Source organism: Salvelinus alpinus, chromosome 2 (assembly GCF_045679555.1).
Source record: "Salvelinus alpinus chromosome 2, SLU_Salpinus.1, whole genome shotgun sequence".
Lineage (NCBI taxonomy): Eukaryota > Metazoa > Chordata > Actinopteri > Salmoniformes > Salmonidae > Salvelinus > Salvelinus alpinus.
In genome coordinates, this window is record NC_092087.1 from 68,855,647 (window position 1) to 68,999,825 (window position 144,179).

Below are 144,179 nucleotides of genomic sequence, written 5' to 3' on the forward strand. Positions count from 1 at the left end.
TATCTCCCTCTGAAAGCAGCCCAGTGTTGATGGCAGATTTAATTGTCCGGGCCAAAGGGCGATGTAAACTGCACGCCTCACAGACAATAACTGCTAGTGTTACCAGGCAGCACAGTGTGTTAATGGAGATAGGGGGAAGAGAGGGGAGAGGGAAAGAGAAAGGGGGTGAGAGAGAAAGAGAGAGAGAGAGAGCGAGAGAGAGAGAGAGGAGCGTTGACTCTGGCGCTTCCGGGCCCGCAAATCGCGTCACCTTTCCCCCCTCCTCTGCCCCCTCTTCCCTCCATCACGTGCCCACCATATACTCATCCATCACTATCACCCCTCGCTCTCCTCTCCCTCCATCTTCCATCTCCGCCTAGCCAATTTACTCGCCTCTCATTTTTCTCTCCTCCTCCTCCTCCTCCTCCTCCTCCTCTAGTGCAATTTTGTTTTGTCCTCCTCCATCCTCTGTCTCTCTCTCTCTCTCTCTTTTCACTGTCTCTTTTTGTCTGTCTGACCATGGATTCTACCCATCTTTAGCAAATAATGGCAACTGTGGTTGAGATGGTGTGTGTGTGTGTGTGTGTGTGTGTGTGTGTGTGTGTGTGTTTGTGTTGTGTTGTGGTGTGCGCCTGTGCATGTGTACGTACCTGTGTGTGCGTGTGCATGTGTGTGTGGATATGTATACCCTTGGTAATTAGAACTGAAAGCTACAACAAACAAATACAGAACCCAGCCCAGTGCCATCTGTCCTCCCAAACCTGACACACACACACACACACACACACACACCAAAACGACACATGCTGAAGAGACCATGGTGCGTATAGATAGCACTGTAGGGCCTTTATATGCAAGCCAGAGCGCTCATACACACACACACACACACACACACACACACACACACACACACACACACACACACACACACACACACACACACACACACACACACACACACACACACAAACACGCTCTAACACTATTTAAGAGCATTAGTTACGACTGTATGGTATAACATCCTGCCCCCAGTCCACCTCCAGTACTCCCACCTCCACACACACACACACAGACACCCACACAAACACAAACACACTCTTACACTATTTAAGAGCATTAGTTACGACTGTATGGTATAACATCCTGCCCCCAGTCCACCTCCAGCACTCCCACCTCCACACACACACACACACACACACACACACACACACACACACACACACACACACACACACACACACACACACACACACACACACACACACACACACACACACACACACACACATACACACACGCCCTTCCTCATCCATGGTCCCCAGGCTCCCTTTGCCACTCATTAACCCTGTCACGTTTACGGTTATGAATTAAATGATTCCAGCGATGCATCTCCACGCATGTGGGACATCCACCCCCCCTCACCACAACCTCCCTAGCCTGGGGACAGACAGAGGGTCGTCTACCCATGTAGCCCTCCTGTCATTACCAGCACGGTGGTCCCTATCTGCCCCGCCGTTGTTTTAGTATGGAGACACAGGGCCAAGGCCAAGGGGATCACATGGTCTCACTGGGGTCTCTTTGGATGGGCTCTGTTTAAATGTGGTCGATAAACTGCAATTAACATAAGCATGTTGCGTATTTGTACAGCGTACTGGAAGAATTGCAAAACCCCCCCCCAAAAAAACACTTGGTGGTTGAATAAGAATTGTAGAATGGCTACAGTGACGTACTTGTATACATTTAAATCTCCATGGTTACTATAAGGTAACGTGGTTAAGTATTGTCTAAAACAGATGACTCTAAAATACAATGGTACTACAATAGAGCCATGTTGTACTCCATACCTGTCTGTTTCAAAAAGGTCAAATAGGTGGTGCTTATATTTGTCCTGTTTCACACGAGTGTCTGGTGTGAATTGGAAATGGGATTTTTCACATCCAACTACCCCTGAGACACCCTCGGAGAGTGGGGTCACGAACGTGGATTTTTGTTTGTTGTTTTTATAAAAAAAACAATCCAAGCCCCCATTTCAAGAAAACCGAATCATATTTTAAATCTCCCTCTATTTTGCAAGAGCACTGTGTGCGTGTGTTTGTGCGTGCATGTGTGTGCGGCAGCTGTGCGATCCTCAGTCAAATGTGACCCTCCGCCTCAGTAGTAAATTTGTGCTTTCCAACACGTGTTAGGGTAATGGCTCTAACACACTCACAAATCAACATCAGCCCAGCTTAACAGCAGTGTCACATAAAAAGAGAGGGAGGGAGTATGTGCGTGTGTGCGTATTAATGAGTGGGAGACAGAAAAAGAGTGAAAGATAGACAGAGTGTTTGCGTGCGTGCGTGCGTGAGAGAGAGAGAGAGAGAGAGAGAGAGAGAGAGAGAGAGAGAGAGAGAGAGAGAGAGAGAGAGAGAGAGAGAGAGAGAGAGAGAGAGAGAGAGAGAGAGAGAGAGAGAGAGAGAGAGAGAGAGAGAGAGAGAGAGAGAGAGAGAGAGAGAGAGAGAGAGAGAGAGAGAGAGAGAGAGAGAGAGAGAGAGAGAGAGACTTGTAATACGTGTCAGGTGATGTGGTTGTCTGCCAACAGTCAAGCCTGTCTTATCTAGGGGACGTAACTGAATCGGCCTATCTGCCTGTCCCTCTTTATAGCGTTTAGGTGTGCTTTATTCCACTCTCATTATCTGACTGATAGCTACCTCTGGTACCTGTGTGATCTCTCTCTCTCTCAAGGATAAGGAAACATGTGGGGGTGTGTGTATGTGAATGTGGTTGGGGGTGGGGTAGATCGGTGGGAATGTGTGTGGGTGTGTGTGTGTGAGTGCGCAGGGATGGGCAAAAATGGCCAAATACAATTACTAAAGACAGATACAAAATACCATAAAGATCAATGTTTCAAAATAACCTACAGTATTTTGTAATGTGTTGAATTAAAGTACATTAGCCAGCCCGAACAGCAACAACATACTCAGTAACGGTTACAAAAAACATTTTGCTTGCCATGACTGTGGTATGTTTAAGCAATAAGGTCCGAGGGGGTGTGCTATATGGCCAATACACCACGGCTAAGGGCTGTTCTTAAGCACAACACACCGCAGAGTGCCTGGACACACTGTGGTACATTGATCATATACAGTAGGGCAAAAAAGTATTTAGTCAGCCACCAATTGTGCAAGTTCTCCCACTTAAAAAGATGAGAGAGGCCTGTAATTTTCATCATAGGTACACTTCAACTATGACAGACAAAATGAGAAAAAAAATTACAGAAAATCACATTGTAGGATTTTTAATTAATTTATTTGCAAATTATGGTGGAAAATAAGTATTTGGTCAATAACAAAAGTTTATCTCAATACTTTGTTATATACCCTTTGTTGGCAATGACAGAGGTCAAACGTTTTCTGTAAGTCTTCACAAGGTATTCACACACTGTTGCTGGTATTTTGGCCCATTCCTCCATGCAGATCTCCTCTAGAGTAATGATGTTTTGGGGCTGTTGCTGGGCAACACGGACTTTCAACTCCCTCCAAAGATTTTCTATGGGGTTGAGATCTGGAGACTGGCTAGGCCACTCCAGGACCTTGAAATGCTTCTTACGAAGCCACTCCTTCGTTGCCCGGGCGGTGTGTTTGGGATCATTGTCATGCTGAAAGACCCAGCCACGTTTCATCTTCAATGCCCTTGCTGATGGAAGGAGGTTTTCACTCAACATCTCACGATACATGGCCCCATTCATTCTTTCCTTTACACGGATCAGTCGTCCTGGTCCCTTTGCAGAAAAACAGCCCCAAAGCATGATGTTTCCACCCCCATGCTTCACAGTAGGTATGGTGTTCTTTGGATGCAACTCAGCATTCTTTGTCCTCCAAACACGACGAGTTTAGTTTTTACCAAAAAGTTCTATTTTGGTTTCATCTGACCATATGACATTCTCCCAATCTTCTTCTGGATCATCCAAATGCTCTCTAGCAAACTTCAGACGGGCCTGGACATGTACTGGCTTAAGCAGGGGGACACTTCTGACACTGCAGGATTTGAGTCCCTGGCGGCGTAGTGTGTTACTGATGGTAGGCTTTGTTACTTTGGTCACAGCTTTCTGCAGGTCATTCACTAGGTCCCCCCGTGTGGTTCTGATATTTTTGCTCACCGTTCTTGTGATCATTTTGACCCCACGGGGTGAGATCTTGCGTGGAGCCCCAGATCGAGGGAGATTATCAGTGGTCTTGTATGTCTTCCATTTCCTAATAATTGCTCCCACAGTTGATTTCTTCAAACCAAGCTGCTTACCTATTGCAGATTCAGTCTTCCCAGCCTGGTGCAGGTCTACAATTTTGTTTCTGGTGTCCTTTGACAGCTCTTTGGTCTTGGCCATAGTGGAGTTTGGAGTGTGACTGTTTGAGGTTGTGGACAGGTGTCTTTTATACTGATAACAAGTTCAAACAGGTGCCATTAATACAGGTAATGAGTGGAGGACAGAGGAGCCTCTTAAAGAAGAAGTTACAGGTCTGTGAGAGCCAGAAATCTTGCTTGTAGGTGACCAAATACTTATTTTCCACCATAATTTGCAAATAAATTCATTAAAAATCCTACAATGTGTTTTTACCTATGATGGAAATTACAGGCCTCTCTCATCTTTTTAAGTGGGAGAACTTGCACAATTGGTGGTTGACTAAATACTTTTTTGCCCCACTGTATCACAAACCACCCAGTTTCTAATGTTGTTTATCTACCTTAGTTGTGCAAGTCACTCTGAATAAAAGTGTCTGCTAAATGACCAAATTGTAAATGTATATGTGAAAATGAACCTTCCAAAATGAACTGCAATGCACACTGGGTATTATTATTATTGGCCTTTATTTGGGGCCGATCTCATTAGAATAACACTCAGCATGCTTTGCAATTGTTCATTTCTATGTGTTTGTATATTTAGTTCATTTAGCAGACTATCTTATCACACTATAGTCCTATCAGACTTCTGATGCCAATGCAGGGTGAAAGGGGGGCCACAAAATGTGAACAACTATAAAAATGGTATAGAAAAGTATTTAGTATTTTGAAAATAAGAAATACATTGGAGTGTAGTTCGTCCCAGTGCAATTCTGTCTGTGTGTGTGTGTGGATACATTTCGCCGGTACGAACAGGAAATATAGATTTCTTTAGGCTCAGGGTTAGTGTTACAATTAGGGTTAGGGGTTAGGTTTAGATTTAGGGTTAGGAGTTAGGGTTAGGTTTAGTTTTAATGTTAGGGTTAGGAGTTTGGATTCGTTTTAGGGTTAGGAGTAAGGGTTAGGTTTTGTTTTAGGGTTAGGGTTTTGGGGTTAGAGTTAAGGTCAAGGTTAGGTTAAGGGTTAGGGTTAGGTTAGGGATAGGGGTTAGGGAAAATAGGATTTTGAATGGGAATTGTTTGGTCCCCACAAGGATAGTAAAACCTATGTGTGTGTGCATGTGTGTGTGTGCGCATATGTATGCTTATGTTATTATATTGTATGTGTGTCTGCGCATGTGGGTGTATGGGTGTGCAAGTCTGCGTGTGTGTGTGTATATGTGGTGTGTGTGTAAGTAGCTGTACATGTCAAACGTGCCCATTGACTGAGCCCACTGCTTTTAACCTGTGTGTCTGCCTCATTAAGGCCCATATCCCTGTTGCCATGGCTGTCTATTAGGGAAGCGAGATAAAAGGGAGATTTGCATGTGAAAGCCTCTCTCTTTCTCACTCTCTCTCTCTCTCTCTCTCTCTCTCTCTCTCTCTCTCTTTTACCGATGGGAGGAGACAGCCCAGCGCACTTAAGCCGAGTGAGGAGCTAATAGCATAGAAGGGTCACACACACACATACACACACACACACACACAAACACATGAACATACACACACACACAAATACACACACACACACGTTTGCCTCTTATTTTACAGCCTCAGCTGCATAATGATACCTTTTGAGGGCTAGTGAAAGATGCTCTGACCACAAGACGCGGCCATTTAAACACATTGCCAAGAGCCCTATACTTGACCACAGGACTGAAATAAGACACTGAAAACAATGATAATCAGCTCTTCTTGAAACAGGGAACCCTATCTAGAACCTAAAAGGGTTCTTCAGAGGTCCCCATAGGGGAACCCTTTGAAGAACCATGGTTGGTTCCAGGTAGAACACTTTTGGTTCCAAGTAGAACTGTTTTGGGTTCTATGTAGAACCCTTTCCACAGAGGGCTCTACATGGAACCCAAAATGGTTCTACCTGGAACCCAAAATGGTTCTACCTGGAACCCAAAAGGGTTTTAGCTGCAACCAAAAAGGGTTCTCCTATGGGGACAACCGAAGAATCCTTTTGGAACCCTTTTTTCTAAGAGTGTTGTGTCCATACTCAACATGTTCAGCACATAAACAAGGTTGTCTTTGATGGGCCACATGTGAAATGGTCTGTGTATACCACAAGAGTTTGTTTCCCTTTCCATACTTTTTTTGTGAGAGTGTATTTATATGGATAGGTACACACTTCCAAAAGGGTTCTTCGGCTGTCCCCATAGGATAACTCTTTTTGGTTCCAGGTAGAACCCTTTTGGGTTCCAGGTAGAACTCTCTGTGGAAAGGGTTCTACATGGAACCCAAAAGGGTTCTTCCTGGAACCAAAAAGGGTTATTCAAAGGGCTCTCCTATGGGGACAGCCGACGAAGAACCATTTTAGGTTCTAGATAGCAACTTGTCTATATCTGTATCTATATAGTATATTTATATCCATGTGAAACCACAATAAATGTCAAGTCTTGAAATAAGGTCTCATCGACTGAAGTGATTACGAAATCAACATTTCAAAGGTGAACGACACGTCAGTCTTACATATATAGATGAGGAAGTCAACTATGGGGTTTACATTCCCGGCAACACAAGGAAATACACTGTTTACACAGAAGTGGCTCTCTACATCTAACAGAAAACATCCCTGTACATGTGATACCAGAGCTTGGGATTTTGCATTATACGCTTAATTTAAAATCGTTAATGGTTGTCCTTCACAGTCAAGAAGTGGTTTCTCTGTTAGCACTATACAGTTCATATCCATTTAAAATCTTCCACATGTTTTTGTAATATAGACAGTGTTGCAGTCAAGAAGTGGTTTCTGTGTTTAGTATATAAGGGGTTGTGGTCGACCATGTGCAGGCCAAGGTTGAGCTGCATTATGCAGCCTGTGGCAGCTGGCCCTCTCCTCCTGCTCCTCCTCTACCTCTCTCTTCTCTCCGCTCCAAACTTTAATTAACTACACACATGACCCCAGAGAGAGGAGGGCAGAGGGAGAGAGGGAAAGAAAACAAAAATATTTTGCTCTGACTGAAAAGGGAACTTGGTTCCAGTAACAGGAAGTGTGTGTGTGTGTGTGTGTGTGTGTGTGTGTGTGTGTGTGTGTGTGTGTGTGTGTGTGTGTGTGTGTGTGTGTGTGTGTGTGTGTGTGTGTGTGTGTGTGTGTGTGTGTGTGTGTGTGTGTGTGTGTGTGTGTGTGTGTGTGTGTGTGTGTGTGTGCGTTTTGTTCAGAGAGCAGCAGGTGTACGGATCACAATGACACTGGAGATGGTCTTGTGGGCTGATACATGTTTACTGTAGCATTGGTCTACAGTTAACTTTGTTCATTTCCCTCCCTCCCTCCCTCCCTCCCTCCCTCCCTCCCTCAAGAGTGGTGAGTCAGACAGGAGTGGTGAGTCACCTCATCCTTCAGGTCCAAGGCGACTGGCACCACACACACACACACACACACACACACACACACACACACACACACACACACACACACACACACACACACACACACACACACACACACACACACACACACACACACACACACACACACACACACACACACTGTCTTCACACACTGGGCGTCGAAAACATTCTGTCCTCCTAGAGTAGGGAACACCAAACACACAAAATCCATCTCAAGCATTTTGCCAAGATCACAGTTCAATACCCTCTCTATACCCCCTGTCTTCCCGCATATCTTATCAGATCACTCACTTGCCTTTGGTGTCTCTTAACCAATGTAGCTTCAAACAAATGTCAGCAGACGTCTTCACAACACCTCGTTGCTTACAGCTTTGGCCGGGGTGTGGTGAAAAGTCTGCGATAATACAGTCACTACTGTGGACTTTTACCACAGCAACAGTCATGCTGGGTTGACTTCGATAAGGATCTGTTCAGCTCATGCTGTGTCTGGTCTCGTCACACGTGTCTCTCCCTTCCTCTCTTTTTCTATCTCTTTTGATGACATGTCTGTCAGAGGAGTGAAGAGTGAAGTTAACAACACTGCCCTTTCTCCCTTTATCTCTTTATCTCTCTCTGTCTCTCTCTCTCTTTCTCTCCCACTCTCTCTCTCCCTTTATCTCTCTCTCTCTCTCTCTCTCTCACTCTCTCTCTCTCACTCTCTCTCTCTTTCTCTCTCTCTCTTTCTCTCTCTCTCTTTCTCTCTCTCTCTCTCTCTCTCTCTCTCTCTCTCTCTCTCTCTCTCTCTCTCTCTCTCTCTCTCTCTCTCTCTCTCTCTCTCTCTCTCTCTCTCTCTCTTAGTGTTTTGATGACATAGCTATGAGAGACTGGAGGATACTGAAAAGAATGAGGGAGAGAGAGAATTATATATTGGAATTAATCTTAATTCAGAGAGAGAGAGAGAGAGAGAGAGAGAGAGAGAGAGAGAGAGAGAGAGAGAGAGAGAGAGAGAGAGAGAGAGAGAGAGAGAGAGAGAGAGAGAGAGAGAGAGAGAGAGAGAGAGAGAGAGAGAGAGAGAGAGAGAGAGAGAGAGAGAGAGAGAGAGAGAGAGAGAGAGAGAGAGAGAGAGAGAGAGAGAGAAAAAAAAAAAAATACAGAGTGAGGGAGAGAAGGAATGACATTCTTTGGCAAGAAAATTAGGATGCACACACACACACACCTGTCCGCCCCAGCAGTATGAATTTCCCAGAAAGCCAGGAACATACCCCTTATTAAAGGAACAGAGATTTACTCAAGCTCCCCCACCCTCTCCACACACACACACACACACACACACACACACACACACACACACACACACGCATGCTCCTCTCGGCTGGTTAGAGCTGTCACGTTTGGCTGCGTCTGAAGTGTATCAGAAAGGAGTTGTGATTGTACTGTTCTCTGCTCCACACACTCCACAGACACAACCACAGCCCAGAGACAGACTCATACAATATGAATGGACTACATTACTCTAACTATGATTCAGTTACCATGACCGACTGAACTCTACAGTCATTCTAGCTTCATTCATACCCATTCATTTCAGGGCTCTATATTTACTGTTGTGAGTATTGAAGTAACAATAATTCAGAGGGTGGATGGTGGGGAGGAAGGGCGCTGACTTTCCCCAGGCTAAGGTGTCATAAGCTTGGGGTTGATGACACACATGTTCCCCTGCATGGGTGGCACCTGAGTGGGAACTTCCAATAACTGTTTGTCCTATGACTGTGTGTACCAGTAACACAGTGACATGTTTACATTCCGGACATGTTCTCTCTGTTCATACATCTGTCAATTGTGTTCACTCTATTCATTATATTTCTATCCGCAAAGTTACTGAACGTTCAGATAGAAATATATTACCTAGAACAGAAATACATTTCTGTCATAGAGAAAAGGGAATTGTGTTCACTCTATTCATTATATTTCTTTCCACGGAGTTACTGAACATTCAGATAGAAATGTATTACCTGGAACAGTCATCATTTTCTGCCTTTCGAAACCTTGATGGCCTCAGGTTTGGCACTTAGGTGGAAGATAATCAGCAATTCCTCAGTGGAGTCACATCTGTGAAATGACAGTTTCCTACTTAGCCACTCATTTATAGGCTAAGCCGCATTCCCATGAGGAAGCAAAGACACAAAAATAGCCTCTTTAAGTGTGAACCTACGAGTTTAATGCCCTTCACACATGGTAAAGCACTATGGCATCCTCAGATGAAAAGCGTTAATTTTATGCATTAACTACATCTAATTAGTTCATTATATATTTGATAGCTTTTAAACATATCTCTCCCCAGCACTGATTGGAATAATTTGAGCTAAACAACAAGGCTGTGTGTGTGTGTGTGTGTGTGTGTGTGTGTGTGTGTGTGTGTGTGTGTGTGTGTGTGTGTGTGTGTGTGTGTGTGTGTGTGTGTGTGTGTGTGTGTGTGTGTGTGTGTGTGTGTGTGTGTGTGTGTGTGTGTGTGTGTGTGTGTGGACACTAGCAGTAGAGTAGAGCATCCTGGGGCGTGGCGGTGGTGACACCCTGATGTATTGCAGGGCCTTGAGCACTGGCCATGGGTGGAGGAGAGTAGGAGGAGAAGAGAGGAGAGGAGACTGGAAGAAAGGCGGAGAGAGGAGAGGGGGAATAATGTAGCTCTGTGCAATTTCATCTGACATCACACCTTTCTCCTCTCTTCTTTACCTCTCTTATCCTCCTGGTCGTCTTCCTCCCCCTTTCCCTTCCCCCTTTTACACTTTTATCCATTTTCTACCTCTGCTTTGGTCATGACATTCATCATTTCCCAGCCTCCAGACACACACATGATTTGAGTACCAAATGGCACCCTATTCCCCAAATGATGTGATACTTTTGACCAGGGCACATAGGGCTTTGTTCAAAAGTAGTGCCCTAGGATATGGGGTTCTGTTTGGGACGCACACATGAAATACATTTTTTTTCTCCATTTAGTTTCGTGCAATTTTCAAAAGCATTTCGCACATTTTCACAACTCTAAGCACAAAAATCTAAACAGATTATCAAAATGGCTCATGTTTTAAAACTCTAAGCACAACAAACAAATTTACAAATTAACGTGTTCACCGCACCAAATTGCTCTTTCAATTGGAATACATATTCAATCTAAGTATCTGCTTTTCAAAATGCAATATTCACGTTACTTTTGATATGTTTTTCTTGTCATTTGTTAACAATACAATCACTTAATCAAAATGCTCAAAACAGGTAACTACTGAACCCGAACTATGTAGTGTCTAGTTAACATATATACTGCCGTTTTATCACGTTGGTGCAATTTTCACAAATATGTGGTACATTTTCACAACTCTAAGCACAAAAATCTAAATATATCATAAAAATGGCTCATGTTCCAAAACTCTAAGCACATTTTCAATAGACTGAGTACAACAAACAAATTCACAAAGTCACTTGTTCACCGCAGCAAATCACTCTTTCAATCAGTAGTGTAGCCAGAAATTCATTGGTGGGTGAGCCTGCAGAAATGTGGGTGCCCCCCCCCCCCCCCCAAAAAAAGGGCTTACTTCTTGCAATTTGACACATGTTGCCATGGGGCAAAAATACAAATGTGCAGTTTTATAGCTAATCCCATGCTATTCTACACATTTTGCCATGAGACTGAGAGAACATTTTGCATTTTTAAAGCTAATTAAAGCTAAAAATATAGGTGTGTTGACTGTGATAAAGGCACTGGATTATGAGCTGTGTTGTTTGCTAAAGGTGGTCATATTCGAGGTGGTCATATTCGTGGCATGTTGGGGGTGTGGCTTTTAGTTAGTTGTTTTTGGCCACCCATCCCATGAGAATGGACAAATAATGTCCTGTTTAGACTCTGACAAGTCGAGAGCATAAAAAAATAAATATATATATATATATATATATATATATATACAGTGGCAAAAAAAAGTATGTGAACCCTTTGGAATTACCTGGATTTCTGCATAAATTGGTCATAAATTTGATCTGATCTTCGTCTAAGTCACAACAATAAACAAACACAGTGTGCTTAAACTAATAACACACACATTATTGTATTTTTCTTGTCTATACTGAATACATAATTTAAACTTTCACAGTGTATGTTGGAAAAAGTGTGTGAACCCCTAGGCTAATGACTTCTCCAAAAGCTCATTGGAGTCAGGAGTCAGCTAACCTGGAGTCCAATCAATGAGACGAGATTGGAGATGTTGGTTAGAGCTGCCCTGCCCTATAAAAAACACTCACAAAATTTGAGATTGGTATTCACAAGAAGCATTGTCTGTTGTGAACCATGCCTTGAAGAAAAGAGATCTCAAAAGACCTACGATTAAGAACTGTTGACTTGCATAAAGAAGGAAATGGTTACAAAAGTATCTCTAAAAGCCTTGACGTTCATCAGTCCATGGTAAGACAAATTGTCTATAAATGGAGAAAGTACAGCACTGTCGCTACTCTCCCTAGGAGTGGCCGTCCTGCAATGATGACTGCAAAAGCACAGTGCAGAATGCTCAATGAGGTTAAGAAGAATCCTAGAGTGTCAGCTAAAGACTTACAGAAATCTCTGGAACATGCTAACATCTCTGTTGACGAGTCTAAAATACGTAAAACACTAAACAAGAATGGTGTTCATGGGAGGACACCACGGAAGAAGCCACTGCTGTCCAAAAAAAACATTGCTGCACGTCTGAGGTTCGCAACGGAGTACCTGGATGTTCCACAGCGCTACTGGCAAAATATTCTGTGGACAGATGAAACTAAAGTTGAGTTGTTTGGAAGGAACACACAACACTATGTGTGGAGAAAAAAAGGCACAGCACACCAACATCAAAACCTCATCCCCACTGTAAAGCATGGTGGAGGGAGCATCATGGTTTGGGGCTGCTTTGCTGCCTCAGGGCCTGGACAGCTCGCTATCATTGACAGAAGACTTAATTCCCAAGTTTATCAGACATTTTGCTGGAGAATGTATGGCTATCTGTTCGCCAATTGAAGCTCAAAAGAAGTTGGATGATGCAACAGAACAACTATAAAAAACACAGAAATAAATCAACATCAGAATGGCTTCAACAGAAGAAAATACGTCTTCTGGAGTGGCCCAGTTAGAGTCCTGACCTGAACCCGATTGAGATGCTGTGGCATGATCTCAAAAGAGCGGTTCACACCAGACATCCCAAGAATATTGCTGAACTGAAACAGATGTGTAAAGAGGAATGGTCCAAAATTCCTCCTGATCGTTGTGCAGGTCTGATCCACAACTACAGAAAATGTTTGGTTGAGGTTATTGCTGCAAAAAGGAAGGTCAACCAGTTATTAAATCCAAGAGTTCACATACCTTTTCAACCCTGTACTGTGAATTTTTACACAGCGTGTTCAATAAAGACATGAAAATGTATAATTCTTTGTGTGTTATTAGTTTAAGCAGACTGTGCTTGTCTATTGTTGTGATTTAATTTTAGGACAAATCTATGCAGAAATTTGGGTAATTCCAAAGGGTTCACATACTTTTTCTTGCCACTGTATGTGTATATATATATACAGTATACAGTATACATATGCAACAACAAAAAATGCTCAATCTGTTTGTGGCTGCCTTCAATTTGGATACATATTCAATCTAAGTATCTAGTTTTCAAAATGCATTTTCTTGTCGTTTGTAAACAATACAATTATCTTTACCTTAATCAAACTGCTCATAACGAATAACTATTGAACCAAAATGATGTTGTGCCTAGTTAACGTATATAGTTTGATAGCTTCTGCCGAGTACCCAATAACCGGATGTTCAGGTTTTCAAGGGAAATGGAAAGAGAGACTGCAACACGCCATCTTAACTCATCCACATTTACTGGATTGGTTGAACAGTGCAGAAAATAATCTTAATAATCTAAAAAAAAAAAAAAAAATCTTCTCGTCAAGACCAGTATGTAGGGGATCATGTTTCAGGTATTTCTTCTACATCTGATACATTAGGTTTTTCATTTGGTAACTTCTGAACACGGAACATTTTTTATATTTTTACCTCATAAATGTATCAATTTGACATCAATAGGTCAAAGTGGAAAGAGTCACTCTATGTGCAACCATTTGGAATTACAGTGCCTTCAGAAAGTATTCACACCCCTTGACTTTTTCCACATTTTGTTGTGTTACAGCCTGAATTTAAAATGGAATCAATGGAGATTTTTTCATTAATTACAAATGAAAAGCTGAAATGTCTTGAGTCATTGGACCCCTTTGTTATGGCAAGCCTAAATAATTCCGAAATAAACATTTGCTTAACAAGTCCCATAATAAGTTGCATGGACTCACTCTGTGTGCAATAATAGTGTTTAACATTATTCTTAATGACACCTCATCTCTGTACCCCACACATACAATTATCTGTAAGGTCCCTCTGTCGAGCAGTGAATTTCAAACACAGATTCAACGACAAAGACCAAGGAGGTTTTCCAATGCCTTGCAAAGAAGGGCACCTATTGGTAGATAGGTAAAAAAAATAAAAAATAAAAGACATCCCATTGAGCATGGTGAAGTTGTTTGGATGGTGTATCAATACACCCAGACACTACAAAGATACAGGCGTCCTTCCTAACTCAGTTGCCGGAGAGGAAGGAAACAGCTCAGGGATTTTACTATGAGGCCAATGGTGACTTTGAGAGATGAATTCACCTTTCAGCAGGACAATAACCTAAAACACAAGGCTAAATCTACACTGGGGTTGCTTGCGAAGAATACAGTGAATTCACACCCCTTGACCTTTTCAACATTTTGTTGTGTTACAGCCTAAATTTAAAATGGAATAGATTGAGAGTGGCCGAGTTACAGTTTTGACTTGAAAAGGCCTGAAAATGCTTGTCTAGCAATGATCAACAACCAATTTGACAGAGCTTGAAGAATTTTCTAAAAGAATAATGGGCAAATGTTGCACAATCCAGGTGTGGAAAGCTCCAAGAGACTTTCACAGAAAGTGAAAAAGTATTGACTCAGGGGTGTGAATACTATTTCATTTTCAATAAATGTCCTAAAAGTAGGTTTTAACTTTGTCATTATCGGGTATTGTGTGTGGGTGAGCAACATTTGAATCCATTTTGAATTCAGGCTGTAACACAACAAAATATGGAGTAAGTGAAGGGGTAATACTTTCTGAAAGCACTGTATTGTGTAGTGTACAATGCACTGCTGAAATACCTGGGTTGTATTTAACAATATATTCCACTCATTATCTGAATTTCATTGATACACTGTAAGATGACGAATTCCAATCAGAGAGACAGGCGATACTGTATCAATTGACACGTCACGTAGAAAAAGTGATATTGTACAATGCTGCATTGGGCAGAAATGGCATAATGGCTGCTTTACAATAGGCTACCCCTATTTCTGATGAATTGTCCTATGTATGTACTGTATAAGGATAATGAAACTGTAAGACTGACATATTTGTCAGTATGCTCACAACCTGCCATTGGATACAAATAGTGTATGGATAAGTATAGTAAAATAATGTATGGAAAATTATATTTACCATCTACTTCAACACTTCAATAAGAACAGTTTTAAAATGTGTATCTTGTATTTTTTGCTATTAGATTAAATGGTAGTTAAAATGACAAAATTATGTATTGGTGACTAAATGAAATGTGCTCATGGTATTTCACGAAAAACTTAGATTTTGCTTAAATAACCTATTCCTGCAGTGGGATATATGTTTTTTGGTAGTCTTAAAGAAATATACTGTGAATCAAAAGTATACACCTCACACACATGGTTATGGGCTTTAAAAAAAGAAGACAAATGTACCATGTCCGATATAGAGTTTAAAAGTCTTAAATTTTGAGTTTGCATCCCAATATTACACTTTATATACTGTACACCACAGAAGACTGAAATATAACAAAACCGTTTGACATAGAAACATCGGATTTTCATGTAATTTTTATTTGTATAATGTTTATTAATGATGAAATTATGAAAAATATTCATACAATTTCACCCATGAGGCCACTAGGTCATTTGACTGCTAAGAAAGGGCTACATGAATCAGTAGTTAAAGATGAGTAAAACCCAGATGAATACACACTCAAAGGTTCTGAACATAATATAATGGACATTACAAGTGTTATCAGTTTCAAATGTTGTACTTAGAGTTTTGAAAATTCACCTCATATTTGTGAAAATTGCACCAAAGTGATTGAAATAAAAACCTGTAATATGCAACATCCCTTTGGCTCCAGACACCTTTTTTCTAGTATTAGTGTGCTTTTAACTAGTGTACACTATGACCCAATACGATAACCAGTGCAATCTGAATTATTTGATATGATCTTTATTTCTATATTTATTTATCCAGGTTAGTCTCATTGAGATCAAGAGAGACGTAATCTAGTACAGATAGCAGCGAGTGTGTGCGTGTGTTCATGTGTGTGTGTGTGTGTGTGTGTGTATTATAGCCCGTGGCAGATCAGCTATCTAACGATGTTTTTATTGGCCTCTTACAACCTCCTCCAAGATAACCGTGTTTTGAGAACGTGCCGTACGTGGTTGAGCGTTCACATTCACCACCTGACCAAGGCTGCTTGTTTTCAGCGCCTTCCAGAGAAAAGGCAGAAAGTCAAAGTACTTGAAAAAAACGTGTGGAATAGGTCAGCCAAGCCTTCTCCCTCCCTCCCTCCCTCCCTCCCCTCTCTCTCTCTCTCTCTCTCTCTCTCACACACACTCTTTCGCAAGGATAATTTTTTCCTTTGAATTTTTTTCTTTTTTTTGGAACCTGTGCAAACTTTCCTCTCCAACCCCCTCCCCTCTCTCTCTTTACTCTCTTGGTCTCTCCCTCTCTCCATCCGAACATCCACAGTCCAGCAGCAATGGTAAATCTTTCAAAATCCATAATTCAAGCTCCAGCGCTCATCTCCCCTTGTCTCCCCCTCCCCCACTCCTGGCTCTCTCTGCCTGGGTAGGGAAAACCTCACACTGCCTGAGCTGGAAGAGAGGGAGAGAGAGAAAATGAGAGGGAGAGAGAGGGGGGAAAGATTTTTAAAAAGCGAGAGAGAGGGAGAGAGAGCAAACCGAGACTGAGGGAGAGAGTAAATAGGGAGAGAGTGATGAGAGAGTAAAAACTAGAGACGGAGAAAAAGAGACTCAAATACTGATTCAAACATCAACCTCAACAACTTTGCAAATACACACTCAGACTAGGTGCTGCTGTATGCAACATTGATTAATACACACTTCACACTTCACAAGCAACCACAGCAAAGCACAAGGAATAAATAAACACACTATTAGGAACCCCAGGTATGACCAAACACACACTACACCACACACAAACACTCACACACACTCATTAATTGTTTTTCTCCCACTTTTATGGTTGAGAAAGGTGAAGCAAAAGGAGTGACTAATAAGTCTGTCTCCACAACTGATTGTCAAAGGTCCTGTAAATTGACAAATTATGTGACTAAACTGAATAAAAAGAAGAAGAAACTGTATTAACTGTATTACAAGAGGCAAGAAATTTGGTTTGGCCCCTAACACCCCCACAAACTTTTACAGATGCACAATTGAGAGCATCCTGTCGGGCTGTATATCACCGCCTGGTATGGCAACTGCACCGCCCGCAACCGCAGGGCTCTCCAGATGGTGGTGCAGTCTGCCCAACGCATCACAGCTGGGACCGAGAGACTGAAAACAGCTTCTATCTCAAGGCCATCAGACTGTTAACATCACTAGTCAGCTACCAGGGTTCCTCAACCCTGCACCATAGAGGCTGCTGCCCTATGTACATAGACATGGAATCACTGGCCACTTTAATAATGGAACACTTATCACTTTAATAATGTTTACATACTGCTTTACTCATTTCATATGTATATACTGTATTCTACTGTATTTTAGTCAATGCCACTCCTGCATTGCTCGTCTTAATATTTATATATATATTTCTTAATTCAGTTATTTTACTTTTAGAATTGTGTGTATTGTTGTGAACTGTTGGAGCTAGGAACACAAGCATTTCGCTACACCCGCATAGACATCTGCTAAGTATGTGTATGTGACCAATCAAATTTGATTTGATTTTAAAATAAATTATATAAAGTATTATGCAAAAAAGCGTTGGAGTACATTTAATGAAGTTATGGACAGAAATACTTATTTAACTCCATCTTTCATTGAATCAGAAGGCTCATTCATCAATCATTTTTTTTATATTGCCAATTATTTTGATGACTATTTCATTGGCAAAGTGGGCAAACTCAGGCATGAAATGTCAACAACAAACTTTGAGCCATCACATTCATGCATAAAATACCTAATAATGAAAGATAAACTATCATTTTTAATTCTGTCAAATTAGTGTGGGAGAGGGGGGGGGGATTATTGCTGTTCATCAATCATGAGAAACCTCCTGGTATTTACAACTTAGATGGAAAACTACTGAAGATATTAGCAGATTATATTGAAACTCCTGTTTGTCATATCTTAATCTGAACCTAGAGAAAAGTGTTTGTCCTCAGATCTGGAGGGAAGCTAAAGTCATTCCGCTATGCAAGAATGATAAAGCGCCTTTACTGATTCTAACAGCCGACAAATCAGCTTGCTGCTGGCTCTTAGCAAAGTTTTTGAAAAATTGTGTTTGACCAGATACATTGCTATTTCTCTGGGAACAAATTAACTTTCATCATGCTTATGGAGAAGGGCATTCAACATGTACTGCACTGACACAAATTACTGATGATTGGCTCAAATAAATTGATAGTAAGAAGATTGAAGGGAGCTATTTTGTTAGACTTTAGTGCAGCATTTGATATTATTAACCATAATCTGTTATTGGAAAAACGTATGTGTTATGGCTTTACATCCTCTACCGTATCATGGGTTGAGAGCTATTTATCCAATAGAAAACAGAGGGTTTTCTTTAATGGAAGTTTCTCTAATGTAAAACATATAAAGTGTGGTATTCCGCAAGGCAACTCTCTTGGTCCTTTACTGTTCTCTATTTTTACTAATGATCTACCACTAGCCTTAGTGGAACTGACAGAATTTTAGCAACATAAAATCTTATTATAATCTGTTCATATACACCCCCAGGAAGATTATGACACTTTATAAAACATTTTCTGACAAGTGAGCACTTGGTCATTTTCATGTTTTCATAGATTCTTAGAATATTTGTGAAAATTCTATAGCAATACACAGTGGGAAAGTGGCCGTGTGTTTGGACAATTAATAGATACTGCAGTAAATAAAACCTGATAAAAACATCTATCCCATCCAAGACCGGAGTCTACGCAGACTGGTGTACCATAGGCAGTTGCAACAGAGCTACATTAGATCATTAGAACGCATTCGACAAAAGCCACAAAATACACTTGAATGGATTTCTGCAAATACATAGCTAAATATCACGGGATTCCTCTTACATTTGGGAACTTTACAGTCCTGTTGGTCAAACAACCATAAAAAGGTAGGCTATCTTTCCCTATATGCAAATGAACAACAACAAGATCAACAACTAATTCTAGGCAGAGCAAGATTAGCTCAAATCTAATGAAGGAACATTAGATAAACCGTCTGAAACTTTTTTCAGCAAGTTGGCTGTCAAAATTGCACTGATAAACGATGGAGAATACCCTGGTTGTCCTTCTGCAGCTTGCCTGCCAATGCATGTGTTGTTCCAACCAAGCACCCAAGCTAACTGGATAAAGTTGCAAGCTTGCTAGCTAGCTACACTACCATTCAAAATGTTGGGGTCACTTAGAAATGTCCTTGTCCATTAAAAAAACATCAAATTGACCAGAAGTACAGTGTAGACATTGTTAATGTTGTAAATGACTATTGTAGCTGGAAACGGCTGATTTCTAATGAACTACCTATATAGGCATACAGAGGCCCACTATCAGCAACCATCACTCCTGTGTTCCAATGGCACGTTGTGTTAGCTAATCCAAGTTTATCATTTTAAAAGGCTAATTGATCATTAGAAAACCCTTTTGCAATTATGTTAGCACAGCTGAAAACTGTTGTGCTCATTAAAGAAGCAATAAAACTGACCTTCTTTAGACTAGTTGAGTTCTGGAGCATCAGCCTTTGTGGGTTTGATTACAGGCTCAAAATGGCCAGAAACAAAGGACTTTCTTCTGAAACTCGTCAGTCTATTCCTGTTGTGAGAAATTAAGGCTATTCCATGCGAGAAATTGCCAAGAAACTAAAGATCTCGTACAACGCTGTGTATTACTCCCTTCACAGAACAGCGGCAAACTGGCTCTAACCAGAATAGAAAGAGGAGTGGGAGGCCCCGGTGCACAACTGAGCAAGAGGACAAGTACATTAGAGTGTCTAGTTTGAGAAACAGACGCCTCACAAGTCCTCAACTGGCAGCTTCATTAAATAGTACCCGCAAAACACCAGTCTCAACGTCAACAATGAAGAGGCGACTCCGGGATGCTGGCCTTCTAGGCAGAGTTCCTCTGTCCAGTGTCTGTTCATTTGCCCATCTTAATCTTTCCTTGTTATTGGCCAGTCTGAGATATGGCTTTTTCTTTGCAACATTTCTTTGTCTGTTCACAGATATAAATGTGTATTTGAACCCAATAATGGTTGAATTCAAGAAGTTTAAGCTGCCTCTCAATCAATGTTTTTGAAACGGGTGGACAGCCAGTGAAAAATGCATTATTGCAACAGCTGCATAGTGCGGATCCAAGCCTATGGATTAAAAGTGTGGCTTTTATTTCTCAGTCTAATTCATGCTGATAAAAAAACATCCATAGGCCTAATGGACACATGCTCAAACTTGCACACTTTTGATAGACTTAAAGGGGCAATCTGTAGTTGCTACATCTATTTTCGGACTTATAAATGATATATACAGTACCCGGCAAAAGTTTGGACACACCTACTCATTCAATGGTTTTTCTTTATTTTTGCTATTTTCTACATTGTAGAATAATAGTGAAGAAATCAAAACTATGAAATAACACATAAGGAATCATGTAGTTAACAAAAAAGTGTTAAAGAAATTCAGATATATTTGAGATTTTAAATTCTTCAAAGTAGCCACCCTTTGCCTTGATGAAAGCTTTGCACACTCTTGGCAAAGTATGCCATTTCATGAGCGCAGCATTTATTTTTCAACTCGAATCAATGAGCCCAATCAGTCCTCCATGACAACAAAATCTTAAACATCAGAGTAGGGCTGGCTAATAAGTCCTTCGTTTTGGGATCATATTCAGGTAAAACAATTTGGCTAATCTATACATCCATATTTCCACGTTCTATTCTTGAAGATCAAGGGGTATAATGTTTATTGGAATGACTGGAATTCTGATAGACTTTGGTTTTTAATGTAAAGTTATAATTTAATCTTATTATTATCTGTATTAGAAAGTGATGGGTTAGAAGAAGCGTACATAACCAACCCATAAAGTAAAATTTAACATCCATATTTGGCCAGCTATGTAAACTTTAACATTGATTTATCCTATCCTATAACATTTTGGTCTTCTTCTAATGCCCCTTAAGGGGAAAGCAATCTAAAAATAACAGAATGTAATCAGATAACGTTACTGAGTTTGGGTAATCCAAAAGTTACGTTACTGATTACAATTTTGGACAGGTAACTTGTAACTGTAACGGATTACATTTAGAAAGTAACCTACCCATGTCACGTTCCTGACCTGTTTTCCTTTGTTTTGTATTCATTTTAGTTGGTCAGGGCGTGAGTTGGGTGGGTTTGTCTATGTTTGTATTTCTATGTTGGGAGTTTGTGTTCGGCCTGGTATGATTCTCAATCAGAGACAGCTGTCAATCGTTGTCCCTGATTGAGAGTCATACTTAGGCAGCCTGGGTTTCACCTGTGTTTTGTGGGTGTTTGTTTCCTGTGTCAGTGTTTGGACCACACAGGACTGTTTAAGGTTAGTCACGTTTGTTATTTTGTAGGTTTAAGTGTTTTCTTGTTGTTTCATTAAATCATGAACACTTACCTCTCCGCATCTTGGTCTGATCCATGCTCCTCCTCGTCTGAGGAGGAGAACGACATTGACAGCCTTAACAACCCAACCCTGGTGCCAACCTTGTAGTGTTATACCCAAGAAGACTCGAGGCTGTAACCGCTGCCAAAGGTGCTTCAACAATGTACTGAGTAAAGGTCTGAATATGTAAATGTTATATTTTACATATTCATATTTTTTTTGTTATGTTTTAATTTAATAAATTTGCAAAAATATCTAAAAACCTGTTTTTGCTTTGTCATTATGGGGTATTGTGTGTAGATTGATGAGGGGAAAAAAACGATTTAATCAAATTTTGAATAAGGGTGTAATGTAACAAAATGTGGAATACTTTCTGAATGCACTGTATATGCAACTGATAGATGCAAACACACAGACACACACACTCTCTCTCTCTAACACACACTCTAATACACACTCAACACACACCCACACATTATTATTCTTTGGTTGTATTTCTGTTTAAAATGTGTGAAATTGGTGTGTCTTTAGTTGTATATATACAGTGCCTTCAGAAAGTATTCACACCCTTTGACCTTTTATCTTTGTCACTGAGCTACGCACCATAACCCATAATGTGAAAGTGGAATTATATTTTTCTACATTTAATTTCTTGACTCAATAAGTTTTCAACCCCTTTGTTATGGCAAGCCTAAATAAGAGTAACAATTAAAAAGTCATGTAATAAGTTGACTACCTTATCTCTGTACCCCACACATACAATTATCTGTAAAGTCCCTCAGTCGAGGAGTCAATTTCAAACACAGATTCCACCACAAGGGCCAGGGAGGTTTTCTAATGCCTCGCAAAGAAAAGCACCTATTGGTAGATGGGTAAAAAAAAAAGCAGACATAAAATAGCTCTGTGAGCATGGTGAAGTTATTAATTACACTTTGGATGGTTTATCAATACACCCAGTCAGTACAAAGATACAAGCGTCCTTCCTAACTCAGTTGCCGGAGAGGAAGAAAACCACTCAGGAATTTCACCATGAGGCCAATGGTGGCTTTAAAACAGTTACAGAGTTTATTGGTTGTGATAGGAGAAAACTGAGGATGGATCAACAACATTGTAGTTACTCCACAATACTAACCTAATTGAGTGAAAAGTCGGAAGCTGTACAGAATAAAAATATTCCAAAATGTGCATTCTGTTTGCAACAAGGCACTAAAGTAATACTGAAAAGAAAATGTGGCAAAGCAATTAACTTTTTGTCCTGAATAGAAAATGTTATGTTGTTACAACACATTACTGAGTACCACTCTCCATATTTTCAAGCTTAGTGGAGGTCATGTTATGGGCATGCTTGTAATCGTTAAGGACTGGGGAATTTTTCAGGATAGAAAATGAATGCAATGGAGCTAAGCACGGGAAAAATCATAGCGATAAACCTGGTTCAGTCTGCTTTCCACCAGACACTGGGAGATTAATTTACCTTTCAAATTAAATATAATTTTATTGGTCACGTTCACATATTTAGCAGACGTTATTGCGGGTGTAGCGAAATGCTTGTTTATTTTTTTTTATTGTTCAGCTCTATGTAATAACACAAAAAACGTTCTGGGCTAATAATGTAAAAAATAACACGCAAAGGAGCAAAATACTGCAAAGTTGCTTAGGAGCTAGAAGCAGAGCTGCCATGTCTGTCGGCGCCATCTTGACAGGACAACAACCTAAAACACAAGGCCAAATCTGCACTGGAGTTGCTTACGAAGAAGACAGTGAATGTTCCTGAGTGACCGAGTTACAGTTTTGACTTAAATCTAGTTGACAATCTATGGCAAGACCTGAAAATGGTTCTAACAATGATCAACAACCAATATGACAGCACTTGAAGAATTCTGGGAAAAGATTATGGGCAAATGTTACACAATCCAGGTGTGGAAATGTCTTAGAGACTTACCTAGAAAGACCACAGCTTTAATCACTGCCAATGGTGCTTCTATAAAGTATTGACTGAGGGGTGTGAATACTTACGTGAAGGAGATATTTCTGTATTTTCAATAGATTTGCAAAAATGTCTAAAAACATGTTTTCACTTTGTCATTATGGGGTATTGTGTGTAATGGATGAGAAAACAATATATTTAATTCATTTTGAATTCAGACTGTAACACGACGAAATGTGAAATAGGTCAAGGGGTACGAATACTTTCTGAAGGCACTGGAATGTTTAAGTCTGGAATGTCTTCATGTTTTTAAATGTATATAAATTGAAATGTATTTTTGTTTGTAATTATGTGTCGGACACCAGTAAGACTAACTGTCACCATTGGCGTCAGCTAACGGGGATGCTAAATATAATCAAAATCTCTCATACACACACACACACTGTCCCAGACGGTGGCGTGGGACCAGCGGCCCTCCCTGGCTGTGTCTGTCTGCTCCACGTGTCTGAGCTGTCCTTGGGTTTCCGGCCCTCTTTGAGAGGCCTCTGATTTATGGTATGGGACAGATCTCGCTGTATCCGCGTGTGTGTGTGTGTGTGTATGTTTGTGTCTACGTGTGTATCTATGTGTTTGTGTTGTCTACGTGTGTGTGTCTGTACGCGTGTGTGCACGGTGTGTGTGTACACGTGCAGCCCTGTGTGTGCCTGTGTGTGCATATGTGCGTGTGTGTGTGTGAGCTGTGAATGCGCGCTGTCTATCCAAGCCAAATTTGTCTCGTGTTACTCTCCCAGGCCGCACAGCTTTACACAAGCCCCCAAGTTATAATTCTGCAGACAGCCCTCAACTGGCCCCAGACCAACAGCTCTACAGCTGGCTTTTGTACAGGTCTGTGTGTGTGTTAGGTAAAGCGTGTGTGTGTGTAGGTGGGTTTTGTGTGTTTATGATGTGCATATGTTTGTTTTTGTGTGTGTGTGTGTGCATGTATATCTGTCTGCTCGTGTGTGTACCTATGTGGTGTGTTTTTCTCCCTGTCTGCTCACGTTTACGTGTGTTTTTTAAAATAAAATGTTTTATTTAACCAGGCAAGTCAGTTAAGAACAAACTCTTATTTACAATGACGGCCTACCCTGCCAAACACTAACCCGGACGACGCTGGGCCAAGTGTCTGCTGCCCTATGGGACTCCTAACCATCGCCGGTTGTGATACAGCCTGGAATCGAACCATGGTCTGTAGTGACGCCTCTAGCACTGAGATGCAGTGCCTCAGACCGCTGCGCCACTCACGCATCTGTCTCTCTCCCTTTCCATCCTCTGTCCTCTCTCTCCAGTCTCTTCCTCTCTCGCCTCTCACTCTCCAACGTCATTACAAGCCAGCCGTCTCATAACGAGTTTGACCCTTGCTAATGACCACCTGTTTGTTGTCGGGGGAACGTGCTGGGGCCAGCGCCTGTGTTGGTTAACGTGATTACCGGACAAACAATGGGGGCAGACGGGGTCAGGAGACAACAGACGAGCCATCAAAGGAACCCATTGGTTCAATGATGTTTCGTGGTCCCTCCATCCCCTTCATCCTACTAACTCTGGCAGGGAGTGAGTGGGCATTGAAGGCATTGAAATGGAACACCAGCAGAAGCAGCAACACCAACTGTCTGTCTCTTTTGTCTGTGAGAGATGGCAGGACTTGGTTATTTATAGAGATTTTAACAGACTGGACTGGACTGGGCAGAGAGAGAGGGACTGGACAGGCTGGATGGGACCCGTGGAGAGGAATACAAGGAATGGAGGGATACAGGGACAGTTCTCTGGCATCGAGTGGTGTGCAGGAGTGTCCCATGGGATGGTTCATTCAGCAATCCACAGAGCTCAATCGCTGTTTGTCTCTCGCTGTCTTTCTCTCTCTCTCTCTCTCTCTCTCTCTCTCTCTCTCTCTCTCTCTCTCTCTCTCTCTCTCTCTCTCTCTCTCTCTCTCTCTCTCTCTCTCTCTCTCTCTCTCTCTCTCTCTCTCTCTCTCTCTCTCTCTCTCTCTCTCTCTCTCTCTCTCTCTCTCTCTCTCTCTCTCTCTCTCTCTCTCTCTGTCTATCTGACTCTCTCTCTCTCTCTACTGTGTAACCCAGGGTGAGAGATGAAAAGTGGAGAAAATGTGGCCACATGTCAAAAAGCCCTGAGCTGGAGAGCCAAGCAGGCAGGCAAAGTCAAGAGAAGAATAAGGTCAAGATGAATACCAAGGCTGCATCGTAAATGGCACCCTATTCCATAGATAGTACATTACTTTTGACCAGATCCCTGGGCTGGGATGAGGGCAGATTCAAACAAAGGAAGTCCTATTAAAATCAATGAGAAAAACCCAGGATAATGGCCAAAGGAAGTGGACTATTCAGTAGCTAGCCCTAATGCACTGTGCTCTATAATTCAGTTAAAAAATGTATTACCCAAAAATATATGATGAAAATAACATGTATTGTCATTATGTAATAAATGCAATATAATCCACATGTATGGATTTTATGAGAAAAAGCCAGGATAAAGGCCAAACGTTAATGCACTAGTGGACTATAATTAAATTTCCACTCTGATATATAGTGTTAAATGATATCAAATATAATACAAGTAAAATGATAGGTCTTCCATTTCCCATATATGGCAATAGATAATAGTCTTATAGCCTTATAGAGCCAATAGAGCTATAAAAATGTTATTGGTCAGAATATAATGTGTATAGCAAATACAGTCTATTGTCCTATTTAAACCAGGCATTGTGTAGGCAACTTCTTATTTCTTTGTTTGAAAATTGGCCAAACCGCTTCCCTCCATTTTAAAACATCTCTGCCAAATGGAATGATAATGATCCTTTTTTCCATAAAACATCATTTTCATGAATCCACTCCCTGCGCCGCAGAAGAGGAGGCAGCCGCCTTACTCCCTCCCTCTCTCTCTACACCACCTCCGAAAAATTAAAATTCAATCAAAATAGGCAAATTTGCTCCCCCACAGGACACCATTGAGAGGAGCGTGCGCCGCGGCGTAAGGTACTCCAATCAATGGCCTTGTTCCCTCCTCACAGACCGACCAGGAACTCACAATTTGCATGACACAGGAGGGGGTTAGGCTCATGCACACACAGACACGCACACACGATACGCGCACACATACACGCACACACACACACACACAGAGGATATCTGGCACCTCCAGGAAAGGAAGCGATCACATACATAAGTTTCCATTGAGCTGCGCTTTAATCCAACTTATAGCAGGGCTGATGTGGTCTGATTCATATCTGCAATGGGCAGATAATGGATTTTGAATGTGTGTGTGTTTGTGTGTGGGAGTGCGTATATGCGTGCATGTGCTCTGCTACAGACACTGAAGGGCAGACACACGGTTTCTTTCTCTCTCTCCCTCTCTCTCCCTCTCCTCCACTCCAGCACGCTCTGCGGCAGCCAAGTGCTCAATACACTATCGACTGTCTCACGGTGGCAACCTGCAGAATTCCGCCGCCTCCCTACGAGCCTGGCACCCTGTCTATCGACCTCCCTCTCCCCCTCCTCCCTCCCTCTCTCCATCCCTGCTTCCCATCCCCCACTCCCAGCTCCAGGGAAGCGATGACGTGGAGAGAGGGAAGAACAGAGACAGAGCGAGAAAGAGAGAGAGAGAGAGAGAGACTCCGTACACACCGCAGTCACGGTGACAATGACACTAGGAGAACCATTTCGGAGTAGTGAGCCAGAAAACGCAGCTAAGCACCGCACTCACTACTGTCTATGGCACCACAGCACAATTCATCTATAAAATAGATGTAATATACAGAATACAACACCTGGATGAGATCCATATGATCAAAACAGCTGTATCTAGTTAACGTATTACATCTAATAGGACTGAATTGATAATTACATTTAATATTCCAATTTTAGCACCAGCTCCTCTGGTTTGGCCCAAAAAAAAAGACATTTCAAATGTAAAGCATGGCAATGGAAATGGAAATCTAAAGCATTGCATCAAAACATACTGGATAAGTTCACATTAATGCCATATCCAGGTAGGACAGCATGTAATGGACTCAGTTGATTTCCTTCCACCTCAGTAACCAACGTTAGCCAGCTAGTTAGCTACCTTCCCCTGTTAGCTTCCCTAAACCGAAAGGATATTCCATTTCAAATCGGCCCCAGGTCATCCATCTTGGATGAGTTTCCCCCAAAATGAAAGCAGCATGTCGTTAACCCGGATGGTAATCATGGTGTTGGGCTAATAATAATCCTTCCTCAGTAGTTTCAGTCCGCAGCACTCGGCTGGGCCTGGCTGGGTAGCCAGTGTGATGGCACAGCCTAATCATCCCCCATCGAGCCCTGTCAGGGTGGCTGCAGGCCGCTCTTAACATTTAGACACACTCACAGGCACATCGAACACACTCCAAGACCCTCACTCCTCGGCTTGAGATCCCCCCTTCTCCCTCTCTCTCTCTCTCTCTCTCTAGCTCTCTCTCACTCGTAAATGACCACTGGGGCCTATCGGGTTCTCTCTCTTCTTCATTTTCTTTCTCTCTCTCTCGCTCTCTCTGTTTTTCTTCCTCTCTCTCGCTCTCACTTTCTCTCTCTCTCTCTCTTTCTGTCACTTCTGGATTCTCTTTCTGTCACTTCTGGATTCACTAGGATGCCATCATGGCTAGAGGGATGTTGGGGTATCTCCAATGGTGGATGTCTAAACTCTCAGTCTAGCCTATACAGTTGAAGTCGGAAGTTTACATACACCTTAGCCAAATACATTTAAACTCAGTTTTTCACAATTCCTGACATTTAATCCTAGTACAAATTCCCTGCCTTTGTAACGATTCTCGTCCTCTTCGTCTGAGGAGTATGAAGGATCGGACCAATATGCAGCGTGGTAAGTGTTCGTCATATTTTAATAATAAACTGAACACTACAAAATACAAAAATAACAAAGTGAAATATAACGAAAACCGAAACAGTCCTGAATGGTGACACAAACACAAAAACAGGAAACAATCACCCACAACACACAATGGAAAACAGGCTACCTAAGTATAGCTCCCAATCAGAGACAATGATAGACAGCGGCCTCTGATTGGGAACCACACCAGGCCAAACACAGAAATAGACAACCTAGACATACAACATAGAATGCCCACCCACATCACACCCTGACCAAACAAAACATAGAAACATACAAAGCAATCTATGGTCAGGGCGTGACAGCCTTAGGTCAGTTAGGATCACCACTTTATTTTAAGAATGAGAATTGTCAGAATAATAGTAGAGAGAATGATTAATTTCAGCTTTAATTTCTTTCATCACATTCCCAGTGGGTCAGAAGTTTACTTAATTAGTATTTGGTAGCATTGCCCTTAAATTGTTTAACTTGGGTTAAACGTTTCGGGTAGCCTTCCAAAAGCTTCCCACAATAAGTTGGGTGCATTTTGGCCCATTCCTCCTGACAGAGCTAGTGTAACTGAGTCAGGTTTGTAGGCCTCCTTGATTGCACACGTTTTTTCAGTTCTGCCCACAAATTTTCTATAGGATTGAGGTCAGGGCTTTGTGATGGCCACTCCAATACCTTGACTTTGTTGTCCTTAATACATTTTGCCACAACTTTGGAAGTATGCTTGGGGTCATTGTCCATTTGGAAGACCCACTTGCGACCAAGCTTTGACTTCCTGACTGATGTCTTGACATGTTGCTTCAATATATCCACATAATTTTCCCTCTTCATGATGCAATCTATTTTGTGAAGTGCACCAGTCCCTCCTGCAGCAAAGCACCCCCACAACATGATGCTGCCACCTGCGTGCTTCACGGTTGGGATGGTGTTCTTTGGCTTGCAAGCCTCCCCCTTTTTCGTCCAAACATAACGATGGTCATTATGACCAAACAGTTCTATTTTTGTTTCATCAGACAAGAGGACATTTCTCCAAAAAGTATGATCTTTGTCCCCATGTGCAGTTGCAAACCGTAGTCTGGCTTTTTTATGGTGGTTTTGGAGCAGTGGCTTCTTCCTTGCTGAGCGGCCTTTCAGGTTATGTCGATATAGGACTCGTTTTGCTGTGGATATAGATACTTTTGTACCTGTTTCCGCCAACATCTTCACAAGGTCCTTTGCTGTTGTTCTGGGATTGATTTGCACTTTTCGCACCGAAGTACGTTCATCTCTAGGAGACGGAACACGTCTCCTTCCTGAGCGGTATTGCGGCTGCGTGGTCCCATGGGGTTTATACTTGCGTACTATTGTTTGTACAGATGAACGTGATACCTTCAGGCGTTTGAAAATTGCTCCCAAGGATGAACCTGACTTGTGGATGTCTCCAATTGTTTTTCTGAGGTCTTGGCTGATTTCTTTTGATTTTCCCACGATGTCAAGTACAGAGGCAATGAGTTTGAAGGTAGGCCTTGAAATACATCCCTAGTACACCTCCAATTGACTCAAATGATGTCAATTAGCCTATCAGAAGCTTCTAAAGCCATGACATCATTTTCTGGAATTTTCCAAGCTGATTAAAGGCACAGTCAACTTAGTGTATGTAAACTTCTGACCCACTGGAATTGTCATACAGTGAATTATAAGTGAAATAATCTGTCTGTAAACAATTGTTGGAAAAATGACTTGCCTCATGCACAAAGTAGATGTCCTAACCGACTTGCCAAAACTATAGTTTGTCCACAAGAAATTTGTGGAGTGGTTGAAAAACGAGTTTTAATGACTCCAACCTAAGTGTATGTAAACTTCCGAATTCAACTGTATATATGTCCAGGCTGGAGTATCACTGGTGTACTAATGTAATACTCACTTCCAGTTGTTCATTCTCCTATTTCTAAAAAGGTTCTACCTGGGCCAAGATTACCTTCTGCCATGTAGATCATGCAGAACTTGAATAACCTCTGTAGATCATTTTAGAAACCTCCACAGAGCTCAATAATCCTCATTCTCCTGTCGATACTGTATGGTTTGTCACCTTGTCCGAAAAAGGTTCTTAAAGAGGTCTTTGGGAGTTTTTCGCTAGGTGAAATGGTTTTTCTTGCAACCAAATGGCTTCTACCTCGAACCAAAAAAAGGATTATCATACAAGGTCTGCCGAATAACCCCTTTTGAACCCTTTTTTTCTTAAGAGTGTGCCTGCCTTCTCGGTCTGTCCGTTTGTCTGCTCACTCAACATGTCTATCTGCCTACCCAGCCTGTCTGCCTATCCTTGCCCAGTCTGTCTGTCTTCCCAGCCATGGCCGGTCTGTTCTTCTCACCCCGTCTGGCCCTCCATCACCAGCACCACTCTCTCACTGGGCCTCTTCCAGACCCCGACAGGCAACACAAATGGCGTCTGTGGCGCTCCCTGCCAGACACATGATTAGGGGTGGTTAACATTCGCCATCAGAGGTGCGATATTATAGCGTACCAAGACCAGGGAGTCGCTCCCTTTCTGCCAACTAACCCCACCTGGCTGCCAGTGAGCCAATACATCACACCAACGATCACATACGTCCACACAATAGACCAACGGGAGCTTTTTTATAGTCTCCTTTTTGCTCTGACAGTTGACGTTCACAATATTTCCTGCTTGTATTGTTCTGGTGCTTAAAGGATCCGAGCTACCATGGAAGGAGTAGAAGCCGTTTGAACGCCACGAAGAGCGAGGGGGTCGTAAAACCGCGAAAGGCGCGGTCAATATTCAGATTGATGAACTGGTCTAATCTGGTGTGGCCGTGTAGTCAGAGAGGGAGAGAGAGTAGAGTGCGATGAGAGAGGTAGACGGAGAGAGAGAGAGACAGATGCAGAGAGAGGAGAGAGTGGGAGGGAAGAATAAGAAAAACACGAATAGAACATTGTCAACTGTGAGTCAGCTGACTGTTCAAAAGTCATGACTGTTACCTGCCTCTGATGTCCTGAGCTGCTCCGTAGACTCCCAACCAATTACACTGCCTGTTCTAAGGAGAGTGTTGAGTCATCGTGGCTCTCTCCCCTGATGTGTGGAGAGACGTGAACGACTTGCATCGTGACTGGTGAAGGCTGCTGTTGCCGTCTGGCATAAAAGCCATTATGAATGAGTCATATGTGTTTATTCATTTGAGAGCTTTGTGATGGTCCCTATTATGAACGACTGAATACCAGAGCCGATGCTTCTTGAATAACCGGAATATTGAAGGGTCAATAGAGATATTCATCAGTCACAGTGGCACATTTGAGTCTTTTTTTCCCATAAGAATGTTCCCCAACCAGGAAATGATTAATTTCGCAATTGAAAGTAAGGATTACTATGTGGGTGAAGGATTAAAATTATAGATTTGAATAAAAGTCACTGATCTGAATGACAAAGAACTCCATTGGCAGCTACTTGTTTGATCTTCCAAATTGTGATAGTTTATAATAGTTTAACAGGTGTCATTAATTCCACCTAAATTAGCATATAAATGGTGCAAATATTGTGTAAATACCATGCTATATTATCCAGTTCAGTTAGTCAACGCCGAAGCCAAGACTTTGTTCTCCTGCTTCAACTCTCAAACATTTCTTCATCCCTTCCCCCATATGTCGCATCCACCTGAGACTCCTCCTGATTTACCTGTCTGTACAGTCCCTTTCAGTTCTAAATCCCTTTTATTATTCTTATCATTCTCCACCATTACATGTTTGGACAATAAATTCCTCATTCTTGGTCCCTTCCTCCTGTGTAAACCCTCATGTCTTCTCTCCATACACTTCCCGAGAGTTTCTTGGTCGTAATTTAAGCTCTTCGTCATTTGATCTTTGTCAGGTTTCTTCTCTCTGACACACATAAAGTCAGTTTATTTCCTACGTGTAGGCTAAATGTCATCTTACTCAGATGTCACCCTGTTGTATAAACAATCCTGTCACTACATACTGCCCCTTTTGTACACTGCCTAGCTCTCCCTGCTCTCTTGCCCACATCCCTTCAAACAGATTCATACATGCAGCAACGATTCCCTTCAAAACCTCTGACCCGAATGCCCTCCTCTTCTTTGTACCTACCCTGCACCATCCCCTACCCTTGTTCTGAGGGCCATCCTTTTCATTTCTGACCAACCATGTCCTCTATCCTTCCCATTGCTTAGCATAAATCATCGTTCTCTCTCTCCCATACCTAATGTATGTCATTGGATCCGTTAATGTAGACCTAATGTAAATGTAATGTCTGTCTGTTTCTCAAAAGCCGTTCCAGAGCGCCAGCCGGTCCAGAGCTAACACACCTGATTCAACTTGTTAATAAACACAATAATAAAACCTCTGGAATTTTAACAATATAATATGGCTATTAAACCAGAATAGAAAACCTGTATGGTTCTACAAAGACCATTTGAGATGATTGAGAAAGGTTCTCTATAAAACCATTTTCCATAAAGGTTCTATAAAGAACCATAAAAATAGAGTTTTACATAGCCCCAAAAAGAGTTCGAACCATAGCAAAATCTTTTTTTTGGTGCTATATAGAACCTTTTTTAATGGTTCTTTCTAGAACCTTAGGAAAGGGTTCTTTATAGCACCATGCAGGTTTCAATTAGAACCTTATGAGCATTGTTCTTTATAGAACCGTCAAAAAAAGGTTGGTTACAAGCCAAAGAACCCTTATGTGGCACTATATAGAAGCCTTTGTTTTTAGTGGGTATGTTTACTTTTGTTCATTCATTTTGCTCAATACATTTAGTTGAAATCCCATTTGACATATGTAGGCTATGAAGTACATGTCAGGGGTTCAATTAGTTGTTTTATAAAAGCTTGACGTATATAATAGAGGATGTACTTGAAAGGAGGGCATATCACACTACAAGTCTTCTCAAATTCTTTATACAATCTGGCTGTTCATCCCAACAACCATGGCAACTATAGCTTAAATGAAATAGATCCCTCAGTCCATTGTAACCTATTTGGTATACCTTGTGCTGTCAGGAACATAATTCTCTATCAAGACAAATGAATGACTTTGAAAGCCTTTTATGCAAACTGTAATTTAAAGTTAAGCGAAAATTGTGTAGGCTATTTGCAGTCTCATGTGTGGTCATCAATCTATGTAAGAATGGAAATCTCCAATAAAACATTGAACCTGAGTTTCACATAGGGCAAGATGAATCATGTGTTATCTCTGTGGGTTAGAGGTTCATCATGTGATGTCTTCCTAATGTCCCTAATAAACATCGAATTACTGTAGTTTTGGATTGACTGGTTGCATTTATGACATGCTGCAGGCCTAGTCTATGATATAATTGTTCCTCAGATTTGTCATTTAGTTCCCTTTGCTGGAATTCTTTTCTAAGTGACATTGAGCTTTTAGTTACTGAAAGGGTCAGTTCATATGTCGGGGTTATTCTCCGAACTGAATGAGCATCGTATGGAGTTCGCATGGACATGATAACATATTAATAGGACTGCACGTGCATCACGTTCCCTTGAACCTTTGTAACATGTGCCACGCGCAATTTGAAAGACAGTGAAGTGGAAATTGTGTGGTGGTGTCCATTTTTATCATTCCAACCACAGCCATTGTTAAATCTTTAACTGATATGGCTCATAACTTGTTATATTACGCAAAGCCTAAACAAGATAGGTGATACGACAGTCACAGCCTTTTGGTGACATACAAATATAATTAATTCCATGCGCATATCACGGGTCAGGTGTCATTGGAGAATACCGTATCTACTAAAATAGAAGGCAAAACTTCGTTTCAACCACGCAAATGGTTTTCATCAAAATAAGTGTATTTGAGTATTGTGGCCCTTGCAGTCAACGTTATGGCTCATTATTTCGAAGAAGATTGCGAATGTTATAGAATTGCTGTTTTATTGTGACCGCTCAAAGCTTGCTCCTCGAGCCACAATGAGAATGGTTTGTGGTCTTTCCTTTGAACCTACTGAAAAATAATGAATGTTTTGATAGCCAGCGTGAGTATGGGAGTGATTTTGTGCGCAAATACTCTGGTGAATCTGGTCGTTCAACTCGTTCATTTGATATTTCTCTGGCGTTTTTAGCTCATTGCCTTATAAGGAAAGGAAGTCGTGCCTGTCTGCAATAGGCTGAACATTACCGCCTGCATGAACTGTTCTCCTTTAACCCTTGCGCTGCTGAATTTTATTTACGTTTAAAATGATACTCGACGCTTGCGCCTTTATACCGAAAACATATAACGAAATAAATAACAATATAGACAAATACCAATACTTTTACAATGTGTAGGCTTATACAATATAACAGATCATTTGATAAGCCAAATATACGTGCGTGTGTGTATGTGTGTGTGTACGCGCGCGCGCGCGTGTGCAACCGTGCGTGTGCGGCGACTATAGCGCACTTGTCAACATGTCCAACCTGTTTTCATGTTTCAAAGAGACAGCGGGCATAAGAGACATACGAACCACCACCAGCGGAAATAACTGTGCTGTTGTAAGGTGCAAAAAAAGCAAACGCACTTTTTTTTATATGTGCCAGAGGTAGGCCCATGCGTCTCTCGCCCAAGTGATAACGCAGAGTCGGATGGCAGAAAGAAACGAGGTGGAAGAAATGCCAACGGGGTTTAAGACCAACTGATGTGACCTACATATCTCTGACACAACCACGGGCCTTTGATGTGCAGAGAAAATTCACTAGATGCCCCGTACCGCGACACTGGCGCTCGGTAATGGCTCCACATATGACCTTGTATCAAGAAGGACAGATAATATGGATGGAAAGGGTAGATCTTTATGGAAAATGCCTACCAGCACGACGCATCCTTGCACATCCATTGGGTATGTTAGCCAAGTCACTAAGGCGAATAGGAAAGCTCACGTTTATGGACTTTCTTTCAAAGATCCCTGTGTAAAGTCTTTGGAAAAAGATGAATAATAATATTGGAAACACATATTACAGTCATCACAATCATATGAGGGTGATGATGGTTATTATTAGTATAATGTGTAAATTAGATTGGGGAGTGATTAATACGATATTCTATACCTTAATTAGCTCCACATCGTGTTTCAGTGTGCATAATGTTTGTTTTCTATTGGGGTTATATGCTCAAGGTACCATTTATTGATCTGTATCATTCAGTTGTGGGCTACATCGGGCCTACCAGATCCATAATGAACTCTTACATATATTTATTTTGGAGTGGGACCCCAAAGTTGCATTTCAGTAGGCCTATTGATGATGAGTCACTCACACAATGACATTCCCTTAATTTATCCATCGGTCTCAGCCTTAAGGAAACCAGGGCTGTGTCCTTTAGAAATATCTAGCATACACTTGTAACAATTGTGAAAACGGTAATGAATACATTAACAAATAGGCTACATTAATTCAAATAGATCGAAGGAAATGGGCATGGAGCATAGGCAATGGCAGCCTTGATTCCTTTTTTCATGATTTGCATGACATGCGTAAAAGGCAGTAATTGCGTAAAAGGGAAATATTCAGTTACAATTCCCAATTTGACATATCATAACACATTATTATCCTTTTCATAGCACCCTCTTGCAGTTCCATTTCACCCTACACATCCATGGGCTAAAAGCATGAAACTGCCCCAGCCCCCAAAAGCGCCTCCTCCTCCTGACGTCACATCAATGGCTCTTTGCATGAACTGTTTTCTGCAATCCCTTCTCGTGTGCAAAGCAAAACGTATCGCACTGCCGCTGCCAACGAATTCCGACTAGAGTGAGAGGGAAAGAGAGGGAAGATCGGAGTGAAGGGAAATCTCCCGTATCAATTTGAACGACGGAAAAACAGCACAAAAGCGGGCAGGGTGACATTTTCTACAGCCTTTGGAAGAGAAATCTTCCCCTTGCATCGAAAATGGAGCTACCCGCCGCGGGAGAGCACGTCTTTGCGGTGGAGAGCATCGAGAAGAAGCGTAATCGAAAGGTTTGAAAACACTTGAAATATATGATTGCTCAATATCCACAAACAGGGTTATTTGGTATCGCTATGCAATATATTGCGTAATTGATGGAAGTAAATTGTGTTGTTGTTGTGATTTTGCAGATAGACTATAAAATGTCAAAGAACCGCTTATAATCAAATTAACCAATATGTTCTCTCATCTCCGTATAGGGGAGGATGGAATACCTAGTCAAGTGGCGAGGATGGTCTCCAAAGTAAGTTAGCTTTGAAAATACTATAGCCTACTTTAGTACTACCTTAGTAATGCAAATTCATATTTCAAGTTTTCAAGTGTGTGTTGGTGTTTGTGTGTGTGTGTGTGTGGCGCGTGCGTCTTTGCGCGCGTTGAAGCGAATGTTTGATTCGATCGATGGCGCTTAGGATGCCATCACTAATGTATGTGTTGAGCGAAAATGAAGGTAACGTGGGGTAACTAACCCCCAAGAACATTTTCTAGTAATTAACTCTTAAAATCTTATTTAAATTAAATAAATCTAATAATTAAGCAAAATGGCATTGCACATCTCACTATTAATGTCCTCACTATGAGGTTTTGATTTAAGGTTCCTCTCTTTATTTTCACACCAAATCACACCCAAATCATCCTACAGTATAAAGAAAATGACTGTAACTCAATGAAGTTATTTGTAGATGATTTGGACTTGCAATATGATTGCCCTAATGGTATATCTATAAAAAGTTTATAGATCTAACGTAATTTGAATATATATATGGGGAGGCAGTTACCCCGGGGGCTTGTTACCCCACGTTACCCTAATCACCCACATGATTCCCATAAAGGAACCGTTTTGCTTGTGTTGACTTTCTGAAGTATACTTCCTAGCAATTATTAACACTTTATAATGACCTATTTCCAGAGTATAGGCTACACTTTGCTCTTACTTTATTACATATCTATCAATAATATGCATAATGTTTAGGTTTTGATATAGCCCTATTTGGTCAAGACAGACTGCTAACTGTTAACAGCTAACCTGATTACAGAAGTTGCCTAGCTACTTTACAACCTATTCCGTCAGCGACCAAGCAGATGACGGCCACATTTGATATATGGTTGTAGTTTGGTTGATAGAAGGCGACCTCTGTTGATATTAATGTCTCTCTCTCTCTCTCTCTCTCTCTCTCTCTCTCTCTCTCTCTCTATCTCTCTCTCTCTCTCTCTCTCTCTCTCTGTCTCTCTCTCTGTCTCTCTCTGTCTCTCTCTCTGTCTCTCTCTGTCCTACTTTCTGTCTTAATAGATATAACACATGGGAACCAGAAGAAAACATTCTCGACCCGCGACTGCTTGACGCTTTCCAGAACAGGTGAGTTTGACAGACTCGATTTGACGTGCCGACCTTGTGTAGTCAATGGGGGTGGGGGGGCGCTGCTCTGTGCGTGTGCGCGCACAGCGCACCACTTCTATCCCGTGGTGTGCGTAAAATGTGCCCTAATTGAATTACATTTTCCTATGGCAATGTCAAAACTTTTCAAATCCCTAAAAAGGGCATGATGCAATCACAAGTAAAAACTTTTTCTTTTTTTTATCTCAATAGGCCTACAATAGCAGTAGGCCTACAATAGCAGTAGGCCTACACAGTGACCACACAAATCGGATTGAAAACATTCTTGAAAGATTGCGTATGACTGTTACAATTTTGTGGTCGGCCATATTGGACAATGAATTGTCCCTATGTGATATTCTTAGGCCTATAATAATAGATTGATTGATTTTAGTTTGCCCATACCACAATAGGCTATCATCTTTCACAGGCTGTATGCTTATGCAGACACCAGGGCCAAATATTCCTTGACAGCATGCTTTGTCTTGTCCCCCATCCCCGCTTCATCTCACCATGTATTGGATGAGGAAGGCACTGAGAACAACATTAGACAAAAAAGTGCCCTAGGCTTCTAATTATAGGCGATATTCCTGTAACAACCGTAGAAGCTTCCGCTTGAAAACACCGTTGTGCCTTTTCAAGATGTCTTGTTTGCTGGACAGGCGTTACTGTTAACCGGTAATTGCTAAACCTCCCGTGGGGGGGTTTTCTGGACGTGAACACACAACTACAACTGCACTATGGCGCAAAAACCATGCAGTGACTCGGCCTGTCGTCGGGATTGCTGTCATCCTCTCCCGGCGTGTGCGCACACCAGCTTTTAACAGAGACCGGTCACTCAGTAGGGAAAATGTTGACGGAGGGCGGTGTCTGTTTTCGCCATTATCTCTGTCTCTGAACGGGGGAGTTTTTATTGTAGCTAATTACGTGACTCTCCAGGGGCCTCACCGGGCAGAGTACCAGGCTATGAAAATATACTGAGTCGCCACGGTAATTAGATGTGCTCGAGGAGGAAGGGGGGGTGGGTTGACAGCAGTACTCATTGGGTATTGAATTACTGCTCTTGAGAAAGCATGGAAAACAGTGGACTATAGGAAAAGTATCCTATCCACCAGTTACATAGTCTATAGATGTGTAGTTCATTCAGACCCTGAATCTATTCCATCCTTATATGGATTGAATGTTGAACTGGAAAACTATTCATTCCATGTGGAAATTATTTTTGTAGTAATACAGATTTAGTCCGGCCTAAACCATACATTACTTGACATGAGAAGGACTTTGATATGCAGCAACGCTTGGTAAACAAGTAATAAGGTTATATGCCTGTAAACTCTACACTACATTAAGTATGATATTTGTAATTCGTGTCTCATGGGTTCAGTTAGAGGATCTAGTGGTAAACATGGGGATATGACTGAGGGGTATTGCACTGATGTTTCATGTCACCAATTAGGATTAAATTGTGCATGGGATTTTCCCTTAAATTACGGCATTGCATTAGTGTATTTCATTATTGTTAGTACATCATCATTGCATTAGCAATGAAAGTACTTTATTGTGTGTGTAGTCCCCTTTTTGTAGTTAAAGTACTGGATTCTGACCTAAATACAGTTTAAATTCCAATAAGATTTGAAATATCAATGAACCCCCCCCCCCCTGCTGCCTAACTCTGTTACATTATGTTGTTAACTACTAAATCATGTATTATTGTGGATGGTTTGAGTGACATGGTGGTGTTTTCTCTCTTTCACAGGGAGAGATACGAGCAGCTTATGGGATATCGCAAAAGAGGGCCAAAGCCAAAGCACCTGATCGGCCAGGTGAGTCTTCACATATTTTGGAGGGTGACAATTAACTCCTTGATTACTATACATTTGATAAAATACATGTTACTATTAATGTTACTGTAAGAGATTACGAGTAAATCTTTGCCATCCAGCACTAAGACCAACACATTATTTAATTGAGACAGGCTTTATAAGAATTCTAAGTCCTTTATAAGACTACAGAATAGGTGTTAAAATCTGAATGACTATCATATAGATTAGGGGCACATGCTGTTGATAGACTGGGTAGATTAGGTCTCCAAAATCTCTTCAATCTTAAAGCAGTGACTGAAAAGTACATCTAGACATCAATCACAAATCGAAAGAGCAAAAGGAACCCCCTCTAGGTAGTGTTTTTTCCTCTCAGGGCGGTGTTGGTGGTAACACATAGGAGGAAGTCAGTGATGGGGCACAAAGCAGTCTATGGCATTCCTCAGAGCTGAGGTCAGAGCGGCTATAGGAGCCACTCTGAAATGTAACTCTGGTGGCCAGGAGGGCGGGAGGGCTGACAAAATATGTATGAAAGGCCCTCACAGAACTAAACACAAGTTTCGAACTAAACACAAGTTTAGGGCTCAGGACTCACTCAAAGGTCATCTAGAGGGCACCATTTGATGATGGCATTTTTCTAACCTTCATTACAGAGAGAAAGTCAGTCAGATAGTCATGTCAACAAGTCCGCTCTATCAGTTAACTAACAGCTGTGTTTTTCTCAGGTCCCGTCCTTTGCCCGGAGATCCAGCGTTCTCTCAGGCCTTCAGGAGACCACCCTGGACGAGGACAACCGGCAGAAAGTGGACCCCATCCAGACACTGCGCTCGCAGACCCAGCAGTACCAGCTGAACAGCAAGAAGCACCACCAGTACCAGCCCCTGCTGGCCAAGGAGAGGGAGGCCGAGCAGCAGGCCAACGGAAAGAAGAAGCTCTACTACCAGCTCAACAGCAAGAAACATCACCACTACCAGCCTGACCCCAAGATGTATGACAGCACCCAGTGCATGAAGCCCAGGGAGGCCACCAAAGCTCCAGAACTGCCCACCAACCACAGCTGGAACCTGCCTCCTGCGCTGCAGCAGAAGTGGGTCCGGGACAAGGACTCTGGCTGCCTGAGCAAAGTCAAGGATATCACCATGGAGCTAAAGAAGCTTCCGGCTCACCTCAACGACCACAGTGGCGAATCGGAGCAGAGCAAGGCCACGGCCAAAGAGGACGCACCGCTGTTGAAGGCCAACGATGTCAGCGACAGCAAGCTGAAGATTGTCAAGAACAAAAACAAGAATGGACGCATCGTCATTGTCATGAGCAAGTACATGGAGAACGGCATGCAGGCGGCAAGGATTAAAAACGGAGATGTGGAAACACTTGACGAACCGCAGCCGGACAATGATGATGATGCTGCAGAAAATCAACTTGAAAAGATGAGGCTCGTCCAGAAACTGGGTCTCACCAACGGATTCGCGAAAGACTGCAACAAAGACGTTAAGTTACACGTCCTCAACTCAGGATCTAACGGATCTAACGTATTTAAGTGTCCTGCTGAGAAGGTCGACTCACCCAAAATGGAGCTTAGTGCGACAGAGCAGCCCCTGAGGCTGACCACCAAACCTAACCTTGCCCCTTGGCCCTTTGAGATGGGAGTTCATAGAAGGACTCAGCCAGTAAACGGCTCCTCTCCAGCCCTGAAACGTCACCTTTCAGAGGCAGACAAGGGCGAGGACCGGGGTGGCTGTAAACGGTTTCTAAACTCCCGGAGTATCAGTGCACCCTGCACTGTGTCCTCACCGCCTCAGAGCAACTCCATGGACCAAAATGGCCACCATAGCCACAATGGCCACCAGGACTATGACTTCCTGGAGTCTAACCAGGACGAGCCCATGGACCTCAGCTGTGTGAGGTCCAGAGGGGAGGCTCCAGTTCCCACAGAGACACAGGTGGCTCCTTCTGCTGAGGAGGAGAAGACTGCAGAACAGACAAAACCGCCATTGGCTATCACAACAGAACATACTGTGGAGGAGGAGCCTTTTCCTTCATTCAAGCCTTTCCTTGGGAATATAGTCATCACGGATATTACAACAAACTGTCTCACGGTGACATTTAAGGAATACGTTACAGTGTAACGAAGCTGAAAAAGACGATCTGAGGACGAGGGACTAATAGCAAATGTGTGAATATGTACAAATGTGTGTTGGAACATATTGGTATTTTCAGATGTTTGAATGTAAATAAGAGCCCTTACAGTTTGCATTTAGTGGGGTTGAGATTCATTTTGTTTCGGGTTCCTAACCCTTCTATAATTTGTATGTACGTAGCTTTGGCTATCATTCTCTAAATGAGCCCCCGAGTTCTTGTCATACTTGATGATGTAAGCTTCTAATTGAGTTACAAACTACTTTAGTATATGCTATTTGACAAATGGTATCAGGGCTCAGTGAAAAAGCACTTACTCTTGTAAATAATTATTTACTTTTTATAGAGGCTTTATATCCGTTTTGCTTTACAGTCTTTGTTTAAGGTCTATATATTGAGAAAGAAAAAGTCTATATATTGATTATTGGTAAATGACACCCTCTTTCGGTTTATTTGCCTGTGTGTGGTGTTTGTGCACGCAAGTGAATACGTGTGTGTGTCTGTGCGTACATGTGTAGCGAGGTTGCAAAATGATGGGCCGTGTTTGCACATGTGCAGTACTAGTCAAAATTTGGACACAACTACTCATTCAAGGGTTTTTCTTTATTTTTACTATTTTCTACATTGTAGAGTAATAGTGAAGACATCAACACTATGAAATAGCACATATGGAATCATGTAGTAACCAAAAAAGTGTTTTAGATTTGAGATTATTCAAAGTAGCCACCCTTTGCCTTGATGACAGCTTTGCACACTCATGGCATTCTCTCAACCAGCTTCATGAGGAATGATTTTCCAACAGTCTCGAAGGAGTTCCCACATATGCTGAGCTTTTCTTCGACTCTGGGGTCCAACTCATCCCAACCCATCTCAATTGGGTTGAGGTCTGGTGATTGTGGAGGCCAGGTCATCTGATGCAGCACTCTCCTTCTTGGTCAAATAGCCTTTACGCAGCCTGGAGGTGTGTTTTTGGGTCATTGTCCTGTTCAAAAGCAAATGATAGTCCCACTAAGCGCAAACCAGATGGGTTGGAGTATCGCTGCAGAATGCTGTGGTAGCCATACTGGTTAAGTGTGCCATGAATTCTAAATAAATCACTGACAGTGTCACCAGCAAAGCACCCCCACACCATCACACCTCCTCCTCCATGCTTCACAGTGGGAACCACACATGCGGAGATCATCCGTTCACCTACTCTGCATCTCACAAAGACATGGTGGTAGAAACTAAACATCTCAAATTTGGACTCATCAGACCAAAGGATAGATTTCCACCGGTCTAATGTCCATTGCTCGTGTTTCTTGGCCCAAGCAAGTCTCTTCTTATTATTGGTGTCCTTTAGTAGTGGTTTCTTTGCAGAAATTTGACCATGAAGGCCTGATTCACACAGTCTCCTCTGAACAGTTGATGTTGAGATATGTCTGTTACTTGAACTCTGTGAAGTTTTTTTTTGTGCTGCAATTTCTGAAGCTGGTAACTAATGAACCTATCCTCTACAGCAGAGGTAACTCTGAATCTTCCTTTCCTGTGACGGTCCTCATGAGAGCTAGTTTCATCATAGTGCTTGATGGTTTTTGCGACTGCACTTGAAGAAACTTTAAAAGTTTCTGCATTGACTGAGCTCCATGTCTTAAAGTAATGATGGACTGTCATTTCTCTTTGCTTATTTGAGCTATTCTTGCCATAATATGGACTTGGTCTTTTACCAAATAGGGCTACCTTCTGTAAACCAACCCTACCTTGTCACAACACAATTGATTGGCTCAAACGCATTAAGAAGGAAAAAAGTTCCACAAATTAACTTTTAACAAGGCACACCTGTTAATTGAAATGCATTCCAGGTGGCTACCTCATGAAGCTTGTTGAAAGACTGCCAAGAGTGTGCAAAGCTGTCATCGAGGCAAATGGTGGCTACTCTGAAGAATCTCAAATCTAAAATCTATTTTGATTTGTTTCACACTTTTTTGGTTACTACATGATTCCATATGTGGTGTTTCATAGTTTTGATGACTTCACTATTATTCTACAATGTAGAAAATAGAGAAAAATAAAGAAAAACCCTGGAATAAGTAGGTGTGTCCAAACTTTTGACTGGTACTGTATGTGTGTGTTTGCAAGATGGACATATTCAAACAAGGAAGATAGAAGTCCATTGCTTGGACAGATCAGGAGAGCCAAACAAACAGGGCCTCCCGGGTCAAACTGCACAAGTCAATGAAGGAGCTTAGAGTTAACATGTACTTTGCACTGTTGTAGGCTGGCTGAGGGGGGTGAATGGCTGCTGCGAAGGGGGTGGCCTTAGCCTCTTATCTGAGGTTAATGTTTAGGAAGATAGATATTACTGGTTTCAATTATTGTAAATATGTGAAATACCCACTAATATCATTCATTCCCTGTAGTGCTGTAACAATGTGGCATTTTAAATATCAATTCAAGTCCCATTGGCCTAGTTCTTTCTTCAAGACCCATAACATGGATATTATTAATTTAAAAAAATAATGCTATGTTTATAATTGATCCTATTTATTGTAGCTATTCACCATTAATGAGAAACATGAAGGGAAGTTGGAAATGATCTATATCGTATTAACTTTAGAAGGTCTTGCACATCAACTAACAATCACATTGACATTTTGTTGAAGTAATGATGAATTCACCTACATGTCATATTCAGAATGTAAACTATGGGTGATTAAATCAACATTACAGTTAACACAGGTGGTCTTTAATGTTCAATGCATTTAAGGAAATGTCCCGGCTATTCTTTTGTTCACACCGTTTTCTTCATTCTCCGTCATGACTAGAAGCACAGAAGTCATTATGAACCATGTTCTCATAGCCTGCACTCTAATACTCATGAGTTTGATAGGCCTATGGCCTTTTGTGGGCTTATAACACTGTTAACTTGAGCCTATAACAGTTTTATAACACTGTTAATATTTCAATTGCATTCAGTGTTTTCATTTCAAGGGCATGGTATATGGTACCCTAGGCTAGTCTGTAGCCTATTCTGGTATCATCAAAAAACATGAATTAATGGGACCTTCTCAGTGTTCTGTTTGAAAACCCTTACAGCACATGGTTCTTCAAATATGCATTGTAACTGCTTTTAAGAGGGACTTTGTTGTTTATGTGAGCAGACTAAACTGAAAAGGCTTCTTCTGATGTGTTTTTGCAAGAATAAAATTGTTAGAAAGTTATGGGGCGAATCTCTTCTTTTTGGGCTACGTGACTATGCATGATCAGATGTTAGGGTGATGCAGATCTACATTGTTTCGAGGGTGTCTTCGGGTGAGCAAAAGACGATGAACTGCGGTCTTGCAACACAATCTTGTAGAAACCGCATGACTTGCTTCTTGCACTGGAGGTTAAAATAGATGCAGTACTAACCTCGCTTCCTGGCCTGCTGCAGGGCTGGCCCTAGCCTTTTGGGAACCCTAAGCAAAATTTTGTTGGGCCCCCTCCACTTTGCGGGCAAAACATTTTTGTGGCTTATTGCCATGTCTTATTCCAATGTAATATGGTGAGTGAGAGTGACTAACCAGTGGTTTAAAGTACTTAAGTAAAAATAAAAGTACTACTTAAGTAGTTTTTGGGGGTATCTGTACTTTACTTGACTATTTATATTTTTGACAACTTTTACTTTTACTTCATACATTCATAAAGAAAATGATATACTTTTTACTTCATACATTTTCCAGGACACCCAAAAGTACTTGGGTTCATACACTTATCAAGAGAACATCCCTGCTACTGCCTCTGATCTGACGGACTCACAAAATACATGCTTTGTTTGGAGCGTGGCCCTGGCTATCCGTAAATTAAAATAAACAAGAAAATGATGCCGTCTGGTTTGCTTCATATAATTAATATGAAATTATTCATACTTTTACTTTTGACACTTAAGTATATTTTAGCAATTACATTTACTTTTGATACTTAAGTATGTTTCAAACTAAATACTTTTAGACTTTTACTCAAGTAGCATTTTACTGAGTGACTTTCACTTTTACTTCAATCATTTTCTATTAAGGTATCTTTACTTTTACTCAAGTATGACAATTGGGTACTTTTTCCACCACTGTGAATAACTATAGAAATGGGGGCCCCCTGGAAGTCAGGTCCCCTGGAAGTGGAAGTCAGGTCCCCTGGAAGTCAGGTCCCCTGGGCACGTGCCCTGCGTGCCTGGTCAGTAATTCGACCATGGTTACTACAAGTTTAGATACATGGCCTAGACTAATTCACCAAACAAACAAAAAATTGGGGAGGTATGGAGGGGTGTCGCTTATGCCTAGGGCCGGCCCTGCCTGCTGAGTTGAGATTCTTTCTTGATGCACAAAGGTTAGCAGCAGGCTAGAGAACTCTGTAGACATATGTGTTGGTCACACTCATTATACAATAGTGCTTTAAGTTGTGTCAAAGGCGTTGGGGCAAATGCATATAGGCCTAAGGACAATCACAGTAACCTAACTTCATGCTCTTTTACAATAAGCTCTCCTAGTTTCAGATGACATCTCATCCATGGTCAGTTTCAAATAGATACACTGCCGTTCAAAAGTTTGGGGTCAATTAGAAATGTCCTTGTCTTTGAAAGAAAAACACGTTTTTGGTCCATTAAAATGACATCAAATTGATCAGAAATACAGTGTAGACATTACTCTTAAGGATTGGTCCCTTTTTTTCAATTTTCGCCTAAAATGACATACCCAAATCTAACTGCCTGTAGCTCAGGCCCTGAAGCAAGGATATGCATATTCTTGGTACCATTTGAAAGGAAACACTTTGAAGTTTATGGAAATGTGAAAGAAATGTAGTCGAATATAACACATTAGATCTGGTTAAAGATAATACAAAGAAAAAAACAACTGTCTGTATTTTTTTTGTACCATCATCTTTGAAATGCAAGAGAAAGGCCATAATGTATTATTCCAGCCCAGCTGCAATTTAGATTTTGGCTACTAGATGGCATCAGTGTATGTGCAAAGTTTTAGACTGATCCAATGAACCATTGCATTTCTGTTCACTTTTGTATCAAGACTGCCCAAATGTACCTAATTTGTTTATTAAAATAACTTTTCATGTTGAAAATTGTGCACTCTCCTCAAACAACAGCATGGTATTCGTTCACTGTAATAACTACTGTAAATTGGACAGAGCAGTTAGATTAACAAGAATTTAAGCTTTCTGCCAATATCAGATATGTCTATGTCCTGGAAAAAAATCTTGTTACTTACAACCTTATGCTAATCGCATTAGCCTACGTTAGCTCAACCGTCCCGTGGAAGGGACACCAATCCCGAATAAGTTTTTAATGTTGTAAATGACTATTGTATGCATGATTGCGTGATGTTTTCATTGGCCAGTCTGAGATATGGCTTTTTCTTTGCAAATCTGCCTAGAAGGCCAGCATCCTGGAGTCACCTCTTCACTGTTGACGTTGAGACTGATGTTTTGCGGGTACTATTTAATGAAGCTGCCAGGTGAGGACTTGTGAGGTGTCTGTTTCTCAAACTAGACACTCTAATGTACTTGTTCTCTTGCTCAGTTGTGCAACGGGGCCTCCCACCCATCTTTCTATTCCGGTTAGGGCCAGTTTGCGCTGTTCTGTGAAGGGAGTAGTACACAGCGTTGTACGAGATCTTCAGTTTCTTGGCAATTTCTCACATGGAATAGCCTTCATTTCTCAGAACAAGAATAGACTGACGAGTTTCACAAGAAACTGGACAAGAATACTGGACAATTTTTTTTTTCTTCTTTCTTTCAAAAACAAGGACGTTTCTAAGTGACCTCAAACTTTTGAACGGTAGTGTATATACAGTAAATGTTGAAGGACAGTATCTTATCTAATTCCTTATTCCAAGCTGACGAAACTCAACTCTACGGTGAAGGTTGTTTCTGATGAAATCCACCAACTCCACCTATTCACCCAAGGTCAATACTTCAACATTTTAAAATTATGAAACACTTACCTTGTACCTATGTTTGTCATCTGTAGTTGCATGCCTTTCTTTGTTTGCTGAAATCAATACTTTTGAATTAAACATTAATCAAATACAACCACGGACTGTTTCCTTGTTGGGATTCAATTAGCACATGCACATTTGTGCTGAGGTCCCATCTTAGAGCAACAGCAATGAGCAAAAAGTCTGCGGTTGTATATGATTAATGTTTATTGAAAAAGTATGGATTTCAGCAAACAAAAAAAAGGCATGCAACTACAGATGACGAAGAAAGGTACAAGGGAAGCGTTTTATACATTTGCAAAAGTGTTGTATTGACCTTGGGCAAATGGAAGTAGTCAGAGCTGAATTCCACAAAGCCTGGTCTCTACTCAACTCTGTTGCTGGAGTTATTCAGAGACTTCCTTCACGGTGGAGTTGAGTTTAGTCAGCTACCTTCTTCCAGGGTACAACCCCATAATCCATGGTTGTTGTTCACATGTGAGTAAATGACTGAGTTTCTAGCCTAGGCCTATGAAATCCACCTTGGATGCATATGGTTTCATTCACAACGTGGATGAAGCTGTCCAACAAAACGGTTTGTCAATTTGCAACTGAAGAAAGAAAGCCTATTTATCAACACACGTAAGGCCAATGAGGCCTTTGTCGCTTATGTAGGCTAATTTGCAAGCATATTCATTCGTTTTGTTGCAATCAGGTGGCTCCATGGGCTTGTAGCCTACTTGCAGAAGTTGGCACAATAATCCAAAAAACAACATTCAATGGATGGCATTATTGAAGTATTACAATTGCTATATAATTATAGGCTGCAGGCCTATTTCCATCGAGATGATTTACCATGGTGCGTCATTGAACCATTTCTATTGAAGGAAGACATTTATACTCCTCCTATAATTCCTCATGAATTAATTTAACCTTGAAAACTATGCAGATACAATTAGATCTATAGGCTACGCTCAAATAGCTTATACCTTGTAAGTGGGGGTGACGCAATGTTTAGCTGATCAGACGTAGGCCTAAGAAGGCTATATGACCCTGAAAAATCCCAATCCTCATAAATCAGTCATTGCCCACAATAATGGGAATGAATAGGGTGAAACAATTATACAGTTGCAACTATCTCGGTCTTCAACTAACCAACTTGATCTGCCTCCTCATGCCAACTCTTCCCCCCTGCCAATCCATTCTCATAAATGATTTTGAAACCTTTTGATGTTACATGGACAATGTGGTAACAAATTGTAAAAAGCAGGGTATCTAGCTACAAAGTGACCTGCAAAACCGGGTTTTATGGCATGTTTTGTAAGTCTAATCATTTTTCCGAATTGCAGAGATTGCTGCAATTACTTCGCATGCACCTTTGACATTAATTTCTCCAGAAAAGGAAAACGTGGGTCCCTGCCCTTAGGTCTATTTAAAAAAAAGTTTGGTATACTTTTTGGTCCAATTTGTTTGAAGTAAAGCATGTCCTCTCTCTAACCTGCACACCCTGCACACACACACACACACACACACACACACACACACACACACACACACACACACACACACACACACACACACACACACACACACACACACACACACACACACACACACACACACACACACACACACACACACACTCTCTCTCTCTCACACACACACACACACACGCTAAATTGCAGATTGACAGGAAATCTATTTATTAATGAAGCATTTTCCGTACTGGATTGGAGTGATGATATTTGTTTGTTATTTTACAATGGCACTGAAAGTTTTCTAATTCATAAATCCATCAGCGGTTGCTGTGTATTTCCTGGTTATTTGTTCATGCATGATTCAAATGTAATTGTTTTGTCTATAAAGCCAATGTTTCTGTGTACCCTACATATTTGTCAGTGTTGGCAAACAAATGTTGACATTTTGGCTTATATGGTAGCCTATATAGGCTATGCCCTGCATTTGCCACAATGCTAAGCTAATTTATGTGGGAAAATATGACAAATGAGCTCATCCTGTGGCCGATTTATCATCCGTCTTCCCCTATTTGTCATGCAGTTTTTTTTAGATAGTAGATTTACAAACGCAACTAGGGACAGTATAAAGAGTGTGAAGAATTCAAGTTAAATTATCATCAACATGGCGGACTGACTGTAAATAGAGTCGTCGCAGATGCACAGTCGAGAGCAAAAGTTGCCCTTAGCCCCTACGCCTCATTGCGAAACTTCAGGGATGATGTGTCGCAAAAACCCATCGGCTTGATAAACCACAACCGCAGTGCAGAAGCCTTTATTCTCGACCATTTTATTTCATTCCATTGCCGCGGAGCCCCCGAATAAAAAAAACTGCTTTCGACACCTTAACGCACGGAGAACGAGAGAGAAAATGGCTGTCTCTTTTAGTCTATCCATCTTATTTTTTTATCGAGGTTTTAAAATGGGCGCATGTGACAGCACCGAAACGGATGTCAATTAAATAAACGAGATAGCTTAATGTTATGAGGTTAATATCTGTAGCCTAACTGTCTGGAGACCATAAAGTAAAAAATGTTACCAGCCTGCCAACGGAACAAACCCAACCCATTTTGTCAAGTGTTGGCTATGTGGCAATATAACAAAACTATGAACGTTTGCTTTATTACATTACATTATTAGATAAATTATGTTCTTGTTGCCTTCAACCACAGAGATATAGATATATTTTATAATTGTGTTCAAATTCCACACCCCTATCCGCGAGAGCGGTGATCACTTTTGGCAGTCTATTTCAGTCATCTCAAAATGTTCACACATGTTGTTGTTTTTCTGCAACCAATGTTACTTAATTTAGGCCTATACATTCCATTCTCTGTAAATTGTTCCTATGGGAATTTTATTGTTCTAAATTATGTTTGGAAAGGATTGACATTGTGAATATGCTAGTCTATGGTAACGCGCTGGGTCTTGTGGATTTAATGTGTTTGTAAATCAAATGAAACTCAGTGACATTTTGTACCATTGATTATTTTCACAGATACCCTGGCTGGCCTTGTAATTTATACAATTAAGCTCTATCGAAACAAACAGAAGTTGCCTATGCCTCTTTCCCTCCCTCTGCGCACACATTCCACATCCCTCCTCCTTATCAGCAAAAAGTGTAACATTGAACTTTTGTGTTGGCACAATTGTGTGGACGGAAATGTGATCTCGGTTAAAGGCCTAATGAAAATAGCTTGAAGGTCTTGGTTATAGATGTGACGTCCTTTAATGACCAACCGGACGAAAATAAAGGTGACATTTTAATTATGTCCGATGCTAAATGTGACAGCTGTTGGCCAAGCTTTTAGACAACTAGCCCCAAGAAGTTGTGTTGTTATGCAAATCTAAACAAAAATAGTTGATACGCGCAGAGGACTTGAAATGCATGATACCTGTGTGTGATGGTGTGTGTGTTTGTGTGTGTGAGAGAGAGAGAGAGAGAGAGAGAGAGAGAGAGAGAGAGAGAGAGAGAGAGAGAGACAGAGTGCGTGTGTGCGTGCGCGCGCGCTTGTGGCAAGTATGTGTTCGCGTGTCTGCATAGAAGACGAGAAATTAAGATTCGTTCTTCCCCTTGTACATGATGTCCTTGCCTTTGCATGATGTTTGTTTTTTTCAGCTTTGCTGAGCGCCGGGTAATGGCGGTTGCCCAGATACGAGCGAACCAATAATCTTCTAACAGGTCGACCATGCACCCATATATGGCTGCAACCACTGCTGCACTCCAGTCGCGCGGATACCAATGCTTACCCCGAAGAGTCCCGCAGCCCGTTTTCCTCCCGTAAAGCGATGCACAAAATTCATTCCTGGCATCATGTTTGCCTGTGGAAAAAAACAAGAGACAAAATGAAAACCTAATATTAATGTATATGACGAATAATAACACGAGGGACGGTTCAATAGCCCATCTAACCTATTTTCTGCATGTCTTTGTCCTGTACTGCTTCTATCCCAACGGGGATTTTGAGATCATTTACATTAGGACATGGCTTGTAATTGACTAGATGTTGATGTGTTTGCATGGATGCCGTCGTGGGCCTAATTGATATCATAACAAACAATGCAATAACATGCATTGATTGGCAAAGAGGGGGTCTTTTGTTTCAACCATATCCATTGCAGCTTATCCATTGCAGCCTGTCAGCGCAATATTGCCATTAGCCTATTGTCATTCCCAATGGATCAGGATGGACCTATAGGCGTCTAATTAAGCAATGAGGAGTCTGTTCCGTGGTTTAGGCATGCAGTCCGCATTTGAGATTTGCTTTGTGTTACTGGCTGCATGGACCTGCATGTCTCTATGCTTTAGGGTGGTCCGCTATGAATTAAAATTGACATGCATGCTACACTGAAACAACCATTAGGCTGTCTCAGTTAGGTTGTTCAATTATACGTTAGGCCTACCTCTTCTCTCCCTTCCTGTCGAGCAATCGGAAACGGGTATTTAAGTATTGTTTATTAGTCAAGATCTGTGATTTGAAATAGATTATGGCTGGGTCTATCAGGGAAACAATGTTATAATAGGCCTATATGAGTTGTCTCCTAAACTAGTTGCTCACGAGGGCCAAATTATCCCAGGGAGTAAAAGCCTATAGTCTAGAAGTATAAGATGAAGGCTTTCGTGATCTTTGAAAGCTTTGACAATGTAAACGTATTGAAATGAGACAATGCCAATACCAAAGTTGTAGGAAACGTTGTCGCTCCTCACATGTGCAAATACACTTTGACCCTAATAAAGGCCGAGATCTGAGATATATTTTAATCAATATACTTTTTGTCAAATAGTTGTGCGTCCATCTCAACTCATGTGTTGGCCTTAACAGCAATATTATCCGATTGATTATCCTATCTGATATAGCTTTATTTATGTGAATGGGCATAAATCAACCTAATTAGGACCTCATCATTCATTTAAGCCTATATTCTTAAATGGAAGGATGTTTGTGTTAAATGAATGCCTTTTTGTTCGTGTAATTTAGTTCATAATGTAGGCCTATAAACGTTTTGGGTAATCAATCTTAACTTTTGGAGTTTGTTTTCTTTAAGGGAACTTGGCGACGAGGTCTGAATTAATATGACGTTTCAAGAGGATATGGTTATCTTATTGTTATTCCTCAATTAAATATATTTGCGAATGATTTGTAGATGTGTGATCAGCCAAATAGCTGTCAGATTAAGAAGATCAGTTTATCGGTCAATCGCAAACAAGGTCCAACCGAAATGTGACTTCTGCTTTTAACCCAAACCCTTCATATAGGCCTTCAGGTTTTGTGGAGAGGTGCAGGGGACTGCCACACTGGGCGCCCGGGGAGCTGTTGTTGTGGGGGGTTAAGTACCTTGCTCAAGGACACAACAGCAGGTAATAGAATCTAGGATTTGATAGGCCTACCAGCAACCCTTCGGTTGCTAGCTCACTTCCCGCCAGACCCGGGATTCTAACTGGCAACCCTCCAGTTGCTTGCTCGCCTCTAACCGCTAGGCTACCTACCTGTCGCCAATCAATTGGTGTTGTGAGTTTAACCTTTAGTTGAATTGCAAATTCATGTATAGACAAATTAATGCTCTGACAAAAAAAAAAATCGAATGGAAAGTTTGACAATAGTCCAACACGCGGGACATTATTGAAATTGACCTTTTTCTGATCCGACAAGTCTTTGTATGCTATTCATTTGAATCTGTGCTATAATGCCATATACATTTTATTTTAGAGAAATAATATTGGCATAGTAATGATAATACAGATAATAACAATAATAATGATATGATAATTATTATTATTAATAATAATTAAATAAATAATTACAATAAATATGTAGGCCTATCCAATTAACAATAATGATAAATACAAGGATATTAGTATTATTATTTTATCTATTTTGGTCTGACAAACCTCTTGCTTTTACAAATGGCCTATATTTTCCACATACCCCTTCAGTTGCTGTAACGTGGATAAACGCATTAGGCCTAGCTGACTGATTTATGCTGCATGTGTAAACAACAGGATGGCGTGATTTATTACACGTGTCTAATTATTTGAGCAGATCGTAATGAAAGTAAGCTAATTATTTAAAGCACCTATTTCAAGTCAGAGACCACATTTTCCGAGACTGAATGATTAGAGACCACAAAGGACAATATTTTACGGTTAGTTTTAAGTGACAGACTCGTGGAAATTATAGACCTAAATATATCCCTTGTTGAGTGTTGAAAATATGAAAATATGTTGATTAATTGAGGCCCATGCATAGGCCTATAAGCTCTATTCTAAACTTCTATTTTTATATATGAAGCCTAGCCCTACTCAATGAATTAGACTACATAGGCCTACTTCCATACCCTAACTTAAACAATAGGTCAATTTCTGTTTTGCTCAACTTTTTGGTTGGCTATAATTACGTTATTTTCCGATTAGTATAAAGTTCATGTTCAGGTTAATTCATTTTATTTGAGGTCCTACCTAACAATTTGATGGCAATCGCCTACTCAAACACTTTAAAGGCTATAAATTAGGTAAATACTTATGACTAGGCTAACGGTGCAATGTTTTCTCTGATCCCCAGATTCAGACATCTTCGACTGTGTTCGTTAAATGAAGTCAAACGTGTATGGAAACTGTAGCTTAGGTTTGAACGAATAGCCTACTGAATGGAGACTATAATTGACACCATTTATTTCAAGAGAAATAAATACAAAACTAAAACAGCCATTTGTATTTTATTTTGTATTTATTTCACCTTTATTTAACCAGGTAAGCTAGTTGAGAACAAGTTCTCATTTACAACTGAGACCTGGCCAAGATAAAGCAAAGCGGTGCGACACAAACAACAACACAGAGTTACACATGGAATAAACAAGCGTACATGACGCTGTAGGGATCAAGAGAACTAGGATAAACTATTGCACATGAATGTGATCTATAGCCTATGTTCTATTTAGACATAGGACATTTCCTTTAGGCCTATATTGTCTCCTAGTCTCCTCATACAATTTACCTTACCATGACTTTAGGCTATTGATTAAGAGCACTTTAACACTGAAATATTGTATGACAGATCAGCTGATAACTGAAATGTGCACACATCCAATCTGCTTTCCTTCACCTCTTTGGCGTATTACATTTGAGGAACGTTGCTCCCATTGTTCATTTATTTTCATTCTGCACATGTTCTGCGTTTAATATCTGGCGACATATGTTTTTAAAGACCGAATAATCCGAGTAATTGATCCACCGCGCTAAAGCCACCATTTTCCCCTCAAGAATTTTCAGAAGTGGACGCTCCTCCTACTCACCTAGCAACCGCGGGTACGTAGCAACGGCTAACCCAATGGGCTTTCTCTAAATGGTTCCACTGACTGCGGTTCCTAGGCAACGCATGATTTCTTTGATGACGTCTTTTCTGTGCAGGAGTATTATGGGCTGTCTGGAATTCACTCTGCGAGACAGCGGAGAAAAATATCTAGCGTTCACCACCAAGCTTTAGTTAACGGTAGCTGGATTGAAGTAAACATGGAGCTGTCTGCAGTTGGGGAACGGGTTTTCGCAGCCGAATCTATCATCAAACGCCGAATAAGGAGAGTATGTGAAACACATTTTCCTAACTTGCATAATCTATTTTGACTGCTGTTCCATAACGAAGCGTTCTTTTCTATATTTCTGATGACACGCAGGGTCGAATGGAATACCTTGTGAAATGGAAGGGCTGGTCACCGAAGTAAGTTGCGTTGAATTTAATGCTAGAGAACCTTGCTTCTACATGGATGTTGCTGGCTGCTAGCTGTAGCGTTCGCTTGCTAGCTAGGTGCCATATGCTAGTGACAAAGTCAGCGCAGCACGCTTGCAGTGTTAGCAAGCTAGCTAACGTTAGCCCGTATCTATGCTTGCTTTCCCAATGTGGTGGAAAACTAACCCCTGTCAATTGTATTTTTCTCCATAGATTCAGCACTTGGGAACCGGAGGAAAATATCTTGGACTCCCGCCTCTTCGTCGCTTTCGAAGAGAGGTAAATTGTATGGATATGGGCCTGTTCATGTTGTACATTCATTGCATGCAATGTTAGCGGCACAGCAAAATAAAATGCATCCGTCACGCAAGTCGCCTATTGCACTTCGCTCTCTTGATACTCAAAATGGGTGTCTTGCTGTTTCAGAGAGCGCGAAAGGGAACTCTTTGGGCCCAAAAAGAGAGGCCCGAAACCGAAGACATTCCTGTTAAAGGTAGCTATGTTGATATGCATGCATTGTTGAAAATAATCCATCCAACACGCAATGAAATCTACTGAATTTATGGCTGCATGATTGGACACGATTTCTAGCATGTGGCATGTAAACATACCAGTCTCCACCCACTATGTATCCACAGGGTCTTCATCTGGTTAATTAATAAATATCTGTTGTTGCACTGACACGTGAATGTGCAAGTTTGAAGGATCCACATGTCACGTTTTCCCATGAGAATCACCTTTTGTGTACTGGTATTAAGGCAAAATCATATTTAGTGCTGGATGTGTATTTGTGGAGGTGTGAATGTGTATTTAGGGAAATTAGTTAGTTAAGCTGGTGCTAATGGACCTCGATTTTTGTTTTACCCTAATTGAACCCAATCATGGTAAATTGTTTTGGATTGACATGTAGCCAAATTGATCAATAAACATGCCAGGTTAATTGTTTATATTTCGAAATGAACTCAATGTAGGCCTACACGTGTGGCACATAAAATGTGCTTATAAAAGCGAGGGTTCATCTATTCAGGCGTGCATCGATTATTCGGCACGGTTAAAAGTTATTACGTTTTGACGTGTAATAATAAGTAAAGCAATCGTTATAGCTAATACCAAACGTTTGTATGAGATTGGTTTTGAATAAAATCTTAAACTCTGAAGACGTCATCAAACGAATGCACCAGGCTTTACCGAGAGCCGACTATGAAAATGACTTAATACCAGCATCTTATTTAGAGTGCAGGTTCTCACCCAGGCCTGTAAATAGCTGTTTTCAAACTGAGCTGAAAAGACATTTATAACAAGTAATTATTGTGAAAATGTAAAAATGCTAACAAACTGATGTAGCATGTAAATTCTTCAGGGGATATTATGCCAAGTGAAGATTTTGTCTTTTGTCTACTGTCTTCATTTATAATTGTATACATGTATTGTTACAATTATACTCTTTGTTATAACATTGTTTTGCTAATTGCAAGTGCACATTATTTATTAAGCCATTATAAAGCTGCTGGCATACTCGTATTATATATCTATAATGACAAATAAAGAGTATCCTCAACTGGCATTTTAAATCTGTCCTTATGAAAGAGAACATTATACCCACTGAAATTGGAGCAGTGGAGAAACATTGCCCATATTGCCATCAGCAATAGCCTACTTTCAATTTTCCATCTTTGTTGTTGATAAGATTTTCCCCAATTCAAAAGTGGTTATTCTCTGGTTTCCTTCCCCATTTAGGCTCAAGCTAAAGCTAAAGCCAAATCATACGAGTTCAGGAGCGATGCGGTCCGGGGGATACGCGTCACCTACCCGACCCCAGAGCCTGTCATCACCCCCAGAGCCCGAGAGGGGCTGAGGGCCGTGGTCCCCACCATCTTTCCACCCAGCACCGTCAACAGGGGTGAGAGTGTGCGGGTCAGGCCTCCAGAACCAGTCCGAGAGCACCGTCAACCAGTCCTCCAGAGGCCCCCAGGCCCCGATGGCTTTGTGATTGTCCCCAAGAAGAGAGGGCCCAAACCCAAGCTGCGATTTAAGGACAATCCCTTCAATGCTACTTCTGCCGCCACAGAGCCCCACAAGAGGAGGGCAGAGGAGCAGGCGATATACGGCCCACTCAAACTTGCCAAGCTGGGCCTGTCTGGTGGTGAAGAGAGGGGGTCTGAGATGAGGGGGATTAAACTAGCCCACAGGCACCAGGTGGAGCTGGGTGGTTATCCCCACAAGCAGATGAGGCCCGTGGCTAGTGGGAGCACACAGCAGCACTACGGCCCAGATAGGGGCTTGTTGCACTCACACAGAATAGGCTCTGACTCCCAGGCCTGCAGGACTAAAGAATGCCCCTCAAATTACTTATCCCCTCCACACCTAAAGCACCTATCCAAAAAGAATGTGCATCAACCCAGCGAAGAGCTTCCACAGAGGGGGAAGCCTTCACTCATCGCCAAAATCCCTGTGTCACGGATCCTGGGCCAAACAGACGAAGTGACTTGGAAGCCTTGCATGAACAACGCGGAGAAGGTTCTGGTGACTGATGTGACCACAAACTTTTTGACAGTGACTATCCGGGAGAGTAGCACAGATCAAGGATTCTTCAAAGATAAAAGATGATTGGCTCTGATTTTAAGTGTCTTCAGCTGTCTCTCTCTGTCAATCTTCTATCAAATTATTTGGAAAAGTCCAGACTTTATAGTGTCATTTATCAGTCAGATTTTTTATGTAATGTATAAAAGAAAATTGCAGGATTGTATGTGCAGATGTGTATAAATATAATATAGTTGGAAGTCTATTAAAAGTAACGACCAAAATAAAGGAAGTCCATTGAAGCTAATCACCACCCATAGGCTATTTGAAAGAGTTGCATGCCTTGTGTACAGCATTTACTTGTTTACAAATAGCTTTCAGTTTTCAACGATCCACTTTTGAACTAACAGTATACGTTGTCAGACAGGCTATATTTATGTCAAGCTAGTACCTTTTTAAATGTTAGAGGTATAATGTGGGCGCATTTGTCATTCGATTTCACATGTCCAATGACGAACAAATAAATATGGGGAAATCCTAGGCCATTTATAGTGTGAACTGTAGCTCTACCCTATTCATTTCAAACGTTTATCAAGCACTTTTTTGGAAGGTTTAATAAAAAGTGAATCAAATCTATGTCTTGTTGACCTACATGTCCTCTATAAGAGTCTATAGAGCCTTTACAATGCTATAGGCCAGCAGATGTCGGGTCTTGTTTCCAGATTTGATAAGCTGTTAATAAAAATGGGAAAGGTGCTTGATGTTTATGACGCCGTCTTTGGTCGAAGAACGTATATTGACATATTATACATACGGTCTTTCTGTTGACATCTGTGTTGGACATGTACATGAAGTGCTTTCATTGTAACAGGATGATCACAACCTGATGTCACAGTTTGCTTTTGAGATGCTTTCCAGTAAACTCGTTGATATTGTCTCTGTTTCCGGTTGTCATGATTTCTTCCTTCCGATTTTCAGATTCATGGTTTGCCTTGGCTGTGAAAAGAACTGATGGTAATTGAAGATGTGCTTTAATGGAATTACAGGTTTCAGAGATCTTTTGGTGACATGGGATTTTTTTATTTAAGAAGTTGCTTTAGTTTGCATGTTTCCGTTGTCTTAATTTCAAATAGTGTAAAGAATAACTTTGACCATATTTCTGATTTATAGGCCAACTGCAGGAATAGGCTTTGCCGTGGTTCGTAATGACATTTTCTTACCAATATGGTAGTGTCAATTATAGCAGAGAAATAGGTCCTATTTTTCATTGAGATTAGTGTGTTTTGGCAACGGTCCACAAAGGCCTAGACCTTGATTTATATATTTTGTAATGATTCAGATAGTTCCAAAACAAATCAGGACGCAACTCAAATCTATAGCCCTATCTGCGTTCATTAAAAATACAATACTAACTTCACTGTCTTATTTTTATTAAAATGACAAAGATTGCTAAACGAATAGGGTAGTTGGGACTCAGAGACAGCTGATAAAGCATTTTAATAAGAGTTTTTTTTTATTGAATTCTATTTAAATGTAATTGTGCTGTCCTCAGAGGTCGTCCTGTAAGCTTTCCACAGAAAAAAATCGCAGCCTACAATTATTTTAAGTGGTTGACATTGGGCCTACAGGAAGATTTTAATTGTACTTTTGCAAAATGATATTGGCCTTCAACTTTTCTCAAATCGTAAACCAATGCAATCGAGCGCCCATCGGTATCTGCGGAATGGACACGCTGGTTGTGTGGGGTCACAAGGTAGGTAGGCCTGTGTTACCAAACATGTCATCAGAACTATAATAGATTGCCTACGAAATATATAATGTGTTATAACCTGCTATTACCCTTACGTCTGACAGGAATGCATCTGCCTGACAAAAGACTGGTCATTTCTGTATAGGCGATGGCTTAATTGTATGATCAATTTGCATGACTGTTGCGCGCTTACTCTGTTGATTTGACTTGGTTGGTTCCAGTGGCCTATTTGTACGCCCATCCGTGCATTCGTTTTGCAGAATCATTCGATGATGCTCGCATGCCACATGCAGATAGTAATTGAACAGTCTGACTATTGATAGGCTACAGTGCAATTTCTCCAGATGAAACACTCGTCGGGTGTTAGATGTTGTCATTGAATCATGGGGACATAATACAATAAAATAAAAGTTTCCAACAAATTTGACCAAATGCATCAATAATTGTTCGATATTTTTGACAATCAACCAGCCTAAACATCAATAGCACATTTCTTAAATTGCGGGTAAAATGTGTGCGGGTTCAGTCGCATACCGCCATATATATTATCAGCTTAATGATATATTACGCAATGTTAAAAATAATGTGTACGACATTCACTTCGGAGAATAACTGGATTTGTTATTGTCTGGATATATTTACTCCCTTCACACGTCCAAAACTGCGTAGGATTTAGCCTAGTGCTCCGGGTTATTCAGTTTAGCTGCGATAAAGCGTTGAATACTTTGTATCAAATAATTCCCCTCTTTCCTTTCACAAGTTGTTATTCATTGTGGTCAATAGCATGCCGTTCATCTGTAGAGCCTCCTGCGCGAGAAAGTAACAGCACAGTGCAGAGTCACACAGTGAACTCGAGGGAAGGGCACTGTCTTAAATTGCCCAAACATCAGTAAACTACGATAGTAACCCCGGGTCAGCAGCGGGGTCAACCCACATGACCAGTTCACAGTTCCTCTTTCTTAGTTTTTATTTTATCTAAAGAAGTCCAACTGAAGTCCTGCTTCAAAACTGAAGAAAGAAAAACACACCACGTTTCCAGCATTTTTTAAATTTGATTAGATTATTTATTCAATTATTGTTATTTAAACATTGTTTTACATAATACAATGTATAATGTCTCATAACTGTATCAACATATAAACGGATCATGTATCCTCTATGATGTTAACATCATTTAATACATTTCCTATACGCTAATGTTGCTGGAATAAGCTGTGGACATCTCTACTGATGGACACTAATGTTCCCTGCTGAGGCTTCATCATGAAATGCATGTGATAGAGTTACACTCCGAGCTTCACCCTCATATCATCATCGTCATTGTCGACATCATTCTTGCCGTCAGCGCCCTCCGCCACAAGTTGTTCTCCTGTAGACAAAAAAAAATGTATCTAGAATCAGTTTACCCTAATCCCAATTCTAACTATAACCAATCAGGAGGGAAATACAAAACTGATCAGCGTCAAAAGGCAACTTCATCCTATAGGCTAATTATGGGTGATGTACATTGTGTTCAATAGGCAGGAAACAGAATATTGTCCGAAATGTAGTGATATTATGTACTTTCTAGTACTTTTTTTGTTACACAGCATTTTGCTACTCTGTTCCCTACTGAACATGACTCGGGGGACCCAAGCAGGCATGTTTTATGGTTGTGCCGAACAGACAGTGACCTGGGCTGTGAGGAGTCAAGGCGAGGTCACTGAGGGTTAGACAGGGTGTCCGTAGTTCCTGTCACAGCGGGGGTAGCAGTGGGGGTTCAGCCAGTGTTCCAGGTTGGTCTCCTGGGCCCTCTGATCCAGAACCTGCATGTGGAGCAAGTGCTCCTGTACAGGGAGAGGGAGAGGGAGAGGGAGAGGGAGAGGGAGAGGGAGAGGGAGAGGGAGAGGGAGAGGGAGAGGGAGAGGGGGAGAGAGAGAGACGTTCATTTATCAAGCCATAAGCAGCTCTCATTATCATATCAAAACAGAAGAAATTACAGGGTAACCGTTAAGTGAACTATTTTTTATGGATTCTTAGAAGGATGAGCACACCGCTGCAGGTTTCGAATTGTGCCCTTTCCACTTTGAACTTTACCCTCATTGGCTCATCGGGGTGGCCGGGCTTCTGCCTCTTGGTCCGCAGAAGTTGCTTAGCATAGCTCTCTTTGATGATTGGGTTTGCATCTGGCGATAGAGAGAGAAAGCATTTCAAGACATCCATATCCCTTCGTTTTCATAGAGCTGCCTGTGCAGCATCACTGTTTGCCTACGCAGGTTGGCATTTATTGTCATACGTTTTGCCCTGGAGGCAGCTCTGCAAAGTGGTCACTAGCTGGCAGAGCCACAAAGTCATACAAAGTCATAGTTTTGTCGCACCTGGACTACTGCCCAGGTGTGTGGTGATGTGCGGCAAAGAAGGACAAAGGTAAATTGCAGTTGGTCCAGAACAAAGTAGCACGTATCGCACTTAGATGTACACGGAGGGAAAGTGTCAGTATCATGCATGTCAGTCTCTCCTGGCTCAAAGTTGAGGAGAGATTGACTGCATCACTATTGGTCTTTGTGCGAGATATTGATGTGTTGAAGGTACTGAGCTGTCTGTTCAAGCAGTTGGCACACAGTTCGAACACCCATTGGTACAACACTAGTCATGCAACCAGAGGTCTCTTCACAGTCCCCAGGTCCAGAACAGAGGCTGGGAAACACACAGTATTAAATAGAGCCATGACTACATGGATCTCTCTGCCACCCCAGGCAACTCAAGCTGGCAATAAACCCGTTTTAAAAAATTGATAAAAGGACTCCTTACTGCACAAAGGGAACTGTGAATCGACACAGTCATTTTATATATATTGTATTGTATTTTGCACTGTACTATTTATTAGACCTAGATATTGTGTGTATGTACTGAAACAGTGCATTCAGAAAGTTTTCAGACCCCTTGACTTTTTCCACATTTTGTTACGTTACAGCCTTATTCTAAAGTTGATCAAATATTTTTTTTCCACAGCAATCTACACACCATACCACATAATGACAAAGCAAAAACACGTTTTTAGAAATGTTTGTCTATATAATGTCTCACAGTTGTCAGAGCAAAAACCAAGCCATGAGGTCGAAGGAATTGTCCCTAGAGCTCAGAGACAGGATTGTGTCGAGGCACAGATCTGGGGAAGGGTACCAAAAAATGTACTCCTTAGTAAAAGGCACAAGACAGCCCGCTTGGAGTTTGCCAAAAGGCACCTAAAGACTCTCAGACCATGAGAAACAAGATTCTCTGGTCTGATGAAACCAAGATTGAACTCTTTTGCCTGAATGCCAAGCATCACGTCTGGAGAAAACCTGGCACCATCCCTACGGGGAAGCATGGTGGTGGCAGCATCATGCTGTGGAGATGTTTTTCAGCGGCAGGGACTGGGAAAATAGTCAGGATCGAGGCATAGATGAACGGAGAAAAGTACAGAGAGATCCTTGATGAAAACCTGCTCCAGAGTGCTCAGTTCCTCAGACTCCGAAGGTTCGCCTTCCAACAGGACAACAACCATAAGCACACAGCCAAGACAACGCAGAAATGGCTTCGGGACAAGTCTCTGAATGTCCTTGAGTGGCCCAGCCAGAGCCCGGACTTGAACCCGATCAAACATCTCTGGATGTGGAAAAAGTCAAGGGGTCTGAATACTTTCGAAAGGCACTGTATGTAGGCTATGTGTGACATTTTAAATGTATGTATTTCAGTCCTTGACGAATAATGTTCTGTACTATGTATAATGTCATGTTTCATGTGGACCCCAGGAAGAGTAGCTGATGCTTTTACAGCGGCTAATGGGGATCCTAATAAATTCCAAATACCCCCCAAAATTGGATTTTAAACATAACCTTAACCATAACCTTAACCACACCGCTAACCCTAACTTTAAAGCCAATTTTGACTTAGCAGCTGGCCCATCTAGCAGAAAATTGCTCAGTTCTGCCTCCAGGGCAAGATTCATGACAATGAGCGTCAACCTTCATTTGGCTACATCTATCTCAAACGAAAATATTGCAACCATCAGTGACATAGGGTACTTTGTGCACAATATACCAAAAACAATATTCTTGGCATTTTCCTGAAATCAGTCATTATTTGTCACCCACTCTTTCCTCCTGTATCTATCTGGTTGCTCTTGACTTTTATAACTCAAAACACAACATTAACCTACATTTCCAGACTTGCCATTTCAATTGCAGCCATTAAACAGGAAGAAAAAAACTTGCATTAGATTTCGAACAGTCAACAACAACCCCCTCATCCCACACCCAGCGTGTGCAGGATATAGGGGAGAAGCTGCTGTTTGTTTGGCTAGTACATGTTGAGCCGTGTACTCTCTAATGTACCAGGCTGAGGATGCAGATCAACAGCCCCTTATCTACATCCCAAATGGCACCCTATTCCCTATATAGTGCACTGGGCCCTGGTCAAAAGTAGTGCACTATATAGGGAATATGGTGTCATTTGAGATGCAGCCCTAGTCTCATAGAGTTCTGTCTCTGTCTGTCCCCCAGCAGCAGCAGAATATCATTAGGAGGCTGTTTTTTGGTGGAGCAACAAAGTACCCATTCATTTCCCCCACTCTCCAGAGAGCCAGGCTAGCCCATGGAGCACGTGACCCCCAAAGGCCAACCTGCGAGGGGGTATTAAAATGAACCTGGCTGGCTCTGTCAACAGCGCCAGGCACACAGAGCGACGTGGCAAAGCACCACCCAGGGCTCATTGCGATGATTTTGAAACTGCATTGATAAGAGCTTAATAAAACGGAAGTACATGATATTGTAATAGGGGGCATATCAATACAGTATTTAAATGAGCTATGTGCATGCAGTTAAAACAATTATGTCATATTTGTTTGGTTTTACATCAACAATTATTTGTTTAGCTTATTTTCATATTTTCATGCAATATCTTCACAGAAATGTATTTAGTTGAATATTTACTAGTTACAATGACGCAACGCAATATTTGCTTTTCTGTGCACGACTGAATTGCATTTTTATTTTGTGAGTTTAATTATGCAGTAATTACTTTTCTTTATGCATGTAATTATTTGAGCATATAAATCACAGCATTAATTACTACATAACAACTGCATATTCATATTTTCTTAAAACAACATTTCTATTGCATTAAAACTGAGGGACAAATGCAAAAATAAACTTTTATCAGAGACCTCTAAAAGACTCACAAGCCACCAATAGGTTAATGAATACATTTTTCTAAAGGCATTTTACCTCTTCAAAATGAGCCTACCTGCTGTGTAGATGGTCAAGAGGACCAGACAGAGGGAAAATGCCACAAACTTCTTCATCTTGGTCTCAGCTCACCTGCCCGGCTACTTCTGCACTGAGACCCCAGTCCGTAGGAGATGAGGGGGTAAATTCTCCTCTACGTCACCGATCACCTCCCCAATCCAAATATTACAAAACTGGGTCACATAACTGTGAAAACATCTGTTGAGTGTCACTGTGCCTGCTGTTCTGGCATGAGACATGTATTTATTTGTATATTTATTTGGTGGTGATTATAGCATGCAATGTTCTTGTTTTTCATCAGTTTGAACTTTGATACCGTACTCAAATATATTTTTCTTCTAGCATGAATTACATCTGTATCCAGTTGCAGTTTTAGCGTCATGATTTCAAATTTGCAATGCTGATTGTATCCACTAGATGGCGCGCAAAACTCATTTTATACAGAGATAACTTGTCAAGGATTAATGGATGTGTTTTTCGCAAGGCAGTGTTTTTTTAAAGGCTGTTTTCTGTTTTGTCCTTGGTTTTTCGGAAACTAGGCCATGTGCCTTCAATACAAAGTGATTTCCGTAGCAGGTTAGGATAGCATTTTCGCTAACCATAACCCGTTCCCAACCTTAACCTCAGTATCCTAACCTCCTTCGTAAATTATCCAAACCTGCTTCAGTATCGAAGTGCCGTGAAAATAGTGTTTTGGCCTTATCACTGTTTGGATTGCAAGATTTTTTGACAGTTTACCTAGTTTTTAACAGTCATTCCAGCCAAATGTAATGTAATAAAGTTATTGTTCAACTTCTTTCTATCATCATGTAGAAATGCCCAAATAACGTGTCTGCTTTTCCTACATTTTAAGATTTAAGAACATCCTATAGGACTATCAGTGAATGTGAAGCTCTGTCTGCGTTTATAATATAAATATTTTATGTAGATGTGTCTTGATGCCTTTAAGGCAAATGTTAGTAATACTATTTTAATATACTGAACAAAAAGCTCTAAATCAAAAAATCTTTCACTGTAAATCTTTCCCCTCAACAAACTGTCTTTGTTATTCAGTTGCCAGAGTCAGCTGAGCACTACGTAAAAACGTACGTCATGGTTTACGTTAGCATATTGGCCAATTAAAACGGACGACACTATTAATAATCGGCGCGTTCGACATTGCAGCCCGCTTTACAGACGACTCGATACGGACTGATCTACAAATCACATTGCATCATAAATAACCATAGAGAATGATAGAGGCCTCTAGTGGCCAAAGAGCTATTAGCATGGGCAGCGCCATTGAGGGCTTCCACCATTTTAATGTAGTCAAGTGGGTGGGATTTAATTGGCTCATCCCTCCTAGTGACCCTTTTGGAGTTATGTCCAACCGGGTCATCAGGGGGGATCAGCCAATCGGGAAGAAGAAAATGGACTACTTCAAAATGGAGATAGCCTCAATGGCGCTGCCCATGTTGTCACAGACGCTATAATAGCACAGATACAAATTTGAGTCCTATATCTATCTCTATGTAAATAACTGCTCAATATTGTTTGCAGATCAGTCAGTCAAAATGTACCCATGATACAACACGATTTTAACGCGCTTGAACACTGCGATTAGGTGGGAAGGCCACTGTTTGCAATTGGACATATGTTTTATCGACGAATCTATTGTTTAGTCGTGTTATTGATATATTAATGAAGCTGTCACGTCAATGCAACCTTTAATATTATAAATGCCTGTGCATGCGTTTCGGTGTTTAATTATTATTATTTTTTTACAGTCTATGGATTATTAGCTTTTAATGTAGTCATTGCTGGAGAGGTGAGGAGCACATCAGGTGCCCAGTAACTATATCTAGCATAGCTTCTGATAACAACAACAGTAAGCTAATCATTCAAATGTTGGTGGTCGTCGTCTAGCTACGTCTTTTGTACACAAAAAATCACGGCAGTCATTGATTACAATCTCGCTCGAGCCTTATTTTGTGCGTTATTTCGCAACACGAGAAGGTTGTCATTTTCTCGTAGCTATTGCATGGACATCATGATGCGCGCGCCCTGCGCACAATGTTTATATCGGTGAATTCTCGTGATATTCTATGATTTGATTAGTTTATTCACGTTAATACCAACCACTCTTCCTCGGATGTCTATGGAGGGGGACGAGGGAAACCGTGACCAATCGTCACGGGAAGAGTGGACACTCCTGTTTTGGACCTCTCTCGCTGTCGTAGTGCCCGTGATCATAACATTGTGGTGCAGTGTCCAACGCTCCAAACGGAAAATACACATGAAAGACTTCTTCCGCAAGAGCAAGCACGGTTGGCACTGCACCGACCTGTTCAACAAGCCCATCTACTGCTGTGTATGCCAACAACACATTCTACAAGGGGCGTTCTGCGACTGCTGCGGAGTGTGCGCCGACGAGACATGCCTGCGTCGGGCCGACCGGAGCCTTGTTTGCAAAGAGATTATGGCTCCGTCCCAAACGGATGGGACACTAGAGCACCGCTGGGTCCGGGGAAACGTCCCTCTCTGCAGTGTCTGTGCGGTCTGCAAGGAGCAATGTGGGAACCAACCGAAGCTGTGTGACTTTAGGTAATATTATTTTGCTTCTAGGCTGTCGTTTGTGTGTGAGTTAATGTCTGCCACATTAACCAAAGTGAAGCCCAGCGGGATGCGAAGGCGTTAACTCTTGTCTGGTTTTGGCACGAAACCAGACAAAAATCATGGGGAAGTTCAAATTGCTTTATTTACAAATTGACAGGAATTAATATCATGTCCTTTTCCTTTCACGTACAATTCTTAACCAGCTCTCTGTCCACCTTTTGCCTTGACATTACAGTGAGCTCCACATAAATTGTACTTGATCCACTGATGGGTGTGTGTTTGTCCCTTGGCAGGTGTGTGTGGTGTCAGACAATGGTGCACGACGACTGCAAGGCCAGCCTGCCGGACGGGGAGCGTTGTGAGCTGGGCGAGTTCCGCAGCCTCATCATCCCCCCTCACTACCTCCACCAAGTCAACAAGCTCCGCCGCAGGCACCCCGATGAGTACAGCAAGGTCATAGGTCACACCCAGGGAGGGGTCAGTGTCTGGGGTTAGGGTGTCCCGAATGGTGGATCGGGACCGACTGTTTGGTTGCATTACTAGCGACTACCAGTCCCTCTTGAGTCAGGTTAGAAGACTGGGCTGTGGCTTGAAACAGGTTTCGTTTACTTTAATTTTAACTGAAAGGTTGCTGGATCGAATCCCTGAGCTGACAAGGTACAAATCTGTCGTTCTGCCCCTGAACAAGGCAGTTAACCCACTGTTCCCCGGTAGGCCGTCATTGTAAATAAGAATTTGTTCGTAACTGACTTGCCTAGTTAAATAAAGGTTAAATTAAACAAATTTAACTGTGTGTCTAGCTGGCGTCTGCCTGCGGGAGCAGCTGGACTCCAGTGCTGGTCCTGGCCAACACTCGCAGTGGGAACAACATGGGGGAGGCTCTGCTTGGAGAGTTCCGCACCATCCTCAACCCTGTCCAGGTCAGTCAGTCCTCTGTGTAGCATCCTGTAGGAGCATATTATGGAATTATTAAGATGTCTAGGTCAAATTGAACTGGTGCACAGTAGGCAATCTTTCGAGTTAAAGTGATTGTGGAGGTGGTGCGGTGATGGTGGGATGCATAAACATCTCCCTCCCGTCCACCTTTTCCACTTTGTTTCCTCCCATATCATCCCTTTTCTGTCTGCTATCCTCTCCTTTCTTCTCTCCTCTCCTTTCCTCTCTCCTCTACTCGCCTCCTTTCCTTTCTCCTCCCCTCCTCTCTCAGGTGTTTGACCTGTCGGAGCTGCCTCCCTCCAAGGCCCTGCAGCTGTGCACCCTGCTGCCTCCAGGCAGTGTTAGGGTGCTGGTGTGTGGGGGGGACGGAACTGTGGGCTGGGTGCTGGATGCCATCGACACCATGAAGCTCAAGGTAAAGCTGTGTGTGTGTGTGTGTGTGTGTGTGTGTGTGTGTGTGTGTAACATGACAGTGGCAGGAGCAGATGAGAGTCGTGCAGCTCTATGCCAGACCGTCGTACCTACTGTTGTTGTTGAATAAGACGTCTGTAGATGGCGTGCCTGTTTTAACATTTTCAGCTAGCTTGAAATGTTTCCGATGGAGCTATCTCGCATTAGATATTTTTTGATAGCTCAAACGGTTGGTACGTTGTGAAGGGGAGCGGTCACGTGTGTTTGTGAGCAGAGGATTTTTATTTATTTATTTACCTTTATTTAACCAGGTAGGCCAGTTGAGAACAAGTTTTCATTTACAACTACGACCTGGGCAAGATAAAGCAAAGCAGTGCGACAAAAACTGAGAGTTACACATAAACAAACGTACAGTCAAGAACACAATAGAAAAATCTATGTACAGAGTGTGCAAATGTAGAAGAGTTGGGAGGTAAGGCAATAAATAGGCCATGGAGGCGAAATAGGATCACTGGTTTGATCCCGTTATGGGGACACAGCGGAGGAAGATATTTTAGCAGCACCATGATGTCTGTTTCACATGTGTGTATTGGTCTCCAGGGCCAAGATCAGTTCATCCCCAGGGTGATGATCCTGCCCCTGGGTACGGGGAACGACCTGTCCAACTCCCTGGGCTGGGGGTCTGGCTACGCCGGGGAGATCCCTGTGGAGCAGGTGCTCCGGAACGTCCTCGAAGCAGAGGTGGTCAAGATGGACAGGTCAGTGGCGAGCCAGAGGAAGTAATGTAGCCTGCTGTGCTAATGCTACGAAGCTTAAGTAATGTGGCCTGCAGTGCTAATGCTACGAAGCTCAAGTCATGTAGCCTGCTGTGCTAATGCTACGAAGCTCAAGTCATGTAGCCTGCTGTGCTAATGCTACGAAGCTTAAATAATGTGGCCTGCAGTGCTAATGCTACGAAGCTCAAGTCATGTAGCCTGCTGTGCTAATGCTACGAAGTTCATGTAACGTAGCCTTCTGTGCTAATGCTGCAGAGCTCAATATCCCTAGTTCCATTTGTGTTGTAACATGGTTGTAAATGATCCAGTATGACATTTTTATCTCCACATGTCCTAACAGGTGGAAAGTTCAGGTAGCCTCAAAGGGGCTCTACTTTCGTAAGCCAAAGGTGAGTTGCATTTCACCCTCTCTAAGCTAGCCTCTTTTGATCTTGTCCATTTGCCTTGCATGTTGATATAATTCAGCAACACATACTATATTCGGTGTGTGGACCATACAGGAATCACATCTATAACTCTGGTGTTGCCACTGCCAGAACCATGCTGCAACCAAGTGATCCATTGCGATCATGGGGCTGTTCCAGAAAGCTGTATCAATGAGTAAACCAGCTAACTGTCCAAAATTGCTTGAAACAACTTATTTTTATGAAAAAGGACTTAAAATTGACGAGGTATAATTGACTCGACAAACAACAACCAAAATACAAATTCAGCGTTTTTTAATTAACCAGAAAAACAAGTTCTATGGTTGTTTATCAAACGTTAGCTGGTTAACTTAATAATCCTGCTTACTGGAATAGCCTACGTGATTGATTATTCACTGTTTATACCCTTCATTTGCTCACTAAAGGACCTCCTAACTCGTGTGTCCTATTCTCATCAGGTCCTGTCCATGAATAACTATTTCTCAGTGGGCCCGGATGCCCTGATGGCGCTCAACTTCCACACCCACCGTGAGAAGACTCCCTCCTTCTTCTCCAGCCGCATCATCAACAAGGTCAGTCGGCCAAAGACGCGTCTGAAAATATTCACAAACATATGCAAATGTCTTCACGTGGTTGAATTTACATACAGTATGAGAGGAAATATACAGAGTGGTTGCTTGAGTGTAATGGTCGACACATCAATTTGGAAAGAATTCTTTAATGCTACTTTTCTCTCTTAGTCAAATGCATTTGGAAATGCTTTTACTTACTGAATATTAATTATGTGGTTAGTTGTTCTATAAATGGCTGATTCAGAATAGTCTAGGAGTGGTTATTTGGGTGAAAATGTAATAAATATTTGAATTCGTTCAAACGTGACCTGCTTTTGATAACGCGTGTCCTTTGTCCATATTACTTTCCCCTTTTATAACGGTCAAACTGTTGCCTTTCCTTCTAGGCTGTATATTTCATGTATGGCACCAAAGATTGCTTAGTTCAAGAATGCAAAGACCTGGATAAGAGGATTGAGGTACGGTGTGCACAAAGACACACACAAATAACACACAGGCAGACACACACAGTGGCCTCGGGGAACGACTCTCATGTCTATTGTGCACTCTTTCACCTCTATGCCTCTGGAAGAATTTAATAGAATGTTCCGTTGCCTTGGTAAATGTCACAAACTTAAAATGAACTCAAGCATTCTTTGTGCGTTGTATAATCCTTGGATGCCTCCTTGAACTAGCGGATACTCCTATAAGTTAGTAATATTGTGTGTGTGCTCCCACAGTTGGAGTTGGATGGAGAGAGAGTGGCCCTGCCCAGTCTGGAGGGCATCATCGTGTGTAACATCGGCTACTGGGGCGGAGGCTGTCGTCTGTGGGAGGGCATGGGGGACGAGCCCTACCCTCCTACGCGGTGAGCACCACTGGCTCACACAGGACTTTAGACAATACAGAAATGGAGACAATAAAGGCTTCGAAAGCCCTACCATCAGACGGACTATGTCCATTGAAAAGTTGTTTGTGTATTATCACTGAAAGCATAACTCAAGATCACATTGTCCTTTTTTGTGAAGCCTTCATATACTCTATATTAGACCTTTTAGAGATGCTTCAGAAATCATTCATAAGCTAATGTCATTCGATCTAAAGGGTGATTTGTGAAGCATATATCTAGGCCTTATGAAGCCTTTATGAATGCTCTATAAAGCTTTTCTAAGTGTTTTCTTTCTCCTGTCCTCTCTCCCAGGCTGGATGACGGGCTGCTGGAGGTGGTGGGTGTGTATGGCTCCTTCCACTGTGCTCAGATCCAAGTCAAGATGGCCAACCCGGTGCGGCTGGGCCAGGCCCACACAGTCAGGGTGAGGTTACAGCACCATCACCACCACTTGCTGTTTATCTCCACAGTGTAAGAGGACCGCAGTGGTGTACTGGACACACTTGTGTATTCTGTGTGTCCTTCCTGGTTCTGTCATTTTGACCTTAGCTGAATAGATACAGTACCGGTTTGAATGGCCATCTTTTATAAGTAACGGGGTCATTTGCTAGTTTTGTCTTTTTAAAAGTGGTTAGTTCATGTACAGTAAATGTCAATGTACTTAAAATAAGTTTTTACTCTGCTCATCACTGTTCAGCTCTTCCAAAGTTTTTTTTCTTATGAACCTTCTCTCTTTCCTTCTTCGCTTTTCTCCGCCCATCTCTCACCACCTCCCTTCCTATCTCTCTGTAGCTGGTGCTGAAGACGTCCCGGATGCCAATGCAGGTGGACGGGGAGCCGTGGGCCCAGGGTCCGTGCACCATCACCATCACCCACAAGACCCAGGCCTTCATGCTCTACCACAGCGCCGAGCAGACGGACGACGACGACGAATCCAGCACCTCCGAGGCTGAGAGCTCCGCCCCCCATGACTCTCCCAAGCCAGCAGGTCCCGCCTCTGCTCGTGCCTGAGCCCCCAAGTTCCACCACCTCAATGTTTCATCCATACCCCTCCTTTGTTCGTTGTAGTAAATGCTGATGACATAATGCCACGCTTGCACACTCCCCAGATGATGATATAAGTGAGAGCTCCGGCATATTCCCGCCTCGTGGTAAAGGAAGGAAGGGAGGGAGGGAGATGTTTCAGTGGAGGATGGGCTGTATATTTGCACTGATCCCTTGTTCTATAGTTATAAGAGTTCTATAGTTTTAATAGTTTGGCAGTGTTTCCCAACATGGACCCTGTGTGTCCCTGACTCAGGAGGAAGCATTGACCTCGACACTCCAACTCCTACGATAGAATATATATTTATATTAGCAAGTCAATCGCTGAACGTTTGTTTTGTTTACTCTATTTCATGATGATGCACTGTTACTGCCATGTTGGCCAAATCCCCAATGTGCTGTATTGGACAGACACTAGTTAGTGGTTACTAAGTCTTAAGAAAATGTTACTTGACTATATTTCTTAAAATGAGTTTATTAGGACTCCTAGTTAACCATTCCTAGTGAAATATCCGTTGCTTATGAAGGATTTATTCACAGGTTTGATCATTTCGACCTTGATCATTTTTGGAGACAAAATGTCTACCACGATAATCCACTCAGTCTGTTAACGTACTCCTACTTTTTTTTTTGCAATATTTTGTCCCTTTCTTGATTAGACCTCTCTTTGTGTTGGGCACTTCTTTGTTGCACTGTAGGAATTACTCCGTAGGACGTAGTTAGAATTGTACCGTCCCTCAAAACCGACTGCTCAAAGTGTTCATAAGTATGGTTATGATATTACTCTGTCCGTATCTATTTTGTTTGTTGTCTACTATGGAAAGATTGTTTATTTCAAACACTTTGTCTTCATGCTGCTTAGCACTAGACAAACCGCTAGGTGACACCCTATGTTTGTCACATAGAAATAGATTAGCATCTAGCCATTCTATTTCTATGGTGTGTCAACTGTCGTAATGTTTGTTACCACTGAATGTTTTAATGATCTGTGATTGGGGTTTTTCTGAATCTCCGTCACCTTTCAGGAATAATGTCATGCTGTTATGTCATTTTAGTGAGGTCAAAGTTGAGATATCAGAAGGTTTGTTACAGCCATAATATAAAGTTATAGGTGGCGTTCCAGGTTGTCTGTTATGCAGTCACACCATTCTATTTCAAATCACGTGCAGTAGAACAGAATGGTTAACACAGCAATCAGATTGGTTCCACCAGGTTACCAGCCCCCCCCCCCACCGTCTACATAATCTTATTCATTGTGATCTATAAGGGAAAAGTGATCCTAGATCAGCACTCCTAATCATCTGTGCAGCGTGACTGCAAAAAATATGACCTGGAACGTCTCCTAAAAGTCTCGGTGCTTAAGAGATTAAGCCAGAGCCAACTATTGGCATCAACTGTATAACAGGAGGATTGTCAATGTTAATCTAAAGCTTCGGAGGTCCATAGTTATTAATATAATGCCAATGCTTGTGATATACAAGTGCTTACATTCCCTTTGTGTGTGTTAAGCCGTTGGGTAATCGTCTCGTTGCTTGAGGACACCCATTTTATGTGTATCTGCGCTTCTACTGTGTTTACAACAAACCTGAATGTTCTAGGAACAGGTCTGAGCATCTTAACTGTGGACAGAAATTTTATTTCAAACTGTATAGGTCAGGGGTATTCAACTCTTACCCAACGAGGTCCGGAGCTTGCTGGTTTTCTGTTCTACCTGATAATGAATTGCACACACCTGGTGTCCCAGGTCTAAATCAGTCCCTGATTTAGAGGGGAACAATGAAAAAATGCAGTTGAACTGGCTTCAAAGTCCAGAGTTGAGTTTAAGGGGTATAGAGCCCCACACTGGAGGCATCATAATACCCATAAAACCTAGTGGTCAAATAGGGAAATGGTTCCAATTGTTTTTCCACCATTCATTTTTGCTATTTTAAAAACACTTAAGAGCTGTGTTTCCTGTAGGCTAACCCAGGCGTGACGTTTTGATAATCATGTAAATCTCTCTCGGGCAAGGTGACATCAATATATTCAGCTCCATTTACTCTCAGATTCGAAAATGCTAATTAGAGTCAAAGTAGACATGCAAAACTACAAATCCCTGCAAGCTCCTGCACGGCATCTCTAGCTGACACCTTTGCTAACAGTTTAAAACTTGCACAAGACCGTTCACAGAACTGTCAATTTAAATATATTCTGCCAATTTACTCATTACTACATTTAACTAAAATTAGATAAATGAATCCAGAGATTCTTACATGTCCTTCAATTTGACAGTCTCGTCCAGATCATGGCATTTGTAGTTCTTTATGATAGCCACATTAACAGCTAATTAACATTTCATTTTGGGGGGGTAAATACAGGCAAATATATTTATAAAGGTCACCTTTTCCTAGAGAGATTTACATGGTTATTAAAACATCACGCCAGGGTAAGTCTACACGAAACACAACCCTTATTTTAAGTGTTTCTAAAATCCCCTATGGGATTTGACCGCTAGGTTTTATGGGTATTGTGACGCATACTGTGGTACTCTATTGGCTGTAAGGTTTTATAGAAATGTAACTGCGTTGCTGGAGAAGAGCATGTACTGTATGCCACCGATTGTTCTCAACTAGATTGTCTTCAGATATTGAATGGTAATGGATAATCTTAGTCTTGGTAGTTTATGTCTACACTTAACGATGGAAGGAGACCGTGTGATAGTCTATTGCTGATACATTTTCCTGTAAAGTTTTGAGTGAAATTTACAGCGTACCATGAGGAACAGTATATTTGGAAATATATTTAGCTACACATTTAGTTTTTGCAGTCAAACCACTGTACATAAATGCACAAGATTGCTGTGGAAAGTGTCAAAGAAACCAGTAAGTCATAACAGCACTTTACTGATGTAATGTAATGGAACGCATATGACTCCATTTTAGTCTCCATCTAATGGTATGAAATCTACCATCTTCCTGGCCATTTAAAAATAAAAGATGGATAGAGAGATGGATAAAGTAAAACTATTGTAAGCAAACAATTAATCACTTTAAAGCAATTAAAAACAGAGACAAATATCAAAATAATTGGCTTTACTGAATTTGCTACTACAGATGTTGAAACGGAACATTTCACTGAATGTAATAAGCAATGTAAATTAGAATTTGAAAACACCCATAATAAATATTTTCATATGTATTATGAATTTTGAATTTCATTGTTTTCTAATAAGTACATATTATTTAATTGTTAGTTTTGCAAGTATATAATATTGCAATAAGTCTACTCCTGAGCAGTTTGAAGTAATATGAATACCAAATGCAGTATGTATGTGTATATATATATAGCTATGTGTGTGTAGATATGAGGAACAAATAAGCCACAAACACCTCATTAACTATATGTATTTGTATGTGATACATTTTTGGATGAATATATCAGCACAGATAGCTTATAATAGTAAATCACAAGGGGACATTATCAAGTTGTCTTTAACAAGATTAAACCCCTTATACACAAACAGAATCAATACCTTACCCTTTAAAACACAATCAACAATTTCAAATATCTTGGTTTCAGTTAAACACAAGACCCAATCAAACTGAAAGTCAGTAAACCAAACCAACACGAATGACACCATTAGCACATTAATTAAGAACCATGCTTATGAGACGGAAGGAATGGACAGAGAGGATAACATGCTAACACACGAGGACCATGACTATGGCCCTCTAATCTTTGCTCTTTATCTGGCGTTGTGTACGCGAGTCGTTCAAACTTTGTCCAAACCTTTCGAGATCTCTTAAAAAGCAAGTGGCAATAATGGCTTAAATCTGGCAAATGAATTCATCTTTGCCTTTAAATATCAGCTTGCCTTCATTTCACTAACAGTAGAAATCCGTTAAATCAGGAAAACTAGTGTTTCTATAGAGGGAGAAGGCAATGACACCAACTATTCATTTGGCATGAGGCTTTGCAAAGTAAAATTAATCTATCACGTGCAATTCTCAACTTGCTCTCCGATCGTAGCGATGGCTGTATATCCATAAATGGAAAAGATCCAATCAACAATAGAGACATTATGAGAAGCATGCAGTCACGTCACAGACAATGTGACACCCACAGATGTCCAAACTAACACCAACAGACATATGTACCCTTCTAGGACATGAGAAGGCCCTAGGTATGGGCTATAGCTACATTAGCTATAACTTTGGCCCAGAGTTTTTCCTTTGTCTGGTCACATGGACAGGCAAAACACCAGCCCTAAATCATCACTATTTACAAAACCCAGAGTTGGAAAAACTCCTGTTCACAGGGTCTAAATGACCTCTGCTTGTTCTTATGGGCCAGGCTGGGTCTATCTAGCCTGGTTGCCAGATCAACCAAATCCTCTGCCCTGTTCACTGTAATTCTAAACCAAATGCAGATGTGGCAACCAGGCTAGGTTCTATCAAGCCTGTAGTAGCAGTGTCAGGAAGTGCTTTCAGCACATCCTCCCACTGCACCATGCGGAAACCCCCTTCACTTACAGGCTCTGTGTGAGACACTGTAGCGAAAATGTATTAGATCAAGAAAAAAAGTGAACGATACCCACTTTTCCTTTGAGGGGTATCAAGCATATTGTGGATGCTTTTCTCTTCTATTCATTGCGTCTCTATATCCAGTGGTGTTATTGGATATGACATTCCCTAATGCGGAATGCCTGACACCAGCAAAAGCATTGCATAGGTGTGCCAGTACATGGCCTTCTGAACGGTGTGGTACTGTTCATATACAGTAGATAACATACATGTTAGACACGTTTATTTGTGTTTTGTGTATATTATATGTGATTACTGTGTACTACCAAGACCCACGCCAAGAGATCATAAGATCTGATAAAACAGGCTAGAAACAGCTACCCACAGACCACTTAAATGTATCTGTAAATAAACTGGATGATCAAGACATTTAGCCAGGACTACAGAACAGGAGAAAGAACTCATTCGCCTGGTTCAAATACCACTTAGTAGCCGTGTTTGCCTATAACACGTAACCATTTGCGAATCAGACATGAATGATCACAATGTCAGATAATTCCTTCTATCCAGCCAATGGAACTCGCTATGTCAGAGTAACCATTAAGGAATAAATCAACTTAAAATCCTTTACGGCATGCTGCTGACATCACAACAGCAGTAAAACAAAAGTAGTAAGGATGTCATCATGCTTTTGACAATACAATAATATTGTATAATCATTTGTAATGTTTCTTTACCTGTATCCAAGTGCTTAGTTTTCATTAGTTACTGATTAACAAATGCTGCCTGTTTAGAGGTTGCTGTAGTTACAAGAGACCAAAGTCCACAATGATATGACCTACACTGCATTATTACTAAAGTTAGTGACTACAACAAAATAATAACCTTTAAGGTACATTTCCAATATAAGTTCCCAATGTCAGTATGATTAAGTAATTTATTGACCCAGATGCTGTACATTATAATTATTTGTGAGGGAGAACAATGTGTGTGTGTGTGTGTGTGTGTGTGTGTTGTTTTAACTTCTTAAGACTGCAGCTTGCACAGGCTAACAGACGAGCCGCTGGAGAAGAGCCAGAACGCTGGGTACACTGCCTCGGCGAACTGGAACACAAACGTATGGAAAGGGTATGCCCGGTCCTGAACGTTATAGAAAGTGGCCGTTCCCTCCTCGCAATCCAACAGCACGCCGACGCGGGTCGGGTTCGGGTTCTGCAGTACAGTCTCACTGCTGGCGTGCCAGGCCGACAGCTTGACGTTGAACCACTCGACGCACCAGGACTGGGCGTTACGCCCCAGCCGGCTAGCCGGACCCTTCCGGTCGATGCTGTTGTAGGCCAGGCCGATGCCGGTGAAGTTGTTGCTGCTCATCTTGACCTCCCAGTAGTGACGGCCGCGGGAGAAGCCCTTGGAAGTGAGCACCTGGCTGCAGACAGAGAAGCGGGCGGGGCCATCGGGGTAAGGGGTGGGCTCGTCTGACACAGAGGCCATGGTCAGGTTCTCTGTGAGGGAGATGCGCTTGTGGGCCGTTTTGGGGTCAAGGGTGAGAACCGTGCCATCTGGTGAGGGAGAGACAGGAGGTAAGATTCTCTCACAAACACACCCATGCACACACTTTTATAAAAGTTCCTTCAGAATGCTGTACTTGTTTTCAAGCTAGTGTTGGGAATACAGGTAGATAAGTGGTTAGACCACAGACAGTCTATTTCCACTACAGACATCCCTCCACTGCTGGCAGCAGCTGCAAGACCAGGTGCTAGGACTACCAGCAGGGTTAAGGGTTGAGTAATTGCTCACAGGTGTGAGTGATTGAGTGGCAATTACTGTAACAATCTTAGAAGCTGATCAAGAGCAGCATCCCAAGCCAATGGGGATTTCCTGCCGAGTGTTTGAATCTTTTTTGTTTGGCATGCCTTTTTGTATATGGTTATACTTGTCATCATATGAACATCAATAACCAATATGAGCCGTCTCCCCTAGAGACACTTACAACACCCTGTTGACTTATGTTGAACGCACACTCAGAGGTTACAGACTTGCCAGAAGATTCCGATGGAGCAGTGTGGATGAAAAGTACAGTCTGGAGTACAGTGGCATATCCCATTCCTGCATCAAGGTATGTTTTCCGTCCCATATCTCACGCCGGCTCCACGGTGTCTTAACGTAACCATGATTGAGCTCCGACCCCCAGTGCAACGGTAGGGTCAGTATCTTCTGGCAAACTTCCTAGCTTCCCTAGACTGAGGAGCCGGTTTGCTACGTGGTTTCGTAACACTTGTGAACTTACATTGTAGGAGGTCATTTCGTTTTACTGCAGAGGTGATACTTGGGGGAACACTTGCTTGTCCTGTAAGAAAAATACCATGCCATTAGTTTAGTATAGTGCATAGGTGACTTTGATAAACCAGAGGGGTATTCCTGAAAGCCAGATTAGTGAGATCTGTCGAACTAGAATTTGAGCAAATTCAGAATTTCTGGTTCCAGAAAGAGCGCTCGACCTATAGCAACGAATCTTCGACTGTCCTGGTGAATAAAGACGGGGCTTCTCCGCCAATAAGATTGTTGTCCGTCGGCTATGGCCTGTCCCTTTGCGGAAAATCCAATTGACATCAGAGCCTTCGTTGTTTGCCGTGCATTACAAAGGGAACAAAGGATTGGACCTTGACTATATCCTTTAAATCATTCAGAAGATTGTCTTTTGGAACGTTATCGTTTTTCCCGCACAATCATTCATATCTGGCCAACTTACTCAACCTGTACACAGGCAATGTAATCCAACGTGGTTTCGCCTTTACTGCTATAGGCCTAGAAACTCTGCATTACGTAGCAATTTTTTGGCCACTGGAAGTTTCCTGTACAATGAGGGCGACGCTGACCGATTTGGCAAGGCAACTGTGCGTAGAGCCATAAGAAGAGTCTGCCTTGCATTAGAGACTTTGTTGTTGTCTTTGTTGCATTCCCTGCCCATCAAGCTGTATAATCAAGGAGGTATTTTACAGAATTGCAGGTACAGTAGGCTGTGATGCTTTGCTAATCTCAAATGAATAAACCTAAGCAACATGATAAATGATAAATAGCCGAATTAAAATAGCGCAGATTTTGCAAACATCATTGGCGTTACGACTTAGAACACACTGTCATGAAAAGCACTCAAATTATTATTCATCCTACATAGGCTATGGAATGGGCCTACCATTGCAATTGTGACGTAGGCTACTACAACTCACATAGGCCATAGCCTTGACATGAATATCACCAGCGTTGCAATAACAGCGCTCTCTGAAGTGAACGCATCATTACTAATCACCCATGTGTGTAAGCTAGGCCTATTAGGATATTGGAATTGTGCCACTTCACTTAAGCATTTACTCGGTCCGCAATTATCTGCCCGGCACCCTCTCTGGCTTTTGCACCCGCGCCTCTATTACATTTTTTGGTAAATATGCGAACATATTCATTGTATGTTACAATAGTTTCTTGTTCTGGACTTGTGAAATATTGGACTGTGTCTTGACTCCATAGCTGTAGTTTATTTCGGTCATCGACATGAGGCCCTTTTTGAATGTTGCGCGCCAGTTGTCGGATCAACCAATCTGCAATTCGCTAAGCACAATTACTTAAACGAGAAGCAGACGTTCTGGAACCAAGAAATCAGACTCATCTGGTTAAGAGAAGCTGGATATGTTCAGGGAATCCTAAATATGTTAAACCATCTTGCTAGAATTACCCCCCAGTTGTGACAAGTATCCAGAATTGCATTCAAATTTGTCATTGGAGGCTCACTTATGGTATTCAGCTGCATGAGCAGAAAATATAATTGTATTCAACATTTACCTGGGTCCTCCCTGTTCCTGGGTCTGGGTTCTGCTGATTGTCCTCTGAGGTGGTCCCTTGGTGTGTGTGGAACAGGAGTGGCGGACTCTCTGCGAGCATTAGGTGGCTTTTGGGGATTTTCTGATGGAAGACAAACAATTAATTTACAATATAATTTTCATATCCAATGAAGCAGGCAGTTATTTTACACAATATTGTATGAGTCAGCTGCTGCCTAAATGTAATGAAACAGGCAGGGAGCAGGTCTCGAACCCTCGACCTTCTAGCCCGAAGTCCAGCGCGCTATCGACTGTGCCCCAAAAGCATGCTCGAGGGGCAGAGTCGATTTCTGCGCTTATAAACCCAGGGTCGTTACACTATGTAGGTTAAAGGGATAGACTTTGACAATTAAGCCCCTTTTTAAAAATTGTTTTACTTACTCAGAGTCCGATGAACTCATTGATACCATTTTTGTCTCTGCGTGCAGTTTGAAGGAAGTTGAAGGTAGTTTCTGATGCGATTACTAACTGGTAGTAGCGCAATGACGAAGTCTATGGGAGCATCTAGACAAAATTGGCTTATTTGACAATGTCGAAATATCCCTTTAAGCGCTCTCTCCAACTAAGGTTTGCAGAACAGACCGAACCGCCATAAGCCTGTTAAACTAGACCATAAACGAATAACATTTTAACTTGTGATGTTACTTGACACATGCCATGCACAGCACACCTGTTATCTGAGCTTGGCAGTTATTGAAGTAAACACACAGAAAAACACTGAAAAATCAGTTCTCACTGTCAGCCTTATGTTCTTTCCATTCCTTGTGATCTCGTTTCTTGTCTGACTCTGAAAGGGAGAAATGGTTGAGAGTTTTTGAGATCAAAAAAGTAACTGAGGGTCATAGTTGACCCTTTAGAGGTGTAAATAGAGTGGTAGAATTGGCAGTAAGTCTTTACTGACAGTATAACAGTCTGCTATCTGGTTTATGAACCATTCATGTCACAGATGTTTCTGACTGACGAGAACAAGCTGTATTTGTCCTGTTTTTTTCTGCTCTGATAAGGAAACGGAAAAACCTAGTCGGTGTATCGTATTCTATGTAGTGTCTTGGTAAAATGTACCTAGACACACTAAAAAGGGAATCTTTATCAGGCTACAAGGCCACAACGACCCATCTTGTAATAGCCTACTTCTCTCTCGGTCACAACAAACCCATCTTGTAATAGCCTACTTCTCTCTCGGTCACAACGAACCCATCTTGTAATAGTCTACTTCTCTCTCGGTCACAACGAACCCATCTTGTAATAGCCTACTTCTCTCTCGGTCACAACGAACCCATCTTGTAATAGCCTACTTCTCTCTCGGTCACAACGAACCCATCTTGTAATAGCCTACTTCTCTCTCGGTCACAACGAACCCATCTTGTAATAGCCTACTTCTCTCTCGGTCACAACGAACCCATCTTGTAATAGCCTACTTCTCTCTCGGTCACAACGAACCCATCTTGTAATAGCCTACTTCTCTCTCGGTTTGAATCTTGTGGAGGCTTCTTCTGGTTTGCCCTGAGGGGAGCTCCTGGGCTGTGGGATCTAGGCATTCTCGGATGACCTTGTGGTGGCATGCCTCCTGAAACAAAGACCAGATGAAACTTTGTCACACTGTATCAAAGTAAATACAGTGCCCAAGGTTGTGATTAGGCTATGAGTGACCACCACAACAAGTCTATTACTGATTTCACAAATTATTATTGCTGTACAATTTTTAGCCATACAAAAGCCATATGTTTCTGGAAAGTTACAACCGTTACTGTATGCCAGCAGGAGTTATGTAGTTAAAGAAGGGGGCATAATGGCACTCACCCATTTCATAGAAGTTTGGCAGCAGAGGAGGAGCAAACCTCTCAGCTGTTGGGAAGAAAATCACATTTTATTGGTTATTTACACATATTTAGCATATGTTATTGCGGGTGTAGCGAAAGGCTTATTTTCTTAGCTCCAACAGTGCAGTTATAACAATACAATAAAAAGGAATTAATAACGAGCGATGTCAGAGTCCGGAATATAAATGAATACACTGAGTGTACAAAACATGAAGAACACCTTCCTAATATTGAGTTGCACTCCCCCTTTGCCCTCAGAACAGCCTCAATTCGTCGGGGCATGGACTCTACAATAGGGATGGGCATTTGACATTTTTCCACTGTTATGAGTACTCGCATAATTTGAGGGCTCTAATGAAAAAATTATAATCATTAAAATACACTGGACAATGTGTGCATTTATCTATATGCCAACAGTGCGTAACCATGAATAATTGATCATAACAATTAGACACATTCTAATTCCTAGATTGCTATTTGAGAATCATTAACGGAAACTATGGGCTATGTTAAGGCGTCAGCATGCTTCAGTTCGGCTGGCGCCTAGACAAACTTGGCTACTCTAACCAAACTTGGCTATTCACACCATGAAATCAATTAATACGTATGAATTGGCGGGAGAGTGAGCATTTTTATTTATTTAACTAGGCAAGTCAGTTAAGAAATTATTAGGAACAGTGGGTTAACTGCCTTGTTCAGGGGCAGAACGACACATTTTTACCTTGTCGGCTCGGGATTCGATCTAGCAACCTTTCGGTTACAAGTCCAACGCTCTAACCACTAGGCTACCTGCTGTCTGCCGCCATGGAGAAAGATGTGCCTGGTACTTTGTAGCACAGTATTTAAAATTTTAAAAAGAATAGATTTGATGTCATGCCCATCCCCACTCTACAAGGTGTCAAGCGTTCCACAGGGATCCTGGCCCATGTTGACGCTGACGCTTCCCACAGTTGTTGTGTCAAGTTGGCTGGATGTCCTTTGGGTGGTGGACCATTCTTGATACACATGGGAAACTGCTGCCTGTGAAAAACCCAGCAGCATTGCAGTTCTTGACACTAAAATTGGTGCACCTACAACCAAAGGAACATAAATATTTTGTCTTGCCCATTCACCCTCTGAATGGCACACATACACCATCCACCATCCATTGTCTCAAGGCTTCAACATATATATTTTTTTACATGTCTCTTCATCTACACTGATTGAAGTGGATTTAACAAGTGACATCAATAAGGGATCATAGCTTTCATCTGGATTCACCTGGTCAGTTCATGTCAGGGAAAAAACAGGTGTTCTTAATGGTTTGTACACTATATATGATGGCGTGTATACACATTATGAATAGAAATTGTATTTAAAGCTGTAGTTAAATAGGATAGGCCTTATAGTATATACATATGAAGTGGGTAAAACGGTATGTAATCATTATTAAAGTGACAGGTGTTCAATGACTATGTAAATAGGACGGCAGTCTCTAAGGTGCAGGGTTGAGTACTGGGTGGTAGCCGTGTAGTAACAGTGACTAAAGTTCAGGGCAGGGTACTGGTTGGAGGCCGGATAGTGGTGACTATTTCACTTAGAATACCTAAGTATAATAATTGGAATCTGGACCGCAAACGCCTCAAACCACCAGATTGCTAACCAATTTGAGGGATAAGATGTTGGATTGTGAATTATTGATTGATTGGACTCATTGTTTGATCCCTTATTGCTCTCCAATATAAAAATCACCATTGTTGAACATGTCCATGCAAAGTTTGGGAATTAAATATCACAAGGCATCATACAAATGCCGCCCATAAGCATGTTTTATACACTTGTATACACACACACCTGGTTTGAGTATCTGCAGTCTGGCCTCTACCGGCTGTTTCAGTACATGTGTAAGATGCTCCCTCAGGACTGCAGAGTAGGCATGCCAGGCTGCCATGGCCTTAGAGTCCAGGTTCACCTTCGGGGTATAGGGGTCAAAGGCCACCACTGCCGGCATGTCAACTGAGGCCTGTCCCAAAGGAAAGGTAAAAACCAACAATAAGATACATTAGTCAATATCGTAATTTCAAGACTGTTAGCCCACTGAACTAAGGTCGGGAGCTGACGCAAGTCTTCTGATTCCAGGTGAGGTTGCTCATCACCTGAGTGAGAGCAGATCACCGAAGCCAACCCGCTACACTGGACTCACCTGTAGGAAAGCCACGGTCTGAGTCTGACTGAGCAGGCTGTTGACGCCATCTTTTGCTGCGCTAAGCTTGGCAATGTTCTGGTTGAACTTCTTTATGAGGTTCTGGAGTTTGGTCTGACCGCTCTCCTGCTCCCGGTCCACGGTGTTCAGAGCCTCACGCTCGTCACGGTCCAGCAGCTCCCGGATTTGACGGTAGTCATCCTCTAGTGCTCTCTTCCTGCTGGCTGCAGAGTCCTGGAGGAGGTGGACACAAAGTATACGTGGAGTTCTCAAATTGATATTTCTCACAGCATCTCACACTGCTCTTACGGTGACTGTTCGATATTTAGTTTTTCCAGGTGCTCAAAGCTTACAAACTGCTTTATATACTGAATACAGTAGTCAAGACAATTTCTTGAGTCATTTGTTTAAAAAGTGATCGCTTACCTTCAACTTGCTCTGCTGGTCACTCATCTGAGAGATGACCATCTGGTTCTTGTCAATCTTTCCATCCAGCAGACTCAACTTGCCCCTCAAATCAGACTGAATGAGACATGAATGAATATTATCTTCAACCAAATAAAATAAAAAATTCTAACTCTTAACATGGGATAATTCGTTTTCTTTTAGAATTAGTGATTTGATCAATCACATGACTTCTGTAGCAAAATAGGGTAAACGGTCAGTCGTGAGGCTTGAACCTGTGACCTTACACCTGTAGCCTAGCGGTTAAGAGCGTTGGGCCAGTAACCGAAAGGTGGTTTGAATCCCGAGCCGGAAAGGTGGAAAAATCTGCCGTTCTGCCCTTGAGCAAGGCAGTTAACCCCTAACAACTGCTCCCCGGGTGCTGATGACATGGACATCGATTAAGGCAGCCACCCGCACCTCTCCGATTCAGAGGGGTTGGGTTAAATGCGGAAGATACATTTTGGTTGAACGCATTCAGTTGTGCAAGCAATTTACTAGGTATCCCCACAGAACAGTATGCTAGGTATTTTACCAGATGTATAAATGTGAAGCATCTGGTTAGTTTCCACTCACTACCAAATATGGTGAGGAGAGGAAGCCCAGTGGTAGAAGTATTTTGGCCAACATTCACTTATCCATTTACAAAACTAGAATCCATAACGGAAATATGCAAATAAATGCTAGAACGAGCCAATAGGATCTCACTAGCTCGTGCTTGGCTCTGCCCACCTCCTTGCTTGGTCTGCCCACTATGATTAATTTGCTCCTATTGAACCGACAGGCTCTGGTATATCCCCTTTCCCTCATAAAAAGGTCCAGACCTCTAGACAGAGATTGTAATGCACTACATGGGTGCAATGGGCTGGCACAACACTACTGTATGCCTGACCGTGGATGGGGTGTATTAAAATGTATTGTAAACTTACCTCTTGCAGTGCCCGTTGTTCATCAGGGTTGGAGAAGGTACAGCCTTTATGCACCTGCTGCAGACAGACACCACAGATACAGCGGCCATGTTGGACACAGTAGAACTCCATCAGCTTGTGGTGGTCGGGGCAGATACGGTCGCGCAGGTCGCCCAGAGGCTCGTTCAGCTGATGCGCGCCAAACACTGGGTTCTCCTGATGAGGCCTCACGTGCTCAAGGCAGAACGACGCCATACAGGTGAGGCAGGTCTTGAACGCTTTGGCTTCCATACAGGTGTCGCACAAGATAACCACCTCTTTGGGCTCCATCTTGACCGCATCCCACATGATTAAGTCATCCGTCTCATTGGGGAGGTCGCTTTTATTCGACTTCATCTTGAACGTTTCCACAACAGCGCTGAGGACGGTGTTCTTCTTCAGCTCTGGTTTGGTGGTGAAGTGGGTCCGGCATTGTGGACAGCTGTAGTTGTCTTTCCATGTTTCTAGGAGACACTCTTGGCAAAAGTTGTGTCCACATGGAATTGTCACCGGACAGTCGAAAGGACATAGGCAGATGCTACAGCTCAGTTCGTCTTCGAGACTCATGAGGGAAAACATATCGTTGGCCATGATGGAACTACAACTGTCTGCTGCTGTGTTGTCTGTAAGTATTCTGTTCAAACTACTATTCTGACAACAGCAGAAATGATGACATCACCGTTGTATGGAAACCTTCAAAATAAAAGCCCACATTTCAAAACATTGCAATGTTGATAACTCATTCTAAAGATATTAAATTGTAATCAATTGCTATTTACATGGTGCTTATATGCAAGGTCTTTTTTGTTTTGTAAAAAAAGTAAAGAAATTAAGACCACTTGGTATAGCTATTGGTATGCTCACAATACTGGGGTAGCTCCACCAATTAGGTGCCTTAGGAGTAGTGCAACTTTGTGGGGGAAAGTTTATTTAGCTGAATTTCAACATGTCAAAACGCACATGCTCAACCTAATTTAAAAAAAAAGTTTTCCCAATCCCTTCAATATTTTTGGGGGTGACAAATAAGTAGCAGGGTTGACCGTACATAAAGTAGCAGGGTTGACCGTACATAAAGTAGCAGGGTTGACCGTACATAAAGTAGCAGGGTTGACCGTACATAAAGTAGCAGGGTTGACCGTACATAAAGTAGCAGGGTTGACCGTACATAAAGTAGCAGGGTTGACCGTACATAAAGTAGAAGGGTTGACCGTACATAAAGTAGAAGGGTTGACCGTACATAAAGTAGCAGGGTTGACCGTACATAAAGTAGAAGGGTTGACCGTACATAAAGTAGCAGGGTTGACCGTACATAAAGTAGCAGGGTTGACCGTACATAAAGTAGCAGGGTTGACCGTACTTAAAGTAGCAGGGTTGACCGTACATATAGTAGCAGGGTTGACCGTAAATAAAGTAGCAGGGTTGACCGTACATAAAGTAGCAGGGTTGACTGTAAATAAAGTAGCAGGTTTGACATGTTGTTCTTGACCCGCTCAGTTTCCCGCCACAAAGCACAAGAAAATGGCCAAAAAGAGTAGAACCAGCTCACCTGCTTTTACACTGATTTGACTAATGTCCAATTAAAACTTTTCCAGGAATAGCTTCACCATATTAAAATGAGAGTTTAGTTAACGTAATAGTGTGACCTTTAAATCTTGGACAGATGTTTAATTCCTTAAAGTAGTCTCGAATCACATTATTTAATCTTCAGAAATTACTGTCAGTGTAACAGTATTGCTTCCGCCCCTCTCCAATCGCTCCATAAAAACTGCGGCCCTTGCAGAGCAAGGGAAATAACTACTTCAAGGTCTGAGGGAGTGAGGTCACTGATTTGAAACACTACTAGCGAGCAACGACTAACTACCTAGCCATTTCACACAGGTTAACAAAAGCAACAACTAGGGCTTTACAATGACTGTGAACATCGGCACAAATGGGTTTTTTTCTCTATAAACCAGTATGTAATTCATATAGTGTAGGCCGTCACTGTAAATAAGAATTTGTTCTTAACTGACTTGCCTAGTTAAATAAAGGTTCAATTATTTTTTTAAAGAACATTTTTAAAAAATTGCATTGTGGCCAATGGAATGGGTGGAGTAAAAGGCCAGCAACACTGTATTAACATAGCAGTATTTGTGTAAACTTTCAAATGAAATGCTGGTAAAAAATAGGTTGTCCAAGGTGGTTGCAATGCTTTGAAAAACAGTTGTACGTAACTAGTGTTAAACAAAAGGATAGTCAAAGCTTTCCATGTCTTTGCAGGTAGACTCTTATTTTGAAAAACTCCTGCTGCTAGTACAACGGTAATCTAGTTTCAGTGCGTCACTCTGGCGAAACAAAATGCATTAGCAAAACGAAACGTATTGATAATCTTTGCTTCCGTGGTGCAGCTACGGAATATTTGGGTTTTGAAGATACTATCTTTGCGCATAGTCATTATCTACTTTATTTTCAATCTAACCTTACCGTTTCCCCTTTTGAAAAGCTTGAGTGAACAATTAGGCCTTCATGATTTTAGTGTTTTTAAAATAAAATGTACCTGAACCATGACATTTTAAGTAAAGTAGCCAACGGAATCAAACTTACCAGGCTGTAAAGTGCACTGACAGCTGACAACCGTACTAGTCTACGTATGTCCCCTGATTTATCCGAGTTCTGCGGAGCGTTCCTATGGAATCTTCTTCGGTGGGGTTTATCCGCAGTTGGCTACCAACGTTATGGTGCATTACCGCCGCCTACTGTACTGGAGTGTGGGCCAGAGACTGGGTGAAACAAAATTCTACCTGTCAGCCCGTTTCTCTTAAAAAAGACAACAAAACATGTAGACTGTATATAATGACGTTCTACTTAGTATACTCTTTAAACTAATTTCCTGTATCCACTTCTCCCTCATACTGGATCTCAGCCTCTTACCCACTCATACTGCCCACACTCATACTGCCCACACTATGTCAATACAAGCCCCACTGTTTCTTTTTCCAAGGCAATAATCATACTTTCCTGTTGGATGCTTTCCCATAAAGTCTTATTTAACCGGCTGTGTCCCACCCCTAATCTTGTAAAAAATAGCCCCCTCTCTTCTGTCTCTTCCTGCCGTCCTCCCCTTCCCGACATTCCTCTGCACTTAGAATAAATGTCTACCCTTAGTATCTCTATTCCACTGCTCCTGCCATCTCTGCACCACCACTGTCCACATCAGGCTTTTTGCCTCTGCCTTGCTCATTTGAAAGCTAAACATCAACATCCCCACTACTAAGTTCTTGTTTAGGCAGTACATCAACTGCCTTGTTCCCCTTCAACCACACATGGGCTGTTTGTAGAACGGCATAAAGCCGGTATTGTCTGCTACGTGTACTAAAGGACTGCAGACTCAAACACTGCACACGAATCAGAGTAAATAACTACGGTCTGGCTTGACTTCCTCCACCCGCCGCAAGGCCAGTATGGCCATCAGCTCTGCCGTATATACCGCCAGATGATCTGTAATACGTTTCCTGACTGCCACCCCAAATTCCTGTACTACAAATGCTGACCCAGTACGTCCTGTCCGTGGAGCTTTTGAACCATCTGTAAATGGCCACAATGCTGATACACAGTATCCAGATGTCTATTAATTAAACAAATCAGATGGATCATCCCTTTCCTCATCTTTCTGTAATCTCTCCATCACTTCTAGATCAACAACAAGAGGTGGGAGTAGCCATGGTGGGTTCACAAGAATAGCTACCGTTGGACTAAACTCTCTTCCCTACAGTCCCGCTTGGTCCCGTGTGGCTCAGTTGGTAGAGCATGGCGCTTGCAACGCCAGGGTTGTGGGTTCATTCCCCACGGGGGGACCAGGATGAATATGTATGAACTTTCCAATTTGTAGGTCGCTCTGGATAAGAGCGTCTGCTAAATGACTTAAATGTAAATGTATGTCCCATCTCCCTCGCATAGGTATTACCCACCCAAAGATCGTGTTCTGTCCTCGCTCGTGAGACCCGGCCATACCTGAGAAACCTTGAAGAAGACTGACTCGGGTGAAAGTATTAATACAACATCCCCCCCCAAAAAACTATAGGCTATTGCACCATTATTTAACAGTACTGCATGTCAGCCACATGAAACATTAGCGAATTGACTGGAAACTGGGTGGTATATGCTCGTTGTGGTTTGAGGAGAACACTTGCATTTTTGTCAAGGCAGAGATGAGTGGCCGAGACAGAGGCGCGCATGGACGCATCAATTCAGGCTACAGGCCTAATGACCAGTGGCAACCCATCATTCAGGGCACGTGGGGCTTTTTTTGTTGTTGGGTGGGGCTTGCTTGGTTTTTGTTATTTTGGCATTAATACGTGTCACATCAGTTGCAAACAATGTCATTCAGGCCTAGACAAAGGCCGGCCCGCGGAATCATGCTCAGATCACACAAAGAATTTGCGATAGTAAAGTTGTGAAAAACCTATTTGTTATTCAAATTAAAAGCCCAATGAATACTCACCTTTGTGTAATGATTTAACTCCCACCGCTTGTGGGACATTTATTTTGAAGGCACGTATAAATAACTGCACAAGGACAGACAGTGACTGACAGTGTAACGAGTGTCGTCGTCTGAAGAGGAAGAATCAGTCCAAAGCGCAGCGGGGTAAGTGTTCATGACTTTTATTTAAACTGAACACTAGAATAAAATTACAAAGTGCAAAACGAAACCGAAACAGTCCTGTCAGGTGCAGAAAACACTAAACAGAAAATAACTACCCACAAAACACAGGTGGGAAAATGCTACCTAAGTATGGTTCCCAATCAGAGACAACAACAGACAGCTGTCCCTGATTGAGAACCATACCCGGCCAAAACAAAGAAATACAACACATAGAAAAATGAACATAGAACGCACACCCAAATCACACCCTGACCAAACCAAAATAGAGACATAAAAAGCTCTCTAAGGTCAGGGTGTGACAGACAGGCTGACACACGTCACAGTTACAGATAGTAGCTAGCTAGCAATTGCACCAATAAAATGAGTTAAAGGAAAAGGAAAGTAGAAAATGAATGTCGTTTTTTTTTTTTATTCACCATGGACATCATGGCCCTGATGAATTAACTGAATTCCAAAATCCAAGGGAAGGGCCTTTTTGCACATCAGCTACAGCCTTGTCATAGCCTTCAAGGGAAAATTACTCCTCCTGACCCGCCAAGTAGAAGCCAACAATCTCACCCACCTTCCGACACTACTAGAAGGTTCCCTATCAGAGTACCAGCAGGAGAGGTATACATCGCTGCTGCTTAATTTGAACGGTGAGTTTTATCGTCGTTTTGAGGATTTCAAAGTGTTGGAAAATGACATGCTGTTGGTTTCCTCTCACCTTCAACGTGGATAACGCTCCCACTGACCTGCAACTTGAGCTTATCGCTCTTCAGTCTGATGCAGTGACTGTTTTGAATAGTTCTCCAGTGTAACTGACGAGGTTCTATGCATCTCTCGATGAACAAAACTTTCCAAAGATTAGGAGTCATGCTCAGGAGACGTTTGTACTGTTTGGGTCAACCTATGTATGTGAACAGACATTTTCAGTGATGAAATATAACAAGTCAAGGCACAGATCATCTCTTACTGACTCTCAGCAATCCTGCGCATAGCGACGTCCGAAACTATACCTGACTTCACTGCTCTAGTCAATGCCCATCAGAGACTTCACTCCTCACACTGATTGAGTATTTTTAAATGTAATGTTGAGCTCTCTCTTTCTTGTGTTTTTGTGCATAACTATTAACAAGAGTTTTGTCCGTGGTGCTGAATGCACAGGGTACTTTTCCCTCCGTGTAGTTAATTGCATGTTTAATAAGGAAAATACCTACATAAAAGGAGAACATGGGATGTGGTTTAGTTCTGTGCATGTTAAAAAAGTTAAAAGTAGCATATCTGGATGTGATTTACAGTAGATATCTGTCAACACATGATGTAGAATACTGTAATATGATTCTGGCCCGCGACGGCAAAAAATATATTCTAATGTGGCCCTCCATGGAAAATAATTGCCCAGGCCTGTTCTAATGTATTAAGTGTGTATGTTTATCCTGTGTTACCATTTAGTTGGCTAGTAAATATATAATTAAACCAATTTGTGTAGTACTGAATCATAACTAAGGCTGGGTTTTTTGCAGATGCAGGAGGTTACGACTGTTCAGATATGATATGAGGTTATGATTAATAAGTTGACTGTTTATGGATGTGATAGGTGAAGTCCTTTTTAGAGTTTAATTCGGAAGATGGTAACTCTTTAAAGAACCACTCTCGTGGTGCCCCAAATCCTAATGAGTTATTTGATTAGATAAATAACAGTCATCAGATTAATGAAAGTAAGGTCACGACAGCCGCTATGAGTGGAGTGCATACAGAGGCCATCTGTGGGATGAGTTTGACACGTGATGTATGGGCTCTAGTTTCAGGCGTCTAACACCTGCTAAGTTAGGTTATGGCTTGACTGCCCCTTGTTTTGAGCGGCTTTCAATGGAATGTTGGCCTATTTATTGCCTTACCTCCCTAACCTTACTACATCTGCACACACTGTACACACATTTTTCTACTGTGTTTTTGACTGAATGTTTGTTTATCCCATGTATAACTCTGTTTTTTTGTCACACTGCTTTGCTTTATCTTGGCCAGGTCACAGTAAATGAGAACGTATTCTCAACTGGCTTACCTGGTTAAAAAAAGGTGAAATATAATTTTTTTGATTCAGTTGTGTTTTGATAGTGAAATCATGGATAGTCACATGACCTCAATGAAATAGGGTGTCCCAGTGGTGTAATGGTGCCTGGAGAAGTGATTATAAAAAGTTTGAATCCCAACTGGCTCGCCCTGCGGAAGGAAAGGCGCCATGTGCGAGAAATTCTATGACAAACAGTGACACACTCTGAATGACCTAACATGATCAATCCCATATTGGTCTTTCACAGTCTCGCCAACCCAAGCTGTACTGTGCAAGTAGGCTAATAGTATGCCTACTATTGAAATTGATAAATGAGGCTGTCAACTGAGTCAGAAATTCAAAAGTTTCAGATTTTAAAAATCTAGTTTTCGCTCTGAAAGTCACACTTTTAAAAAAAATAGACAAACAACAGAATTGGATGTTTTACTCCACAACAATTCTTAAACCACATCGGGACCACTTGAAGGCTGGGAATAATCAAATAAAAAAATATACTTTTTAATGCAGGCACCTAGCACTGTTTGGTTAGAGGTGTTTCTGTAGCACACATTTGGTATTTTATTAGGTTCCCCATTAGCTGTTGCAAAAGCAGCAGCTACTCTTCCTGGGGTCCACACAAAACATGAAATATAATACAGAATGACACTAGAACATCAATAGACAAGAACAGCTAAAAGACAGAACTACATACATGTTTTTAAAGACACATGTAGCCTACATATCAATGAATACACACAAACTATCTAGGTCAAATAGGGGAGAGGCGTTGTGCCACGAGGTGTTTATCTGTTTTTTGAAACCAGGTTTTTCTGTTTATTTGAGCAATATGAGATGGAAGGAAGTTCCATGCAATTAGGGCTCTATATAATACTGTACGCTTTCTTGAATTTGTTCTGGATTTGGGGACTATGAAAAGACCCCTGGTGGCATGTCTGGTGTGTGTGTCAGCTGTGTGTAAGTTGACTATGCAAACAATTTGGGAATTTCAACACATGAATGGTTTTTATAAAAAGAAGTGATGCAGTCAGTCTCAACACTTAGCCAATAGAGACTGGCATGCATAGTATTTATCAGCCCTCTGATTTACAATTAAGAGCAAAACGTGCCGCTCTGTTCTGGGCCAGCTGCAGCTTAACTAGGTCTTTCCTTGCAGCACTGGACCACACGACTGGACAATAATCAAGATTAGACAAAACTAGAGCCTGCAGAACTTGCTTTTTGGAGTGTGGTGTCAAAAAAGCAGAGCATCTCTTTATTACAACCAGACCTCTCCCCATCTTTACAACTACTGAATCTATATGTTTTGACCATGACAGTTTACAATCTAACGTAACACTAAGTAATTTAGTCTCAACCTATTCAACAGCCACACCATTCATTACCAGATTCAGCTGAGGTCTAGAACTTAAGGAATGATTTGTACCAAATACAATGCTGTTAGTTTTAGAGATGTTCAGGACCAGTTTATTACTAGATACCCATTCCAAAACAGACTGCAACTCTTTGTTAATATAAGGGCACAGGGCGAGAACCAGATGCTGACATGGGAGGCAGATGGTTAGTCTCTTTATTTTAATCCAAGGGGCAGGCAAGAGTGGTCGTGGACAGGCAAAAGATCATAAACTAGGTCAGAGTCCAGGAGATACACAGTGGCAGGCAGGCTCGGGATCAGGGCAGGCAATATGGTCAGGCGGGCGGGTTCAGAGTCAAGGCAGGCAAGGGTCAAAACCGGGAGGACTAGCAAAACTGAGAAGGAAAAAGCAGGAGCACAGGAAAAAACACTGGTTGACTTGGCAAGACAAACTGGCAAGAGACAAACATGGAACACGGGAATAAGTACCCAGGGACTAATGGGGAAAACAGGTGACTACTGGAGGTGGGTGGAGACAATCACAAAGACAGGTGAAACGGATCAGGGCGTGACAGTTAAGGGTTTCAGTGACTTCATTAGCTGTGGTTGCTGATGCGTATATGGTTGAATCATCAGCAGACATGGACACACAAGCTTTGTTTAATGCCAGTGGCAGGTCAATGGTAAACATAGAAAAGAGTAGAGGGCCTAGAGAGCTGCCCTGAGATACACCACACTTTACATGTTTGACATTAGAGAAGCTTCCATTAAAGAAAACCCTTTGAGTTCTACTAGATAGATGGCTCTGAATCCACGATATAGCAGAGGTTGAAATGCCATAGCACTTACGTTTTTTCAACAACAGGTTATGGTCAATAAAATCAAAGGCTGCACTGAAATCTAACAGTACAGCTCCCACAATCTTCTTATTATCAATTTCTTTCAACCAATCATCAGTCATTTGTGCCAGTGCATTACATGTTGTGCCCTTCTTTATAAGCATGCTAAAAGTCTGTTGGTAATTTGTTTACAGAGAAATAGCATTGTATAGTATTTGGTCAAACACAATTTTTTCCAACAGTTTGCTAAGAGTTGGCAGCAAGCTTATACGTCTGCTGTTAGAACCAGTAAAGGCTGCTTTACCGCTCTTGGGTAGCGGAATTTCTTTGGCTTCCCTCCAAGCCTGAGGACAAAGATTTTAGGCACAGATTAAAAAATATGACAGATAGGAGTGGCTATAGAGTCAGCTACCATCCTCAGTAGCTTTCCATCTAAGTTGTCAATGCCAGGAGGTTTGTCATTATTGATCGATAACAATAATTTTTCCACCTCTCCCACACTAACTTTACAAAATTCTAACTTGCAATGCTTTTCTTTCATTATTAGTTTTTTTTATGCATGAATACAATTGCTCACTGTTCGTTGTTGGCATTTCCTGCATAAGTTTGCCCACTTTGCCAATGAAATAATCATTAAAATAATTGGCAACATCAAATGGTTTTGTGATGAATAAGCCATCTGATTCGATGAAAGATGGAGTTGAATTTGTCTTTCTGCCCATAATTTCATTATTTACTTAATTGATCTTGGCTTCATGATACAGTTTCTTTTTGTTGAGTTTACACACAATTTCTCAATTTGCAGTAAGTAAGCCAGTCAGACGTGCAGCCAGACTTATTAGCCACTCCTTTTGCCCCATCTCTTTCAACCATACAGTTTTTCAATTCCTCATTAATCCATGGAGCTTTAACAGTTCTAACAGTCAGTTTTTAACAGGTGCATGTTCATCAATAATTAGAGGAAACAATTTCATAAATTCATCAAGTGCAGCGTCTGGATGCTCCTCATTCATCACATCAGACCAACAAATATTTTTAACATCATCCACGTAGGAGTCACAACAAAATATTTTGTATGATCTCTTATACACTATTTTAGGCCCAGCTGTTGGAAATTTGGCTTTCCTGGATATAGCCACTATATTGTGAGCACTGCATCCAATGGGTACGGATACAACTTTAGAACAAAGTTCTACAGTATTAGTAAAAATATGATCGATACATGTGGATGATCTTGTTCCTGTAGTGTTTGTAAACACCCTGGTAGGTTGATTAATAACCTGAATCAGATTACAGGCAGCGGTTACAGTAAGAAGCTTCCTCTTGAGCGGACAGCCTGATGAAAACCAATCAATATTCAGTTCCCCAAGAAAGTAGACATGAGGTGGAGAATTAAATGGCCATTGGATTGATGCATATAATCATGATTTCATTCGAACAAGTAGACGTAGGCTACTTTGTAGCTAGTTAAAGGGGAATTTCACCCTGGCTCTGCCACGGAATATAGTCATTACAATATTAAAAACATTAAGTTATCCAAACCACAAGCTAGAACTATCACATTTTAACTTCAACTCCATGTGTATTCTTCTGCTCATAGTGAACCACAAAGTCTGGCATTCATAACGAATGCTGATACCGCCTGCCAGGTAAAGGGGGCGTGCTCCCAATATTGAATAATGGCGTTGTTTACTTCAAACGACCAGTAACACACAGTAATCTCAGAATTTCTCTAGGCAAGATTTTATTTTGATTTTTTAACTTAAAATAAATAAATAATCATGCTCATGTGATATTCTGGGCCTGGCTGTGCTAATTACGAACAAGCGTGAAAATTTGTTACAGTATCTTTCACCATTCTACCTACCAGAGATTCTGCCAATGGTTTGCGGCTATGAACAATGATGCCGTGACCAAAGATTATCAAAGGGATTTTCAGGCTAAATTGATGGGGAATCCAGAAGTGATGCAATACAATTTTTATTAAGTATTTTTTACAACAAAACGGAAGATTCTCCAGTTAGAGGTAACCTGACATTAGCTAGCTTGCTAGCTTAGCTAGCTAATATTATCGTCCTCTATTGAACTCTGAAAGCCATCAGCTAAATCATATAGCTATCTTTTGGTATACACACTGTCAATCAATTTTGCCTATGCCATGGAAGTAGTCACTGCTAGATTGGTAGCTACCTTCAGCAGAGTAAACACGTTTGTTTGTTTCTTTGTTCTATCGTTGACTGACATTAACTAATGTAAGCTAGCTAATGTTACCAACTAGCCATCTAGTAAACCCTTGTCTGGAAAACACTCTGTTACTAAGAATAGAATTTTCTATAACTATAGCTAACTTACTCTGTGTTGGTAGCGATGACGAAGGTGTATAAATCGTCTATGGTTAGTTCTCAGACAGTCTCAGCTGGCTAGCAATCTTGGTGCCAATTTAGTAACGCTAGTTAGCTAACAGCAAGCTGACAATATTGAAATGTCCATGTTAAGTATGCTTAGCTAGCCAGTCTAATGGAGATCAATAATATTAATGGGTGGTTAAATTGTGTAATGTTCTGTATTTTGTTGTAGATGGTACAGAATCTAATTCCACCAACATGAGCTTCCAACCCCTAGCTTTGCACAAGGGGAAGGTAAGTTGAACAAAATATGAACAAGCTGATGGCTAAGATATCTCAATTTACAGTAAGCATGGTATAAATATGAATTGGGTAGTGTTTGTATGATTTTTGTTAATGGGGTTACAGGTGGTTAAAGGTAGCCTGAGAACCACAGAGTACCTTCTCATTTTAACCTGAGTTTTACAAAAAAATGTAATCTGGAGTCATTCCACAGTACCCTGCTGAAAAATACCCCAAAGCGGGATCATTTTGGCGACACAAGCACGAGGGAGCGGACACACCTTTCCGTTATGGAGCACAACAAGATTGTGGGACGAAAACCAGCAAGGGACTCTGAAAGGTCTTAAGTCAAGACTACAACAGTAATGACACAACCACCTCATTCTTCTCTCTGCAGATTCTCAAAACACAAAGACATAGAATATTCCTCTGCAAAGGACTCCTATTGAGTCAATGTGCTGGGGGGGGGGGGGGGGGTTCAGAGTTCTCATACTCTCCAGGTCTGTGCCCAAACAATTCGAGCTTCTACTTTTAAAAATCCACCTTTCCAGAAACAAGTCTCTCACCGTTGCCGCTTGTTATAGACCCCCTCGGCCCCTAGTTGGGCCCTGGACACCATATGGGAATTTAATTGTCCCTTAAACTGGGACATAACACCCCGGCCATCCTACAATCTAAGCTAGATGCCCTCAAACTCACACAAATCATCAAGGAACCTACCAGGTACAACCCAAAATCCGTAACCATGGGCACTCTCTTAGATATCATCCTGACCAACCTGCCCTCTAAATACTCCTCTGCTGTCAGCAATCACTGCCTCATTGCCTGCGTGCGAACTGGGTCTGCGGTCAAACGACCACCCCTCATCACTATCAAATGCTCCCAAAAACACTTCAGCAAGCAGGCCTTTCTAATCAACCTGGCCCGGGTATCCTGGAAGGATATTGACCTCATCCTGTCAGTAGAGGATGCCTGGCTGCTCTTCAAAAGTGCTTTCATCTCCATCTTAAATAAGCATGCCCCATTCAAAAAATGTAGAACTAAGAACAGATATAGCCCTTGGTTCACCCCAGACCTGACTGCCCTTGACCAGCACAAAAACATCCTGTGGTATTCTGCATTAGCATCGAATAGCCCCCGCGATATGCAACTTTTCAGTGTTGCAAGTCAGAAACCAATATACTCAGTCAGTTAGGAAAGCTAAGGCTAGCTTTTTCAAACAGAAATTTGCTTGCTGTAGCACTAATTCCAAAAAGTTTTGGGACACTGTAAAGTCCATGGAGAATAAGAGCACCTCCTTCCAGCTGCCCACTGCACTGAGGATAGGAAACACTGTCACCACCGATAAATCTACAATAATCGATAATTTCAATAAGCATTATTCCACAGCTGGCCATTTTATCCACCTGGCTATCCCTACCCTGGCAAACATCTCAGCACCCCCTGCAGCAACTTGAAAAAAAAATCTGGATCCCTACAAATCAGCTGGGCTAGACAATCTGGACCCTCTCTTTCTAAAATTATCAGCTGAAATTGTTGCAACCCCTAATACCAGCCTATTCAACCTCTTTCGTGTCATCTGAGATCCCCAGAGATTGGAAAGCCGCCGCGGTCATCCCCCTCTTCAAAGGGGGAGACACTCTAGACCCAAACTGCTATAAGCCTATATCCATCCTGCCCTGCCTTTCTAAAATCTTCGAAAGCCAAGTTAATAAACAGATCACCGACCATTTCGAATCCCACCGTATCTTCTCCGGCTATGCAATCTGGTTTCCGAGCTGGTCATGGGCGCACCTCAGCCACGCTCAAGGTCCTAAACGATATCATAACCGCCATCGATAAAAGACAGTCTGTGCAGCCGTCTTCATCGACCTGGCCAAGGCTTTTGACTCTGTCAATCACTGCATTCTTATCGGCAAACTCAATAGCCTTGGCTTCTCAAATGACTGCCTCGCCTGGTTCACCAACTACTTCTCAGATAGAGTTCAGTGTGTCAAATCGGAGGGCCTGTTGTCCGGACCTTTGGCAGTCTCTATGGGTGTGCCACAGAGTTCAATTCTCGGGCCGACTCTCTTCTCTGTATACATCAATGATGTCGCTCTAGCTGCTGGTGATTCTCTGATCCACCTCTACGCAGACGACACCATTCTGTATACATCTGGCCCTTCTTTGGACACTGTGCTAACAAACCACCAAACGAGCTTCAACGCCATACAACACTCCTTCCATGGCCTCCAACTGCTTTTAAATGCTAGTAAAACTAAGTGCATTCTCTTCAACCGATTGCTGTCTGCACCCTCCCGCCTGACTAGCATCACTACTCTGGATGGTTCTGACCTAGAATATGTGGACAACTACAAATACCAAGGTTTCTGGTTAGACAGCGTATACCTGCATATACTCTCAAATAAACCAATTAATCTATTCTCTGACTCCTTGCATGGACATTCTGTTTATTTTGTAATTCAGCAATAGTAATTTAGTCATTCTTAACAAGTAGAACACCTAGTCACACACAACACAAGTTCACACAAACACGTTGAACGGTACATTGCTTATTTGAGTTTTATTTATAAAATTAAGTTAACAGAAATTGTATATCTGCATTCAGAACGGATGGAAAATGGACAACATTCTGAGAAGTGGTGAATCAAGAGGGCAAAGATGTATTTAATTACATATCAAGGTGTGGTATCCTTACATTCATTCGGTTAAACTGCAGAGAGGGAAATTGTTCTTACCGTAGGCTATTATTGATGTTTAGGTTTCTACACTCACATTAGATCCGTCTGTTTCTGTCAAATCAACTAATATTCCACAAATATTTCAAGTACAGTGTACACAGTAAGTGCTATGTTAAACAGGCTTAGCATACCTGTGACTTTTTAGTTCATTTCTGTTTTTGCAATTGGACACCGTTTAAGATTCATGTATACATTTACTGTATTTCTGAAAGTAAGCCAACCGTCAGGCATAATGACATTATTCTGGGTGTTTTTGTATTTGGAAGAACATGAAAGCTATGGGGACTAAACTACACGTGTCTATATTACAACTCTGTGCTGCCAGTCTGACTTCAGTTGCTGTTGACATGATTGGCCCCGATCCCAGGGTACTGTGTGTTGTTCTGGTCACCGGTGTAGTCTCCACTGAGCTGGTGCCTGTCCTTCAGCAGGTCTGCAAACTGCTCCTCCTGAGAACACACAGCAACAAACGGCTCCATTTAGTTTAGTTTTTCAAGTCATTAACAAAAATTAATATATAGCCTAAACACTCGTAATGACTCATCTTTTATCTTAATGATTGTGGTAGATATCTCCAGTCTTACCAGTACGTTCATTCGCTCAGCTGCTGCCACGGCGACGTTCAGCTTCCTCTCATCCTCCTCCCTCTCCTCCTCGATAACCCCCAGCCTATGACGCCGATTAACAGCTGCATTTTAGTTCATGTTCAAAACCAAATAAACTCTCATTCATTTGAAAGGTTGTGAATGAAATGTTATGACATTTCGATCTGTCCCTCTTACTCCACTGTCTCACCTGAAAGTGGCGCTGGCGAGCTGTTCCTCACGGACAGCCAGAAGATTCCGCAGTTCGTTAACCTCAGCCAGCAAGACTGCATTCTGATCTTGGCTTTGGACAATGACGTCCTCCAGCCGCTTGGCCATTTCCAACTCACGCTCTGTCACCTGCTCCACCCCCAGGCGGAGCTCCGACAGCTCCTGTGCATGCTGGTTAAATCACATCACAAATCAACATCATGGTGGTCAAGTCATTTCAACATTGCAGTATTTCTTTGATGAGCTGAAGTAATCAACGCAAAAGAGGAAAGAGCCAGCGTTACTGGATGATAAATAATATGAAGATGAACCCACCCTGTCCAGTAGGTTGATCTCTTCATTCTCTATCTTCCTCTCGTATGGCTCCTTGCTCTGGGACACTTTGATCCAAGGCACTGGGGCAGGAGGAGACTTTACACCGACACTCTGACACAAGAAGAGGGGATGCTTTCATGAGATTCAATCACATCTCCCACCCATCGACTCTCAACAGAGCAACCACATGGCAATGCTCGGTTATGACGATGAACCACATGCTTCATAAGGATAACATCAACATAAAATAGACCGTTTGAATGTTGACCATTGAAACCACACGACCAGGATTTCCAAACTCACGTTCTGTGGTGATGAGATATCAAGTGGCGGGTTGGCTTCCCGCTCTGCCTCTTGGTCCTCCAGCGGCAGATTTTCAGTGCTGCTCTGTCTCCTCCGTAGCTGTTTAGGGTCTGCCAGCGGTCTGTGCGGCGCACTCTGGGTTCTGGATACTGGCTTCCTCTCTCTGGCACTCCTCCTGTCTCGATTGCCCCTCTGAAAGCTTTCTTTCCGCTGGCTGCCCTTCACATCCATAGGCAGCTGCTGCAGGGAGTTGTGCAGAGGGCTGTACTTACCCAGGTCTTTAGGGGGCACATAGGTTGGCTTGGATTGACCAATGTTGCTGTTGTGAAAAAGAAAAATCACGACAATAAAGCGAGACGTAAAGAAGATTGTGAAACTGTATGCACACAAGCAGGTCTACAAAAATGCTTATGCGCAATACACTTAAGTACACTCGCCAAACTCACCTGCTAACAGTAATCCGTAGAGCGTCTGGGCCCAGAGATTCTGTAATCTGGTTCAGGATTGAAGGCAGAGGGTGCAGTTTGTCTATGGTGTCCTGAGGAAGAGATATGAACAGCATGTTAGCTACCACTTAACCTTACCATGGGCGGTCTCAGCTTCGTTTTGAAGTTTTATTTGTCACATGCAAAAATACAGTGAAATGCTTAATTTGCAAGCACTACCCAACACTGCAGTATTCAATATCAAATCAAACTGTATTTGTCACATTCGCCAAATACAACCTTACCGTTAAATGCTTACTTACAAGCCCTTAGCCCTTATTGACCAACAATGCAGAGTTAAAAAAATAAGGAAATGTTTGCTATAATAAAAATAAAAATTGACACAATAAAATAACAATAACGTGGCTATATCCAGGGGGGTACTGGTACCGAGTCAATGTGCGAGTGTACAGGTTAATTGAGGTAATGTACATGTAGGTAGGGGTAAAGTGACTATGCATAGATAATAAACTGTGTGTAGCAGCAGCATAAAAAAGGGATAAATGAAAATAGTCTGAGTAGCCATTTGATTAACTGTTTAGCAGTCTTATGGCTTGGAGGTAGAAGCTGTTATGGGGCCTTTTAGACCTAGAGTTGCCTTGCAGTAGCAGAGAGAACAGTCTATGACTTGGGTGGCTGGAGTCTTTGACAATTTTTATGGCCTTCCTCGGACTCTGCCTGCTATCGAGGTCCTGGATAGCAGGAAGCTTGGCCCCAGTGATGCACTGGGCTGTATGCTCTACCCTCTGCAAGGTGCTACAGTCAGATGCCGAGCAGTTACCATACTAAGCGGTGATGCAACCAGTCAGGATGCTCTTGATGGTGCAGCTGTAGAACTCTTTAAGGATCTGACGACCCATGCCAAGTATGTTCAGTCTCCTGAGGGGGAATAGGAGTTGCCCTCTTCACAACTGTCTTTGTGTGTTTGGACCATGATAGGTTGTTAGTGATGTAGACTCCAAGGAACTTAAAGCTCAGAACCCGCTCCACTACAGCCCCATGTGAATGAGGGCGTTCTTGGCCCTCCTTTTCCTGTAGTCCACGATCAGCCCCTTTTGTCTTGATCACGTTGAGGGAGAGGTTGTTGTCCTGGCACCACACAGCCAGGTCGGTCTCTAACCTCCTCCCTATAGGCTGTCTCAACCTGGCACTAACCAGAATAGAAAGAGGAGTGGGAGGCCCCGGTGCACAACTGAGCAAGAGGACAAGTACATTAGAGTGTCTAGTTTGAGAAACAGGTGCCTCACAAGTCCTCAACTGGAAGCTTCATTAAATAGTACCCGCAAAACACCGGTCTCAACGTCAACAGTGAAGATGCGACTCCGGGGTGCTGGCCTTCTAGGCAGAGTTGCAAAGAAAAAGCTATATCTCAGACTGTCCAATAAAAATAAAAGATTAAGATGGGAAAAAGAACACAGACACTGGACAGAGGAACTGCCTAGAAGGCCAGCATCCCGGAGTCGCCTCTTCACTGTTGACGTTGAGACCGGTGTTTTGCGGGTACTATTTAATGAAGCTTCCAGTTGAGGACTTGTGAGGCACCTGTTTCTCAAACTAGACACTCTAATGTACTTGTCCTCTTGCTCAGTTGTGCACCGGGGCCTCCCACTCCGCTTTCTATTCTGGTTAGAGCCAGTTTGCCGCTGTTCTGTGAATGGCGTAGTACACAGCGTTGTATGCGATCTTCAGTTTCTTGGCAATTTCTCGCATGGAATAGCCTTCATTTCTCAGAACAAGAATATACCATTTTGAGCCTGTAATCGAACCCACAAATGCTGATGCTCCAGATACTCAACTAGTCTAAAGAAGGCCAGTTTTAGACAATAGTCATTTACAACATCAACAATGTTGACACTGTATTTCTGATCAATTTGATGTTATTTTAATGGACAAAAATGTGCTATTCTTTCAAAAACAAGGACATTTCTAGAGACCCCAAACTTTTGAACGATAGTGTACATGTAAACAGGGCTGAAAAGTGACTGGTAGCAAGAATATGGAAATACAGGAATGTCATAGCATAATCCTTGCCTTTGATTCAGTTGATTTATGCCTACCTGCTTCATTGGGGAAATTATGTCGACCAGCAGGCTGTGTAGGACAGCCAGACGCAGAGGCAAGTCAACATAGCCATCGAAGGATGTCATTGGGATCTCTATGTCTGGGCTGGACACTGTCTGAAGGAAGCACCTCATCCTCTCCCAGTGCTGCTGCAGGAAGTCATTCATGAACAGCATGTACTCCTCCTTCTCCCCAAACCTGTTAATGGAAGAGGATGGGGAATGGGTTAGTGTTGAAGGAGGGAACGTCTGGTTTGGGAATATGGAGAGAAGATGTTTATTCTTGACTTGGACCACATAGTTTGAAGAATTGAATGAGTGTCAAGTATATTATTTCCATCATTGTGTCAGATGTTTTGGGGGTATATTATGGAATGTGTCTAGTAGCTTATGTCTAATGTTGGTATCCATGGCTACGTAGATGAAGTACGATGGGGTGCAGACAGAGGTGAAGCCCCGCGCACTCACAGGGTAAAGTTGGCCAGGTTCTGGATGACCTTGGCGGTGAAGGTGAGGGTGCGCAGGGTGGCCGGCTCTGGGTAGGGCTGTGTCAGACCAAACAGGGAGGGGCTGAGGATGGCGGGACACAGAAAACGGAGAAATAGCGAGGCAGAGATGAGGCGCTGGCCGATTTCAGGTCGTCCCTGCTCCTCGCACAGCTTCACCCAGCTGGAGAAGATCCTGTTAAGCTCTTCAGGGAAAGACCTGCGAGGTAAACGGTGGCGAGAGCGGTCAGTTACAGCCTTGGATTTCCTGTGAATGAATATGAATCAGCACTCATTTGATAGCATTCTTCTGGCTAAGACTGCTCTCCCCATTTTCTATCTTTATATATTGTTTCCCATTAGGTCTCTTTGTCCCTCACCCGTGCATCTCAGTGATTTTCTGCACTGCGTCCTCACACCTCTCCTTCAGGTGACGCTGGTTGTTTGACAGCTCAGAGGCGGGGCATTTGAGAGGGTCCACTTCACAGCTCTCTACTGAGGCATACAGTCGAGTGATGAAGTCCCCTGTAAGAAGAGCAATGGCACAGTTTTGCATGACAACACTTTTCTAAAAGGAAGGTCTAAGAAAGTGTTAAAACAGATCCACTGTTACCCAGGGGGGGGGAAATGGTATTTCCAAAAGCTTAAAAGCTGATCTCAACCACAGATATTCCTTACCCAGGGTGTCGATGAGGTACTTCTGCCCCACCAGCTTCATGTACTCATCAATGGCCTTGGTGGCCAGCGTGTTCTCCCTGAAGATCAATGCCTCTTTCTCCCCAAGGCGTTCCACCTCTTCACTACCCAACTCGATAAGGAACTCCTGGAACAAAAACACACAGAATAAGCACTTTTAGCAAGTTATGATTAGCTGACTATTGTAAAGGTCTAGTTTAAATGCTTATCATGAAGCAGCGGTCACCCCTTTGTTTTCTTACCTTGGCCTTGCCAATGCTTTGCAAGACGTGGACCAGTGCCCCGGCCAGTTCCTCCTTCTCCCTGACAGACAGCAGTGGCTGCAGGTTCCTACACATGCCCACATAGTCTACTGTCACAAACTCTGCAAACTCCTTATACCTCTCGATGGGCAGCACCTGCAGGTTCTGAAAGCGGGCCTTGACACGGAGCGACGCTTGGGGCCCCAGTTGCTCCTTCGTCCCGCCGGCACCAGACGCCTTGTAGGGAATGATCGGGTGCCATTTCTCCTGGAAGGCCCTTCCACGGATGTCGGCCAGGGATATGGCCACACTGCCAAGGGGATGCAGGGTGGACTCGTCCCGGGAGTGACGCTTCTTCTTGGGTTCCTCGTCGCGGAAGAGGTGCAGGGTGATCTGGGAGACCGACGGCAAGTTGTCCAGCTCAAAAAACTCTCCCCAGAACAGCTGGCAGCCTCCGACCACACCACCGCTGCCCCCGAGCACCCCACCAGAGGACCCATCACCAGCTAAACTGGAGTGATGGGAAGACTTGCCCACGGCTCGGCTGCTGGTGCGGGCAAACAGGGTGCCGTCCAGGTGCAGCTCGCAGTAGTATCGCCTCTTGGGGAGCAAGTCCTTGGCCTCGTTTACCCACAGACTGAGGGAGTTCTCTGTCCGCTCACAGTTGTCCTAACGGAGACAGAACATGTTAGAACGTCAATCAGTGAGTATCAAATATGGATTCCTATGATATCATGGCAATATGGCATACATTGAAGGATATGTTTACTTTTGTACAACATTAAAAAAATATATAATATTCCATTTTGTTGTGACTCCAGTGGTTCCTCTCCATTCTGTAAGTAACTGCCAAAATAAAATAAAAACACTTATAAGGAATACAAAGTACTGTATATTGAGGGCATGGGGGTGCTTCCACATAGGAAGTTCCAGACACTTGTAGAATCTATGCCAAGGCGCATTGAAGCTGTTCTGGCGGCTTGTGGTGGCAGTTATCTGTAGAAGCAGGCTACATGAAGAATGGAACAGCTGGATAGGGGAGACCGCTTGAGTCACACAAAAGGGAATATAACGTTGCGGATCAACTTTGGAGTGGCATAATTTCCTGTGTACACATTTAAAGACCTGCATCACTACCCTGAGATATTTGCTGTTTCTAAAAGGACATATTTGGGTGTTTTTGGAGCCTTTGTTTGTTTTTTCGCGCCCCCATAGTGAAATAACATGCCATTTACATTTTTTTTTAAAGTGATTTGGTTGTAAAAAATAACTTGTCCTTTAATTGGTATGGAAGATGAATGTTTTTAAATAGTTTCTTTACCTTATTGGGCTGAGCAGCCCGTCTCAGGTCCTCTATCCAGCGGTCTCGCTCAGCAGCGGAGGTGCACCCAAAACAGTGGTTGTTCTCTGAGTTTATCACCTAGGACGTCAATATGAAGGTGGGAAATGCCATCAGTCAATACATGACAAGACAGAGTGAGGCAAAGATGTTATTGGGCAGTATTTAACATGAACCTGGTCAAATCACTTTAAGACATGGGACGAGTATAGAAGTTACAGGTCAAAGGTCAGCCCTACCTCAAAACAGTACTTCTCCCCCAGGATGGAGCTGTGTACAGGCCTGATGACCGTACTGGTGTCTGCACTCAGATCCAGGTTTCCTGCAGCGCTGACTGGGATGGACACTGACTCCCGTGAGCCATGGAGCCTGCTGAACACAGGGAGGAGGAGAGGAGTCAAGGAGGAACAGCCTGCCTTACACACCAAGAGCACTATGAGACTGACCGCATACCTGCTCCCTTTGTTCAACCCAATGGTGTTTAACTGGGTATTGCTCTTTCGCATGGCCCCACCATAGAAACGCCGCTTGATCAGCCCCTAGAGACAGAGGGCAGGAAGAAGACAATTAAAGAGAGGGGAGGGAGAGATGGCTAGATGAAGTTCAATTCATCCCCAGGGGCATACTGATTAGCAGGCCCTGAATCATACAGAATCGTCAGGAAATCCAGAGCTGTCATGAATCATGTAATAACAGTGTTTTGTCTGTGGAGTATGCAGTGCTCACCCTCACTCCTCCATCTTGGCCCTTCGGTCTGGGGCCTCCTGTGGGGGCCATGTGGTCGGGGCTGCATTCTGCAGGTCCAAGAGATACACACAGTTAGCATGTAAACACAGTTTTGGCTTGAAATGATCCCTCCCTCAGAAAAAATGGCAACCTTTATCAGAGCGTCTCAGGCGTAAAGTGGGCATTGTGGGTTGTTATTGTTGCGCCATATAAATATACTGTATATCTTGTTACATATCACTCACGTCTTACATATGTACGTGTGTACATTTTCCTGTTTATTTGGAAACCATTGGGGAGAGACAACCAGTGATTGATCTAATCTCCCCGAACTAAATTGCGGTCCTCTGAAACCACCAGGGGAAGTGTAGTCATTTCCCCCTTTCTGCATTTCCTCTGAAGACCGAACAAATAACTGCTCAAATAGATGAGGCTGCAAGGCTGAAGATTACTCCGACTGAGTTTGACTAACTAATCTAGAACAGTACACGTACTGTATATCTGAAGGTCAATACGCCGGCTTTGAAATGTTATTGATCACCACTTTAGCTTAAGTCTCTCCGACAGTTAGAAATGTCTAAAGGTAAGAAGGTTGAGGGATGATTAGGCTCGGTGTCAAAATGAGTCAACCTTTGATACGTGTTCAGACAGTCACACCGGATGTTACTTTTATCTCGGGGCAGGAACCTTGCAAGTGCAGCCTTCCTTTCAGACATTGATTCACTTGGTTTAGAGACTACTAAAACCCCGAGTACCACTGCAGAGCAGGAAAATCAGCCGTGGTGTCACACCATGTCAATAACACAACCATTGAAACGCTTTTTTGGGCTAAAATAATAAATGTACCTATGGCAGTAACTAAAGCCATCACACAGTACATCACTTTTCTTCAGAGTGTTCGTTAAAAATTCACCTTTTTGATATTCTCCTTTCATAGACATAATCAAGTAAAAGATTCGTATGAATCAATAGCAATTGTGAACGTACAGATGAATTTACACAATTCTTGGAATCTAATCCTTTGCTTACCCAATGCGCCTCCACATGCAATCCAGCGTCTAAATCCCATCATTGAGAGAGCGAGAGAGAGATCTGTCGGACCCGCTTCTCCTAATCACACGTAAGAAGTGAACACTGTTTCACCTCTCATGGTTCTCCTCTCTTCACCAAAATGGGCCTTGCCAATGTAGGCATCACATAGAACTAATCAATATCTAATATTCTATAGCCGGACTAAGTCCACAAGCTAATACTAATAAAAGTAACATGAATGAGAGAAGCCACGCTATAAACACTGCTTCTTCTCAACCAGCCCTGACTGGTCTTCTGGAACACACAGATGCGATGGTATCTACCCCCGAAATTTTGAGGAAACAATTTGAAAGCCACTCGCAAGCATAATCACGTCAGCTATTTCCTCTGTGCCTGCTCTACCGTTACTCTGCTAGACTCTCTAGTGGTTGTGATGCTGCCGATTGGATGTTCTCCTTGCAAAGCCATCCCTGACTCAGTCTTGCTCTGTCTGTATTTCTAAGGATCAGACATTTTGATGAGAAAGTGGACTTCACTGTTGTGTCTCCTTTGTGTCTCTGATGATGACGTTAGGAAAGCTATTAGAGAAAGCAAGGTATTGATCACAGTTCCAGGAACCCCATTCACGTGAAACACTCCTCTTGTCTAAAGCCATGTGGCAGTATTGGCGTACTAACCCATGTTGACATCTGCCAGGTTCTGCATGCTGAGGTTTGACAGGCAGCTGCTGACTCGGTTCCGGGTCCACATCACTGGCTGAGAGAGGGAGTAGAAGAGATGCACACTCACATAGTAACCTAGAGAGAACCCATGACTGTCAACTTCACACAGTCAAGTGTGAGTTTCCATTGAGAGTGCAGTGCTCCCAGTAATAGTACTAACTGTTAAGTGCGATGCTTCAAGGTTGTGTTGACTCCATGTTGTTTAATGGAAGTGCATTGCTAAGTGGTGGAATGTTCAGTGTTGGTGATGTGAGCGGTCTGTGTCGTGTACCTCTTCCTCCGGGGTGATGAGGATCTGTCCGTCCTCCAGGACACAGTTGTTGATGTCCCAAACGGGGACGTCCTGGGGAGGGGCCCATGACAGCCTGGCTAGCTCTTGGGACGCAGCTGCAGGCCCGCTCCCACCCGCATCTATACACACAAACACACACACCGTGACAACAGCACAGTAGATCAGTACAGAATGGGATGGACCAAATCACTCCAATAGTCACTTGAAATCCTGGCCTTTAAATTGGAACTGTCTGTGTGACACAACTAACTACAGTTGCGTGACATGGTCTACAATAGATGCCACTAATTTGACTCATTTTGATGACCTTAGTCATGCCTCTGATTGGACAGTTATTTTAACAATACTCTATTTCTGTGTCTGACATTGGCACAAATGGAGCTCTCTGAGTTTTCCTGATTACAATATAATCTAAGGAAACCAGCAATGGTCGTTCTGGGGGATAATGGAGTGCACACGCTGGGGCTTGGATGTTTTTCATTCTGACTAATTATGGCATGATGTCGTTATCTGACACAGTGCACATGGCCACTCCCATTTCTAGTTTGTTTTGATGCTATCTTCTCCGCCCCTCCTCGCTCTCCATCTATGATGAACCACAACTCTCACACATCCTGTGTCAGTTTGTTTTCTATGCTAAGTATGGCTGTATTAACTTCTCCTAAATCATATCACATTCTGTACGTTTTTTTATCCATATCTGTACCTTCAGGTGTATTCTAGTCTCCTACGTGAATAGACCGACTGAGAAGTCCACTCAAAATGGTCTCTGACTGTATGGTTGATTATAATGCTTTTGGTTTTATGCAAACTCACTTCTTTAACGTGTAAAATGCTTACTAACCATGTCTACCTTCATCATGGGTTCTTAGACACACACTAAATGCCATGTATACAACACCAGATGTCATCATTTCACTGAAGTAAAATGACTGAAAATCTAAACTAGACTAAAATGGAGAGACTAACTAAACTATACAAATTCAAACCTAGAATTTAAAGCTGTGCTCAAAATGGTTCACATACAGTGATGTCGGACGTCTTAAAAACCAGAAGAAAGAGCATGGTACTGTCATGTGTGGTGCTAGGTGTGCATTCAGATAACAAGGCAATCCACTTATGGTGTGCATTCTGCGCCTTCACCTTGTAGGAGGGTTGAGGTGCTGTTTCTGCTCAGCAGCCGGGGCCTCTTGAGCTTCTGCGAGACGGTGCGTATGTACTTCCTGAACAGTGCCCCTCCGCCCCCTTTCTGTGGCGTGTCCGTGGGGGATGGTTCCGATTCATCTGCGCTTGCCACCAGTCCTGATGTTGCCTGGGCTGAAGGGGACAGGGTAGTGAACAGCGACCCTGGAGGCTCAGACTGGGCCCTTCTGAAGGGGTTCTTCCTGCAGGCAGGGTTCTTCTCCAGCTTGGGGGTCTCCCCTCCTCGTCCAGCGGTTGAGGCTCTGTCCCCGGGATCCTCGCTCATGGCTTTCCGCCAGTTCTGCATCTTATTACTCCATTTGGTGGTGGAGGTCTTCTCCATCTTCTCTATTGTTGTTGATGGTGTCTCTCCACCCTCTCCTCTCGTCCCGTCGAGGGTTGCTGCCTTGGCTCCAGTGTGCCACTTGTAGGTGTTGAGAGGGTCGACGTCCTCAGGAGGAGTGGCGTCTTGAGGATGCTCAGCAGGTGTCTCCTTCTCCTCCTCTGTGGGGCCCGTCTCCTCTGCAATCTGTTTATCTTCTGGCTCAGATTCAGCCTCCTGGTTTGTGTCCATTTTCATCTTGGTATTTGTGGCTATCTTTTTTTTTTTGCTTGCTCCTCTCACTGTTTTCAAGAATGGAATAAATTGTCCTTACCTCCCTATGTAAGGTCTCAAAATGTAATCACTTAGGATGACTAATAATCTGGACATTTACTTGTTTTCTTGATTCTTTTTTTATTTCTGTGTTCCAAAATGTCATCCGGCAACATCTGTCTGACTGCTTCGTGTGAAGCTCCTTTGCTGTGAGTCTTCACGCCCTCAACCTCCCACACTCAACGGTTGCTTCCTTTCAGAGTGTCACTCACTTTTTTTCTTCATGTATTTTAGTATTCTGACTGGTCTCTCTGCTCTCTCACCTCTCTCCTTCTTTCCCTTGCCATCCGTATCCAAGAGTTCTCTTTTTACTTTACCTCAAATCCTCCCACCCCTTTTGTAATGTTCTTAACGCCTTACTGGCCCTTGTCTTGAACAGACTATTGTTAAATTCCTCCGCTGCTAGGAAGACATCTCCTCATTAAAATCCTCAGGACCTCTTCACGTGTATGGTTTAGGTAACTAAAACTGAGGTTTAGTCTGTGTCGTTGTCCTCCACCTCACAGGAAGTGTGTCAGTTCACCCAATCAATGTGAAAGCGCCAGAGAGGAACAGAGAGAGTTTTCAAAATGTTCTACCCACTTGCCTACTCTTTCTTTGTATATGAAATGTAAATACATGCTTGGTTCTGATTTGTTCATTTAGCCTAGATATGAATTGTTTGCATCTGTATCTTCCTTTACACAGACGGCTCTTATTTCTTCACACCTTTCTCTCTTTTTTAAAATGTAAAACACTGATTGAGACATCTGATCTGATGCTATGATAATAATGGGAAGCTGAGACATCCATTTCACAACTCTGTCTAGGGGCCTGTCCCATTCACCAGTTCTGTCAACTATTCGGATCAAACTTGAAATTGATACATTAACGACAGCAATATGTAGAATATTTATTGAATGACATTTAATAGAACATCATCACCATCTGTGGGTCGTCTGACACAGATACATGTGGTTGTTTGTGTTCAGTGGCTTTTGGGCTCAGTTTCCTGTCTAAACCAGCAGCACTTCCTGCCAGCCATACAGGTTCGATAGTTTCTAAACCACTTCCTGTGTTGATGCTGCACAGTTGTAACACATGCACCTGTTAAATACTTCAATCTCACACACTGGTCAATGTGTGTTTCATGAGATTGTGAGTTTGAATTGGACCGGCAGCCAAGAATTCTGATCCAACATCATTGGAGAGGTGAAAACAGGGTTCCACAATACAGTTCTCTCTGATCAGTGCCATACCAAAGAACCATTTTCAAAGTACTCTCCTTTGAGTTGTGGATTCTCTTTTGAAATGTCTCCTTATGCAACCTAAAACTGACTTAGTTAGAAGACATACTAGCAACTTCCAATAGCTTTGTCAAAGCCCCACCACTACAACCATCATTTATCTAAACCTTTACTCAGAAACACTGGAGGGCACTATTACACCAATATAACTGAACTGTCGTCAGGAGATAGAATTGGACATACTGTAACACCTATTTTAAAGTCCCTGCGTTACTTGCCTGTAGTTTTATAATTTATTTTAAAAGCACTACGTGGCCCTGCACCTGAATACATGTCTGACATGCTTTTAAGATACTGTATGTGCCCGGTCGGTCCCTCAGATCCTCTGGCACGGGTCTTTTAGTTGTTCCAAAGGTGAGAACCAAAACGTTTGGTGGGGCTGCCTTCAGCCACTATGGTCCTGGCCTTTGGAACAGCCTGCCGGAGGATCTGAGGGCCTCAGAATCTGTAGACATTTTGAAGAGCTACTTTTTAGCCGTGCTTTTGCTTAGGCCTACTATCTATTTTATCCCATTGTATTGATCTTATTTATTTTCATTTATTTTAGTGCATTAGTCTCTCATGTCCACTGTGGTTGTTTTACTATTTTAATTTCTCATTTTTATATTTCTAACCTTTTATAATTTTATTTTCTCTGCACTTTGAAATGCATCATCTGTAAGAAATGTGCTATGCAAATAAAGTTGTGATTTGGTTTTGATGAGGAAAATAGCCCACAGTAGAGCCATTCAACCACAAACTTACACTAATATGCAAAGTGTCTCAAATGATTTCATACATATTTACTAGTGTGTAATGCAGTAATACTATGATTAATGCATACTTAAGTACTTCTCAAACCGCTTAATAGTCTGGATAATTCATTAGAAAGTGTTCTTTAAAGCATTCTTCATACTATAGTGAGTCATATGAAAAACACTCATGAAAACAGTTTTTTTGTTGTGGTTCAGATCCCCTTTATTTTTATTATTACAAATAGGCAGTTGGAAGGAAAGGGGGAGATGGTGGAGAAATTCAGTCGCCGAGGCAAAGTGTGGCCCGGAGTTGTGTGTGCTTGAGTCACTCCTCTTTGGGGAGGCTGTTGGTGCATGTGAAGAACTTCCACACACGTCGGAAGAATCGTAGAACGCCATTTTTCTTCTGCTTCTTTGTGTTACTGCGCACCACTTCCGCTGCGTTCGACACCTCGGGCACTCCGCTGCACAACTCAGGAAGGCTCTCGTTGGATGCAAAATAGGACTGAACAGACAATGCAGAGCAGTGAAAGAGTAAGAACAACACATATGTCCTCTAGCTGTTTCACACAACATACCACAGACATCCAAAGTCAAAGATTATAGTAGCTCATTTATAATATTGTCCAGTTTCAGACAACCCTGATGCACCCCACTTAGAAAGACAGTTGACCTTTCATTCACGAAACAGGCTTCTTGTTCCTCACCTTTGGGAGTCTTGCAATCATATCATTGAAGTCTTTGGTCAGCTGATCTTCCCAGCCCTCCTTCAGCCACCCTTTGGATCTCACCACCTTGCTGAGGACATTTTCAGTGTCCCGAAGGTCTTCAGCAGCCTCTGTCTTTGTATCACTGGACACCTCTTCCACTGCGTTTGACACCTCAGGGACTCCACTGCAACCCCCAGGCCCCCTGCTGCACACCCCAGGCACTCCACTGCACACCTCAGGACCTCCGCTGCACACCTCAGGACCTCCGCTGCACACCTCAGGACCTCCGCTGCACACCTCAGGACCGCTGCACACCTCAGCCTCTCCATTGCACACCTCAGGATGGCTCTCGGTGGATAGCTGCACCACTTTTCTCAGGCCATTTCCAGTGTTCAGACGGTCTCCAGTAGCCTCTGTCTTCTTTGTGTCACTTGACACCTCTCCCACTGCATTTGACACCTCAGGCACTCCAATGCACACCACAGGCTCTCCACTGCAACCCCCAGGCCCCCTGCTGCTCACCCCAGGCACTCCACTGCACACCTCAGGACCGCTGCACAGCTCAGCCTCTCCATTGCACACCTCAGCATGGCTCTCGGTGGATAGCTGCACCACTTTTCTCAGGCCATTTCCAGTGTCCAGAAGGTCTCCATTAGCCTCTGTCTTCTTTGTGTCACTTGACACCTCTCCCACTGCATTTGACACCTCAGGCACTCCACTGCACACCTTTGGACCTCTGCTACACATCTCAGGAAGGCTCTCAGTGGATCCGAAATAGGACTAAGCAGACAATGCAGAGCAATGAAAGAGTAAGAACAAAACAGATATCTGTTCTTTTTCACAAAACATACCACAGACATCCAAAGTCAAAGATTATAGCAGCTTATTTGTATTATTGTCCTGTTTGAGACATCTCTGATACACCCAACTTCCAAAGACCTTTGACCTTTCATTTATGAAACAGGCTTCTTGTTCCTTACCTTTGGTAGTTCCGTAATCATATCATAGATTTTTGGGGTTGGCTGATCTTTGCAGCTCTTCTTCAGACACCCTTTGGTCTTCACCACCTTGCTGAGAACTTTTCCATCTCCAGCAGCCTCTTTCTCCACACTGACCAGGGCCAGCGGCTCATCCTGCGCGTCCACCACATTGTTATTAGAAGTCTCCTCTGAAGCCTCCTCATTGGTGTTGTCAATGTCAGCAGCCCCAGCGACACTGGCCGGGCACTTGGTCTTTGGACTTTTCTCTTCAATTAGAGTTTCCTTTGAAGAGGTCTCACAATGTTCATACAGCTCAGTGAGCTGTAAATGGACAGAGACATACATAACTATCCTATAGCTACTTCACAAATACAACAAACCAAAGACATCCAAAGTTGACTGTAATTCCAATGTAATATTGACCAACTGTTGAACACCATATTATACACAGAAATGACAAAGATGCTTGACATTTTATTCAAAGAAACAATATTGTCATTGCAGATGGCTCTTATGTCTTACCTCAGTGGCCTGGCATGTCTCATCCTTTAGGTGCAAGAAGTTCAACTTCCAACACTCCTCTTTCAGAAGCTGGATGGCTCCGTTGGGCGCTGTGTCCACGATGACATCGGACATCCTTAATTCATCCTGAACTGTCTGGCAACTGACCAGGAGAACTCTCTCTGTCTCCTGTAATTCCAGGCCCCTCTTTGCATCCCAAGTCTATGTAACAACATAATATGTAATTAACAGACCGTTGATGTATCAGGTGAGACTGGACACTGGTCCATCATTGAAATGTTGGGAAAAATTACAACTGTTTCTCTCTTTGGGTACAAAAATGAGCTAGCTGATATCTTAAGTGCTTTACAGTGGGTGTACTGTTTGCTCTACATAGTCCTCACCAATTCAGCTACACAGACCTTCCTCCATCTCTTCCATGTCTCTGTCTCACGCCTTCATGTGAATATGGAAATGTATCAGACTATGTCTGTCGACACTATCTATCAAACTATTGCTGTCATCTAATATATATTGAATACATTCAGGTTATCGTTTACACTTGTCTAATGATGTGATAAACTAAAGTTACCTTGAAGTATAACGTTTTGTACAATTCAAAAATAGTCTGAGAACACTGCACTCACTCCAAGAAGACTCTTTTCCCTGCCAGGAGCCAGGCCTTCATTGGTCTCAGAGGGAGGTCCAGTGGGATCCTTCCCTGGGCTTTCAGTGTACAGAATTGCCTCTTCAGCATTTTCTGTAATAGATTCTTCAATTAGTGACTTAACCAGTTAGAATGTGGCAAGCAGAGAGTGATATGAATTGGTTCATGGCACAAACTAACGGCTCCTCCATGGAGAATGATGAGGCCTTTTTTGATTATTTGTTTTTGTTGGCCAAAGCTCTGCAGAAAGAGCAAGGGTTACTGAGCACAGAACCCAAGACCAGATGTCTACAGCAGTACATCTGTCTTTTTCAAATTAATGCTGGAAAAAGTTATCTAAATGGGAAAAATATACATTATACCTTACATAGAACAACAACGTGCAATATAAACAATGGAAGTGCAGATGAGATTAATGAGACCTTAATTATGATGAGGAAGTCATCTTAGATGATCGATAATTTGGTTGTATAGCTAACAGATTCGATATGATCCAAGTAACGTGTTTTTCGAAAATGTCGAATGCGTGCAATATCGGCCCTTCTCATTATGGGAAGACCTACTTACCTTACTGAGAATAGGAAAAATATAAGATTTTTTGATTGACTTGAATGAAGAATTCGCGTTTGCTATCGATTTACTGTAGGTTGGTTGTGATTGTGAATAAATTAACCTCTGAGTAATACACATAGAATTTGGAATTCAAATGTATGTTATTGGACATTGTGACGAGCATGGAATTCTAATATAGATTCTATTTCTATGGTGACACGTTCCTTATTGCGCACAGCGTCGTACATTTCTGAGCACATTTATTTATCCTGTTGTATCATTTGCCCCTGGCCAATCCTATTTCTTCCTAATGAATACAGATCATGTAACATTTTTACTCGATGTCACTGGAAAAAACGTAATTTATGATGGTTTATTGGCATTGGCAATTGGCATACAAAAGGGTTAGAGAAATATATAAAACATGCAATACAATATTAAAATGTGTTGGTTTAAAAATCGCTTCAAAATTGAAGACAACAGGCTAGTTAAAGTAGGCTATATGGAATGAATTACAGAATCAATCAATACGATTTACAGTATGCTTAGGTATCAAGTGGTTAGTGGTGTAAATTTAACATTATACTGTACTTTTAATACATTGAAAGTGTATGAAAATAGCAAAATCAGTGTTGATTGAACAAAAATGCCATGATTGTTAATCCTTGCTGATGAAGCAAATAAATATGACAAAACTTTACAAAATACAAAATGGATAAGAATATTTGGATGATTCAGAATCCATTGAAGAGCTTGAACGATTCATTGACGAGAGATACTTACGAACTCAAAGAAACATGTCGCTGGTTTCGGAGGATTCAAGCATTGTTAAGGACAACCAACCCAATCAACAAAACAAACCAAAACCAAGTTGGCCAATAGGTATCAACGATGGAACCAAACCATCCCCTAGTAAGAGGGCGCGCGTGTGGCGAGTGGGGAGAGGTTTACTGATATGGATGTTGACTTGTTAAAATCCATCAATGAAAGGCTTGCCAAACTTGATATCTTGGATATATTACGAGAGGACATTAATGTATTATGTGCTAGTCTAGAATTCATTCAACGTCAGATTGATGATCTAAGGAAAGAGAACACGGCGCTGAAAGGTACTGTAGACTCTATTCATGGCAAGGTGGAGGTGGTGCAAAGGGAGAACAAACATCTTAAAGAAACCTTGCTTGATGTACAGTGTCGATCAATGCGGGACAATCTAATATTTTCAGGGATACCGGAGAATGAGGACATAGTCCGAGACTTTATGTCAACTCAACTAAAACTGCCCACTGATGTTGTGCGTAATGTCACTTTCTCCAGAGTCCATAGAATAGGTAGGGCCTCTGGAAATAGGCCACGGGCTATTTTTGCATGTTTTGACAAATTTAAGCAAAAGGGAATGACGAAGAACATGGGCAGAGAACTCAGAAACACTGATTTTGGAATGAATGATCACTTTCCCACCGAGATCAATGAAAGGAGAAGAAAAAATCCCATGACCGAAACGCATTTAGATGCGTCTGTAAATGATGGGCAAATGAACATTCATGGATATAGTCTACTGAGAAGGGATATGAATAGGAATGGTGGGGGTGTAGCACTGTATATTCAGAATCATATACATTTTAAGAGGAGGGATGACCTTAATGTATGTCAAGTAGAAGCACTATGGGCTCAAGTACATCTGCCTCACCAGGCAGCCATATTGGTGGGATGTGTGTATAGACCTCCTTGCTCCAAGGTGTCCTATTTGGATGACTTATGTACTGGGTTTGACCAGGCCACAGATAGCAACAGAGATGTATTTATCTTGGGTGATTTTAATATAAATTGGAAGGATCACAATAATTTGAATAGAACAAAATTGATGAGATATGCCGAGAATTGTGGTTTGAAACAAATGGTTAATGATACTCAATTAAGTTGGGTCATCGTTCAGACACATGCATTGATCTGATTTTCTGTAATTTACCATTGCAATGCTTAAAAGCCAGAGCAATGCCAGTGGGCTGGACAGACCATAATATTGTGGTCATAACCATGAACACTAAGGTTCCAAAGAATGAAGGGATGAACTAAATCACGCTACAGAATGTTTTATTGATTTGCTCACTGAGGTAATGGACCATCATGCTCCTATAAGAAAGAGTACAGTTGGTGCTCGTCCATCTCCATGGATTGATGATGAACTGGGTGAGGTCAAATTTAGAAATTTAGAAATTGATGAACAGAATTATAGAACATTACGTAATTATGCAGTTAAATTGAATCGAAAGAAAAAAAAGTTATTTTACAACAATGCTTTAATTGATTGTAAAAATGATTCTAAAAAGGTATGGAACACAGTTAAGGGCTTACTTGGTACATTTATCTCATCATGCCCATCTAGTGTGGAGGTTGACGGGAAAATAATAAGAAAACCAGTTGATATTGCCAATCATTTTGCAGATTTTTTTACAAAGAAAATGTATTTACTGAGCAACAATGTAAACATACATTCTTCCAAACAAGCTATTGTCCAACGGATTGATGATCATATTATGAGCAACAAGACCTGCTCTTTTAGTCTGCAAACGGTGTCAGTGGAGGAGGTGTTAAATCTATTGAAGTCATTACCTGACGGTAAATCTACAGGTTATGGTCTTATGGACAATTTTTTGCTTCGCTGTGCTGCTCCCCAGATTGCAGTTCCACTGAGATACATATTTAATTGGTCACTGGAAAAGGGGATGTTTGCAAATGTATGGAAGCGTGCGAAACTGTGTCCTATTTTGAAAGACAGCAAAGAACCCATTACTCCTGCCAATAGTCGACCAATTAGTCTACTCCCTACACTCAGTAAGATATTGGAGGGTATTGTGAGTAGACAAATATGGGAGTACATGGAAAATAATGATCTGATTACAGCCAATCAGCATGCTTGTCGCAAAAACCATTCCACTACCACTGCATTGGTTTGCATGACTGACCAGTGGCTCAATGCTATGGATAATGGCAAGTTTGTGGGTGTACTATTTTTAGATTTCAGAGCTGCATTTGACTTAGTGGATCATGAAATAATTTTGACAAAATTTAAGCATTATGGTTTTAAGAAGGTAGCATTGAATTGGGTACACTCAAATCTAACTGACAGGAAACAGTCCACCTATATCATTGGTTCATTTTCTTCCCCTCATGTGTTAACTTGTTTGGGATAGGGGGCATCATTTTCACGTTTGGGTGAAAAGCGTGCCCAGAGTAAACTGCCTGCTACTCAGTCCCAGTTGCTAATATATGCATATTATTAGTAGATTTGGATAGAAAACACTCTGAAGTTTCTAAAACTGTTTGAATGATGTCTGTGAGTATAACAGAACTCATATGGCAGGCGAAAACCTGAGAAATATCCAACCAGGAAGTGGGAAATCTGAGGTTTGTAGTTTTTCAACTCTTGGCCTATCGAATACACAGTGTCTATGGGGTCATATTGCACTTCCTAAGGCTTCCACTAGATGTCAACAGTCTTTAGAACCTTGTTTGATGCTTCTACTGTGAAGTGGGGGCGAATGAGAGGGGATTGAGTAAGGTCTCTCCCAGAGTGCCATGAGTTGACCATGCGTGTTCACGTGAGAGTTAGCTTGAGTTCCATTGCATTTCTGAAGACAAAGGAATTCTCCGGTTGGAAAATTATTGAAGATTTATGTTAAAAACATCCTAAAGATTGATTCTATACTTCGTTTGACATGTTTCTACGGACTGTAATGGAACTTTTTGACTTTTCGTCTGCTCCTAGTGATCGCGCGTCATGAATTTGGAATACTGGGCTAAATGCGCAAACAAAAGGAGGTATTTGGACATAAAGATGAACTTTATCGAACAAATCAAACATTTATTGTGGAACTGGGATTCCTGGGAGTGCATTCTGATGAAGATCATCAAAGGTAAGTGAATATTTATAATGCTATTTCTGACTTCTGTTGACTCCAACATGGCGGATATCTGTTTGGCTTGATTTGTTGTCTGAGCGCCGTACTCAGATTATTGCATGGTTTGCTTTTCCGTAAATTAACTTAGCATACCAGAAACCTTCAATATTGAGGCAGACCACGGGGTTTGGTCAAGATGTTTACCCAGATCAGACACGGACAGAGAAGGATTAGCTCAGATTCAAGGGTGTTTATTTAAATAATAGATCAAAAAGAAAAGGATAGGTCTCCCCCATGAGACCCTCTCCGGGATGCCGTCTTTGGGGTTCCGGATCTGGCTGTATCCTGTCGGGCACAAAACTGAACTCCGTCTTGTTACCTCTGCAACCGTCAAATATATATATTACATTGGTACCCCAGGTAATCTTAGGTTTTATTACATACAGTCGGGAGGAACTACTGGATATAAGAGCAACATCATCTCGCCATAATTTCCGACCAGGAATACGACTTTCCCGAAGCGGTTCCTGTGTTTTGCCCACCACCCGGGACAATTGATCGGATCCCAGCCGGTGAACCAATACAACGACGCCGTAAAAGGGGCAGACGAAGCGGTCTTCTGGTCAGGCTCCGGAGACGGGCACATCGCGCACCGCTCCCGAGCATACTACTCGCCAATGTCCAGTCTCTTGACAACAAGGTTGATGAAATCTGAGCATGGGTAGCATTCCAGAGAGACATCAGAGACTGTAACGTTCTTTGCTTCACGGAAACATGGCTCACTCGAGACATGCTATCGGAGTCGGTACAGCCAGCTGGTTTCTTCACGCATCGCGCGGACTGAAACAAACATCTTTCTGGTAAGAAAAGGGGCGGGGGGGGGGGGGGGGGGTATGCCTTATGATTAACGAGACGTGGTGTGATCATAACAACATACAGGAACTCAAGTCCTTCTGTTCAACTGACTTAGAATTCCTCACAATCAAATGTCGACCGCATCATCTACCAAGAGAATTCTCTTAGATTATAATCACAGCCGCATATATTGCCCCCCAAGCAGACACATCGATGGCCCTGAACAAAATGTATTTGACTCTATGTAAACTGGAAACCACATATCCTGAGGCTGCATTCATTGTAGCTGGGGATTTTAACAAGGCTAATCTGAAAACAGGACTCCCTAAATTCTATCAGCATATCGATTGTGCTACCAGGGCTGGTAAAACCCTGGATCATTGTTATTCTAACTTCCGCGACGCTTTTAAGGCCCTCCTTTCGGAAAAGCTGACCACGACTCCATTTTGTTGCTTCCAGCCTATAGACAGAAACTAAAACAGGAAGCTGGTCTGTTCAACGCTGGTCCGACTAATCTGATTTGACGCTTCAAGATTGCTTCGATCACGTGGATTGGGATATGTTCCGCATTGCGTCAAACAACAACATTGACGAATACGCTGATTCGGTGAGCGAGTTCATTAGCAAGTGCATTGGCAATGTCGTACCCACAGCAACTATTAAAACATTCCCCAACCAGAAACAGTGGATTAATGGCAGCATTCGCGCGAAACTGAAAGCACGAACCACTGCTTTTAACCAGGGCAAGGTGACCGGAAACATGACCGAATAGAAAAAGTGTAGCTATTCCCTCCAAGGCAATCAAACAAGCTAAGCGTCAGTATAGAGACAAAGTAGAGTCGCAAATCATCGGCTCAGACACAAGAGGTATGTGGTAGGGTCTACAGTCAATCACGGATTACAAAAAGAAAACCAGCCCCGTCGCAGACCAGGATGTCTTGCTCCCAGACAGACTAAACAACTTCTTTGCTCGCTTTGAGGACAATACAGTGCCACTGACACGGCCCGCTACCAAAACCTGCGGACTCTCCTTCACTGCAGCCGATGTGAGTAAAACATTTAAACGTGTTAACCCTCACAAGGCTGCAGGCCCAGACGGCATCGCCAGCCGCATCCTCAGAGCAAGCGCAGACCAGCTGGCTGGTGTGTTTACGGACATATTCAATCAATCCTTATCCCAGTCTGCTGTTCCCACATGCTTCAAGAGGGCCACCATTGTTCCTGTTCCCAAGAAAGCTAAGGTAACTGAGCTAAACGACTACTGCCCCGTAGCACTCACTTCCGTCATCATGAAGTGCTTTGAGAGACTAGTCAAGGACCACATCACCTCCACCCTACCTGACACCCTAGACCCACTCCAATTTGCTTACCGCCCCAATAGGTCCACAGACGACGCAATCGCAACCACACTGCACACTGCCCTAACCCATCTGGGCAAGAGGAATACCTATGTGAGAATGCTGTTCATCGACTACAGCTCAGCATTTAACACCATAGTACCCTCCAAACTCGTCATCAAGCTCCCCGCCATGTGCAACTGGGTACTGGACTTCCTGACGGGCCGCCCCCAGGTGGTGAGGGTAGGTAACAACATCTCCACCCCGCTGATCCTCAACACTGGGGCCCCACAAGGGTGCGTTCTGAGCCATCTCCTGTAATCCCTGTTCACCCACGACTGCGTGGCCATGCACGCCTCCAACTCAATCATCAAGTTTGCAGACGACACTACAGTGGTAGGCTTGATTACCAACAACGACGAGACGGCCTACAGGGAGGAGGTGAGGGCCCTCGGAGTGTGGTGTCAGGAAAATAACCTCACACACAACGTCAACAAATTAAAGAAGATGATCGTGGACTTCAGGAAACAGCAGAGGGAGCACCCCCCTATCCACACCGACGGGACAGTAGTGGAGAGGGTAGAAAGTTTTAAGTTCCTCGGCGTACACATCACAGACAAACTGAATTGGTCCACCCACACAGACAGCGTGGTGAAGAAGGCGCAACAGCGCCTCTTCAACCTCAGGAGGCTGAAGAAATTTGGCTTGTCACCAAAAGCACTCACAAACTTTTACAGATGCACAATCGAGAGCATCCTGTCGGACTGTATCACCGCCTGGTATGGCAACTGCTCTGCCCACAACAGTAAGGCTCTCCAGAGGGTAGTGAGGTCTGCACAACGCATCACCGGGGGCAAACTACCTGCCCTCCAGGACACCTACACCACCCGATGTCACAGGAAGGCCATAAAGATCATCAAGGACAACAACCACCCGAGCCACTGCCTGTTCACCCCGCTATCATCCAGAAGGCGAGGTCAGTACAGGTGCATCAAAGCAGGGACCGAGAGACTGTTAAACAGCCACCACTAACATTGAGTGGCTTCTGCCATACATGTAAAAAATGTATCACTAGCCACTTTAAACAATGCCACTTAATATGTTTACATACCCTACATTACGCATATCATATGTATATACTGTACTCTATACCATCTACTGCATCTTGCCATCTTTATGTAATACATGTATCACTAGCCACTTTAAACAATGCCACTTAATATAATGTTTACATACCCTACATTACTCATCTCATATGTATATACTGTACTTGATACCATCTACTGCATCTTGCCTATGCCGTTCTGTACCATCACTCATTTATATATCTTTATGTACATATTCTTCATCCCTTTACACTTGTGTGTATAAGGTAGCTGTTGTGAAATTGTTAGGTTAGATTGCTCGTTGGTTACTAATGCATTGTCAGAACAAGAAGCACAAGCATTTCGCTACCCTCGCATTAACATCTGCTAACCATGTGACAAATACATTTGATTTGATATGATATGATATAACACGGGAATCCTTTCTTCCCCCTCCCTTCCTGTATACTGCCCTTCTGGCAGCTTTATGGGCCTCGCACAGCTGGTGAACAATCCGCCCTTGATTACTCACCAGCTTCCAATCAGCCCCCAATTAGTCCTGGCACGTCCAGCAGATGGAGACATCGCTTCGTGATGTATACTCCATCTGTTACCAGGCCTCGAGGAGTCTCCCCCTGGTGGTTGACCTGCTGTACCTCACAATATATACATTTAAACATTTTAAAACCATTTAAATATAATACATAGAAATGTTGTGGGACTATAGTAGATGAAGAATCAATATAATCAATAATATATAAAAGGTTAGTGATTAATTTTATCTCTATTTCTGGTTTTTGTGAAAGCTATCTTTCGCTGGAAAAATGGCTGTGCTTATTGTGGTTTTGTGGTGACCTAACATAATCGTTTATAGTGCTTTCGCTGAAAAGCCTATTTGAAATCGGACACTTTGGTGGGATTAACAACAAGATTACCTTTAAAATTATATATGACACATGAATGTCTGAGGAATTTTAATTATGAGATTTCTGTTTTTTGAATTTGGCGCCCTGCACTGTCACTGGCTGCTGTCATATCGATCCCGGTGACGGGATTGCAGCTATAAGAAGTTTAAAGTGGAGATATGGTTCTTCTGTTGCAGTCATGCAATGTTCTTGGTTGGTCATGACTCGACAAGATAAGTGGAAAAAAAATGCTTGTTTTATTTCATAATATACTACATTTAAAACAGCCAAGTTCTATTCACAACGGTATTGAGTTGGTAAGAGACAGACATTCCGTAAATACTAGGAATAGAGTGTCCACCATCTATGCGTTATCCAGACAGACAAGAAAAATAGGCAAAAAAACATTTCGATTTAGAGCAATAAAGAAATTGAATAAATTAACTTAGCAAACCAGAAACCTTCATTATTGAGGAAGACCACGGGGTTTGGTCAAGGTGTTTACCTAGATCAGACACGGACAGAGAAGGATTAGCTCAGTTTCAGGGGTGTTTTATTTAAATAACAGATCAAAAAGAAAAGGATAGGTCTCCCCCATGAGACCCTCTCCGGGATGCCGTCTTTGGGGTTCCGGATCTGGCTGTATCCTGTCGGGCACAAAACTGAACTCCGTCTTGTTACCTCTGCAACCGTCAAATATAACACGGGAGTCCTTTCTTCCCCCTCCCTTCCTGTATACTGCCCTTCTGGCAGCTTTATGGGCCTCACACAGCTGGTGAGCAATCCGCCCTTGATTACTCACCAGCTCCCAATCAGCCCCCAATTAGTCCTGGCTGGAGAGCCCGTCGAGACCTGGCACGTCCAGCAGATGGAGCCATCGCTTCGTGATGTATACTCCATCTGTTACCAGGCCTCGAGGAGTCTACCCATGGTGGTTGACTTGCTGTACGCCACAATATATACATTTAAACATTATTTTAAAACCGATTAAATATAATACATAGAAATGTTGTGGGACTATAGTAGATGAAGAATCAATATTTTTTAGATTGAGTATTTATTGGGTCATTATGTTAGTATATTATGTATGTTTGTATTATATGTGAAAATGTGTTTGTATTATAAATTGGATTTTAATGTTTAAGGACTCTTGGAAGATTAGTCCAAATGGGGACTAAAAGAGATCCAAATAAAATCAAATAAAATCAAATTAATATTAATTTACACACCTGTTAAACATTTCACTCTCACAACCTGGACAATATGTGTTTCATGAATTGGACAGATAGCCAAGATGTTTAAATCATTAGCCAAAACAATTTCAAAGTATTCCAATAGGCCCAACTGTCTCCCTACGCCACTAAAACTGATGTTATTTTTGTGTTAACGGCGATGTTTACAGTAATTTAATTGTAATTCACGTTTAATGAATTAACAAATTAACATTTTGATATAGGCTAAGAGTTATAAGTTCATATAAAGAAACCAGTCAATTTAAATAAATAAATTAGGCCCTAATCTATGGATTTCACATGACTGGGCATAGGCCCACCCACTGGGGAGCCAGGCCCAGCCAATCAGAATGAGTTTTTCCCCACAAAAGGGCTTTATCAAAGGCTGTCCTGGTGGCTGGTCTCAGACGATCCCACAGGTGAAGAAGTCAGATGTGGAGGTCCTGGGCTGGCGTGGTGACTCGTGGTCTGCGTTTGTGAGGCCGATTGGACGTACTGCCAAATTCTCTAAAACGACGTTGGAGGTGGCTTATGGTAGATACATTTACATTCAATTATCTGGCAACAGCTCTAGTGGACATTCCTGCAGTCAGCATGCCAATTACACACTCCTTCAACTTGAGACATCTGAGGTATTTTGTTGTGTGACAAAATTGCACATTTAAGAGTGGCTCTTTATTGTCCCCAGGACAAGGTGCACCAGTGTAATGATCATGCTGTTTAATCAGCTTCTTGAAATGCCACACCTGTCAGGTGGATAGATTATCTCGGCAAAGGAGAAATGCTCACTAACAGGAATGTAAATACATTTCAGCACAAAATTGGAGAGAAATATGCTTTTTGTGCGTATGGAAAATGTCTGGGATCTTTAATTTCAACTCATGAAACATGGGACCAACACTTTACATGTTGCTCTAATATTTTTGTTCAGTACACTGTACATGTCTCTCTGTTGTGTTTCAATACTGTAATGTGAAGCAGTGACAACCATAAGGGTGAGTGTTATACGCTGTTATAACTCTAAAACACACTATTATCATGGACATAACAAATTGATACCCCCATACAAACCAATGAGACATTTTGACAAAACTGGTTTTATTCCACATTGCTTTTTACATGCTTGTCTTCTTCATTGGTCCTTTTTCCATGAGCTGGTTTCCTGTAAAAGGTTGCTGTAATGAGTGATCAAGATGACACCGGATCAAAACCTGTCAGCAGCATCAATATCAACAGTGCACAAACAGCTTAATGTTGGTGTTTATCACTAATGTCTAATGTAGGAAAAAGGGCACAATTGTATTATGACTGAATAGTGTTCTGGAGCAACTGTGATGCCTTTTTGATTGTGTATGTATTAAAAGGATTAATTTGACATTGACTGACAGTTTAGTAGCCTATAATACTGAACAGTCTCTCACCCCAAAGTGCTCCCAGCCCCTGATCTCTGAGTAGAGTGTGTCTCTTGGACAGGAGGTGTCCACCAGCTGCCGGTGCCCGTGGAGGGTGAAGTTGGCCTGCAGGCACCCGGCATCCACTGCACACTTGGCCAGGTGTTGGCGCACCAGATCCAGGGCATGGCGTGAGGGCAGAGAGGAGCAGTAGTTGCCAATGAAGGCCACGTCGTAGCCATAAGAGTTCTGCCCCCTGGTGTGGGTGCCAAGGTGATGCCAGCCGCGCCCCTCGTAGATGTACCCGTCAGAACCCACCACAAAGCTGAGGGGAACATACATTTAGGTGTTGGAGTGATAAAACAAATTGCATTATCTCACAACCCTGATTCCTGTTATAGCATCTTGTCATTTTATATTGCACAGTTGTACTGTGTAATAAATATCATGTCAAGATTTGCTTTAATATGACTGCTTCAGTAATTGTAGGCTGACACAGCACACTTGTCTCCATTTATGAAGCTTAGTATAAAGGGTTTGTTAATATCTGCGAACGGATGAGGGGGTCAAAGGTCACCTATATCCGATGTCGGTCCAGCCGCGGTCTTCTTGGTGGAAGCGCTGCATGGCCCTCATGCTCCTGGAGCACTGCTAGAAGGAGTGACAGGTCCTGTCTGGCTGGAAGATTTGGTGGATATACAGGAAGGGGAGAGGCAGGGCAAGAGGGAAGGGAGACCCTCGGTAGGGTGCCGCCCCCCACTGACACCGTGGGATGATGGGAGGGCAGTCTGGAGAAGAGAGGTTGAACCAGAGTAGAACAGGTTCAATTACTCTTCATATTTACAGACCAATTTTCTGTAGACTTCAAATGAATGGCCATTTATCACCTACAATTTCATAATTACAGGGGTAAATGATTCTCTCACCCTGAGACTCACCCCAGTATCTGTGGACAAATTCCAGCATTCCGTTTCTCAATGCTTTTTTTCACCCCTGTATCCTTGGCTATCCACTGAGTGTCCTCCAGCCTCCACACCAGGTATAGGGTCTCCATCACCTGCCTCTGGTTGTCCAAGGTGCCCAGCAGGGCTTGGGCAATCTCTCGACGCTTGGGCCCGATGTGGCTGGATACAACCCCCAGGTCTTGCCCCTCCAGGACATGGTTGTAGTAACCCTTCAGCACTTCGCTGAGTTTACCAGGCTGTTCAGAGGGGGCCAGGGTGGCAAGATCTATGCTCAAGATGGACCCATCCATTCCCCCGTTGACGAGGGCATCGGTGGCCAGGGTGGGCACCCGCGACATCTGGAACACTCTGGGGTGGGTCACGTTGTCCAATCAGCCGTCTGACTCCAGACGCTGAGCAGGTGGAAAGTCCTGGAGGCTAAGGAACGACAACCCTAGGTTTTTGGTCAAAGTGAGGGGCAACATGCCCAGAGGAGGGGCCCTCCAGCTTAGCTTTCAGACCCACCTCAATGCCTAGAAGCATGGGAGCGATGGCCACTGTGGTGCCATCTTGGGTCAGAACGACCCCTCTCTCCTCACCATGGTCCGTCTCAAAATGGTGGATGGCTTTGTCGAATATGCCAAAGAGAGTGGTGCTGAACACAGAGGTGTGGGTGTGGATGATGTTGTTGGAGGCCCCCTGGAAGTGCAGGGTGAGTGGGTCCTCGTGTCTTGCCGTCCTGCGTAGCCTCCTCATTGAGACATCTGATCTGATGCTATGATAATAATGGGAAGCTGAGACATCCATTTCACAACTCTGTCTAGAGGCCTGTCCCATTCACCAGTTCTGTCAACTATTTGGATCAAACCTGAAATTGATACATTAACGACAGCAATATGTAGAATTTTTATTGAATGACATTTAATAGAACATCATCACCATCTGTGGGTCGTCTGACACAGATACATGTGGTTGTTTGTGTTCAGTGGCTTTTGGGCTCAGTTTCCTGTCTAAACCAGCAGCACTTCCTGCCATGTGTGTTTCATGAGATTGTGACCGTGAGTTTGAATTGGACCGGCAGCCAAGAATTCTGATCCAACACCATTGGATAGGTGAAAACAGGGTTCCACAATACAGTTCTCTCTGATCAGTGCCATACCAGGGAACCATTTTCCAAGTACTCTCCTTTGAGTTGTGGATTCTCTTTTGAAATGTCTCCTTATGCAACCTAAAACTGACTTAGTTAGAAGACATACTAGCAACTTCCAATAGCTTTGTCAAAGCCCCACCACTACAACCATCATTTATCTAAACCTTTACTCAGAAACACTGGAGGGCACAATTACACCAATATAACTGAACTGTCATCAGGAGATACAATTGAACATACTGTAACACCTATTTTAAAGTCCCTGTGTTGGTTGCCTGTAGATTAATAATGGATTTCAAAAGCACTACGTGGCCCTGCACCTGAATACATGTCTGACATGCTTTTAAGATACTGTATGTGCCCGGTCGGTCCCTCAGATCCTCTGGCACAGGTCTTTTAGTTGTTCCAAAGGTGAGAACCAAAACGTTTGGTGGGGCTGCCTTCAGCCACTATTGTCCTGGCCTTTGGAACAGCCTGCCGGAGGATCTGAGGGCCTCAGAATCTGTAGACATTTTGAAGAGCTACTTTTTAGCCGTGCTTTTGCTTAGTCCTACTATCTATTTTATCCCATTGTATTGATCTTATTTATTTTCATTTATTTTAGTGCATTAGTCTCTCATGTCCACTGTGGTTGTTTTACTATTTTTTTATTCTAACCTTTTATTATTTTATTTTCTATGCACTTTGAAATGCATCATCTGTAAGAAATGTGCTATGCAAATAAAGTTGTGATTTGGTTTTGATGAGGAAAATAGCCCACAGTAGAGCCATTCAACCACAAACTTACATTAATATGCAAAGTGTCTCAAATGATTTCATACATACTTACTAGTGTGTAATGCAGTAATACTGTGATTAATGCATACTTAAGTACTTCTCAAACAGCTTAATAGTCTGGATAATTAATTAGTAAGTGTTCTTTAAAGCATTCTTCATACCATAGTGAGTTATATGAAAAACACTAATGAAAACAGTTTTTTTGTTGTGGTTCAGATCCCCTTTATTTTTATTATTACAAATAGGCAGTTGGAAGGAAAGGGGGAGATGGTGGAGAAAGTTTGGCCCAGAGTTGTGTGTGCTTGAGTCACTCCTCTTTGGGGAGGCTGTTGGTGCATGTGAAGAACTTCCACACACGTCGGAAGAATCGTAGAACGCCATTTTTCTTCTGCTTCTTTGTGTCACTGCGCACCACTTCCGCTGCGTTCGACACCTCGGGCACTCCGCTGCACACCTCAGGAAGGCTCTCGTTGGATGCAAAATAGGACTGAACAGACAATGCAGAGCAGTGAAAGAGTAAGAACAACACATATGTCCTTTAGCTGTTTCACACAACATACCACAGACATCCAAAGTCAAAGATTATAGTAGCTCATTTATAATATTGTCCAGTTTCAGACAACCCTGATGCACCCCACTTAGAAAGACAGTTGACCTTTCATTCACGAAACAGGCTTCTTGTTCCTTACCTTTGGGAGTCTTGCAATCATATCATTGAAGTCTTTGGTCAGCTGATCTTCCCAGCCCTCCTTCAGCCACCCTTTGGATCTCACCACCTTGCTGAGGACATTTTCAGTGTCCCGAAGGTCTTCAGCAGCCTCTGTCTTTGTATCACTGGACACCTCTCCCACTGCGTTTGGTGCCTCAGGCACCTCACTGAACACCTCAGGACATCCCCTGCACACCTCAGGATCTCCACTATACACTTCAGGCATTTCACTGCATACCTCTGGATCTCCACTGAACACCTCAGGCACTCTAATACACACCTCAGGACGGCTCTCAGTGGATAAGAGCACCGCCTTGCTTAGGCCATTTCCAGTGTTCAGAAGATTTCCAGTAGCCTCTATCTTCATTGTGTCACTGCACACCTCTTCCACTGCGTTTGACGCCTCAGGACCTCTGCTGCACACCTCAGGAAGGCTCTCGGTGGATCCGAAATAGGACTAAACAGACAGTGCAGTAATGAAAGAGTAAGGAAAACACATTTGTCATTTAAAAAAAAAACTAGGTCAAAGATTATAGTAATTTATAATATTGTCCAGTTTGAGACAACCCTGATACACCCCACTTACAAAGACGATTGACCTTTCATTTACAAAACAGGATTCTTGTTCCTTACCTTTGGGAGTTTTGCAATCATATCATTGAAGTCTCTGGTCAGCTGATCTTCCCAGTCCTGCTTCATCCCCCCTTTGGGGTTCACCACCTTGCTGAGGACTTTTCCAGTGTCCAGAAGGTCTTCAGCAGCCTCTGTCGTCTTTGTGTCACTGGACACCTCTTCTACTGCGTTTGACACCTCAGGCACTCCACTGCACACCATAGGCACTCCACTGCAACCCCCAGGCACTCCACTGCAACCCCCAGGCACTCCACTGCACACCTCAGGACCGCTGCACAGCTCAGCCTCTCCATTGCACACCTCAGGATGGCTCTGGGTGGATAGCTGCACCACCTTACTCAGGACATTTCCAGTGTCCAGAAGGTCGTCAGCAGCTTCTGTCGTCTTTGTGTCACTGGACACCTCTCCCACTGCATTTAACACCTCAGGCACTCCACTGCACACCTCAGGACCTCTGCTACACATCTCAGGAAGGCTCTCAGTGGATCCGAAATAGGACTAAGCAGACAATGCAGAGCAATGAAAGAGTAAGAACAAAACGGATATCTGTCCTGTTTCACAAAACATACCACAGACATCCAAAGCCAAAGATTATAGCAGCTTATTTGTATTATTGTCCCGTTTGAGACATCTCTGATACACCCAACTTTCAAAGACATTTGACCTTTCATTTACGAAACAGGCTTCTTGGTCCTTACCTTTGGTAGTTCCGTAATCATATCATAGATTGTTGGGGTTAGCTGATCTTTGCAGCTCTCCTTCAGACACCCTTTGGGCTTCACCACCTTGCTGAGGACCTTTCCATCTCCAGCAGCCTCTTTCTCCACACTGACCAGGGCCAGCGGCTCAGCCTGAACATCCACCACATTGTTATTAGAAGACTCCTCTGAAGCCTCCTCATTGGTGTTGTCAATGTCAGCAGCCCCAGCGACACTGGCCGGGCACTTGGTCTTTGGACTTTTCTCTTCAATTAGAGTTTCCTTTGAAGAGGTCTCAGAATGTCCATACAGCTCAGTGAGCTGTAAATGGACAGAGACATACATAACTATCCTATAGCTACTTCACAAATACAACAAACCAAAGACATCCAAAGTTGATTGTAATATTGACCAACTTTGAACACCATATTATACACAGAAATGACAAAGATGCTTGACATTTTATTCAAAGAAACAATATTGTCATTGCAGATGGCTCTTATGTCTTACCTCAGTGGCCTGGCATGTCTCATCCTTTAGGTGCAAGAAGTTCAACTTCCAACACTCCTCTTTCAGAAGCTGGATGGCTCCGTTGGGCGCCGTGTCCACGGTGACATCGGACATCCTTAATTCATCCTGAACTCTCTGGCAACTGACCAGGAGAACTCTCTCTGTCTCCTGTAATTCCAGGCCCCTCTTTGCATCCCAAGTCTATGTAACAACATAATATGTAATTAACAGACCGTTGATGTATCAGGTGAGACTGGACACTGGTCCATCATTGAAATGATGGGAAAAATTACAACTGTTTCTCACTTTGGGTACAAAAATGAGCTAGCTGATATCTTAAGTGCTTTACAGTGGGTGTACTGTTTGCTCTACATAGTCCTCACCAATTCAGCTACACAGACCTTCCTCCATCTCTTCCATGTCTCTGTCTCACGCCTTCATGTGAATATGGAAATGTATCAGACTATGTCTGTCGACACTATCTATCAAACTATTGCTGTCATCTGATATATTTTGATACATTCGGGTTATCATTTACACTTGTCTAATGATGTGATCAACTCAAGTTACCTTGAAGTATAACGTTTTGTACAATTCAAAAATAGTCTGAGAACACTGCACTCACTCCAAGAAGACTCTTTTCCCTGCCAGGAGCCAGGCCTTCATTGGTCTCAGAGGGAGGTCCAGTGGGATCCTTCCCTGGGCTTTCAGTGTACAGAATTGCCTCTTGAGCATTTTCTGTAATAGATTCTTCAATTAGTGACTTAACCAGTTAGAATGTGGCAAGCAGAGAGTGATATGAATTGGTTCATGGCACAAACTAACGGCTCCTCCATGGAGAATGATGAGGCCTTTTTTGATTATTTGTTTTTGTTGGCCAAAGCTCTGCAGAAAGAGCAAGGGTTACTGAGCACAGAACCCAAGACCAGATGTCTACAGCAGTACATCTGTCTTTTTCAAATTAATGCTGGAAAAAGTGATCTAAATGGGAAGAATATACATTATACCTTACATAGAACAACAACATGCAATATAAACAATGGAAGTGCAGATGAGATTAATGAGACCTTAATTATGATGAGGAAGTCATCTTAGATGATCGATAATTTGGTTGTATAGCTAACAGATTCGATATGATCCAAGTAACGTGTTTTTCGAAAATGTCGAATGCGTGCAATATCGGCCCTTCTCATTATGGGAAGACCTACTTACCTTACTGAGAATAGGAAAAATATAAGATTTTTTGATTGACTTGAATGAAGAATTCGCGTTTGCTATCGATTTACTGTAGGTTGGTTGTGATTGTGAATAAATTAACCTCTGAGTAATACACATAGAATTTGGAATTCAAATGTATGTTATTGGACATTGTGACGAGCATGGAATTCTAATATAGATTCTATTTCTATGGTGACACGTTCCTTATTGCGCACAGCGTCGTACATTTCTGAGCACATTTATTTATCCTGTTGTATCATTTGCCCCTGGCCAATCCTATTTCTTCCTAATGAATACAGATCATGTAACATTTTTACTCGATGTCACTGGAAAAAACGTAATTTATGATGGTTTATTGGCATTGGCAATTGGCATACAAAAGGGTTAGAGAAATATATAAAACATGCAATACAATATTAAAATGTGTTGGTTTAAAAATCGCTTCAAAATTGAAGACAACAGGCTAGTTAAAGTAGGCTATATGGAATGAATTACAGAATCAATCAATACGATTTACAGTATGCTTAGGTATCAAGTGGTTAGTGGTGTAAATTTAACATTATACTGTACTTTTAATACATTGAAAGTGTATGAAAATAGCAAAATCAGTGTTGATTGAACAAAAATGCCATGATTGTTAATCCTTGCTGATGAAGCAAATAAATATGACAAAACTTTACAAAATACAAAATGGATAAGAATATTTGGATGATTCAGAATCCATTGAAGAGCTTGAACGATTCATTGACGAGAGATACTTACGAACTCAAAGAAACATGTCGCTGGTTTCGGAGGATTCAAGCATTGTTAAGGACAACCAACCCAATCAACAAAACAAACCAAAACCAAGTTGGCCAATAGGTATCAACGATGGAACCAAACCATCCCCTAGTAAGAGGGCGCGCGTGTGGCGAGTGGGGAGAGGTTTACTGATATGGATGTTGACTTGTTAAAATCCATCAATGAAAGGCTTGCCAAACTTGATATCTTGGATATATTACGAGAGGACATTAATGTATTATGTGCTAGTCTAGAATTCATTCAACGTCAGATTGATGATCTAAGGAAAGAGAACACGGCGCTGAAAGGTACTGTAGACTCTATTCATGGCAAGGTGGAGGTGGTGCAAAGGGAGAACAAACATCTTAAAGAAACCTTGCTTGATGTACAGTGTCGATCAATGCGGGACAATCTAATATTTTCAGGGATACCGGAGAATGAGGACATAGTCCGAGACTTTATGTCAACTCAACTAAAACTGCCCACTGATGTTGTGCGTAATGTCACTTTCTCCAGAGTCCATAGAATAGGTAGGGCCTCTGGAAATAGGCCACGGGCTATTTTTGCATGTTTTGACAAATTTAAGCAAAAGGGAATGACGAAGAACATGGGCAGAGAACTCAGAAACACTGATTTTGGAATGAATGATCACTTTCCCACCGAGATCAATGAAAGGAGAAGAAAAAATCCCATGACCGAAACGCATTTAGATGCGTCTGTAAATGATGGGCAAATGAACATTCATGGATATAGTCTACTGAGAAGGGATATGAATAGGAATGGTGGGGGTGTAGCACTGTATATTCAGAATCATATACATTTTAAGAGGAGGGATGACCTTAATGTATGTCAAGTAGAAGCACTATGGGCTCAAGTACATCTGCCTCACCAGGCAGCCATATTGGTGGGATGTGTGTATAGACCTCCTTGCTCCAAGGTGTCCTATTTGGATGACTTATGTACTGGGTTTGACCAGGCCACAGATAGCAACAGAGATGTATTTATCTTGGGTGATTTTAATATAAATTGGAAGGATCACAATAATTTGAATAGAACAAAATTGATGAGATATGCCGAGAATTGTGGTTTGAAACAAATGGTTAATGATACTCAATTAAGTTGGGTCATCGTTCAGACACATGCATTGATCTGATTTTCTGTAATTTACCATTGCAATGCTTAAAAGCCAGAGCAATGCCAGTGGGCTGGACAGACCATAATATTGTGGTCATAACCATGAACACTAAGGTTCCAAAGAATGAAGGGATGAACTAAATCACGCTACAGAATGTTTTATTGATTTGCTCACTGAGGTAATGGACCATCATGCTCCTATAAGAAAGAGTACAGTTGGTGCTCGTCCATCTCCATGGATTGATGATGAACTGGGTGAGGTCAAATTTAGAAATTTAGAAATTGATGAACAGAATTATAGAACATTACGTAATTATGCAGTTAAATTGAATCGAAAGAAAAAAAAGTTATTTTACAACAATGCTTTAATTGATTGTAAAAATGATTCTAAAAAGGTATGGAACACAGTTAAGGGCTTACTTGGTACATTTATCTCATCATGCCCATCTAGTGTGGAGGTTGACGGGAAAATAATAAGAAAACCAGTTGATATTGCCAATCATTTTGCAGATTTTTTTACAAAGAAAATGTATTTACTGAGCAACAATGTAAACATACATTCTTCCAAACAAGCTATTGTCCAACGGATTGATGATCATATTATGAGCAACAAGACCTGCTCTTTTAGTCTGCAAACGGTGTCAGTGGAGGAGGTGTTAAATCTATTGAAGTCATTACCTGACGGTAAATCTACAGGTTATGGTCTTATGGACAATTTTTTGCTTCGCTGTGCTGCTCCCCAGATTGCAGTTCCACTGAGATACATATTTAATTGGTCACTGGAAAAGGGGATGTTTGCAAATGTATGGAAGCGTGCGAAACTGTGTCCTATTTTGAAAGACAGCAAAGAACCCATTACTCCTGCCAATAGTCGACCAATTAGTCTACTCCCTACACTCAGTAAGATATTGGAGGGTATTGTGAGTAGACAAATATGGGAGTACATGGAAAATAATGATCTGATTACAGCCAATCAGCATGCTTGTCGCAAAAACCATTCCACTACCACTGCATTGGTTTGCATGACTGACCAGTGGCTCAATGCTATGGATAATGGCAAGTTTGTGGGTGTACTATTTTTAGATTTCAGAGCTGCATTTGACTTAGTGGATCATGAAATAATTTTGACAAAATTTAAGCATTATGGTTTTAAGAAGGTAGCATTGAATTGGGTACACTCAAATCTAACTGACAGGAAACAGTCCACCTATATCATTGGTTCATTTTCTTCCCCTCATGTGTTAACTTGTTTGGGATAGGGGGCATCATTTTCACGTTTGGGTGAAAAGCGTGCCCAGAGTAAACTGCCTGCTACTCAGTCCCAGTTGCTAATATATGCATATTATTAGTAGATTTGGATAGAAAACACTCTGAAGTTTCTAAAACTGTTTGAATGATGTCTGTGAGTATAACAGAACTCATATGGCAGGCGAAAACCTGAGAAATATCCAACCAGGAAGTGGGAAATCTGAGGTTTGTAGTTTTTCAACTCTTGGCCTATCGAATACACAGTGTCTATGGGGTCATATTGCACTTCCTAAGGCTTCCACTAGATGTCAACAGTCTTTAGAACCTTGTTTGATGCTTCTACTGTGAAGTGGGGGCGAATGAGAGGGGATTGAGTAAGGTCTCTCCCAGAGTGCCATGAGTTGACCATGCGTGTTCACGTGAGAGTTAGCTTGAGTTCCATTGCATTTCTGAAGACAAAGGAATTCTCCGGTTGGAAAATTATTGAAGATTTATGTTAAAAACATCCTAAAGATTGATTCTATACTTCGTTTGACATGTTTCTACGGACTGTAATGGAACTTTTTGACTTTTCGTCTGCTCCTAGTGATCGCGCGTCATGAATTTGGAATACTGGGCTAAATGCGCAAACAAAAGGAGGTATTTGGACATAAAGATGAACTTTATCGAACAAATCAAACATTTATTGTGGAACTGGGATTCCTGGGAGTGCATTCTGATGAAGATCATCAAAGGTAAGTGAATATTTATAATGCTATTTCTGACTTCTGTTGACTCCAACATGGCGGATATCTGTTTGGCTTGATTTGTTGTCTGAGCGCCGTACTCAGATTATTGCATGGTTTGCTTTTCCGTAAATTAACTTAGCATACCAGAAACCTTCAATATTGAGGCAGACCACGGGGTTTGGTCAAGATGTTTACCCAGATCAGACACGGACAGAGAAGGATTAGCTCAGATTCAAGGGTGTTTATTTAAATAATAGATCAAAAAGAAAAGGATAGGTCTCCCCCATGAGACCCTCTCCGGGATGCCGTCTTTGGGGTTCCGGATCTGGCTGTATCCTGTCGGGCACAAAACTGAACTCCGTCTTGTTACCTCTGCAACCGTCAAATATATATATTACATTGGTACCCCAGGTAATCTTAGGTTTTATTACATACAGTCGGGAGGAACTACTGGATATAAGAGCAACATCATCTCGCCATAATTTCCGACCAGGAATACGACTTTCCCGAAGCGGTTCCTGTGTTTTGCCCACCACCCGGGACAATTGATCGGATCCCAGCCGGTGAACCAATACAACGACGCCGTAAAAGGGGCAGACGAAGCGGTCTTCTGGTCAGGCTCCGGAGACGGGCACATCGCGCACCGCTCCCGAGCATACTACTCGCCAATGTCCAGTCTCTTGACAACAAGGTTGATGAAATCTGAGCATGGGTAGCATTCCAGAGAGACATCAGAGACTGTAACGTTCTTTGCTTCACGGAAACATGGCTCACTCGAGACATGCTATCGGAGTCGGTACAGCCAGCTGGTTTCTTCACGCATCGCGCGGACTGAAACAAACATCTTTCTGGTAAGAAAAGGGGCGGGGGGGGGGGGGGGGGTATGCCTTATGATTAACGAGACGTGGTGTGATCATAACAACATACAGGAACTCAAGTCCTTCTGTTCAACTGACTTAGAATTCCTCACAATCAAATGTCGACCGCATCATCTACCAAGAGAATTCTCTTAGATTATAATCACAGCCGCATATATTGCCCCCCAAGCAGACACATCGATGGCCCTGAACAAAATGTATTTGACTCTATGTAAACTGGAAACCACATATCCTGAGGCTGCATTCATTGTAGCTGGGGATTTTAACAAGGCTAATCTGAAAACAGGACTCCCTAAATTCTATCAGCATATCGATTGTGCTACCAGGGCTGGTAAAACCCTGGATCATTGTTATTCTAACTTCCGCGACGCTTTTAAGGCCCTCCTTTCGGAAAAGCTGACCACGACTCCATTTTGTTGCTTCCAGCCTATAGACAGAAACTAAAACAGGAAGCTGGTCTGTTCAACGCTGGTCCGACTAATCTGATTTGACGCTTCAAGATTGCTTCGATCACGTGGATTGGGATATGTTCCGCATTGCGTCAAACAACAACATTGACGAATACGCTGATTCGGTGAGCGAGTTCATTAGCAAGTGCATTGGCAATGTCGTACCCACAGCAACTATTAAAACATTCCCCAACCAGAAACAGTGGATTAATGGCAGCATTCGCGCGAAACTGAAAGCACGAACCACTGCTTTTAACCAGGGCAAGGTGACCGGAAACATGACCGAATAGAAAAAGTGTAGCTATTCCCTCCAAGGCAATCAAACAAGCTAAGCGTCAGTATAGAGACAAAGTAGAGTCGCAAATCATCGGCTCAGACACAAGAGGTATGTGGTAGGGTCTACAGTCAATCACGGATTACAAAAAGAAAACCAGCCCCGTCGCAGACCAGGATGTCTTGCTCCCAGACAGACTAAACAACTTCTTTGCTCGCTTTGAGGACAATACAGTGCCACTGACACGGCCCGCTACCAAAACCTGCGGACTCTCCTTCACTGCAGCCGATGTGAGTAAAACATTTAAACGTGTTAACCCTCACAAGGCTGCAGGCCCAGACGGCATCGCCAGCCGCATCCTCAGAGCAAGCGCAGACCAGCTGGCTGGTGTGTTTACGGACATATTCAATCAATCCTTATCCCAGTCTGCTGTTCCCACATGCTTCAAGAGGGCCACCATTGTTCCTGTTCCCAAGAAAGCTAAGGTAACTGAGCTAAACGACTACTGCCCCGTAGCACTCACTTCCGTCATCATGAAGTGCTTTGAGAGACTAGTCAAGGACCACATCACCTCCACCCTACCTGACACCCTAGACCCACTCCAATTTGCTTACCGCCCCAATAGGTCCACAGACGACGCAATCGCAACCACACTGCACACTGCCCTAACCCATCTGGGCAAGAGGAATACCTATGTGAGAATGCTGTTCATCGACTACAGCTCAGCATTTAACACCATAGTACCCTCCAAACTCGTCATCAAGCTCCCCGCCATGTGCAACTGGGTACTGGACTTCCTGACGGGCCGCCCCCAGGTGGTGAGGGTAGGTAACAACATCTCCACCCCGCTGATCCTCAACACTGGGGCCCCACAAGGGTGCGTTCTGAGCCATCTCCTGTAATCCCTGTTCACCCACGACTGCGTGGCCATGCACGCCTCCAACTCAATCATCAAGTTTGCAGACGACACTACAGTGGTAGGCTTGATTACCAACAACGACGAGACGGCCTACAGGGAGGAGGTGAGGGCCCTCGGAGTGTGGTGTCAGGAAAATAACCTCACACACAACGTCAACAAATTAAAGAAGATGATCGTGGACTTCAGGAAACAGCAGAGGGAGCACCCCCCTATCCACACCGACGGGACAGTAGTGGAGAGGGTAGAAAGTTTTCAGTTCCTCGGCGTACACATCACAGACAAACTGAATTGGTCCACCCACACAGACAGCGTGGTGAAGAAGGCGCAACAGCGCCTCTTCAACCTCAGGAGGCTGAAGAAATTTGGCTTGTCACCAAAAGCACTCACAAACTTTTACAGATGCACAATCGAGAGCATCCTGTCGGACTGTATCACCGCCTGGTATGGCAACTGCTCTGCCCACAACAGTAAGGCTCTCCAGAGGGTAGTGAGGTCTGCACAACGCATCACCGGGGGCAAACTACCTGCCCTCCAGGACACCTACACCACCCGATGTCACAGGAAGGCCATAAAGATCATCAAGGACAACAACCACCCGAGCCACTGCCTGTTCACCCCGCTATCATCCAGAAGGCGAGGTCAGTACAGGTGCATCAAAGCTGGGACGGAGACTGAAAACAGCTCTCTCAAGGCCATCAGACTGTTAAACAGCCACCACTAACATTGAGTGGCTTCTGCCATACATGTAAAAAATGTATCACTAGCCACTTTAAACAATGCCACTTAATATGTTTACATACCCTACATTACGCATCTCATATGTATATACTGTACTCTATACCATCTACTGCATCTTGCCATCTTTATGTAATACATGTATCACTAGCCACTTTAAACAATGCCACTTAATATAATGTTTACATACCCTACATTACTCATCTCATATGTATATACTGTACTTGATACCATCTACTGCATCTTGCCTATGCCGTTCTGTACCATCACTCATTTATATATCTTTATGTACATATTCTTCATCCCTTTACACTTGTGTGTATAAGGTAGCTGTTGTGAAATTGTTAGGTTAGATTGCTCGTTGGTTACTAATGCATTGTCAGAACAAGAAGCACAAGCATTTCGCTACCCTCGCATTAACATCTGCTAACCATGTGACAAATACATTTGATTTGATATGATATGATATAACACGGGAATCCTTTCTTCCCCCTCCCTTCCTGTATACTGCCCTTCTGGCAGCTTTATGGGCCTCGCACAGCTGGTGAGCAATCCGCCCTTGATTACTCACCAGCTTCCAATCAGCCCCCAATTAGTCCTGGCACGTCCAGCAGATGGAGACATCGCTTCGTGATGTATACTCCATCTGTTACCAGGCCTCGAGGAGTCTCCCCCTGGTGGTTGACCTGCTGTACCTCACAATATATACATTTAAACATTTTAAAACCATTTAAATATAATACATAGAAATGTTGTGGGACTATAGTAGATGAAGAATCAATATAATCAATAATATATAAAAGGTTAGTTGATTAATTTTATCTCTATTTCTGGTTTTTGTGAAAGCTATCTTTCGCTGGAAAAATGGCTGTGCTTATTGTGGTTTTGTGGTGACCTAACATAATCGTTTATAGTGCTTTCGCTGAAAAGCCTATTTGAAATCGGACACTTTGGTGGGATTAACAACAAGATTACCTTTAAAATTATATATGACACATGAATGTCTGAGGAATTTTAATTATGAGATTTCTGTTTTTTGAATTTGGCGCCCTGCACTGTCACTGGCTGCTGTCATATCGATCCCGGTGACGGGATTGCAGCTATAAGAAGTTTAAAGTGGAGATATGGTTCTTCTGTTGCAGTCATGCAATGTTCTTGGTTGGTCATGACTCGACAAGATAAGTGGAAAAAAAATGCTTGTTTTATTTCATAATATACTACATTTAAAACAGCCAAGTTCTATTCACAACGGTATTGAGTTGGTAAGAGACAGACATTCCGTAAATACTAGGAATAGAGTGTCCACCATCTATGCGTTATCCAGACAGACAAGAAAAATAGGCAAAAAAACATTTCGATTTAGAGCAATAAAGAAATTGAATAAATTAACTTAGCAAACCAGAAACCTTCATTATTGAGGAAGACCACGGGGTTTGGTCAAGGTGTTTACCTAGATCAGACACGGACAGAGAAGGATTAGCTCAGTTTCAGGGGTGTTTTATTTAAATAACAGATCAAAAAGAAAAGGATAGGTCTCCCCCATGAGACCCTCTCCGGGATGCCGTCTTTGGGGTTCCGGATCTGGCTGTATCCTGTCGGGCACAAAACTGAACTCCGTCTTGTTACCTCTGCAACCGTCAAATATAACACGGGAGTCCTTTCTTCCCCCTCCCTTCCTGTATACTGCCCTTCTGGCAGCTTTATGGGCCTCACACAGCTGGTGAGCAATCCGCCCTTGATTACTCACCAGCTCCCAATCAGCCCCCAATTAGTCCTGGCTGGAGAGCCCGTCGAGACCTGGCACGTCCAGCAGATGGAGCCATCGCTTCGTGATGTATACTCCATCTGTTACCAGGCCTCGAGGAGTCTACCCATGGTGGTTGACTTGCTGTACGCCACAATATATACATTTAAACATTATTTTAAAACCGATTAAATATAATACATAGAAATGTTGTGGGACTATAGTAGATGAAGAATCAATATTTTTTAGATTGAGTATTTATTGGGTCATTATGTTAGTATATTATGTATGTTTGTATTATATGTGAAAATGTGTTTGTATTATAAATTGGATTTTAATGTTTAAGGACTCTTGGAAGATTAGTCCAAATGGGGACTAAAAGAGATCCAAATAAAATCAAATAAAATCAAATTAATATTAATTTACACACCTGTTAAACATTTCACTCTCACAACCTGGACAATATGTGTTTCATGAATTGGACAGATAGCCAAGATGTTTAAATCATTAGCCAAAACAATTTCAA

The 144,179-nt window shown here is 42.3% G+C and overlaps 6 protein-coding genes and 1 pseudogene across 11 annotated transcripts; 3 read left to right on the plus strand and 4 right to left on the minus strand.

The window, feature by feature from the left end:
- Positions 1-36,257: 36,257 nt before the first annotated feature.
- Positions 36,258-42,462, plus strand: LOC139567534 (E3 SUMO-protein ligase CBX4-like). The gene is made up of 5 exons (XM_071388871.1): positions 36,258-36,458; positions 36,648-36,691; positions 37,736-37,801; positions 39,576-39,642; positions 40,365-42,462. The coding sequence occupies exons 1-5, from the start codon at positions 36,390-36,392 to the stop codon at positions 41,763-41,765; spliced, it is 1,647 nt and encodes a 548-aa protein (XP_071244972.1). The 5' UTR covers positions 36,258-36,389; the 3' UTR covers positions 41,766-42,462.
- Positions 42,463-55,140: 12,678 nt separating this feature from the next.
- Positions 55,141-58,907, plus strand: LOC139567535 (chromobox protein homolog 8-like). Its single transcript, XM_071388872.1, has 5 exons — positions 55,141-55,307; positions 55,400-55,443; positions 55,666-55,731; positions 55,879-55,945; positions 57,190-58,907. The coding sequence occupies exons 1-5, from the start codon at positions 55,239-55,241 to the stop codon at positions 58,057-58,059; spliced, it is 1,116 nt and encodes a 371-aa protein (XP_071244973.1). The 5' UTR covers positions 55,141-55,238; the 3' UTR covers positions 58,060-58,907.
- A 1,853-nt stretch (positions 58,908-60,760) lies between these two features.
- LOC139567538 (uncharacterized protein C17orf67 homolog) lies at positions 60,761-67,219 on the minus strand. Its single transcript, XM_071388878.1, has 5 exons — positions 67,108-67,219; positions 64,988-65,138; positions 61,799-61,887; positions 61,396-61,548; positions 60,761-61,091 (listed from the first exon to the last, which is right to left on the minus strand). Exons 2-4 carry the CDS (start codon positions 65,043-65,045, stop codon positions 61,432-61,434), a joined length of 264 nt encoding a protein of 87 aa, XP_071244979.1. The 5' UTR covers positions 65,046-65,138; positions 67,108-67,219; the 3' UTR covers positions 60,761-61,091; positions 61,396-61,431.
- LOC139567537 (diacylglycerol kinase epsilon-like) lies at positions 67,121-75,793 on the plus strand. Of its 2 annotated transcripts, none has more exons than XM_071388876.1 (11): positions 67,121-67,572; positions 67,878-68,037; positions 68,385-68,504; positions 68,792-68,935; positions 69,532-69,689; positions 70,048-70,096; positions 70,591-70,704; positions 71,091-71,162; positions 71,424-71,551; positions 71,885-71,996; positions 72,365-75,793. In XM_071388876.1, exons 1-11 carry the CDS (start codon positions 67,121-67,123, stop codon positions 72,581-72,583), a joined length of 1,728 nt encoding a protein of 575 aa, XP_071244977.1. In that variant the 3' UTR covers positions 72,584-75,793. The 2 variants fall into 2 exon arrangements, with proteins under 2 accessions (XP_071244977.1, XP_071244978.1); XM_071388877.1 differs by having other exon boundaries at positions 71,885-72,043; positions 72,365-72,506.
- Positions 75,794-75,983: 190 nt separating this feature from the next.
- LOC139567536 (E3 ubiquitin/ISG15 ligase TRIM25-like) lies at positions 75,984-89,100 on the minus strand. Of its 2 annotated transcripts, XM_071388874.1 has the most exons (11): positions 88,967-89,100; positions 86,366-87,076; positions 85,419-85,514; positions 84,993-85,226; positions 84,644-84,812; positions 82,791-82,835; positions 82,450-82,557; positions 81,727-81,777; positions 80,953-81,072; positions 79,406-79,465; positions 75,984-78,677 (listed from the first exon to the last, which is right to left on the minus strand). In XM_071388874.1, exons 2-11 carry the CDS (start codon positions 86,972-86,974, stop codon positions 78,145-78,147), a joined length of 2,025 nt encoding a protein of 674 aa, XP_071244975.1. In that variant the 5' UTR covers positions 86,975-87,076; positions 88,967-89,100; the 3' UTR covers positions 75,984-78,144. The 2 variants fall into 2 exon arrangements, with proteins under 2 accessions (XP_071244975.1, XP_071244976.1); XM_071388875.1 differs by lacking the exon at positions 81,727-81,777.
- An 11,372-nt stretch (positions 89,101-100,472) lies between these two features.
- LOC139567539 (ras GTPase-activating protein nGAP-like) lies at positions 100,473-112,448 on the minus strand. Of its 4 annotated transcripts, none has more exons than XM_071388880.1 (18): positions 111,295-112,448; positions 110,131-110,270; positions 109,815-109,893; positions 108,106-108,173; positions 107,833-107,918; positions 107,619-107,751; positions 107,362-107,460; positions 106,041-106,709; positions 105,781-105,925; positions 105,483-105,627; positions 105,086-105,322; positions 104,615-104,816; positions 102,519-102,610; positions 102,073-102,391; positions 101,770-101,880; positions 101,435-101,625; positions 101,224-101,308; positions 100,473-101,088 (listed from the first exon to the last, which is right to left on the minus strand). In XM_071388880.1, exons 1-18 carry the CDS (start codon positions 111,911-111,913, stop codon positions 100,972-100,974), a joined length of 3,537 nt encoding a protein of 1,178 aa, XP_071244981.1. In that variant the 5' UTR covers positions 111,914-112,448; the 3' UTR covers positions 100,473-100,971. The 4 variants fall into 4 exon arrangements, with proteins under 4 accessions (XP_071244981.1, XP_071244980.1, XP_071244983.1 ...); XM_071388879.1 differs by having other exon boundaries at positions 107,619-107,748; positions 111,295-112,057; XM_071388882.1 differs by lacking the exons at positions 109,815-109,893; positions 110,131-110,270; positions 111,295-112,448 and adding an exon at positions 109,135-109,323 and having other exon boundaries at positions 107,619-107,748.
- Positions 112,449-127,849: 15,401 nt separating this feature from the next.
- Positions 127,850-144,179, minus strand: part of LOC139541209 (uncharacterized) — a 19,333-nt pseudogene continuing 3,003 nt past the window's right edge.

Bases quoted from the DNA above. Each gene is read 5' to 3' on its own strand.
- LOC139567534 (XM_071388871.1), top strand. From the start codon at position 36,390: ATGGAGCTACCCGCCGCGGGAGAGCACGTCTTTGCGGTGGAGAGCATC. The intron at 36,459-36,647 runs GTTTGAAAACAC...ATCTCCGTATAG, and splicing joins AGAAGAAGCGTAATCGAAAG to GGGAGGATGGAATACCTAGT. The intron at 36,692-37,735 runs GTAAGTTAGCTT...CTGTCTTAATAG, and splicing joins TGGCGAGGATGGTCTCCAAA to ATATAACACATGGGAACCAG.
- LOC139567535 (XM_071388872.1), top strand. From the start codon at position 55,239: ATGGAGCTGTCTGCAGTTGGGGAACGGGTTTTCGCAGCCGAATCTATC. The intron at 55,308-55,399 runs GTATGTGAAACA...GATGACACGCAG, and splicing joins TCAAACGCCGAATAAGGAGA to GGTCGAATGGAATACCTTGT. The intron at 55,732-55,878 runs GTAAATTGTATG...TTGCTGTTTCAG, and splicing joins TTCGTCGCTTTCGAAGAGAG to AGAGCGCGAAAGGGAACTCT.
- LOC139567538 (XM_071388878.1), bottom strand. From the start codon at position 65,045: ATGAAGAAGTTTGTGGCATTTTCCCTCTGTCTGGTCCTCTTGACCATC. The intron at 61,888-64,987 runs GTAGGCTCATTT...CTCTATCGCCAG, and splicing joins CTTGACCATCTACACAGCAG to ATGCAAACCCAATCATCAAA. The intron at 61,549-61,798 runs GTAAAGTTCAAA...CTCCCTGTACAG, and splicing joins ACCCCGATGAGCCAATGAGG to GAGCACTTGCTCCACATGCA.
- LOC139567537 (XM_071388876.1), top strand. From the start codon at position 67,121: ATGTCTATGGAGGGGGACGAGGGAAACCGTGACCAATCGTCACGGGAA. The intron at 68,038-68,384 runs GTCATAGGTCAC...CTGTGTGTCTAG, and splicing joins ACCCCGATGAGTACAGCAAG to CTGGCGTCTGCCTGCGGGAG. The intron at 71,163-71,423 runs GTACGGTGTGCA...GTGCTCCCACAG, and splicing joins ACCTGGATAAGAGGATTGAG to TTGGAGTTGGATGGAGAGAG.
- LOC139567536 (XM_071388874.1), bottom strand. From the start codon at position 86,974: ATGGCCAACGATATGTTTTCCCTCATGAGTCTCGAAGACGAACTGAGC. The intron at 81,778-82,449 runs GTAGGCTATTAC...TCTCCCTTTCAG, and splicing joins AGATTCAAACCGAGAGAGAA to AGTCAGACAAGAAACGAGAT. The intron at 81,073-81,726 runs GTGAGAACTGAT...GTCTTCCATCAG, and splicing joins GAAAGAACATAAGGCTGACA to AAAATCCCCAAAAGCCACCT.
- LOC139567539 (XM_071388880.1), bottom strand. From the start codon at position 111,913: ATGAAAATGGACACAAACCAGGAGGCTGAATCTGAGCCAGAAGATAAA. The intron at 105,926-106,040 runs GTAAGAAAACAA...TTTTTGTTCCAG, and splicing joins AAAGCATTGGCAAGGCCAAG to GAGTTCCTTATCGAGTTGGG. The intron at 101,309-101,434 runs GTGAGACAGTGG...TCGGCGTCATAG, and splicing joins CTCGCCAGCGCCACTTTCAG to GCTGGGGGTTATCGAGGAGG.